The sequence below is a fragment of the Muscardinus avellanarius genome (genome assembly GCF_963383645.1).
Source record: "Muscardinus avellanarius genome assembly, chromosome: 1".
NCBI classification, from domain to species: Eukaryota; Metazoa; Chordata; class Mammalia; order Rodentia; family Gliridae; genus Muscardinus; species Muscardinus avellanarius.
The window spans coordinates 146302288-146446466 of NC_137786.1; the positions used below are offsets into that span (position 1 = coordinate 146302288).

General features: G+C 37.2%; 1 protein-coding gene across 1 annotated transcript; it reads left to right on the forward strand.

Moving 5' to 3' along the window:
* Positions 1–15039: 15039 nt before the first annotated feature.
* Positions 15040–113072, forward strand: CWF19L2 (CWF19 like cell cycle control factor 2; the record flags this gene model as incomplete). The annotated part of the gene is made up of 18 exons (XM_080705497.1): positions 15040–15144; positions 17100–17210; positions 19641–19763; positions 23974–24087; positions 24656–24775; positions 31943–32036; positions 38379–38494; positions 40691–41343; positions 52659–52749; positions 54301–54390; positions 60866–60982; positions 63411–63548; positions 83064–83276; positions 90567–90683; positions 94701–94856; positions 97508–97588; positions 102750–102851; positions 112929–113072. 18 exons carry the CDS (start codon positions 15040–15042, stop codon positions 113070–113072), a joined length of 2685 nt encoding a protein of 894 aa, XP_080561623.1.
* Positions 113073–144179: the final 31107 nt, after the last annotated feature.

Sequence of the window (144179 nt, forward strand, 5' to 3'; positions counted from 1 at the left end):
CCATGTGGAGTGGGGATGTAGAAGAAAAGCAACCTGTGGGACAGATTTGCCCCCAACAACACCCGTGCTGAATCAAAGAGCAGTCACCTCATTTCCTAGTGTATGAAGCTCTCCCAGTACACCGCTGGCTTAGACTGTGGCTTATTGAGAGGAATTGAACTTGTTGTGGGCCAGTTCTTTAGTATTCATGGTATTCAGACAGAGGAGAGGAAATATTTTCAAAGTGCTTCTACTAAGACAATAGACAATAATGAAAATGTTCACCATGGTGACATCTCTAAACTTAAAAATCAGTTACATTTAAAACTCAGTTCAACACGTTAGTACTTAACTAATGTGAAACAGATGAGGTGAAGGTGATTTGTGGACCAGATGGCCTCTGAATATGAATCAGCTGCTTTGATGCTCAAGCAGAGAGGCAGTGATCTGTTCCAGTACTGCAGAAACACTAGTAGAAAGCCTGTATTGACCTGATTTGTGTCAGCGAATTCAATGAAGTGAATCAGTGTTTATGCCATGAAGATTATACAGAAGTAATTTAGTGTAGTGTTGCTGACATACACTGAGCATTTACAGTTTTATTTTGTTTGTTTCTTTGTTGTAGTATTGGGGATTGAACCCAGGAGCATTCTACCTCCAAGTTATACCTCTAGCCATATATATAAACAGGGTCTCGCTAGGTTGCCGAGAGTCTCTCATTGCATTGCTGAGGCTGGCCTTGAACCTGTGATTCTTGTAATCCTCCTGTCTCAGCCTTCCAAGTACTGGGATTACAGGCATGCACCACTGCTCCCACCTGAGCACTTGGTTTTGGTGCGTGGCTTGAGCTGTGTGTCTGACTCTTTCTCACAGCAGTTCTAGGAGGAAGGTGCTGTTGTTATTTCTGTTTTACAGGTGAAGAAGGGAGCATGAAAGTATTGTGTAAACTGATGGAACTTGTAAGTGGCAGAGTCAGTGTTTAACCTAGAAATTCTGGCTTTAGGACTTATGCATTTAATGCTCATTTACCTTTTCAATCATTATATCTGGGAGATAGGACCTTTCAAGTCTGTGTTATTTACTGCAGAACAATGTTAGAAAAAGAACTTGGCTTTCTTTTCAACTTTACCTTCACATAAAGATAGAAAAGGAGTTGAGATTGGCATAATATTAGAGTGGCCATGTAATTATCATCAAAACAGAGCACTTTCCAAAGAAAAAAGGAGCTTGGTGCAGGGGCACATGCCTATAATCCCAGCTACTTGGGAGGCTGAGGTAGGAGGATCACAAGTTCAAGACCAGCCTGGGAAACCCAGTAAGACTCTACCTCAAAATAAAAAATGAAAGGGCTGGTGGGGATGTAACTCAGTGTATATTGCTGTACACTGAGTACTGTCCCCAGTACTTAAAAAAAGAAAGTAAAAAGAGGTGCTACTGATAATCATCATCATAGATATAAATAAATTAAAATGATCCCAAGTGAACTGGGCATGTGGTCATCCTGCTCACAAGATATGTTTGAGTCATTTTCTCTCTGTGTGTGGTGCTGGGAATTGAACTCAAGGGCATTCTACCTCTGCTACACCTCCAGCCCTATTTTCTTTTATTTTTATTGTGAGACAAGGTATCACTAAGTTTCAGAGGGCATTACTAAGTTGCTGAGGCTGACCATGAGCCTGCAATCCTATCTCAGCCTCCTAAGTACTGAAATTACAAACATGCAACACTATGCCCAGCTTATTTTTTAGTTTTGAAAGAGGATCTTACTAATTTGTTAAAGGTCTAAGTTGCTGAGGCTGGTCTTAAACCTGGGATCTTACTATCTCAGACTCCTAAGTACTAGGATTACAGATATGCACTATCACACTCGACTATGTTTCAACCTTAAAGATAGGCAGACTACTCATGAAATGGAATGTTACTGTAGATATTACATACTCACATGGGGCTACATATGTGGTTGTTTTCTCCAGCCCATTTGCCTTTATTTTATGGACAATTTGATGGATTTTTCAAGGATGAACTTGACTGTGCTGACATTTACCTTATATGTTGATGATAGAATTTAACCTTTACAAAATGTGACCTCATATATAGATACACATTTTTAAACAAGTTTGCTTATCTGGTTAGGTTCTTCAAAATATGAAAAACTGTTTTTGAGAGATCGTCTCTGAATTGATAACTTTTGACATTCTGCACAAAGTAGCATGAGTTCCAAACAAAAGAGGTTTGGAAAGGAATGTTTTAAGATTGTTAGTAGATAAATACAATTTATTTAGATAAATTTATCTATTAACTAAACCGAGTTGAGTTCCCATGTTCCAGACACTTTGTTAGATGCTGCAGATATAGGAGGGAAGAAAGTAGTAAGCAAATAAATAGTCAAGACCATTACAGGTAGATGGATGTGATGGCACATGCCTATAATCCTAGTACTTGGGAGCTTAGGTAGGATCTCAGGTTTGAGGACAGCCTCAGCAACTTAGCGAGATGCTCAGTAATTTGGTGAGACCCTAAATTCTTTCTTTCTTTCTTTCTTTCTTTCTTTATTTATTTATTTATTTTTTGGTGCTGGGAATGAAATCCAGGGGCCTTCTACCTCCAGCTTACTCTCCCAGACCCATTTTATATTTTATTTGGGAACAGGGTCTCACTAAGTTGCTCAGAGCCTCGCTAAGTAGCTGAGGCTGGTTTTGAACCTGTGCGATCCTCCTGTATAAGCCTCCCAAGTACTGGGATTACAAGCATGCGCCACCATGTCTGGCCGGTGAGACCCTATTTCAATGTAAGAAAATAAAAAGGGCTTGGAGTGTAGCTCAGAGGTAGAATGTCCCGGGGTTCGAAAGCAAAACAGAGGTAGATATAGGTACTATGAGGAAAATAAAGTGATGTGTTAGAGTAATTGGGGAGTAATGTCAAAGGAGAGAAATTAGATAGTGTGGTCAGGGAAGGCTCCCTTAAATAAGGGACATTTGTTTGATTTGAGACATGAGTGACAAAAATATCCAGTCATTTTCGAGTTCCTGGCAGAGGGAACACCATGTACAAAGGCCTCAGGTGGGAATCAGGGCAGAAAAGAGTCTTGTGTGACCAAGATCCAGTGGATGCAGGTGGGAAGGAAGGAAATCAGGTCAGAGAGGCAAATGTGTCTCCTAGGTACTGTTATCTGCATGACTGAACAGATCAGATTTCAATATTTCTTTATCCCTTAAGCTTTGGCTATCTTAATTGAAGAATGGAACTGACCCATGTCAGGGTCTGGGCCAGTCTCAGGTCTCACCAGTCCGTGTACCTCTTCATGCAGTGGGAGGGACATGGCAGAGCCACCCCTGGGAGATGTGTGCAGTTTGTCATTGTATGCATGTCGTCATGCGAGGGAATGGCTGGTAGCTCTGACCTCAGCTGTAATAATATCAACACGGCCTCTCATCTGCATTGTGTGATGGGGTGGGGGACAGGGAAGGTGAGGGAAGCAGTATCCAAATCTAGTCTTTAGTTTCCAGCATGCCTATTTCCTGTGACTCTTTTCAGTAGAGGGTTTATGAATGTTTCTTTTCAAGAATAAAATGCCCTTTCATAGCTCTGCTGGCAGGTAGGTATACAAGGTCTCAGTGTACACTTATGGCATGCTGTCTTGGATGCATTTGAGATTGGGTGAGCAGGTGCAGCAGCCCTTCCAATCAACTTTGCTTTGGCTGGTTACCCCGAGCTGAGGGCACCATCTGTGCAGTGTAGCAGCTCACTAATACAATGAATCAAATCTACTTTTTTCTTTCTTAAAAAATTGGTGCATTGTAGTCATAGATCTTAACAGAGTTCAAGATGGTAGAGGCATACATGCACACTTCACTCATTTAGCTCTTTCCCAATTCCCACCCCATTCCCTTCCCCATCTCTCCTTCTCATGTTCGGCTTAGTGATTGACTTTGATATATTTGTAAAGCTACATCATGTACATTAGAGAATTTCCCTCCTCACTCCTCTCATACCCTTCAGTTGGATAAGCTTATTTGCTCGTCTATGGTTTTTCCTTACATTCTTTTGGTGGTAACCTACTCTGAAGTTTAAAGGATGGAATTTGGAGTCCTGAGAAGTGCAAAGTACATGGCTTCTTGTGAGTTCTTAAGCTAGACACATAAATTCAGATACCTATCAGATCTCTCCCCACTGGATATACATGGTTCAGATATCCCTGCATTGGTGGGGATTAGAGGATGATAGGAAAATGGCTTAACCCAATTTCCCTTTTCCCACCTTTTGGGGACAACTTAAGGAGCACACATAATGCCCAGCCTCTTAATGCAAAGACTCATTTATTAGGAATATATAGAAGGCAAAGAAGGCCTGGCATGGTGGTACATACTTGTAATCCCAGTACTTGGGAGGCTGAGACAGGAGAATTTCAGGTTTGATGCCAGCGTCAGCAATTCAGCAAGACCCTCAGCAATTTAGTGAGACCCGGTTTCAAAATTAAAAACAATAAAATAATACTGGGGGTATAGCTTGGAGGTAGAATGCCCGAGTTCAATCCCTAGTACCTAACAAAGCAAAAACCCACACTCAAACCAATGACCCTCAAGCCAATCCCCTCCCAAAGAACAAGATCCTTCTGTGTCTTGGTGGGAGATAATCTCACAACTGGTACCTTTCTTTATGGCGAGGAAACTTCTTGTACTCAGGCTTGAGAAACACCAGACCTCAACCTCTAGAGGCTTTTTAAAAGGAAGAAGGAAGAAGTAGAACCAGCTTTCAGAGTAACATTCAAAAAAGCAGATTTCTTACAAGGTTTCTACCTCAGAAGAAGGGATCATTCTTCTATGATCCCTTCTAATATTTTAGAAGTGAGGTCAATAAATTCACCTGTTTCCCCTACCCAATGTCCATATTCGCTGTGTCTTTGTACATTTGGTTACGTTCTGCTCTCTGCCCAGGCATCACCTCCCTCCATCTCTCATCCCTTTGCTCTGCTCTTAAAGGTTTTTTTTTCAAGATTCAGTTTGGGATTACCACCTGTGGGAAGACTTTCTGGCAGTCTGAAGCCTAACAGCGCCCTTTGCTCTCTCTCTGCCCTCTGCAGTCCTAACCACACCATCGATTCCTTCATAAGAGAAAACTCATATCTTAAAATTCATCCCCAGCCAATGGGATGTGAATAAAATGATGCATACAGCTTCGGGTTCATATCCTTATAAAGAAATTATTTATTTGACATCTGTTTGTTCATATGTCCTGTGAGCTGAAATACACATTTTGGGTGTTGGGTCAAGTTTGACCTTGTACATGAAGATAATACCCTGGAGGCTGGCCCACCTACAAGGAGCCTGGCTCCCTGGATGGTGGAGGAACTCCCACACCTGTCCCTACCCACTGACCTGTGGTTGAACCAGTTGGCAACAGAGTGTTAACTCCATCTCATTTTGAAGCACTGAAATTTTCAGTTTCTTTTTGCAACAGCTTTGTATGTGCCCTTCTAAATACAGTGAGAAAAAAGGATAAAGAAAAGTGTTTATGGAAGCAAATCTCCCAACCCTGTAAGGCAGGTAGTACTTATTTGAAGAAGTGTTTTTTAGCTGAGACTTGAAGGTATGGCTGAAATCAGTTGTTGTATGTATGAACAATATCAATAAAATGGTTTGTTTCTAAAGTTTTGAATGCTCAAAAAGAAATTTAAAAATCTTTTAAGCTTTGTGTTTTCTATGGATATCAGATATCAAATCTTAGTGGAAAAAACTGAGTTCTCTGGTGCCAAGAGAACAGCATTGAATAAGCTATGTAGTCTTCAAGCAGGAAAAAGTACCAGTGTGGTCACTTTGCTGTTGTAATTCTCTATTGTGATAAATGCCATTGGCAATGTGCTTTCACCAAGGAAGCATGATGAAGGAATAACATGAAAAGAAGATTCACTTTGGCCCTCCTTCATAATTCTGCCCTCATTATTCTCCCATTGTCTAGTGGTAAAATAAGTTGTTAGTCATTATCTTAGAGGAACATGGAATACATATATTCATTGAAAGTGGCCATATAAAAATAGAACAGATATAGGATACATCTTAGTCACTTCATATGTAAGTTTCAATATGCTTTTTCTAGGGTTCATAATTTTATTTTTAATCATGCACAGCTTCCAAGTGAAATGCATTTGGCATGATTACTACTGATGAACTCATTTCCATATCTTACTAAAAAGTAGTAGGAAAAAAATCCAGGTAATAGCTTTTTTTTCTCTCAGATGCTGTAGAATAAGTAAATAAATGCACTATTTTAAAATTATTATCAAAACATATTTACTCATTGACAATCAAGAAATGACCCAGTAAAGGCTGAAGTTTATCATTTGCCCTTGACCGGGAATTCAGAATGTGGTTAAATATGTACAGAGACGCTAGATAATCTCAATTTGAATCCTGGCTCTGTCGCTTACTAGCTCTGTGAACTTTGGAAAATTATTGAATGTCTTCATGCTTCAGTTTTTCTTCTAAAAATAGGTATTATGATAACAGCACTATAGCATGGAGCATTGGTAAGAATTAAGTAAATATGGAAGCTAGAAGGAAATAACAAAATGGATTTTTATGAAAATGAAGAGAGATACCAGTAGGGCAGGAAGAAGAGGAGGGAAAACAGAGGGCTAGAGGAAGGAAACAACCCAAGTAATATGTCCATGTATGAAGGCATCACTAACAATCTTAGTAGTATGTATGGGGAGGGAGGGGGCTAGAGAGATAGGTTGGGGGACCACACCAAGAGAGAGTGTGTGCATATATGACTATATCACTCCGAATCTCACTATAATGTATAATTATATTACGCCAGTAAAATTCTAAAAAAAGTACTTAGAACAGTTCCCAGCACACATTAAGCACTGTTTATTTTTGGTTAATAAGCTGCCTTCAGGGGCTATTATTTTGAAAAAACTGATAGAAACAAAGGGTTTTTCTGTATAGTAGGAAGGGTATAAGTCAGAAATAATCAGTCGCTTATATTACCCAGGCTACATATCACAACTCTAACCTTATATAGTTTGAAGAATTGTATTTAATAGTAAGTACATATTTACTATTATAACATTTTTAAATTGGAAAACTTAGTCTAATTTTCTAAAAATATAAACTATAGAATGTGTGCTTTTTGTTTGTGTGTGTGTGTGTGTGTTTGTGTGTGGTACTGGGGATTGAACCCAAGGGCATTCTACCTCCGAGCTATACTCCCAGTCCTATTTATTATTCTTTATTTTGAAACAGGATCTCACTAAATTTCAGAAGGCCCCACAAAGTTGCTGAGCCTGGCTCTGAACCTGTGATCCTCCTGTCTCATCCTCACAAGTACTGGAATTATAAGTATACACCACCATGCCTGGCCCCAGCAAGCTATTTTGTAGATACTGAAAAACTGACACTTAATTTTATATGATAAGAAAAAAGTTCTTAAAATTGCCAAAATAATAATGAATAAAATCAAAGTTGGGGATGCATATTACTTGATTTCAAGACTTTCTGGAGTGCTATCATAATCAGGACATCACACTGTTGGTAAAAGAACAGAAGTATGGCGTAATGGATTAAAACCGAGAGCCTAGAAGTAGCCCACACAAATACAGTGATTTTTTTTTAATTTTTAATTTTTTGGTGGTACTGGGGTTCCTGGAAACACTTCTACTTTTGGGCTACACTCCCAGAACATTTTTATACTTTTTAAAATTTGGAAACAGGGTCTCTTAAGCCAGCGTGGCTGGTTTGAACCTGCGCTATCCTCCTGTCTCCGCCTTCCAAGCGCAGGGATTACAAGCATATGCCACCACACCCAGCCAGTGATTATTTTTTAAAAGAAGCAAAAGTAATCCAAAGGATAGAGGATATTTTTTTCAATAAATGATGCTGGAACAATTGAGTGATCACATACAAAAAAAAAAAAAAAGAACCTTGACACAAAGTTATTTTTGCTACGCAAATCTTTTGTGTGTGCACAAGAGTCAATTCACGATGGATCAAAGACTTGGAAATTAGACCAGAGAGCTTAAGGCTCCTTGATGAGGTCATAGGTCCAACACTGCAATACATAGGCACAGATAAACACTTTTTCAACAAGACCTCAAAGGCACAACAAACCAAAATGTGAATCAATGCATGGGACTGCATGAAATTGAAGAGCTTCTGTTCATCAAAGGAAACTGTCAAGAACCTCAATCGAGAGCCAACAGAATGGGAGAAGATTTTTGCCACCTACCCCTCTCATAGAGGACTAATATCTAGAATATTCAGAGAACTCAAGAAACTCAACACTAAAAAAACAAATCATCCAGTCAAAAAATGGGCAAGTGAACTAAATAGACACTTCACAAAAGAAGAAATTCAAATGGCCAATACATGCATGAAAAAATGCTTAACATCACGGGCAATCAGAGAGATGCAAATCAAAACTACCCTGAGATTTCACCTAACGCCAACTAAAATGACAATCACTCAAAACACAAACAACAACAACAAATGCTGGCCAGGATGTGGAGAAGAGGGAACTCTAAAACATTGTTGGTGGGATTGCAAATTAGTGCAACCACTTTAAAAAACAGTATGGAGTATCCTTAGAAGAATGGGAACAAATCTACCATTTGATCCAGCAATACCACTTCTGGATAGCTACCCAAAAGAAAGGAAACCAAACTACCAAACTAATGCATGTGTATCAATGTTCATAGCTGCACAATTCACCATAGCCAAACTATGGAAGCAGTCAAGATGTCCATCAACAGATGAATGGATTACAAAACTGTGGGATATGTACACAATAGAATTTTACTCAGCCGCTTCCGGGAAGATGGCGACCGAGAAAAGCGGGGCTTAAGAGTCCCGCTAACAACCAATCTCCATTACCACAAAAAGAGCGCCTTTCATAGCCAGAAAACACCATCACCAGAAAAACAAAAAAAACCACCAGGCTCCAGAGAGAAAGCGGACTGAGAACAGAGCTCAGGGCCACAGAGGAGACACACGTGCCCGAGGACGCGGCAGCAACGCCATACTGCCGGCGGCAGCGGCGAACTCAACGGACGGCTACAGCAAGCCAGGTGAGCCGCTGCGGAAGAGCCAGGCGGGATCTTTCGGCGCAGACAGCATTTAAAGCTCCCAGTGGCTGAGCTCAACACACGCTGCAGGGATTCAGAGTGGAAATCAAAACCAGAGAAGAAAAAATACGCCAGCCTCATGGCCGAGGGCGTGGCAGAGGCGCCATATTGCCACCAGCAGCAGCAGCAGTGAATTCACCGAGTCCAGTACAGCTACATCTGCGTACTCAAGAACAGTGAGTCAAATTGCGGGCCACAGAGGAGAAATCGCAGTATTGGGCCTCCTGGGACTTGACCCAGTGAGGGAGTGGTGGTGGCAGATATATCACACCATAGGAGAACGTGCAACCTGGCACCCCCCATAGTTTAAAGCAGCCTCTATCGACTCCCTGGGTCGGAGACTCTGTGATACAACCCAGTAAAGGAGTAGTGGGGTCTGAGATAATACAGACTCGAGATCCAGAGCACCTTAAGTGAAGCCATAGTGACCCAAGGGAAGAACCCAGAGAAGGCACAAACCTCCGAAATCATGGGAAAGAGGAATAACACTGGAGTAATGAATGTGCACAACCCCACAACATCAGAACCTGATAAAACAGAAAATCAGAGATTTCTAGAAGATCAAATCAGGAAAATAACTGTAGAAATAATAGAGGTGCTTCGAAAAGAACTCAGAGAGAGCCAAAAAGAGATAAAGGATGCAATTAATGAAGTAAAGGCCTCAATTCAAAGCACAAACAACCGATTAGACCACATGGAGAACAGAATCTCGCTCTTAGAAGATGAGCAATCCAAAAATGAATGCATAGTTTCTAATCTAGAAAAAAATATCCAACAGCAGGAATCTGACATTGAAGAAATATGGGCCCATCTTAAGAGAGCTAACCTAAGAATAATTGGAATAGAGGAGGGAAAAGAAAGTGATACCAAAGGGATCAACAATCTCTTCAAGGAAGTAATAGCAGAAAATTTTCCAAACATAGAGCAAGAAGTTGATACACAGATCCAGGAAACTTATAGAACTCCCTTTAGACAGGATCGGAGAAGAGGATCCCCACGCCATATAATTGTCAAAATGACCAATGTGGAAGCCAAGCAGAGAATCTTAAAGGCAACAAAAACAAAGGGCCAACTGACATTCAGAGGCAAACCAATTAGAATCACTCCAGACTTCCCAAACCAAGTCATGAGAGCCAGAAGGGCTTGGAGTAACATATTCCAAACTCTGAAAGAAAACAACTTCCAGCTAAAAATTTCCTATCCAGCAAAACTTTCTATCAAATTAGATGGAGAAATAAGAAGCTTCCATGACAAACAGAAACTGAAGGAATTTATGTCTTCAAAACCAGCGCTAGAGAAAATACTCAAAGAGATTAACTACAAAGAAGAAATAGGTAACACTCACCAGAACCAGAGAAACAAGAGTTTCCATCCAACAGACAACTAAGATTGGTTATCTGTGGAGATTCATTATTTATGTTAGTCTTTTACCTATCTCTAAGTTGTATTGTTTGCCTTTATTGTTGTTAATTTTTAGGATTTCTAGTTGGAATATTAATATACCTTCAGATATAGCATTTGGAAATATTTTATCCAATTCTATTAGTAACTTTTAACTCTGTTTACATTGTCTTTGGATATACAATATTTTCTTTTATTTTTTAGGGAGTTTGTATATTCTTCTGTTGCCTGTGCCATTGAAATCATATCCAAGAAATCACTGCCAATTTCAATGTTGTGAGGTTTTATGACCCAGATTTTCTCCTAAAAGTTTATAGTCTTAAGATTTATATTTAGGTCTTTTATCTATTTTGAGTTAATACTTGTATATGGGATTAGGTAAAGGTCCAATTTTATTCTTTTCCATGTAATTATTATTTTTCAACAATATTTAGTTAAAAGATTATTATTTCCACCACCAAATGTTCGTGGAAACCTTGTCAAAAATAACCTGACAATATAGGGAAGAATTTAGCTCTAGGCTTGTATTTAACTCCAATGGTCTATATATCTGCCTTTAGAACAGTACTACACTGTTTCAATTATTGTAGCTTTATATGGTTTGAAATCAGAAAATATATATCTGCTAGCTTTGTTCTTTTTCAAGATCGTTTTGGGTATCTAGAATTCATATTCCATATTAGGATAGATTTTTTTTCTGAAAAATAAATATATAAATATATGATAGTTTCACCTAAAAAAACAGAAAAAAATATGCTCTAGTAAGAAAGAAAGCAAAAAGAAATATTGAAATGCTATCTTTAAATCATCAAATGCTTGGTATCAGACAAATGAAACTGTTATGTGAGATTAACATTTTTAATTTTGGATAAATTGCTATAATACTAGATGTCAACCACTAAGTCAAGCATGGGAAGGAGGGATGGGGAGAGAATGGGGTGGGGATCGGGTGGGGGCTGACTGGGCAATGTGTGCATGTATGTCTACAAAAGTTTGTATCCCACTATGATGTATGAATACAGTGCACCAATAAAATAAAATTAAAAAAATTAAAAAAAAAGAATTTTACTCAGCCATAAAAAAATACAGTTGTGGTATTTTCAGGGAAACGGATAGATCTTGAGGACATTAAGCTAAGCGAGATTAGTCAGTCGCAAAAAGTAAGGAATTGGATGCTTTCCCTAATATGTGAAAGCTAGGTTGAAGGGGTCATAGGAGGAACTCCAGGTGAAAAAGGAAATCCTATAGAGGAGCAAATAAGGCAACCTAACTGTGGGATTGGGAGGTGGGGAGAGGGAAACTCTTTAAAGCACATGATGTAATGACTCATATCGAAGTCAACCACTAAACCAAGCATGGGAGCGAGGGATGAGGAGGGAGTGAGGTGGGGACTGGGTGGGGGCTGGCTGGGTGATGTGTACATTTATGTCTACACAAGTTTTTTACACCATTATGATGTATAAATACAATGCACTAATAAAAAAATCTTTAAAAAGTCCAATAAAACCTTTCTCTTAGAAAAGGATTATAGTTAAACCACATATAGGATATCATAAGGGGAATAAATTAAATAATTGTTTGACTATTAGACTGATAGAAAATTGATGTATCAGAAAAATCTGACTATGAAGCAGGAAAGACTGTAAATTTGATATTTCCTTTAAAATATTTTTTTTATATTTGCACATGGTGGTGAGATTCACAGCAATAAATTCATTTGTGCACATAACATTATTTGGTTTGTTTCTTCCTCCATATCTCTCCTTTCCATTCCTCTCTCCTCTCTTTCTTCCTCCCTTCCCCATCCCCTTTTGCTACTCTACTGGCCTCTTTCCTATTTTTTATGAGGTCTCTTTCTTTCCTTTTTTTTTTCGTCTAGCTTCCACATAAGAGAGAAAACATATGGCCTTTAGTTTTCTGAGTGTGGTTGATCTTAGAGATGCTGTCCAGTTTCATCCATTTTCATGCAAATGGCATTCTTCATTATGGCTGAGCAGAACTCCAGTGTGTATGAATGTGTGTGTGTGTGTGTGTGGTGTGTGTGTGTGTGTGTGTGTGTGTGTGTGTGTGTGTGTGAGAGAGAGAGAGAGAGAGAGAGAGAGAGAGAGATCACATTTCCTTCATCTATTCATCTGTTGATGACACCTAGGTTGCTTCCATAATTTGACTATTGTGAATTGTGTTGCTATATTGGGTAGGCATGTGTATTACTATAGTTTTCTGACTTTAATTCTTTTGGAAAGATACTGAGGAGTGGTATAGCTGGGTCATGTAGTCGTCGTTTCATTTGAGAAAACTTTATAATAATTTCCATACTGGTTGTACTAATTTATACTCTCACCAACAATGTATAGAATTCCTATTTCCCCACATCTTTACCACCTTTTATTATTATTTCAAATTGTGCTAGATTTTTTTAATGTGTGTGTTTGTGTGATTCTAGGAATTGAACCCTGGCACATTCTACCTTTGAGCTATATCTCCAGGCTTATACTTGCTACTTGCTGAATCTGTCCTAAACACTGTGATCCTCCTGACTTAGCTTCCCAAGTACTGAGATTATAGTCATACAGCACTACATCTGGCTCTAGGAAAATTTTAAAAATGATATAAGCTTTAAAAGAAAGACAGAAATCAGAAAAGCTCAGAAATTAGATGAGTAAACTGTAATACATATAAAGAATATTTAAAGAACTTGGGAGAAAATTAGAAATCCAAGAAAAGAAAACAATTCAGAAAGATAATATGGGAAATATTATAAGGAAAACAGAGGATAAAAGTGAGAGAAATTGAAAAAAATCAACCAGAAACAATGTATGAAGGAAATAGAATTGAAAGTAACAGTATATATGAATCAAGGAAAATTCAGAAGAATTCCAGGAACAATAACAATAACAATAAGATCAAGCCAATGAAACAAAACAAATAAGAAAAATTATAAGACAACTTTTCTCAAAAGACTTAAATCTGCCCAGTAAATGCACATCTGTTTATCTGGAATAATCGGCTCAGAATGGCCAAATTGTTGGAATTTAGTGACAAACTTATCTTGTGCATTCAGGCAATAAGATCAATTCAATTAGAATAGCAAATATCAGATCAGAATCAGATGTTTTAGACAACAACACTTCATGCTAGAAGGTAATACTTAAGATAATCTGGAAAATGAAATGATAGCCAAGGATCTCCTATCTAGCTAACTGACCATCATGCAGAGAAGCTACAGAAATGCTACTGGAATCATGCAAGAACTCAGGGAATAGTGCTCCCCCTCCTCTGCTTCCTCCTCCTTTTGTGCTGTGGCTGGAACCCAGGGCCTTGCTTGTGCTAGGCAAGCACTCTATCACTGAGCTTCACCTAGGGGATAATTATGAGAAAGAGAGAGGAAAAATAAAAAAGAACATCCATTTCTAACAAATTAAATTAGAACGGATAAATTATGAGGTACAGTGGAAAAATTCACATGTGTATTTAGCATGTTAAAAAGTATTTGTCGAACCTAAACAAACACTGAATCTTTAAAGCAATTTTGCTATTCCTGCCCGTGTCCATTTTCTGGCCAGCCTCCCTTCACTTCCTTCTTCCAGCACAGGGAAACATGTCAGGGGAATACCAGTGCTTTGGTGGAAAACTTGGAGGTCTGGGTTTACTGCCTAGGAGTTTCTAACTTTGATTTTTAAGACATTTTGGTCCCTCAGGAGGTGGTGTACACCTGTGATCTCAATACTGGGAAGGCTGAGACAGGATGGTCACAGATTCCAGGCCAGCCCTGGAAACTTAAGACCCTGTTCCTAAGTTAAAAATAAAAAGGCGGGGGTGTCGCTAGTCGATAGAATGTCCCTGGTTCAATCCCCAGTATTGTTTAAAAAAAAAAAAAAAAAAGAGCCGGGCGTGGTGGCACAGGATTGTAACCCCAGCATTTGGGAGGCTGAGACAGGAGGATCGGGTTCCTGGCCAGCCTCAGCTACACAGTGAGGCCCTTAGCAACTTAGTGAGACCCTGTAGCTCGGAGCCGCCAAGAAAAATAAAATAAAAAGGAAGTATTGGTAATGAAGCAGGGCAGGAGCGCAAAAAACGTACATTAACATTCATCCTGCTTGAGGCGATTTAAGTCTTTTAAGAAAAGTCATAATTTTTCTTATTTGTTTTGTTCAATTGGCTTGATCTTATTGTTATTGTTCCTGGATTTCTTCTGAATTTTCCTTGACTTCATATATACTGTTACTTTCAATTCTATTTCCCTCATTGTTTCTGATTATTCGAGAGAGAGCAAACCAGGGCTCAGTCCCGAGTTGCAGGACCGCGCCGCGGCTCAGGGACTGCGCATGCTCAGCTGGCGGTGCCTCGCCCCCTCCCTCACCGCGGCTCAGGGACTGCGCATGCTCGCTGGAAGAGCCACACCCCCTCTCACCATAGTTCAGGGACTGCGCATGCTCCGCCGGAGGTGCCGCGCCCCCTCTCTTACCGGAGTCCGGGGTGGGGTGGGCTAAATCACGACTGTCGTAAAGTGGAATTGCCTGACGGCTTTCTACTTTACGATGACAACAACAATGGCGGCGTCCGGTGGTAGATTTGAAAGTGCGAGGAGCATCGAAGAGCGGAAAGAGCAGACCCGGCTTGCCAGGGCCGAGGTGTTACGCCAGGTACCTCGGTTGCGGGGCCTTTATAGTTTTTTTAATTTTTTAAAGTTGCGGATGTTGAGGGTTCCCGGGAGCTAGCCCACCACCCTTTCTCTCACCCTTGGGTGTCTCCCCTTGTCTAGGCGGGGTCTCCCTTTGCTGCCTGTAGTCGGTGGGTCACCTGTCTTCTAAATGCTACACAGGTTCCATTTACTTATTCTCGTTTCAGAAAAATCCGTTTTTTCCCCTCTAAGTTAAAAAAAAATATTTGGAGTATTTTTAAATACTGGCATTTCTACCACCCGGACTGAGCTCTTTCTAAAGTATTCTGTTACTTAAGACGATTCTGCCAGGGTGTTTCGCAGGCGCAGCCACTTCTCCTGCTGTACTTGAAGTGAGATTTATCAGTTTTTCAGGAAGAGAAATAAGGCACATTAGAATAGACCGTGTTTGACATCCCATTCTCCTGCCTTATTATTGATTTCACTTCCAGACAGCGTTTACTGAGCCAAACGAGTTAACACAAGAAAGTTTAGCCTCCCACCAAAGGTTCAGAAACATTGCATTCTAGTTAGGATTGAGATGTACGGAGTTTGTAAAGTATAAGAAAGAGGAAGTAAACTATATTGAGTTACCTGACAAGCTATTTGAGATGTAAGAAGTGTAACAATGAGAGCAAAGTTGTAGTTGGAGAGCAATATAGGGTACAGTGAGAAGTTTTCTGTTTTGTTTTAAGATGGAAGAGTTTTAAAAGAATTTAAATGTGTATGAGAAGGAGTCACTTAGAGAAGAGGTAGAGGAGACAGGAAGGAGAAGGGATAATGATGGCAGATTTTTTTTTTTCAGGTATTAGGAATGGAACCCAGGGGCATTCTACCTCCAAGCTACACCCCAGCTCTATTTTTAAATTATTTTTATTTTGAAACAGGGGCTCACTGAGTTGCAGAGGTCTTCACTAAGTAGCTGAGGCTGTCCGCTAACCGCTATCCTCCTGTCTCAGCCTCCCAAATGCTGGGATTACAAGTGTGAGCCACCACGGCCAGCTATGATGTCAGATTTTAAAGGAAAGAGTGGGAGATTAGTCTTGGACAGCTGAAAGACTGAGTCATTTCCTTATGTCAGCTTATGTATCATAAATATTCTTCATTACTGTCCCTTTGGTATTTTAAGCAATTTTTGGAGAGAGTAGGGTTTGTAAGCTGTGATAAATTATATAGTAGAGATAAGCATAGAGTTTGAGAAGGACCAACCCCAATTTAGAGTTTGGGAGGAAGAATGAAAAATGGGAGGACAGGAACAACCTTCTAGAGTAGAAATTCATAATATGATCATTTCTTTTTAGACAGATGGTTTTTTTTTTTTTTTGTGGTACTGGGGTTCCTGGAAGCCCTTCCACCTCCGGGGCTCCATTCCCAGACCTATTTTTTACATGTTTATTTGGAAACAGGGTCTCCTAAGCCAGCGCGCGTGGCTGGCTTCGAACCTGCACGATCCTCCTGTCTCTGCCTCCCAAGCGCGGGGATTACAAGCGTGCGCCACCACGCCCAGCTAGACAGATGTTTTTATTTGAGGCATTTTGGGGGTGTTGGTAGTCTGGTATAGACATTACATATTGAAGACATGGAGGCTAGTCTCCTAATGTTACAAAAGTCTAAGGCAGTAGCCATAGGGGTGGTGAAGGTTTTCCAAGATTCCAAGTTATATTTAAGATAGAGAGAAGAAAGGGCCTAGAAGAGGTTTCAGAACTCCATCCCATTGGTGGCTGGATTTTTGGAAACTGGTAATGAAGAATGAATATTTTGTTTTTTAAAATCTTTTCTACAATGTCGGAAACACTTTTGTTTTGGCAGGAGCAGACCATTCATGTGTGAGTAGATTCCTTTATGTGGAAGTGGTACCAGTTTTTATATTCCTTTTTTTTTTTTTTTGGCAAAAAACAGTTGGACCACTTGTCAGTTTGTATGTGTATGTTCTTGTAGGCCAAAGCCAATTTTGAAAGAGAAGAAAGGAATAAAGAACTTAAGCGACTTCGGGGAGAGGATACATGGATGCTACCTGATGTGAATGAACGGATTGAACAGTTCTCACAGGTGCGTATTAACAGGTTTATTTGATACATTTTTTTTTGTACTTTTCAAGTTAATATTGACAAAACAATTTTATTTACTATATTCAAAAGCTAAGGAATAAATATCACATAGTCGGTGTTATTGAATGGTTTTCTATATTGTAACATTTTTGACATTTTGATATTCATTTTGTTACTTGAGGTGGCTGGTAGAAGACTTAGTCTTAAATTTCTGGCCCACTTCTAGCAAGCTTATGAAACTAAAATATTATTCATTTTAAGCTTCATGTTTTGATTTTTTTTTTTTTTTGTGGTACTGGGGCTGGAACCCTTCTACCTCCAGGCTACACTTGCAGACCTATTTTATATTTTATTTGGAAAGAGGGTCTCTTAAGCCAGTGCGGCTGGCTTCAAACCTGCCCGATCCTCCTTTATCCACCTCCCAAGCACAGGGATTACAAGCGTGCGCCACCACACCCGGCTTCATGTTTTGATTTTATTTTACTACTCAATCCTTGTTTTCTCTTCTTATAATTTTTTTTTTTTTCAGATCTGGGGATGGAACCCAGGGGCATTCGACCTCCAAGCTACACTCCCTGCCCTGTATTTTATTCTTTATTTTGAAAGAGGGTCTCACTAAGTTGCAGAGGGCCTCAGTAAGTAGTACCTGAGACTGTTTGTGAACCGCGATCCTCCAGTCTCAGCCTCCTGAATGCTGGGATTACAAGCGTGTGCCACCATGCCCAGCTTTTCTTATAATTTTTTAAGTATTATTTTTAATGATTGTGTATGTTTCTGTAATACACTGTGATATTTTGACCTATGTATACATTATAGATTCAGTCAAGCTAATTAACATATCACCTCACAGTTTATTTTATTTTGAGGATGAGAACATAAAAAATCTACTTTTGTAGCAATTTTAAAATACATGTTATCATGCCGGGCGTGGTGGAGCACGCTTGTAATCCCCACGCTTGGGAGGTGGAGACAGGAGTATTGCGCAGGTTCAAAGCCAGCTGCGCTGGCTTATGAGACTGTTTCCAAAAATACAAAAGCATAAAATAGGTCTGGGAGTGTAGCCCAGAGGTAGAAGAGCTTCCAATACCACCCCCCCAAAAAAAAAGAAATACATGTTATTATAAGCTGTGTTCATCATGTAGTATATTAAATCACTAAAACTTATTCTTTCAGTCTAACTGGAACTACTTTGTACTCTTTGACCAGCATCTTCTTTTCCCTTCTCCCTCTCTTCCTCTCTAGCCTTTTTATTCAATTTTAATTCATACTGTGTCATTATATATTTTATGGTCTATTAATTTTTTGAGACTGTACAAGGATATTATACATGTGTGTTTTTGTATGTAAATATGTATTTACTTGATTAAATTTAGCACATGAATCTAAAAATAAATTAAAACCAGTATTTTTCTCATATTTTTCTGGCAAATGTGAGCTATATGAATTATTCGTATCCTTATAGAAAGCATGTTAAATGTTCTTAGAAGACTTTATTCATTTAGTCAAGATATATTCTGTATCTCTTTTCATGAAAGAGTCAGCTTTTGGAACATAGATTTTGTTGTTGTTATTGTTGTTATATATATCAGCTTTATTTGTAATAACCCAAACTGGAAAGTAACCAAATGTCTATCAGTTCATGAATGGATAAACAAATTATTGTGAATCCATAAATGAAATCATATTCAGCAATAAAAAGAAGCCAACTATTGATAGATATAAAAGTGTGGATAAATTTCAACCTAAGTTGAGTCAAAGAAACCAGACAAAAATATCTGAGTGAACATTCTATACTTCATTTACAGTAAATTCTAGAACATAAATTAATCGGTAGTGACATAAGCAGACTGGTTGTTTACCTTGGGATAGAAAAGACTGTAGAGAGAAAGTGAGGGCTTAAGAGGTGTGAAAAAGCTGGGGGTGATGTGTACACCCATTATATTGAATGTAGTGCTTGTTTCATAGGTATATACATATCTCAAAATTTATCAAATTTTACACTTTATGCTTATTATGTCAATTATTCCCCAATAAAATAATAAGCAAACTATTTGAAAGTACTGCACAACCAGATAATTTCATATTTTCCTTCAATTTTTTGACAAAAACTCTTGAGAAGGCAGTAATTCAAGGTTGTTTTGTAGATGAAAATGATAATTCTAGCAGCTATCAGTGTCTTTCAAGATTTTTCAGAATTAATATCAGTTTGAAAAAATTAGTCAGGGCATGTGAAGATATTCTTCATCAAAAAACAAAACCAGCTATTTACCCAAGTTTTAGAGGTGTATCATGGATGCACAGAATAATAAAATTTTTTTTTTCTTTTAAATAATTTTTTGGTGAAACTTTTTTTCCCCTTTGAAATGCTTTTTTTAAATAGCATGATAAAACTAAGTTCCTTTCTTATTTGTTCAAACTTACAATTTTCCAGGAACATTCTGTGAAGAAAAAAAAGAAAAAAGACAAGCATTCAAAAAAAGCAAAGAAAGAGAAGAAAAAAAAGAGCAAGAAACAGAAGTATGAGAAAAGCAATGAGTCAGCTGATAGTTCATCAGTAAGTACAGACTGAAACTAACCAAAGCAACTATTTCAAAAAAAATTAAAGAAATAATTAAAATATATGATAACTTAAAAATATTACTAGTTATGATATGAAAAGGTCTGGAAGACCTTTACTTGGAGATATCCAGGGAATATTGAAAATGTAGATCTTGGGTTCCCAAGAAAGGTAGGAGGATGAGGACATCATATGCGAGTCATTGCTAGTTGGAATCATTAAAATGGATGAAATGCTTAGGGAAATGTAAAAGGAAAGTGAACACCTACAGGTAAGGCCAGATAGGAAGTAATGGATGCAAAGTCAAAGTAGTTGGAAGATGAGAAGGACAGCAGGGAAGAGCAGTGCTGTAAAAATGAGGGAAATGAGTTTCAAGACATTTGAAAGATTCATGCTTCTTTTTCATAGAAATTAACATTTAAGTCTTTAAAGTAGGATTTGTTCATATGCTTACCTTTGGGAAAAAAGGATAAGAGTGCTGGTCAGCTTAGGAATAGTTGGACTCCTAACTCTGATCTTCACAGATTTATCTTCTCAGTTGAATCACTAGAGTCCAGTCTGGCCCACCTGTAGTTTTGGAAACTAAATTTTTAACCATATACTGTTAAAGGTAGATGTAGCTGGAAATTAATGTAGTGAAAACAGATTTTTGCTTACTGCTTAGTAAAAGTGTAGAAATTTGCTGCATCTTCCAATTTGTGCAGAGATGATTTGAGTGTTTTAAAAGGAGATTGTGGGATAAAGATGAGCAAGGGGCTTAATAGAGTCAGAAAAGGAAAAATTATAAAGGAGGGATCAGTATAATTTGACATCTTAAAATGTGGTTTTATCATGCTTATGATACATTTCTCCATCTATGTAAGTCGCCTTTCATTTCTCTCACACTATTCTGAAATTCTCAAATGTGGAGGTTTTATATGTCTCTTGTGATTTTTTTCTATTTTCCTTGGAATGTTCCTAAGAATGGATCTTTTAAATAAAACAAATCCTTTTTAAAATCTTCTTTACCTTTCTTTTTTATTTTTTTATTTATTTTTTTGGTGGTACTGGGGTTCCTGGAAGCCTTTCTACCTCCGGGCTACTCTCTCAGACCTATTTTTTATTTTTGGAAACAGGGTCTCTTAAGCCAGCGCTTGCGGCTGACTTCGAACCTGTGCGATCCTCCTGTCTCCGCCTCCCAAGCGCGGGGATTACAAGCGTGCGCCACCACGCCCGGCTACCTTTCTTTTTTAAAAAGTAAAGAAATTTTACCTTCTGTGTGTTTGCAGCTAGTATATATAGTCACTTTTCTTTTAGTTACTTGGGATTGAACCCGGGGGCATTCTACCTCTGAGCTGTACCCTCAGCCCTATTTTTTATTCTTTATTTTGAAATAAGGTCTCACTAAGTTGTGGAGGGCCTTACTAAGTAGCTGAGGCTGGCCTTGAACCTGTGATCCTCCTGTCTCAGACTCTCAAGTTCTGGGATTACAAGCATGTGCCACCATGCCTGGCTTAGAGTCATCTTTTTTTTTTTTTGGTGGTTTTTTTTTTTTGGTGGTAGAAGGGTTTCTGGAAACCCTTCTACCTCTGGGCTATACTCCAAAACCCATTTTATACTTTTTATTTGGAAACAGGGTCTCTTAAGCCAGTGAGGCTGGCTTGGAACCTGCGCGATCCTCCTGTCTCCGCCTCCCATGCGCGGGGATTACAAGCATGCGCCACCACCACGCCCAGCTACAGTCATCATCTTTTTTTTTTTTTTTTTTTTTTTGGTGGTACTAGGGATGGTACCCAGGGGCTTTCTATCTCCAGGCTATACTCCCAGACTTATTTTATATTTTATTTGGAAACAGGGTCTCACTAATTTGCTGAGAGCCTCACTAAGTAGCTGAGGCTGGCTTCAAACCTGTGCGATCCTCCTGTCTCAGCCTCCCAAGCGCTGGGATTACAAGCCTGTGCCACTACGTCTGGCTACAGTCATCTTTTAATCTTTAATTTTTGTCTTATCATCTTGCTAAATTCATAAGTGCAAGTGACAGTAGGTTTTACAGTAGATTTCTTGGTACCGGATTATACCATATCTGAATAAAAAGGATGAAACAGGGTCCTGGAGGAACAGGAGTAGTTGGAATCAAAATCTTTGGTAGGGGACCTGTCTTGAACAGTAAGAGTTAACAGGAGGCTAGGATAGGGGAAGCTCTGAAAGATTTTCTTGCAGAGTGATAGGAAGCTCAAGTGGCCTATTTTTTCTTGAAGAGTAAAGAGATCATTTGCTGAGAGTATGGGGAACAATAGTTGGTAGAAAGCTTGATGAGTTTGTTGAGGAAGGTAAAACTGTCTGTCTAGATATTAATCTAGGTACGTGGGGACACAAAGCAGGCATGCTTGTAATCTCAGAGACAGGAGGATTACAAGTTTGAGGCCAGCAAGTGATAACTTGGTAAGATCCTGTTTCAAAATAAATAACAAAGTCAGGTGTGGTGGCGCATGCTTGTAATCCCTGCTCTTGGGAGGCTGAGACAGGAGGATCGCACAGGTTTGAAGTCAGTCTCAGCTACTTAGTGAAGCTCTCAGCAACTTAGTGAGACCCTGTTTCCAAATAAAATATAAAATAGGTCTGGGAGTATAGCCCAGAGATAGAAAAGCCTCTGGGTTCCACCCTCATACACACATAAACACACACACACACATGGCTGAGGGTGGTATAACTCAGAAGTATAATGCCCTTGGGTTCAGTTGCCCCCATCCCCAATTTTTGCTTTGAGAAACAATTAGCAGTTGAGTTGCCAGATCATAAATATGTGTACTCCATGTGGATTATACCTTTTTTTTTTTATGATACTACGGACCTTCAAGCTATACTTCCAGACCTTTCTATTTTTGTTTTGAAACAGGTTCTCACTAGGTTGCTAAGAGTCTCAATACATTGCTGAAACTGTCCTTGAACCTGTGATTCTCCTGTCTCAGCCTCCCAAGTACTGAGATTACAGGCGTGTGCCACTACAACCAGCTGGATTATATTTTTTGACATATTTGTGTTCTCTAGTCAAAGAAGTTTCTCACAGAGAACTTCATGGAATTGTGGAATACCAGTTTCATTCAAAATTCAGATTCTAATGTTTACTTTGCTGTTCCATCATTTTTCCCCTTGGCCTCAATGCTTCTCAACTGCACACTGATAGGTGATTTGCAAAAGATAATTTCTAGGATATTTCTTGCAGTTAAGGTTTAGAACTCTAAAGAATAGATTTTAGAACCAGACAGATGTAGATTCCTATCCTGGTATCACCCTTAGATATGATGTAATCTGGGAAAACTATTAAATTTTAGGGAGCTGTACTTATCTGTAAAATCAAAAGAATACTTCACAGAGTTATTTTAAGAACTTTATCTGATAAATTATATAGCAGACTAGATGAATACATTTATTCAAAGCAAAACTCATAACCTAGCATGATGATCAGCACTTGGGAGATGTTGACTGAATAATCCTTAGCTGATTTAATAATCCAATGTTTCAACATAGTAAGCAAAATACCTTACTTTGTAGATGTTACTGATCTTTGAATTTTTAGACTAGGGAAATCTCAAAATTGGAAACTTAGGGCCAAATAGCTGACTCATTTATGTGAATGTCATTTCCCTGTTCTAGTGAGAAAAAGATATGGGTACTATTTGATATTGCTAGGAACTGAGGCTTTGTGCTGAAATGAGTTCTCAGTCTAGCACTTCTAAGTTTTGATGTTTCCTTTTCTTTAGCTCCAAAATATAACTGATAATAAAATAGAAATAATTTGGTGTGTATTGTGGGTTTAATTCCAAATAGTAGGTTTATATATTCTCTCATCAAATTTTCAGTCCCATTTTTTAAATTATTAATTTATTTTTTTATTGGTGCATTATATTCATACATCATATTGAGGTAAAAAACTTGTGTGGACATATATGTACATATCACCCATTTACCCCTTACCCAATTACCACCCCATTCCCTCCCCATCCCTCCTTCCCATGCTTAGCTTAGTGGTTGACTTTGATATGTTTAAGTACTTTTGTGTTTTAGAGAATTTCCTTCTTCCTCCCTCCCATCCCTCAGTCCCATTTTTTAAAGAGAAAATACAGCGTAAGAAGTTTATCTAGGAAGTTGAATTGTACCACTTAACATATTAGTTTTATATGAAAGTTTGCAAATCTGGGAGATTTACTTACATGCTAAACATTCCTAGAGTTCTGAAGATGAGTGGGTTGAGGCTGCTCCATCCCAGACTGCTGGGCAGGGAAAGGCCTGGAAAGTGACAGATGAAAGACGAGGAGTGGAAGACGACAGCCCTGTCATTCAGGTAAGCACGCCACCTGATTTTAAAGAAAGAAGTGCGGCCTAATAGGAGTAGGTGAATGCTGAAGTGAAAGACGATTATAATTTCTTCAGGAGAAAAATTAGGCTCTGAAAGCAATATACTTTTGGAATAATGTAGACAATAATGCCGTTAGAGCTCAATTGCAGATTTTTTTTCTCTTTATATCATAATTTTCTTAACAATACTAAGGGTAGGATAGTTCACAAATTTTAGGTTGTAGTTCATATGCCTAAGAAAGAATGTAATTTGTCCACTATTACCACAGATTAAGGAAAAAGAAAGGCGAGCAGGAATTAATGTTTGGTGTGTGTCAGCCACTTCATATATCTGTTATTTTGTTTACTCCTTAAAATAACCTTGAAAAAGCAGGCATTTTATCTCACTTCATAGGGGAGAGATTAAAGCATAGAGAGATTAAGAACTTTAAGTTATATAATCATATAGGATTTGATATAGTTTGAGTGCCTTTAAACTGTATGTAAACTTAATAACTTCTGTTACTCTGTTCGGATCACTTCAGATTAAAATGGCTTGTTTTCTTTTTAAGCAGAGGGATGAGTGGATGACTGTTGATTTTATGTCTGTTAAAACTGTGTCATCATCGGCACTCAAAGCTGAAAAGGAAACTAGAAGGAAAATAGAGCAAGAGAAAACCCAAGCACTTGAGCAGGTAAGAGTATTTACAATGCTTTAACTTTCTGATTCACCTTGAATAAACTGGTAAAACATTCATGTAAATGCAGCTTTACTTGAAAAATATTTCTATTTTTTGATGTTTACTTAATGAGAACAACTATGAAATATGATATAAATATTTTAAAATAAATTTTCTATAGGAAACCAAACTAAAGGTATAGTTCATCTTTATAAATCTAGGGCATATACAGTTGAGTCATATTGAGTTTACGTTACTATCACCGAATTTAAACAGAAGCCTCTCAGAAGTTCTGTTTTAGTGTACATACTGAATTAAGATACCATAAAATTGCTTCCATTTCAAGACACCTAAAATTTCTGAATTTATTGTTGTCACTGCAAGTAAGAAAATAGTGGAGAACTTTCACAGGATAAAAAACAAGGCAAAAGATAAATCTAGAAAGTAAGGAAATACTGAAGCTGGGGGCTTTTCTGTGGTTATCACATAATATTGCTAATCTAGAACTTCAGTTTTAATGAATGTTCGGAGATGTGAGAAAAGGCGAGAGCCTACATGTCTGATTGTTAAACTCCAATAAATCTGAGACCCAGCTGGGATATATTCTCGATGAAAGGGTAAACTTGGAAAAGATCCAACTGAAGGCAAGAAAACTTAGTTTTTATTTTTTTATTTTTTTGGTGTTAAGGATCAAATTTGGGTCTTATGTTTGCTGGGTAAGCAGTCTACCACAGATACATCTGTAGCCCACAGCTTACCTGTCATCTGTCTTGTCAGGCTTTTTTTTTTTTTTATGTTGGAGGCAGTAAATTTCCCAATGGAATATGTAACCATAAGTTGCTACTATGGTTATAACTAAAACTAGTTTAATTAGGGTTTATAGCTTGAATTTATGCTACCTGTATGGTCTGAACATCATTATGGTGAGAATTTATTTTGAAGCATTTTTGAATTGGTTGCACTTTGAACTACTTGGCACATGTAATTATTAGTCCTTTCTAGAAGACCACATTGTCAATCTAGGCCTCACAAGTTTCTCAAAGTAAAGTTCTGTGGAATATGAGCTCAAACTCTGAAAAATCATGCAATATACAAAAATATGTTAGTCCATGAGAATCATCTGAAAGAATAAAGAGTAGAATCAGATCCACAAAACCTTGGTATCTTAGACTATCTAAGAGCTTTATAAAGTAGCATCAGACATAAAAATATGAGTAAGGACAAAAGATTAAGATCTGAGAAAGCTCTAACGAGAACTTCTATTAGTGAAAAATAGAGCACTCGAAGTTGGAAACTCAGTAGATGGATTAAGAGATTGAATATAGCCAAAGAGAGAATTACTGAATAGAAATATAGACTTTAAGAAGTTACCTTGGGGGTGTATTCGTTCGAGTCACCCCTCCATGCCAGTCTGGTATGGAGCTGTACCTATCCTCTGTATTTCTATCTTTCTAATAAACTTCTTTAAGTCTTAAAAAAAAAAAAGTTACCTTGAATATGTGTAGAGGGAAAATAAATGAAAAATAAAAAGAGTGCTCATTGATCATGACCAGTATTTTCTTTCTCTAAACTCTTTTTTGGTCTAATTTTAATTCTGAAAATATAGGTGTGGTAGATTGTGTTGGTTTATGTGAAACAGATATCCTTATGGAACACTGGAAGCTATCTTTATACAACATCTTGACTAAATTATGTCAGATATCTTCATCTTTGAATTAGATGTGAATAAGTTGGAGTTCATTGTATTAGCAGAGGGAAGGGAAGGGACATTTCACGATAGGAGATAACTTAATACTGGAGTAAGGAAAGGAGTTGTATGTTTTTATTGGTGCATTGTAGTCATACATCTTAATGGAGTACAAGATGATGGAGGCATACATGCACACATCATGCAATTATCCCTTGTCCAGTTGAGGTTCTTGATAGTTTTCTTTGCTCTACAGAAGCTCTTCAGTTTAATGCAATTCCACATATTGATCTGCCTTTTAGTTTCTTGTGCCTTTGGGGTCTTGTTGAGAAAGTTTTTATCTGTGCCTATGTATTGCAGTGTTGCACCTATGCCCTCCTTAGGAGCTTCAAGGTCTCTGGTCCAATTTCCAAGTCTTTGATCCATCTTGAAATGACTCTTGTGCAGGGTGAGAAAGTGGGGTTTATTTCCATTTTTTCTGCATATGGTTAACCAGTTTCCCAACACCATTTGTTGGCAAATCTTTTTTCCAGTGTACGGTTTGGCCCCTTCATCAAAAATCAATTGGCTGTAAGTGTGCGGATTTGTTTCTGAGTCTTCTGTTCTGCTTTATTGGTCTATGTATCTGTTTTTGTGCCAGTATCATGCTGTTTTTATTATTATGGCCTTGTAGTATAGTTTAAAGTCAGGTATTGTGATCCCTCCTGCATTTTTTTTTTTTTTTTGAGAACTACTTTGGCTATTCTGGTTTTTTTGTTGTTCCAAGTGAATTTAAGGACTGATTTTTCTATGTTGTAAGGAATGATCTTGGTAATTTAATGGATATTGTGTTGAATCTTTAGATCTGTTTTGGAAGTATAGCCATTTTGATGATATTTATTCTGCCTCTCCATGAACATGGAAGATCTTTTCATCTTCTAAGATCTTCTTTGGTTTCTTTTTTCAATATTTTATAATTTTCTTTGTAGAGGTCTTTTACCTCCTTTGTTAAGTTTATTCCTAAGTATTTAATTTTTTTTTTGTGGGATGTCCTGAGTGTAAGTGTTTTCTGAATATCTCAGTGGATTTATGGTTGGTAATACAGAAAAGTTTCCAATTTTTTTAAAGATTGATTTTGTATCCAAACACCATGCTGAATTTATTGATCAGTTCTATACACCTTTTGGTTGAGTTTGTTGGGTTTTCTAAGTATAATATCATGCCATCTGCGAATAGTGAAAGTTTGAGTTCTTTTCCTATTTATACTCCTTTGAATTCCTTTTCTCGTCTTATTGCTCTGGCTAGAGTCTCAAGTGGTGATTAATGGAGATCCTTGTCTTGTTCCTGTTTTTAGGAGGAATTCTTATAGTTGTTCCTCATTTAATATGATGTTGGCTGTGGACCTATTGTAGATTGCCTTTATGATGTTGAGGGTTTTTTTGTTTTTTTTGTTTGTTTGTTTCTTTTGTTTTTTTTGCAGGTGTGGGGACGGAACCCAGGGGCATTCGACCTCTGAGCTACACCCCCTGCTCTATTTTTTATTCTTTATTTTGAAACTGGGTCTCAGTGAATTGCAGAGGGCCTCACTAAGTAGCTGAGGCTGTCTGTGAACCGCGATCCTCCAGATCTCAGCCTCGCACATGCTGGGATTACAAGCGTGCGCCGCCACGCCCAGCTCGAGGTACATTCCTTCTATTCTGATTCTCTGCAGTACTTTTGTCATAAATGGATGTTGTATTTTGTCAAATGCTTTTCCAGCATCTATTGAAATGATCATGTGATTTTTGTCTTTGGTTCTGTTTATGAGATGAATTACATGAATTGATTTTTGTGTGTTGAACCAGCCTTGCATCCTCAGGATGAACCCTACTTGGTTATGGTGTATAATTTTCTTGTGGTTTTGAATGTGTGTCGCTAGTATTTTGTTTAGCAGTTTTGCATCCAAGTTCATCAATGATGTAGGTCTGTAGTTTTCCTTCCTTGAGCTGTCTTTATTTGGTTTTGGTATTAATGTGATGTTGGCTTCATAGAATGTATTTGAGAGAATTCAGGTTTTCTTTTTTTTTTTTTAAGGAAAAAATTTGACTCTTAAGAACCAAATGTTAATTTTTATAATGCAGTGAGGATAAAATGAAGGTAAGGGAAAAGTCTTAATTGATGGTTCTTACCTGTTCAAAGTGAAGCTTCTTGATTGTGTATCCTTTCTTCATATTGGGTGTATCATTTCTTTGGTATTCTAAGTTAGTGTTTTGAATCACTAAAATGAAATAAATTTATTGCAATCAGCACTTAAAAGTATAAAATATCAGTATATATTATATTTAGTAAAGATACATTTTGTTTCCTAAGATTTTTGTTTTGGAGATACATATATACACGTACACACACACACACACACACACACACACACACACACACACAGTATTCTCATTTTGTATTAGGGTCATGGAAAAGTTTGAAACACAGTGCTCAAGGCTGTGTCTGTCTCTTCTCTCGTTATGTCTGAATTGTGCTAAAGCTACAGACAGATAGCATTTCTTTATAGAACCAGTTGTCTGCCTTATTCCATTTCTTCAGTATTCTTTCATAAGCAGGAGATTTCATCTCAGCTTTTGGATTTATGTAGTGAGACTGGCTCTACTTCTTTGCCCTTTTGGAACATTTTCAGTTTTTATTATCTTGTATAAATTGAACTCAGGACTGTAACGTTCAGCTTGCCCATAGAGCCCAGTAGTCCTGTGGCTTCAGTCCTATGCACTGCTTTGAATCTCTGTTCTGTTTACACTCCATAGAGAAATTTATCTTGTATTAAATTACAGTATGTTTGATTTTATGTATGTCTTTTATATTTATTCTGAGCAGAGAGGTTGTGATGCATTAGAACCCTCATAAGCCAGCTTGACTAGAAGGCCTGAATATATGTTGAGATCAAGTCATGTTGGCATATTTCTGTTTCTTTCCTTTTACTTGCTCTATAGTCTTTTATCATCTAATTATGCCATACTGTAAATACTCATTCCTCTGTTTATGGACACTTATATTGTTTACTGTTTTTCACTGTTACAAACAGTGCTGCAGTGAAAGGCATTACATGTATTTTCTCATGCATACATGTACAAATTTCTCCATGGTGCAAATTTACAAATGGCATGGCTCATGCATAGAGAATGCATCTATTTTTCTTTTACATATACTTGCAAAGAGATTATAATAATTTATGCTGTCTGGGCAATGTGTGTTTTTAAAAAAAATTTCTTTCTCTAATCTCAGACTGTCAAATTAAAAAAATCCAGACAAATGGAGGAGAAATTATATTATTTTATATGCTTGTTTATATATTGTTTTATATGTTTTATCTGATTACTATAAAATCTTTTTATTTTTGTTCACTCATGTTTCTCATTTTTTTGCTTATATTTTATTACTCATTTCCTTATATATTATGTCCTTTGTCTCATGTATATTTCTAGGTAGTTCCAATTTGTCCAGACTCTTGTCAGTTGTACTCTTTAGTGTGCAATTTTAAAAAAATCCTGTTGAGTAACTACTGTGTGTCTCTTTGAGTGCCTATATAAGACTACTGGAAAACTGAGAGATTTTATAGTAAACCAACAAGGGAAAATGACAGAAAATCATATCTATTTTGCCTTTTCTAGTTCAACTTAAATTTTGTACTTTGACAATTCTTTTCCTTTTTTTCAGCTCATATATATATTTTTAAAAGGCATCTAACCATTTTGTTTTTAATAATATGTTTGGCTGATATTCTGGGAGGCTGAAATTCCTAATATTTAGTGGACTCTAGTGGATGCTGCTTGCTCCATAGTCCTGGCACAGAAGTAGCTGCTCCAGGCAGCTTCCGAAAAATTCTTTTGTCACACAAAAATGACATGAGTCAGATACAATAATTTGGAAAAAATATATTTAATAATTGTAATTATATGAAAGCCATTTGGGAAGGAGTTGGCTGGCAATTATGAATCTCCTATAAAAGCCAATGTTGCTTTTATAGCAATTTTAAACAAGGCATCATAAAAGTTAATCAAACACAGAAGTTAGCATTGTCCTGGGTTATGATAAGGAAAGTCAGTGAGGCAGAAATGTCACAAGCTTAGAGCAAGGAGGGATTTCACATTATTAGGTGGCAAAGACATCAAATACCACGCTCTGCCCATTATTACATCAAGTCCCTTGGGATTTGTCCACTTGCAGACAAATCCCATCCAGCCAACATTATCCATAAAGCTTGGGTTGGTCATGATGTTAATCTCAGTGTGTGGTTCTAAGAGGACTCTCAACACTAACATTTAACACTTTCCATTTGTATCCATTCTCTTGCCAATATTAGTTCTTGTAGGAAGCATTTTCTAACCTCCTGAGGTCAAGTTAGGTATGTTAGTATGTAGTTCTGTAGCACCCTTTGCTTTCCTAGCATTTATCTGTATTGACATTATTTGTCTTTCCCCCTCCCTAGACCATATTTCTTGGATGACAAGGCCCATGTGCATCATATTCATTATAAGCCTCAGGACCTGACACAGTGCTTAGAACATAAGAGATGCTTGCTTTGTGATTATACTCCCATCCTCTCTTTCTTGGATTTCTGTCATAATCTTCTGGCTCAATTTGTTTTTGGTGGTGGTACTGGGGTTCCTGGAAACCCTTCTCCGGGCTACGTTCCCAGACCTATTTTATATTTTTATTTGGAAACAGGGTCTCTTAAGCCAGCGCGGCTGGCTTCAAACCTGCGCGATCCTCCTGTCTCCGCCTCCTAAGTGCGGGGATTACAAGCGTGCGCCACCACGCCTGGCTATTCTTCTGGCTCAATTTGTAGTCTAGCATTTCTCCAGTTTTTCCTCCACACTGAGATCAGTTAGCTCTTTCTGGAACACAAAGCTGACTTTTGTGTCACCATTGCCCCCAGCATAAGACTTTAACAGTATTTTAAAATGGCTTTTGTGGCATAAACCCTGATTATTCTCCAACCTAATTAATTTCATTACTGATTCTCACTTCTAAATTTAAGTAAGTCTGAATTCCTTTAAGTTTTCTGAAAGTTTTGTCCTTTTTCTTTCTGTAAGGTTTTATGAACATGCTAGGGCTTGTCAATATCCCTCACTCCCCCACCCCCAACCTCCCCAGAAAGAAAACTTGGCTAATTGATGAAGTCTAGAGTTGTTTGGCCTAGTACTCTACATTTCTGTCTTCAAAGCATGTGTCAGTGACTTATTGTCTGTATTTCTCACTGTATCATAAACTACCCAGAGTTGCGTCAGTATTATTGACTTTTATATCTTCTATATCTAACACAATTCTGAGACTTGCTAAGTATTCATTAAAAATGTTAATGTGAATTTAGACATTATCTGCAAGTGACAGAAGTGTGTCTTAAGAGTATTTTAAATGATTTGTCCAGGATTACAACTGTTAATGGGATCTCAGATTGATTATTTATTAACATTTTTTTGCGGTGGATTTATCATTTAATTCTAACTTCTAAAAATGTTTTGTTCTAGTCCAAACTGCTAGAAAGAGAACTGAATCCATACTGGAAGGATGGTGGGACAGGTCTTCCACCCGAAGACTGCAGTGTGTCAGCAGCTACTAAAGGTATCTGTTTTGCTTGTACTTTGGTGTTTCTTATAAGTTGGTGTTTCTAAGGGAATGGCCTTAGTTTACACATAAAAAGCTTTCATAAATTATTTGTAGTTTTTTGAAGTCATAGTTAAATCACTAGTACATGGGAACAAGTTGATTAAATACATAGTCTTAAACTATATACTTGTTTTTGTAATCCTTTTACATATAAATTTCTACCTTTTTTTTTTTTGGGTGGTACTGAGGATGGAACCCTTCTGCCTCTGGGCTATACTCTCAGACCTATTTTATATTTTTATTTGGAAACAGGGTCTCTTAATTCAGCATGGTTGGCTTCAAACCTGCACGATCCTCCTGTCTCTGCCTCCCAAGCGCGGGGATTATAAGCGTGCGTCACCATGCCTGGCTATAAATTTCTTCTTTAAGTAGATTAATATAAAGTATGATTCTGTGAGAATATAATATACATTTGTTTTGTTGAAAGTATTGTGTCCAAACTTTTATGAAAATAATGTATAAGCAAAGATGTGATTTCATATCTTCAGAAATTCTTACTTTGTTCATAAAATTTGTACTGATTTCAAGAGAGTACTGTTATTTTCCAGCAGATGGAGACAAAATATTTGTGTCACATAGACATACTTTATAACAACAGAATTTTAAAAAAGCTCATATGTTCATTAAGTGCTCCATTGACAACTCAATAAAAAGTTTATTTAATTATTATTAACCAAGGATACAATATTAGTATTGTTAGTTATTACCTTTTCATTTTAGTGATTTATTAGTATAGGCTAGTTTATTGCTTTTTATACATAATTTATTTTGGCTATTTGTTAAAATTATTTTGTTAAATAATTTTTTTGGAACTAGGAATTAAACCCATGGACATTATACTTCCAAGCTACATCTCCAGCTTTTTTCTTTTGAAACAAGGTCTTGCTAAGTTACTGAGGTTGACCTTGAACTTGAAATCTTTTTGTCTCACTCTCCCAAGTACTGGGATATGGGCATGTACCACCAAGCCCAGCTTGTTAAAATGATTTTGTATACTATGTATGCATGTCCCTAGAGCCACTTAAAGCTCCTTTATAATTTTTATTTAATAATTCTACTACTAATTATAAATTTTTGGGTGATGTGTGCATCACCCATTAAGATGTATGACTACAATCCACCAATAAAAAATTTAAAAAATTTCTTTTTTGCCTTTAGTATGCTGGGATAAGTACAAGGTTTTCTTTTAAGAAAATTTAAGAACTTAAGTTAGGGAACAAGTTAGCTCAGTCCAATTTTATTTTATTATTAAAATACTGTTTTTTTCTTTGTGTGTGTATATGTGACACTGGAGATTGAAGCCAGATAGATTCTACTTCCAAGCTACATCCCCAGCCCTGTTTTATTTTTATTTGGAAACAGTCTTGCTAGATTAATGAGAGTCTCACTATTTGCTGAGGCTGTCCTTGAACCTGTGATACTCCTGTCTTAGCCTCCCCAGTACTGGGATTACCAGGCCCAGCGTTTTAGTCTCACATCATAATGTAGTTCACAGTGATAGTGGCATACATGCATACAGCACTGGGTGGGCTTTCCTCCTGCCCCCCCATACAGAATAGTGAGATTAGTGTTGGTGTTCTTACGTAGGTAATGTAAGTGGAAGTGTTTCCTTCATTAATTATTCCTCCCTTTCCCCCTCCATGGCTACCTCCCTCTCTCCACTGGGGTTTCTCTTCCATTATCTCAAGTCCCTCTAGTATCCTGATTACTCCTTAGCTTCTGCATTTAAGAGAAAACCTATGACCCTTCACTTTCTGTGACTGATTAATTTCACTTATCATAATGTTCTCCATGTCCATCCATTTTTCTGTAAATGTCATAATTTTATTCTTCTTCATTGCTGACTAGAATTTCATTGTGTGCATATCCCATAATTTTTAATTATTTCATCTTTTAATGGACATATAGGTTGGGTCCATAATTTGTCTATTGTGAATTGTGGTGTTATAAACATGGGTATGCATGTATTACTGTAATATTCTGATTTCAGTCTCCTTAGAAAGGTATCTAGGAGTAATATAGTTGGATCATATGGTGGATCTATTCCCAGTTTTCTGAAAAATCCCCGAACTGTTTTCCATAGTAAAAGCCCAGTTTTACGATCCATACTTTTATCATCTCTAGTGTCAAGAACACTGTGAATAAATTTATCTTTGGGGAAAATCTAGAATTGAAAATCTCAGTGTTTGGTGTTTGTAGTCAGCAGGTTCTTGATTTCACTGACTATGAGAGACCTAGAGTTCTGCTTTAGGTATTATCTGGTGGGAAAACAGATCAGTTTCAAAAACAGTAGGAGAAAAGTGACATTAAATAAAATTTTTAGGGAGCCTCTCTCCCTTTCCTTTTCATCATGCTTTTACTACTTTCCTTTTCTACATCACATTTATTAAGGAGGGGGGAAAATGACAGAATGCTTTGTCAGAGATTCAGCTCCCAGAGTTGAAATGAAATTTTAAAAAATGATTGGCAATTAAATAAGTATAACGACAATAAGGAAAAAGTGATCTACAAGTTTTATTGCAGATGCAGAGAGTGTTGTCATTCTGTTTAGATTAATGGTAGGACTGAAACTGTTAGGCACCTGAAGTGTAGTAGCATTAGAATTAAGGAGGTAGAGAGGACACTGTTGTTATTAAGAATTCAGATTTTGGAGTCATTCTACTTGCAATTAGAATTTGGCATTTCTTCTTATTAGCTGTGTGGTGTTTAGAAAATTCCGTGACCTTTCTGAGATCACTTATTCATTTCTAATATGGAATAATTATAGTAACTATCTTATGTAGCTATTTTAAAGATTAAATTAGAAAGTCTTTTAGACCAATATCTGGAATGTAGTGAATATTCAGTAATGATGGTGATGTCAAATACTTGTTCTGTGATTAAATGTTTTGGGAAGATTTTGTTAAGAATTTTTTGGTAACGTTTGACATACCATGTAATCATTTACTATGAAAATTTATATTTATATTAATATGAATTCATTAATCTTCATTTTTTTCTTAGAGAAAATTAGGAAAGTAAGTTTAACTATTTTCAAAACTCATACAATATTATGTAAAATCATGTTTTAGTAACAGAAATATCTATACAACTTCGTAGTTTAATGGCACACTTATCAGTTTATTTCATATCAACCATATGAGGAAAGCAGAGTAGATGTTATTGTCCTAATTATATAGGTTGGGAAACTATGGCTTAAAGTGACCGGGTAATTGCCAAACACAGAAGAAGAAGGGACATATGTTTTCTCTAATAAGCTCAAGCTAGGGAGTATTAGGAATACTAGAGGAACTCCATATAATGGAGGGGAAACCTCAGCAAAGCCAGGAAGGAGGGGTAGGGGAGGAAGAAGGCTGAGGTTGAGTCATGGAGGAGCTACATTCGAATATGTGTATACATGTGAATATAACACTGCTAACCTGGACACTCAGTATTGGGAGGGAGGGATATGGGGAAGGGGGGAGGGCACCAAGTACTGTGTGGATGTATGCCATTGTCAACATGATCCACATCATGATGTGAGACTATAGTGCACCCATAAAAATAAATAAGTAAATGACCGAGTAATTTGTTGATCATCACATGAATAGTACTAGAACCTAGGTCTCTGATTCTAGTCTAGGGTTAGTTACTCTAGATTCTTTAGAAGACTATCTTTCTTACTCTGTAGTTGATAGAAATTCTTGCTTATAGCCTCTTCCAGGTGATTTTGCTTTTCCTATTGATTTCTTCTCCCTAATTTTTGGCTTTATCTGTTAAGAATTTTTGAGTTGGAAGGACTTTTAATGGCAGCTTTAATCAGTTACTTCTTTCAACAGTTGAGGAAGCAAAGGTCCAAATGAGTTAATGAGTTGCTTTTGGTCTTACAACCATTTAGTAGTACCGGCAAAAATAAAATATAGGTCTCCTGATACTTAGTTTATTATTTCTACTTTAATCATTTTTTTTGTGTGTGTGGTACTGGGGATGGAACTCAGGGGCATTCTACCTCTGAGTAACGCCACTAGCCCTGCTTTTTATTCTTTATTTTGAAAAAGGGTCTCACTGAGTTGCAAAGGGCCTCACTAAGTAGCTGAGGCTGGCTTCGAACCTGCGCATTCATCCTGTTTCACCCTTCTGAATGCTGGATTATAAGCATGTGAGAAGTGGAGAATATAGCCCAAATTCATTTGGTTGTATTTTGTTTATAACAACATAATTTTGTATCAGGATGGAAGTATAAATTTTGACTTATAAAAACAAATTTGAGATATAGTTATGTATTGAATGCTGCATACCAGTGAATGTAATGTAATTCTTGATAAATTTTCTCAGCATAGAGGATTGGTACCATGCCTTAGTCATGGTTTACATCCTGTGTTTAATAAGTTTTCATGTGAATGATACACCTTTAATATTTGTTGATTGAATCTGAGGATAGTGCTACAAGTTGGTATTTTTGTTTGTTTTTTAGATATTAAGTTTGGTGATGTCTCTGACTGAGTAAAACACTACATTAGTGCCATTCCTAATTATAAGATTAATATGACTATTGAAATTGAGCCTTTTATCAACTAGAAATGATACAAGTATTATACTAAAATTATATTTTCTTTATGTATGGCAACACAGAGGAATACAAGCAATCTTACTTTGCTCAGATTTTTTTCCTTTGTGTTATATGTTGGGTGTCTTGGTGATTGTTCAGGATATTTTCACTCTGCCCCTCAGTATTTTATTAGATTCCCAGATAATTCTATGGAGTAAACAATTTAATTATTTTGTTGGGACATTAATAAAGGTATTGATTATTATGAGTTTTTTTTTATTTATCACTTTGTAGTTTTCAGATTTAGACCAAGTTCCTTGAGTTGTTGCACTATTAATTTTGAGACTATGTAAATGAGAAAATAGCTAGAGTAAAATACACTTTTGAATGAAAAGTGAAATCATTAAATTAATTAGAGGTTTAGGTTTTGAAGTACAAAGTAATTTAGACTTTTAAAGAAAGGACACATTATCTTAGAAGAGATTGCTTAGTAAAGATAATTTCTTTTGAGATTTGAATGAGGAGTAGAATTAATTTGAGGACTGAAATATTTTATCTTTTTTCCTATAAGTAAAGTTTTTTATTAACAATGTTCAACATACATAGAAAAAAAAAGAAAAACATATAACCACAAGTGTATAGCAGACTGATCCTTTTCACAAAGTGAGAAACATATGTTACTAGTACACAGTTAGAGAAACATTAGTATCTCAGAAGCTCCAGCTTTGTTCAGTCTAGAATCACTACTTTGTTACCAGAGGGGAAACCACTATCCTGATTTCTAGCAGTAACATTTTTGTTTCTTGCTTTGTTTGTCCATATTTTAAGATCCATTGTTAGTGTTGTGAATAGTTATGGATCATTAATTTTCCTTGTTGTATAATGTCTGTCTTAGGGATATATCATAAGTTGTCCACCATCACTAAAATGTCCTTAGATGATACATCGTCCTTTTAGAGATGGTGGACATTTTGTAGGTTGTTTCTAGTTGGGATTATTGCAGATTTTTCTGTTAAGAATGTTCTTGTACTTGTCTTTTATTTGTGTGTATGCATGTTTGTTGGTCCTCTCGGGCAAGGAAAATTAGGCCCAGAATTTTGACTTAAGTTATTGATTTGATTTCTTCTTCTTAGAGATCAAAAGTGTGATATATACAGAAGGAAATAAAAGTAGCTTAATAATGTTCATGGAAGGCATTCAAATGTTCATAGTTGGTAATCATAACTAAAGTAGGATAGTTTCTTTTAATAAACACTTCAGTATTCTCTTCTATAACTTTTTAAATTTGTTCTTTGTGTTGCCTCTGATGTAACCTTTTCTGTTCTAGTTGTGTACTGCTATTCCTTAACTTATTTCTGGGGATGCTGTCTATACATTTTTTAAAAAATTTTAACAGAAATCCAATTTATTTTCTTTAGCTTGGTTTGGGGAATTTTCCCTGACCTCCAAGTTAGAAATAATTCTTAGCTTTTCTCATTTTTATGACTCTTTATATGTTTTGTAATACTTATCACATATTATCTTTAATCATATACTTTTGTACTCATTTGTTTCAGTTGGAATTTTCATGAAGATAGTTTTAATTTTTCCTTCTTCCTAGTTGCAAAACTGTAGTTTTACAAATGTAGGCATTCAAATATAATGAATTTTAAGTGTGCTTATGATTTTTACATATTCGAGAAAAATATTTAATTTTATACTTTAGAAGTTATAGAAACAGTAATATTGATAACTACATGAAAAGTATAACATTAACTATTGGAATTTAGCTTCAGGAGTAGAGGATGGTGGATTAAGCTGGCTAAGGAAGTCGTATCAAAGAATGAAGGAACAAGCTGAGAAACAAAATAAAAATTTTGAGGATATTGTGGCTGAAAGATACGGGGTAAGTATCTGTATTAAGGAGGTGGGTATTTTCAGTTATATGAAAAATTAAGTGCTTTTAACTTTATTTTGTACCATAAAGTGCTTTTGAATTGAATTGATATTACATTTCTTATCTTTATACTGCTAAAGTAATTTTGTGCTTTTTATTATTCTGTAAGCTTGATTAGCATATTTTTGTTGATAATTGATTAGAAAACAAGTGTAAAATTTAAATGTAAATGTATGAATGAGGCAAATTCTCTAATGCATATGAGGTACTTTTAACAAACATATTAGTGTCAATCGCTAAGCCAAACATGAGAAGGAGGGAGGGGGAGGGAATGAGGCAGGAATTGGATAAGGGCTAATTGGGTGATGTGTGCATGTATGTCTCTACCATTCTGTACCCCATTAAGATGTAGGACTACAGTGCACCAATAAAAAAATAAAAAAAATTTATGAATGTAAAATTTAATGTTTCTAGATTTAATGAATGTAAAATTTAGTTTAGTTTTTTGTTTTTTTTGTTTTTTGTTTTGGCGGTAGTAGGGGTGGAATCCAGAGGCTTTCTACCTTCAGGTTATACTCTCAGACCTATTTTATATTTTATTTGGAAACAGGGTCTCACTAAGTTGCTGAGAGCCTCACTAAGTAGCTGGGGCTGGCATTGAACCTGTACGATCCTCCTGTCTCAGCCTCCCAAGAGTGGGGATTACAAGCATGCACCCACACCTGGTTCATGAATGTAAAATTTAAATATATGTATGCTTAATGTAAAAAAATAATATTTTATCATTGAGAGAATATTTGAATAAATGTAGGAGAGCCTCCATAGCATACCTTTGGAGATAACTGTTGTTGAAGTTTTAATATATAATATACCAGAGTTTCGAATACTGTAGAATTTTGGCATTTTCCAGAGGATATTTTTTTTTGTAAGAGTGTATATATATTCTTAGAACCATGTTACCATCCATCAGGATATGATATTTTAGAACCAGCTCACTTTCTTTCCTTTCCCTCCCCCACCTGTGTATATACTCAGACTTACACACTCTTTTTCTTGAAAAAGTCTTTGTAAAGCATTCTTTATTTTTGAGTGTGGAAATTTACCAACTAGGAATTTTTAATGTTTAAGCCTTTTTCTCTCTCTTTTTCCCCCAAGAGAAAGAACGCTTCTGGTCTGGAAAATCAGCTGGGGGAAATTTTCTTATATACATTTGTTTTTTATTAATGTTTTTCCTCATTCAGTTTTGCTTCTTTCTGGAAATACTGGCACATGTATATTACATTCTCTAAATTCAATTGTTCATGTGTCTTTTTTTTTATAACTTAAATTTACTGTCATTTCCTAAAGTGTAAACAATTCCCAGGCTAATTTTTATTTTCTTCTTTGTGGTCTTGGGGGTGGAACCCAGGGACATTCCACATCTGAGCTATACGTCCAGCCCTATTTTTTATTCTTTATATTGAAACAAGATCTCATAGAGTTACAAAGGACCTCACTAAGTAGCTGAGGCTGTCCCCAAACTGCAGTCCTCTTAGCTCAGTCTCCCAAATGCTAGGATTACAAGCATGCACCACCACGCCTGGCTGGCTAATTTTTTTTTAAAAATCACTTTCTATTCAGTGTCTCTCGGCATTTTATGGGGCATGAGAATTTTCATTTATTAGTTTTTCTTGTTCTTGAACTATTTTTTCCTGAGTCTGTTATATTTTAGCAATACAGTAACTTCTTGAATTTCACTACCAGTTTTAACTCTTATATTTTATAGTATACTCTGTGTTCAGGGCATTTGTCTCTTTTTCAGATCTTTTGTTGTTATTTGATAATTTTCAATTGTACATGCTATTTGTTTATTTAATTACTTGGGGATTATACCTCTGAGCTATACCCCCAGCACTTTTTAATTTTTTGTTTTGAAGCAGGGTCGCACTAGGTTGCTGAGTTACTGATCTGGTCTCAAACCTGAGATCCTCCTATTCAGCCTTCCAAGTACCGGGATTACAGGTGTGTGCCACCATGACTGGTTTGCTCAAACTTTTTAAAGTATTCTTTTTTGGTGTAATATGAGCATACAGGTCTTCCTTCCCTTGCCTGGGTGGGGTTTTCCTTCATTTTGCCACTTGCCAGTGGGTCATGACACAGTGGCAGGTGGGGGCAAAGTTACTGAGCCTTTCATAATTTTAGATATGTTATTTTTTCTTTTTTTAGTCAATGGAAATATTTCAATCGAAATTAGAAGAAGCTGAAAAAACTGCCTCCAGAAAAGAAGATTATAGACGGGAAAGATGGAGGAAGCCTACATACTCAAATAAAGCACAAAATAGTCAAGAAAGTAGAAAATTAGACTTAGTAAAATATAATAAAAGTTCAAGGGATAGATATAGTACAGTAGAGACTTCAAACAATAGCAATAAAGATAAGTTTAGTGGTGATGAAAAAAATAATACATCTGGGTCTTTAGAAACATATAGAAGAATAGAATGCAACCCAATGCAAAATCAAGAGTTCTCTTCTGGAAATTTGAGAGCTAAATTCTTAAGACCCTCTGATGATGAAGAATTGTCATTTCACAGTAAGGGCAGAAATTTTGAACCGTCTAGTTCGTCTTCCACTCAGGGTTCTTTGCATTGTGGTTTTCGAAAACCGGCCAGCAACAGTGAAGAAAGTTTAATGTTGTTGAGTCAATCTGATGAGACAGAAGGAGACAAGAAATACTCAAATCAAAAACCAGTGGAGTCTAGTAGCAACATCGACTATCAAAAAATTTCAGGAGACGTGAAGAAAAAATTACAAGCTGAGAGCTTGAGAGATGACCCTTCAAGGAGAGAACATTGGCAGGATAAAAAGCCTACATTTGCCGGGTATTTTTATCATTTGTTTTTAAGCTAGTAAATGAATATTGTGACAGAGTTCAGAGAACTGATCTGCAGAACATCAGTTATTAATTAGACATTAATATGATCTATTTCTTAAAATTGGCAAAAAAGATGTGCATATTTAACAAAACAGTAGTTTTATTTTATGGATTATATTTTATTTATTTTAAGGTATAATTTTCAATTTATTATTATTATTTTTATTTATTTTTATTTATTTTTTATTGGTGCACTGTATTCATACATCATAGTGGGATACATACTTTTGTAGACATACATGCACACAATGCCCAGTCAGCCCCCACCCAATCCCCACCCCATTCTCTCCCTATCCCTCCCTCCCATGCTTGGCTTAGTGGTTGACATCTAGTATTATAGCAATTTATCCAAAATTAAAAATGATAATCTCACATAACAGTTTCATTTGTCTGATACCAAGCTTTTGATGACTTAAAGATAACATTTCAATATTTCTTTTTGCTTTCTTTCTTACCAGAGAATATTTTTTTTCTATTTTCTTTAGGTGAAACTATCATATATTTATATATTTATTTTTCAGAAAAAAAAATCTATCCTAATATGGAATATGGACTCTAGGTACCCAAAACGATCTTGAAAAAGAACAAAGCTAGAAGATATATATTTTCTGATTTCAAACCATATAAAGCTACAATAATTGAAACAGTGTAGTACTGTTCTAAAGGCAGATATATAAACCATTGGAGTTAAATAAAAGCCTAGAGCTAAATTCTTCCCTATATTGTCAAGTTATTTTTGACAAGGTTTCCATGAACATTTGGTGGTGGAAATAATAATCTTTTAACTAAATATTGTTGAAAAATAATAATTACATGGAAAAGAATAAAATTGGACCCTTACCTAATCCCATATACAAATATTAACTCAAATAGATAAAAGACCTAAATATAAATCTTAAGACTATAAACTTTTAGGAGAAAATCTGGGTCATAAAACCTCACAGCCTTGAAATTGGCAGTGATTTCTTGGTTATGATTTCAATGGCACAGGCAAGAGAAGAGTATACAAACTCCCTAAAAAATAAAAAAAATATTGTATATCCAAAGACAATGTAAACAGAGTTAACAGTTACTAATAGAATTGGATAAAATATTTCCAAATGCTATATCTGAAGGTATATTAATATTCCAACTAGAAATCCTAAAAATTAACAACAATAAAGGCAAACAATACCCTTTAGAGATAGGTAACAGACTAACATAAATAATGAATCTCCACAGATAACCAATCTTAGTTGTCTGTTGGATGGAAAATCTTGTTTCTCTAGTTCTGATGTGGGTTACCTATTTCTTCTTTGTAGTTAATCTCTTTGAGTATTTTCTTTAGTGCTGGTTTTGAAGACATAAATTCCTTCATTATTTTTTAATTTTTAAAAAAATTTTTTGTTGGTGCATTGTAATCATACATCTTACTGGAATACAAGATGGTTATATTTTATTTAACAGTTTTATTTAACAGAAAACTAAAAGGCGTCATGCTATGCTGCAGAAGATACTTTGGTAGATTTTACCACCAATGTGATGTTACTTTCTAAGGAAATAATTCTATTATTAAATATAATAATCATAAAGATTACATTTCTATAAGAGGTCTAGGAGACTGAAGGAAGAACTTCTTATAATGGTCAAATATGAAGTTACAAAGATAGATTGAAGACCCTATAGAGGGAAATGTGAATTAAAGGTTGTTTTGTAGAGAAGGAAACAATCCACTTTGGGTACTTAGATTTCAAAGATGTTATTAGAGTTTTAAAATAAAATGTAGATAGGATAGTGGTTTTATCCACAATGATTAGCAAAATAGCCCTTTCTGGTTTATTATTGTTGTATTTTGTAGGACTGGGTAATAAGATGAGGAATCCCTTAGTGAGTGGATCAAATCTTGGAAAATTTGATTTAGGTATAGAGCTGGCCCCTTTGGTGATAGAAAAAAAAAATCCAAAGGATAATGACAAACTTGCACTTGAGTGATCATTATATATCGCCAGTTGAGTGAGACAATATGAGAATTGTTTTCAAAATATGAGACGAATGGAGTAATAGATATAAGCACTGTGGTTTGGGGTGGAGAGGTTGGCTAATTGCTTTTGCTAAGGATTATGGTGGATTACAAGCAGTGTGTAGCTTTCAGTAAGAGGGTTCTTGCAGTCTGGACTGAGTGATGGAGCTCAGCACCAACAGATGGGCTCTAGTTCAGGTCCGGGCTTTGCTCATTGGAATCTGCAGTAGAAGTCCAGTGTATTGACTTGATAAATGTGCAGGGATTAGAGAATGTCAGTGGCTGTATGCATATGTAATTGCCCAGGCTTCATTCCAGGTATCTTGGGTGGTAAACTGTTTCTGGTCACACGTTGCTAGTGAGATGAAGCTTTTATTTGCTGATACCATTTGGGTTGGCTGAGCATTTGGGCAATCTGTGGGTCTTGATTTCTATGACTACAACTAAGTAGAGTATGCAAAGCAGTCTTATACTTTGCTTGTCTGATTGCTGCATATTCATATGTGTTCTTTAACCTGTTAGCTTTTGACAGTTAAAGTATCGGCATTCACCAAAAACAGCTTTTTTTTTTTTTTTGGATGGGGTGTCTGAAGGCAATATTCTTTGGTAGTCTCATTAATTTGGTTTTTGGAGAGGTTTGAGGCTTTCCATGAATTTCATGGTTGGCTGGATAAAGGGAGGGAGAGAGAGAGAGAGAGAAAAGAGAAAGAAGAACAAAATAGAAACAACAAAGAGACAAACCACCTAGGGATTCTCCACACATATAGTAGAGGGAAAAAAAAATCTCTGAGCTTATAGATTGGTAAGAGATCAAGGTAGGACCTTGAAGAATGCCCAGAAAGACTCAGTAAAGGATTGCTAGAGGCAGTTAATTTGTATGACATCATCTTGGGAATGTGTTGACTTTTTTTAAGAATGTTATTGGTACATTATACAATGTGGTGAGATATAAAGTGATACATCCATGTGTGCACACACATCTCTTGGTATGATTTCCTCCTAACCCCATCCCGCTACCCCTCTCATCCCTTCTTATACACATGCTAGTAAGGTTGTTGGTGATTCTCTCATATATGGATACCGTATTATTTGGTCAGTTTCCTTCCTCAAGCTCCCTATTACTCCCTCCTTCTCCCTCCCCTCATCTTCTAATGGTATCACTCCTTATTTTCATAAAGTCCCTTTTCATTTTTCTCTTACTTCTACATATGAAAGAAAGCATATGAGCCTTAACACTTGAGACTGGCTGATTTTCTCTCGTTCCATCCATTTTCCTCCAGATAACACAATTTTGTTCTTCTTTATGCCTGAGTAAAACTCCATTGTGTATTTTGTGCTACATTTTCTTTATCTGGTCATCTGTTGATAGACACCTCAGTTGGTTCAGTAATTTGGCTATTGTGAATTTTGCTCCTATAAACATGGGTGTGCATGTGTAGTATTCTAACTGTAGAAAAATGGAACTAGAACTTTGTCTTTCATCTTGCATGAAAGTCAACCAAAATGAGTTAAAGGCCTATGACTTAGACCAGAAACTTTGCAAATACTAGACGAAAACAGAGACTTCCTTAATAAAACTCTTAAAGCTCAGAAAATAAAACCAAGAACCAACAGATGACATCAAATTAAAAAATCAAAACCATCTTCATAGCAAAGGAAACCACCAAGAGTCTGAAGAGAAAACCTACAGAATGGGAGAAAATCTTTGCCAGTTACACCTCTGATAGAGGACTAATATATGGAATATATAAAGAACTTATCATATTACCCAATATGTTGAATTTTTTTTAATGCTAAAATTCTAGGGCGTTTTAGAACCAGTAACTTTTTTTGTGTGTGTGTGATACTGGGGATTGAACCCAGCTCTATTTTTTTTATTCTTTACTTTGAAACAAGGTCTCACTAAGTTGCTGAAGGCCTCACCAAGTAGCGGAGACTAGCTGAGAACCTGTGATCTTCCTGTTTTACCCTCCCAAGTGCTGGTATTACAAGCATGCACCACCATGCCCAGCTAAGAATCAGTAACTTTTTAGAAGTAGAAAAAAATCAGAACTGATTTTAGAACAAGAAATCATAGTATGAGCCCTGAATTGGCAGATGTAGAAATTGAGGGATTTGAGATTATAACTTGCACAAAGTTATATAACTGGGGTTGCCAGATTTTATAAATGAAAACAGCAATTCTCTGCAGTACTTGGACTTACTTATAATAAAACACTTTTTGATGTTTACCTGAAATGCAAATTTAACTAGGGGTCATATATTTTATCTGGCAACTCTGGGCAGCCTTAACCATTTCCTAGGACTGTGACCTTTTACAAAGAGATTGATACCTGACCTTGTTGTGCTTCAGTTTTCTTATCTTAAAAAAGATGCTAATATCATCCACTTCCTGAGGTTGTTGCATGAGTCACTGTATATGAAAAAGCTTAGAATCTTGTACATAATTATTTTTAAAATATTATTATATAGTTACTTGCAAAACTTGGATTGGGTTTCTTGTCATCTGATACCTGTTTAGTATGGTTTTCAAATAAATAGAAAAAGAGAACTATGAATTGGCTTTGGGAGAAAAGAAAAACCTTTTATATACTTATTGTGGAAATTTTTTTTTTTTTTTTTTTTGGTGGTACTGGGTTTCCTGGAAGCCCTTCTTCCTCTGGGCTACACTCCCAGACCTATTTTATATTTTTGAAACAGGGTCTCTTACGCCAGCACGGCTGGCTTCGAACCTGCGCGATCCTCCTGTCTCCGCCTCCCAAGCGCCGGGATTACAAGCGTGCGCCACCACGCCCGGCTATTGTGGAAAATTTATTGATAACTTTAATAGAGTTATTTTTATAAAAAATGAGAAATGTTGCCCAAATAGAGGTATAAGAAAGAGGGGAAAAGATATACAAGCTGCAAGAAGTGAGGCATTTTTAGTTGAGGTTTAGAAAATGCTTTTAGTTGGTTGTAAAACTATACATTGGGATATACCATATAGGGCAGTCTTCCAGATTATGGAAAAGTTTAACAACCAGTAGTTATCTTGGTCTAATCCGAATGGTAATGATTGGAGAAATTAATTGAATTGGTTGTATTTCTTTATATGTATATTTCATATTCACCTCTTTTACTTTTTATTTAATAATTTTAGATCTTTAAGCCAATTGTAATTATGTAACTAATAAATAAATAATATATATAAAATTTACTATACTTTATCTTAGCCAAAAGGCTGAAAAATGATAATAAGTGTACAATTTATTTTTATTTTTTTTCTATTTTTGCGGTTTTGGGCATGGAACCCAGGGGAGTTCTACTTCCAAGCTACACCCCCAACCCTATTTTTTATTCTTTTTTTTTTGTGTGTGTGGGTCTGGGGATAGAACCCAGGGGCATTCGACCTCTGAGCTACACTCCTTGCCCTAATTTTTGAAACAAGGTCTCACTAAGTTGCAGAGGGCCTTACTAAATAGCTGAGGCAGTCCACGAACCGTTGTCCTTGGGTCTCAGCCTTCTGAATGCTGGGATTACAAGCATGTGCCACCAGATGGAAGAGTATTAGATAGAAGAGTATGGCCAGGAGTGGGGACACATGCCTATAATAATCCCAGTACTTGGGAAGCCGAGACAGAGGATCAAAAGTTCAAAGCCAGCTTCACCAAATGGCACTCAGCAGCTCAGTGAGACCCTGTCTCAAAACAAAAAATAGAAGGGGCTGGGGATGTAACTTGGAGGTAGAATGCCTCTGAATTTAATTGCTAGCACAGGTATACAGAAACACACACACACACACACACACACACACACACACAAAAATTAAATTTAAACTGATAAATATAAAGTGAGAAGTCTGGTTTTCTCATCATCCCCAACTTTATTCACACTTTCAAGATGAACAGTGTTGACCTGGGTGTGGTGGCGCACGCTTGTAATCCCAGGGCTTGGGAGGCCTAGACAGGAGGATTGCACAAGTTCGAAGCCAGCCTCAGCTACTTCGTGAGGCTCTTACCAACTTAGTGAGACCCTGTTTCCAAATAATAAAATAGGTCTTGGAGTATAGGCTGGAGGTAGAGAAGCCCCTGGGTTCTGCCTTCAGTACTACAAAAAAAAAAAAAAAAGATTAAGAATGTTAAGTTTCTTTTTAAACTTTTTATTGCATTTCAAAATTATATATATATATATGTATATCCATATATATATGTATATATATATATGTATATATATGTATATATACATATATATATATGTATATATATGTATATATATGTGTATATATATATACATATATGTATGGATATACATATGGTATATCTATGGATATGTATACATATGGTATATATATGGATATACATATATATGGATATATATGGATATACATATTTATGTGTAACAAAACTGAATGTACATGGAATCATTTAGATAACATCTATTTATAAACCTATTATTATGTTAAATAGCTTCATAATATATGTATTATTTTGAACCTATTTTTTCAATCAGTATCTCTTAAAGATCTTTTCACAGGAACTTATATATATCTTTTCATTTTAAAGACTAAGAATATTATAAAATTTTGGTATAACCTAATTTTACTTTTTTTTTTGTACTAGTGACTGAACCCAGGGGTACTCTGCCTCTGAGCTACACTCCCAGCCCAGCCTTTTTAATTTTTTTTTTTTTTTCGATGGTACTAGGGATGGAACCCTTCTACCTCTGGGCTACACTCTCGGACCTATTTTATGTTTTTATTTGGAAACAGGGTCTCTTAAGCCAGTGAGGGGCTTTGAACCTGCGCGATCCTCCTGTCTCTGCTTCCCAAGTGCAGGGATTACAAGTGTGCGCCACCACCATGCCCTGCTTAATTTTTATTTTGAAACAGTCTTGCAAAGTTACCACATGCTCACCTTCAGCCTTTGATCATCCTGTCTCAGCATCCCAAGTATTGGGATTACAGATGTTTACCACTGCCTCTGGCTATATAACCTAATTTTTTTTGCCAGATTTTTATTATTATTTTTCTTTTTTATTTGCTCTTACAGACAATGCTGCAGTGAAGTTTTGTATGGGTTATCTTTGCACACTGTAAATATAACTGTAAAATAACTCCCAAGGAGTAGAATTATTAGGTCAAAGCAAATGTGCATTTCTCCCTCTTACATTGTGTTGTATTAACCAACTTTATACTCTTACAGTCATACAGTCTCCCACTGCTTCTTCATTAATAGTATTTTAAGTTGTTGCTGTTGTGTGTGGATATATGTTTATGTTATTGGGGATTGAACCCAGAAACATTCTATCTCTCAGCTACATCCTCAGCACTTTTTTTTTTTGGGTGGTACTGGGGTTCCTGGAAGCCCTTCTACCTCCGGGCTACACTCCCAGACCTATTTTATATTTTTGAAACAGGGTCTCTTACGCCAGCGCGGCTGGCTTCGAACCTGCGCGATCCTCCTGTCTCCACCTCCCAAGCGCGGGGATTTCAAGCGTGCGCCACCACGCCCGGCTTTTTTTTTGAAACAGGGTATCACTAGGTTGTTGAGGCTAGTCTTGAACCTGTGATACCTCCTGTCTCAGTCTCCAAGTAGTAAACTTACAGATGGTAAGAGTTCTTTATATTTTTCATGCAATATGAATAGTTTTTTCATCATTTGTAGTTTTCCCTTTTCTCCCTATTGGTTCTTTCTTTAATGTGATCATCTTTATAATTTTTGTCTTTTGTGTTTTTTTTAGGCTTTGTGATTATCTTAAATAGCATGAAAATATCTTTTAGTATTGTCTGTGTGATTAAGAATTTTGAGCTTATCTTAATAATGAACTATGTTTACATATATTTTTCTTTTGATGGAAATATATTTGCTAATATTTTTAGGAGTTTGAACCTAAAATAGTATTTACTATGAACAATAATTTGATGTTCTTAATTTAGATTTTATAAGTTTAATCAGAAATTAACCCACTTAATAAATATTAGCCATTGGATGTCATTCTTGGCAGAGTTTGCTATTATATTCCAGAACAGCAAGAAAAGGATTCCAGGTTCTCAAGGCTTTGAGTATAGTGATAGGATCCTTTGGCAAGGGAGAAAATATGAAAATAAGTGGTAAAAAAAGAAAAAAGAAATCTGTGAACACTGCCAGCTGGAGAACAATAATTGCAGTATGGCAGTATGGGTTTATGAAATGTCATTGGATTGGAATCCTTTTAATTCTTCCTCCAAAGTGTTTAGCCAGTGTGATATGTGTGTGCACACATGTGTTTTAAAGATAGTATATTTAAGCCGGGCGTGGTGGCACACGCTTGTAATCCCCGCGCTTGGGAGGCGGAGACAGGAGGATTGCGCAGGTTCGAAGCCAGCCGCGCTGGCGTAAGAGACCCTGTTTCAAAAATATAAAATAGGTCTGGGAGCGTAGCCCGGAGGTAGAAGGGCTTCCAGGAACCCCAGTACCACCAAAATAAATAAATAAATAAATAAAATAAAGATAGTATATTTAATAGGAACCTAGAATTTGCTTTCTAGAAATTAATTATAAAGGGGACTTATGAAAAAGCTATAATCTGGGAAAATGAGAAATACTTGGAATTTTTTCCAAGAATGACATCCAATTGCAGATGTCAAGGTCATGTTCTTTCAAATCATCTACTCTTAGAAATGCTTAGAGAAAGTAGGGGAGAATTTATTCTAATTATCATCTTGAAACTAGCCGGCTTTGCATGAACTTCAATATACTTTCAGTGCCTTTTCTTGACTGAATCTTTAAGCCAACATTCTGAGAATGAGAGCAAAAGGAAATTTTCTTAGAGGGAAGAGTAAAGTAAAATAGTGAAGACGTGCCTTTTATTTTTTTATTTTTTATTGGTGGTACTGGGGTTCCTGGAAACCCTTCTGCCTCTGGGCTACACTCCCAGACCTATTTTATATTTATTTTATTTGGAAGCAGGGTCTCGAACCTGCGCAATCCTCCTGTCTCCGCCTCCCAAGTGCGGAGATTACAAGCGTGCGCCACTACGCCTGGCAAAGATGTGCCTTTTACATAAACAGTAATAGAGGTCTTTGGCAACTTAATCAAGAATATTTTCATTGTAAAAGCGGATATAGAGGCTAGACTTCAGTAATCTATTTTACCTTCCCTCAGTTGTTCCCAGATGGCTGGCTTTGAGGTGAAAATGAATGACTTATACACAGCTTTGTTGGAAAGGAAAAGCTGGTCAGCTACTTGAGTACTTGGGAAGTGAACAGGAAAGGTAGAAGGAAGAGCAGCCCAGAAGTTTCTGACTTAAACAGGAGAGTTTGAAAGGTGGATCCTGGAACAAGCCAACTGCATGGGGATGTAACTGAACTAATTCTGTTTAGAAAGGGTATGAACTGTAGTTATTTTATTTTGCATTATACATACATACATACAAAAATTTAAACTAGCATATAACTTCCACCTAAGAGACAGGAACTTTGAATTTTCAAAGTAGAGAATTTTGTAAAATTAGAGGGAAAGAATTCAAAATGAAGAAATTTGTGTTGATTAGGAAGTAAACATATTGGGTTGCATGAATTCAAATAAATTACCTTTATAATACAATGAAAATGACACTTCAGAATTTAATCCCAAAAAAGTACTAAAAAATTTCTGTACAAAAAGCACTACTAATGATATAAACAATAACTCAATCCATAGAGGCATATAAACAGTTATACTGTTCTTCTTAAATTTGAATACAGTGTTCTTACTGTGTGTTTAATTGCTTTTAAAATGTAGACTAAAAGAACATGAGGGGAAGGAAAATATATTGCTTCCTACTGTTGCTTTAGCTCAGATGCTATAGGTTTCCTAGTCTGAGTAACAGAGTACTGTTTCTCCTTTGACCAATATGAGAAGAAATGGTTTCTATAGCAAAGATCTTAAAAAAAAAAAAAAGACTCATTAAAATTTTTTTCCTATGGCAAAGGAATTCACTATTTAAAAAATTCTCCATATAATTATTAGATCAATTTTCTTAGTTACAAGTTTTTTTTAAAATATATTTTGCTATTCCTAGTTCAGAGGGTATGCGAGAGTATCATTGGATTTCACTTTTGTTGTTTATTTAGTGTTTTCTTTTTTTTTTTTTTTGTGGGTCTGGGGATGGAACCCAGGGGTATTCGACCTCCGAGCTACACCCCCTGCCCTATTTTTTATCCTTTATTTTGAAACCAGGTCACACTGAGTTGCAGAGGGCCTCACTAAGTAGCTGAGGCTGTCTGCAAACCACGATCCTCCGGTGTCAGCCTCCCGAATGCTGGGATTACAAGTGTGCGCCATCACGCCCGGCTATTTAGTGTACTTTAGTAGGCATAGAATTCTAGGTTGACAACTATAAAGTACTTGAAAGATATTTCACCCTTTTTGCTTGTATTGTTTCTAAAGAAAAATCTGCTGTAAGTACATAGTGTCTTTTGTTTCCTATGAGTCTTTAAAAAATCTCCTGTCTGCTTGGAATTCTTGGACTTTCATCTACTTCTGCTTCACTCAGGAATCCTTTGGGCTTTGCATGGGTTCATCCTCCCTGTTCTGTAGCCTTGACACCTTCTTAAGGCAGTAAACTGGGGGAATCTGACTTTGGCTGCAACTTTTTTCTTTCTTTTGTAAAATATTACATTACAGTATAGGTTTGCCACATGATGTCAGTTTTAAATTAGATTATGTGTCCAATTAATTCTGGACTGACTTTGAAAAAGAATGCATGATCATTTCTTTTATTTTTGGATCAGTTAAACATATTATTTCCAGATTATAGTTTTTTAAAATAATCAATTATTTATCACATTAAATTAGAAGAATTTGCCAGGATGTGTAGAATTGTGGCCTGACTTTTTTTTTGTTTATTTTTTAGAATGAGTATGGGAGTATTAAATAATGAAAAACAGTTGATTGGTACATTATGTATATTACGTATCTCATTATCACTGGGACTTTTGCCAATTATAATTGCCATAGACCATCATGGCTTTTTCTTTTTTTCTTTTTGTACTTTTATTGGTTCATTATAGTCTCACATTGTAATGTAGTTCACAGTGATAGTGACGTATATGCACAGTACTTGGTGACCATCATGGCACTGTAACAGAGAATCTTGAAGTATTGGCGTATAGTATATCACTGAGTCTAATTTTTATATAATAGAATCATGATCTGGGGGATTGAATTTTTTCCCCAAGGTCAATTAAGATAACATTGGGGTCTTAATGTGGCTACTTGCACCTGTATTTCATATACTCTTAATCTGTCCTGTTGTAACCTCAGTCTAGAGGATGAATCCATCCACATTCTCAGTATTGATGAGAAGAACAAGTTGGGAGCCAGAATTATCAAGGCAGAGCTGATGGGGAATATGGTAAGACTCTTATATTTTTCTTGTGGAGAATAGTGATTAAATGCTTAACTCTCACAAGTAATTTTAGAGGTTCCTCGGCACTGTGGATGTGGCACACTTTGAAAATAACTGCTGCTTACTCATTCTTTAAAGAAAGTCTTAAGCATTTCTGGAAACAGTGCTGTCTTTTTGTAAATAAATTACTCATTTCTCTGTCAAATTTCCAAAATTTGTGATCCAAGGGATCTGTGTGCTTTTCATTTGATTTTCTTTGTGGTTTATTCTTATATTTCTAACTTAAGCAACATATTTAAAGAACTTAAAATATCACTGTTCTTTCCCATTTTTAATTATTTATTATTAAAATGCTTATTACTTTTTAAAATACTTATAAACCAAAAAAAATGAGTTTTCTTTAAAAAAGTGACTTATTCAAAATTTAAGGCAGTCTATTTGTACTTCATACTGTGTTAAAGTCTTTATAGAGGTTAGCTCATTTATTCCTATAATGATGGTTAAGACTGATTTACCTCAATGAAAATAAGGACGATATGGCAGGAGCTTATTCACTCATTCATTATTATTATTCTGACTGTATTAAGTTGCGCATAGCAGAACAGCAAAGCCAGTTCCATGCTCTGATGCAATAGACTCAGATGTAGTCATATATGTGCACTCATTACAAATTCAAATATAAGTGATCTTTAGTTAGTTTTATGTTTTTTGGTATGTTTGGTATACTTTAGTAGAACAGAAGGTAGACAAACAAGATACTTTCATTTTTATTTCTGTGTCAAGTAAAGGGCATGTCATGCATATGCTGTTCCTTCTCTTTGAATCTGGTCCTTGGTAACACGTAATTTCGATTTAGCCCAGAATTAAAAAGAAAAAAAAAAAACAAAAACAATAGCAAGAAAACAAAGTTTCTGTTTTAAGAACAGAGAGATTCATTAAAATAGTGACCTCTGACCTGGTTGGAGTTTAACTTCAGTTAAAAAAAAAAGTCATTCTTCATGGAATTCTTGCAGCAGAATATATACTATTCTTTGTCATAGAAATCTGTTTTCTCAATTGTTACTTTATGGTTTATTGCTTTATATTTTAGTTGTTTTATGTAAATTTTTATAGATTTCCTAGAGGAAAAATGGGCTGTATTCAGAATTTTAATTCACATTACTTATCAACAGTGAAAAAATAGTATTTTAAGTCTAGTGATGGCTTTTTTGTAATATGTTGAAATTTTAGATATTAAAAGTTTACTATATCCAAGAAATTATAAAAAGTTTATTCTTAAGGTTATGTATTTCTTTTATCCTCTCTCAAAATATATGTCCTTGAAATTATTTACCTTCAAATTATTTACAAACCAATGTCAAAGGTATTTGAGAAGTTTGTAACTGAGATAAATTCATTAAAATGTAACATATTAGGTGTAAATTGGTTGTTAAAGTTATCTTGGCTGCATGGATTTTTGCTAGGTTTTTTTCATTTCTATTGTTTAGATTTGAAATACTCTGTAATGAAGAATTACACACCATGTGTCACATATTTTATTTATTTTAATTTTTGAAGGAATTAGCTGAACAACTTAAAGCCCAACTTGAAAAGGCAAATACACTAAAAGAAACTGTAACACAGAGGTCAAAAAAATCTGGGTTAGAGGTATGTAATAAAAATTTGTTTACAAACATATAATTACCTTATATCATTACTTTGCAATGGCAGTATTCTAATATGAAATGTGTCATGTCTGTGTAGTTATATGTGTATACTTGTTCGCCTGTTTTTAAAATTTATATTCATATGTAGTCTCTTAAATTTCACAGTGTCCCCTGATGGAGAAAAGTCTAGACTTGGGACCAAAGACGCTTGCTTTTACTCTAGACTCTGGTTGACCTTATTCAAGTCAAACTGATCTGTAAATTCTTTTCTTTAGAGTGAGAGACTTAATTTAGATATCCATTTCATGTAAGACAAGTGATTTAATTTCTGTTAGTGAAAAAAAACATAAAATAACTTGCCTAAATAGAACTTTCATTTAGGCAGGGATGGAGAGACAGTTCAAATCATAAAATAATAATTAAATTATATGACATATTAGAAAGTTATACATTTACAGTAGAGTAGTGGGGTTTTGAGTGGCTGAGGCATAGATGCTAATCTCACTGTGTAAGTAACATTGATACAAAGGCTTGAAGTAAATGAAGGAGAACATCCCTGTGTATTTGAGTACTAAGTAGTCCAGGCATTGGTGATAGAGAACATAAAGGCCCTCCGATGGGAACATCTCTGATGTATAGGAAGAACGGCAAGGGCACCAGTGTTGCTTAGTGGAATGGAGAGGGAAATACTAGGGAATCCCCAGATTAGAGACCATGGGAAGCCAGATCATATTAAATTTTGAAAGCTATAGTAAGGAGGTAGGTTTTGATACTGACTTAGATGAGGAGCTATTAAGGTGTTATGAGCAGAATACTTTTTGATAGGGTCATCCTATCTTCTGCATTAAGAATAGAAGTGGCTACATTTGTATATGTATAAATATTTTCTGTGTGTTTTAAAAGGAAAACTATTAGGATTTTAATGATGGCTTAGAAGGGTGATTATGAGAGGAAGCAAAGAGAACTCCAAGGTCTTTAGCTTGAGCAGCTTATAGAAAGGAGTAGCCATTATTTGAGTTGTAAATAAAAAGAAGATTAATTTTGGTGTGAAGATAACAAGTCTTTTTTTGAGTTTGGATATCTTTTAGATGAGGAACAAGGAGAGATGCCAAGTACGTAGTTGGATATAATAGGGAGGAAGTAGGGCTAGATAGAAATTTAGAAGCGATTAGTGTATAGATATTTAAAGCCATGATGCCACATGAATCATCATGGGCATAAGTATATATAGAAGACGTGAAAGGGAGAGTTGAATTAGATTTAGTACAGTGTTGAGAGGTTAGATAAATTAACCACTTGTCAGTATATCCTTTTAAATAGTTCCTGTCAGTATCACAGTTTTGTAGGTCAGGAGCCTGAGGCAGGTACAGAATTAAGTAACTTGCCCAGACATAAAACTAGTAAGTGGAGAGCAAAAATTTAAACCCATAAAAGTACTTATGTGGTGGTGAAAATATGCCTTGGTGTAAGTTTTCCATTCCTTTGGGTAAATACCAAGGAGTATGATTACTGGATCATGTGGTAAGAATATGTTTAGTTTTATAAGAAAAGTCAAAGATTATTTAAATGTTCTCTGTGGTATTTTTTATTTATTCTTTCAAATTGTAAATGTTTATATACTTGTCAGAACCTTCTAGTCTATATTCTTCTCTTTCCTAACATTTCTCAGTGCTTATTAAAGGGTTTTAAAGCTGTGGCTTGACTTCAGGGGATTCCTTAATTAGGAATACTTTTCCCTCTTTGACTTGATTGCTAGAACACCTATCTTTTAAGAAATGCCTTCTTGATACAAAGTACTCTATTCCAAACAGTGGTAAGGACATGACTGCTCCACAACCGTCTTTATGGGAGCAGTATTGTGGCCACTAGAGTAACTTCCATTTTGTGGAACTAACAAAATGACACATTTCGAACATTCCATTTCTGCTATTGTCTGTCCCTTTAAATATTAGACCTAGTGAAGAAAAGAAAGCTTAATGAGTCATAAGTATTCTTTCATTTCACTTTGCTCATTGTGTGTACTAGAATCAAAAAGTTAATGTTCTTGATAGTTTTTTAATATCTAAAGAGGCATTAAGTATCTGTAGACTTCCAAGCTTCAGGGAATATTTATTTGTAATTTAATATGTTAATTAAATTGATGACTTACGTAACCTGCTCTTAACCATTAAATAGTATTTATAAATTTAGTACAGTTAACTAAAAAATATGAGATAAAAATTCCTCAATACCAGTTCCATAGTTAACTTCCCTTAAATTTTTAAACCATTACTGCTTTATATATGGGTTAGTTACATAAGGGTTTCAGTCACTTTCAAAACATGATAAAATATACCCAGATTTTTAAGAAAATTTATAGACCTATGATTATGCTTTTGCCTAAACTTATTGTAGAAGGTTATTTTGATTTATTCCTTAATCTCAGTATTGCTGTGTTACTTAACAAACTCTGGGAAATTAACTTTTATGTTGTCTAAGATTCCTCCATAGAAGATTTTAGAACCTGAAATATAATGGATTTGAAATAATTAATGAGAAATTTAAGAGTGCTGTACAGGATGGACCCTGAAATATAAATATAAATAAATAAATAAATAAATAAAAATATATATACATATATACATATATATACATATTATTATTTTTTTTGGCGAGTCTGGAGATGGAACCCAGGGGCATTCCACCTCTGAGCTATAGCCCCTGCCCTATTTTTTATTCTTTATTTTGAAACAGTGTCTCACTAATTTGCAGACATCCTCATTAAGTAGCTGAGGCTGCTCGCGAACCATGATTCTCCAGTCTCACCCTCCCGAATTCTGGGATTACAAGCGTGCGCCACCACACCCGGCCAGGACCCTGAAATTTTTGTTATGTGTCCTATCTTATGGTGAAATTTTGCTGGTGCTATCAAATGAACTGACCATTTTCTCATCTTTTGGCTGAAATTTGCCATGTCCCATAAGATTTCATTTCTTACATTTCTGTAAAGCAAGTTTTTTTTCCTTCATTATCCTATGTTAATACTTAATGTGAAATCAGATTTTGAAAGATCTTAAGCAAAAGAGCCATGTAGAGAAATACTGATGAACTTGTGTAGGCTGGAAATGGTCTATTTTGTGGCTTGTAGCACAAAGAAAAAATTGAAACATATATTCTGTCAAGTGACAATTCTGTTTTAAGGATGTTATAGGGCAATTGACAGGCTGTATTCCTCATTCATTGAGCACACAACTCTCAGATTGCTGATGTCTATAATTTCTAGCTCTTCTTAGCTTTGAAAAGTATTCCTACCTCTAACTCCTGGAGTACTGTTCAACATGATATACAAAGTAGAATTTCTATTTGTCAGCCTGTTTTGGAAACTGTATACCTTTTGAAGCTTAAAATAGATTTTTATTCTGAAGATTGCCCATGTTTTAACTAGGTAATGCTTTTCTTTCTTCTTTTCCACTCTCTTTCTTAGGGTGTTGAGTTTTTAGAGTTCTTTCTGTATTCTGGAATTAACCCCTTGTTAAGTATATATTTGCAAATATTTTCTCCTATACCATGTGTTGTCTCTTCACTTTTATCACTATTTACTGATATACAGAAACTTAATTAGATGTAATCTCATTTATTTATTTCTTGCCTTTTTCCCTTGTGCTTTTGTGATATCGTCGGATAACTCTTTGACTGTTCCCATGACCTGAAGCATTTCACTTATTTTCCTCTACTGTGTAGTGAACAACTTGTTTTCTTATAATATGACTATGAGTGTACTTGGAAATACAGTAGGGATTGTTAAAAATAATTAAAATACCTAGAATAATAACAACTACTTACTTTTTTAAATCTTAAAAAGATAAAAGTTGAAACAGATACCATATAGTCTTCAATACTAACAAACTTGGAATATCATTATGAACCTCTGGAAGTTCATAGACCACTGGTGGGAAAATCTGATTTAATGAAGGACTTTTGCTTTATTTCCAAAATGCCACAATAGGCTTTCATACATTCAGATGTTTTATGCCAGCTTTAACTTGAAGCAGTGTATACATTTTTCTTTTCTTTTTAATGTTACATACAAGGGGGGCTAAAAGGCCTATATCAAATAATAACTCACAGCTATTATGAATAGACATGGCTGTGTTCTAATAAAACTTTATTTATGGACTCTGGAGTAGAATTGCATAAAATTTTTGTCACAGAGTTTTCTAGTCCATAACTGACTGATAGCTTTAAAAGATGCAACAAAAATGAATTATAGCTGGGTGTGGTGGCACACACCCATAATCTTAGTACTTGGGAGGTTGAGACAGGATTATCACAGGTTCAAAGCCTCAGTAGCTTAGTAAGACCCTCTGAAGCTTATGATCTGCAAGTATAATGCACTATATAAAAAAATAAAATAGGGCTGGAGGTAGCTCAGAGGTAGAATGCTCTGGGTTCAATCCCTGCCCCCCCCCAAAGAATTATAGAAGAATGAGAAGAGCATATGAAATACCAGTCTCAAATTTTTATTTAGATTCTATCAACAGACAATTGATTTATATAATTGCTATAAAATTTATAAATACTCAGTCTCTCTATCATGAATTAGTAACAAATATTTCATGGCTGATAATCTTGGACTTGCACTTATCTATGGGCCATATTTGACATAGTATTAATCTCTGAAGCGATATGTGGTGCCTGCAGGTTTTAAGCAGAGAATAGCATAATTATATTTGTGTTTAACACAGTGAAGTTTTTGGCAGTATGAGTGATAATTTGGTTTTATTTTGCAAGATTGGAAACCAAAGAATCCTAGGCTCATCATCATTTGAGAGTAGCTATAAATGGGGGAGAAAATGAAGGTGACTTTCTTTATATTGACAATTTATATAGGAAGTAAAACTTCTTGAAAGCAGGGGCTATATTTCTTTTGGCTAGTATTATAAGATAGAAACCTTAAGGAAGTTTGATGAATTAATGAATGAATGGATCACAGAGGTAAAGGCAGAAAAAGTGTTTTAGGCTCAAGAATATAATAAACAGAATCAAATGCTTTCAAAACCAGAAAGGTGGTAAATCCATTAAACATTATGAAATTAATCATTTCAAAGCCCTTATGAAGATCAGAGTTAGCAGTGTAATATAGTTAGAAGCTACATTATAATGTATTATTTATCTATTATCTGGTAAAGAAAGAGTAGAGAGGTCTTTAACATTTCATTAATTAATGTTTATTGAGAAGAAATGTAGTAATAAATAATCCTTACTATCCACTTAGTATTAAATAGAATAATAGATTTCTATAAGATCAATTATAAGAATACGTATTTTTTTCCATTTCAACAGGGGAGTGAAATATCTATTAAATGAAATTGAAATTGATTTTATATTTGATTCTGATTTGAGAAGAAAATCGAAATGTGAATAATTTGCTTGGTCTTGTTTCCAAATGACTTTTAATGAGTTTATTCCCTAATATTCTATATGGATGCTTTTTTAGAACCTTACCAGTAGCATTTCATTTTCATAATAGAATAAAGTTTATATTATATTAAGCATGTATTTGGCTAAAATTTTATAGGAAGGTTTATGGCTTTAAAGTATGTGGGATGTAACTTCTCTGAAGAGTCAGAAAAGTGAAATCATTTGAACACTGCCAGAGGCTGAGACAGGAGGATCATAGGTTCAGGGACAGCCTCAGCAGTCTCATCAACCTAGTGAGACCCTGTTTCCAAATAAATAAAATTGGGCTAGGGCTGTAACTCGAAGGTAGGATGCCTCTGGGTTCAATCCCTGGTATCACAAGGTGGTGGTGTTGGGGGAGAAATATGGAATATCATTATAGTAGCTAATTTAGCATGTTTACTTTGCTGCTTAGTTGCTTTATTACTCATAATAAAGTCTCGTAGAATCTTTAAGAAACATCCATTAGGCATGACATTTGCTGTGAAAGTGATAGGCACTCATTCCTTGTCTGGTGGACTATTGGGACTTAGTCATCTTTTGTGTGTGTGTGTGTGGGTTTGGGGATGGAACCCCAGGGGCATTCAACTGCCGAGCTACACTCTGCCTTATTTTTTTCTTTTCCTCTTTATTTTGAAACCGGGTCTCATTGAGTTGCAAAAGTAGCTGAGGCTATCTATGAACCGTGATCCTCTTCTCTCAGCCTCCCAAATGCTGGGATTATAAGCGTGCACCACCACGCCCGGCTACTTTGTCATCTTTTAATGTCAAGATGAAAACTTATTTGCTGTTTGCTTCTGTGATTGTTTTTTTTTTTTTTTTTTTTTTTTTTTTTTAGTAATAAATATACTCCAGGTATTTTTTATTTTTCCTGAAAGGATCTTGGTTACATGATAGTGAGTAATGAGAATCTGAAATACTTAAGATAATCCATAATGTTATATGAAAACTAGAATCTTTCTGTGTTTTTGTTAGTAAATATAAGCATTCAATACTGCTGACAATTATTTTAACAGTCATATCTGACTCTTCCGTAGGATGAGAACCAGCAGGAAGTGATCCTTGTCAGAACAGATGCATCTGGGCGAGTATGGCCCGTGAGCGCACCTGGAGAGCCTCTGGAGCCAAAGGCAGGAAGAAAGAAGAGACAAAAGGTGTGTCTCACATATGCCCTTGTTTATTAATTGACAATTTCTTTCTACCTTTTTTTTTTTAAATTACACTACAGAATATTTTCTTTTTTTTTTTTCTTTTTTTTTTTTGTGGTTCTGAGGATGGAACCCAGGGGAATTTAACCTCCGAGCTACACCCCCTGCCCTATTTTTTATTCTTTATTTTGAAACCATGTCTCACTGAATTGCAAAGGGCCTCACTAAGTAGTTGAGGCTGTCCGCGAACCGCGAGCCTCCAGTCTCAGCCTCCTGAATGCTGGGATTACAAGTGTGCGCCACCACAAACGGCAGAATATTTTCTTAAATGTAGCTTTCTAATGCAAACATTTGAGGATAGCAAATAACCCTATTACTTTTATCCCTTTTTCTTGTATTATTCTGCCTTTAACAAAATAGTGTATATTTCAGTTGGTTTTTTAAGTAATTGTGAACAGTGAACGTTTAAAGCAACTTCAATTAGAATGTACTTTTCTGTGATGTTGTACTTAGTTTCTTTTGCATATTTACCATATCTCAAGGGGTAACTTTGGTCTCCCAGAACCATTACCTTTGTTGAGAGTTAATCTGAGACCTGGTGATGGGGTAGCCACACACAGTAATGTCATAATTGTATAGGTGCTATGAGCCCTTATATATACCTAATTTTGTTTTCTATTTTTTAGCCCCAGCAATTAGTTTTTAGCACCACCTTGAGGCTCTTAAATGGCAAAAATAGCACATTCAGTTTTTCTAAGTTAAGGGTTTTTTTTGTTGTTGTTTTCAATGTGAAAATTGTACAAATGATAATTAAGTACACACACAAAATTATTTGTTGGGAAATTTTCTGTCAAATGTTTGTTATTTCCCCATTGAATGCCTATGCTGTAACTAATTAATTCTCCAGAAAATAGAAGTGGAGTAGATATCTCTGTGTTTGTGTGTGCTTGTGTCTGTTGATTTAACCCAGAGACATTCTACTTCTCAGCAACATCACTAGACCCATTTTATTTTTATTTGGAAACAGGCTCTCACTAGGTTGATGAGAGTCTCACTACTTTTGAGGCTATCCTTGAACCTGCGAGCCTCCTGTATCAGCCTCCCAAGTACTGGGATTACAAGCATGTGCCACCACACTGAGCTTAGATACTTCTTTTAATGTAATGGAAAGAATTGAGAACTGAAGAAGAGATGTGCAGAAGTATTTAGTAAAGGTTTGAGTGTATGAACTGACAACTGATTAGGAATCCACAAGCACATTGCCAGATGGCAGTGAGGCCCCTTCTGAGTTGCACGCTGCTGCCACAGTCTGGGTGTGCAGCAGTAGAGAAGGCAGACACATTCCTGAGGCCTGGGGTTTGCTCTTTGAGTGGAATGAAAGGGCATGAGAGATAGATAGTAAGGATCTAGAACAGGAATTGATTGAAGTCATGGCATAGGAGGGTTAGGCCAGTGAAGAAAAGAATAGCAGTGTTGGGTAAAGACTGGGAACCTAGTTCCAAATATCTCAAGGAAGTCAAAGGTCAGGTTTTATTTGGATAAGAGAATGTAGCATTCAGATTTGATTTGAGAAGTAGTAAGTAGCATTTTTCTATTCTTGAATATCGAAACAATTGGGAGAAAAACCCAAGACTGAAATGAGAGAGGTATCAGCATTTTTTCTGATAAAGCTGTTTATAAAACAAAGATTTAGTAGAAATGTGTGTCTTACCTGTTCTGTGTACTGTAATAGAATACCACAGACTAGATAGATTTAATATCAGAGCTCATTTCTCTCAGCTCTGGAGACGGGCAGTCCCAGTCAGAGCACTGGCAGGCAGGTTCAGTGTCCAGTGAGTACATACTTCCTAGTGTGTAGATGCGGTTTGCTCATTTTATCCTCACATGGTAGAGTGATAAATAGAGAAAAGAAGGAATGGGGGTGAAAAGAAACCAAACTCTTGTATTATAGGGTACAGATACCATTTATGACCCAGTTGCCTTCCTGAAGACCTGTCTCCCAGTAGCAGCACACTGGGATTTCAGCATGTGAATTTGGTGGTAGGGGAGCCTTTGAACGTCAAGTCCACAGCATGGGGTTTGCTAATACTTTACCTCTGCTTTTGATACACTTGATCCTTCTCTAGATATCTGCAGTCTTCCTTCCACAGTAGTAAGACATTTTATCTACAAGGTCAAGAATAGAGAGTAGCAGAGAAGGGATAGAGCAGGTTCGTTGTTTTACCAAAACCCAGAAATTGGGAAAAAGGAGCATGGAATGCAATTCTAGTAGAAATTCTTTCATTTGGAAGCAGGTAGAATAGGGATAAATTGAAGGGAAGGTTGTGGTACTTGGTGGCATTTTTATGTTTATTATCAGTTTTATAGATAATTCATTAAAATACTTCATAAATATATGCTTTTTACCAAATTAATGATGTTCATTTTGTTACAGGTTTCAACTCATGAGGAAAAAGAAAGGGTTAGATACTTTCATGATGATGATCACCAAAGTCTAAATGATTTGGTCAAAAATGAAAAGATGGGAACAGCAGAAAACCAAAACAAGCTTTTTATGAGAATGGCCTCTAAGGTAAGATGTATTCCTAGGATACTTTACATTTTGAGAAGCCGGTTCTTCAATCTAACAATGATCTTCCTTTCAGGGGGATCTGATTCTCTCTATTCTTAATTTATTTTATTAAATTAAATCTTTTGTAAGAAATTAAGAAGGTACTACAACAAATATATATTTGGAATTTTGTTTTTAATATATACTTGTTTACTTCTTTAACATATTCTCTAAAGATGTTAATAGTATATTTGATTTGTCTTTTTTTTTTTCTGTACTGGAGATTGAAGCCAGGGGCATTTACCTCCAAGCTATACCCCCAGCCCTATTTTTTATTCTTTATTTTGAAAAAGGGTCTCTCTTTTGCAGATGGCCTCATTAAATAGCTGAGGTTTGGCCTCAAACCTGTGATCCTCTTGTCTCAGCCTCCCAAGTACTGAGATTACAAGCTTACAAGCGTGTGCCACCATACCCGGCTTTTAAATGTCATTTAAGAGAATTGTCATTTGAGAGCCAGATGTGGTGGCGTAAGCCGGTAATTCCAGTACTTGGGAGGCTGAGAGAGGAGGATTGTAGGTTTGAAGATAGCTTCAGCAAGTAGTTAACACTCTCGCAACCTAGCAAGATCCTGTTTCAAAAAAATAAAAATAAATAAAATTGGGCCTGGAGGTTGGGAGGCTTGGAGGTAGAATGCCCCTGGGATTCAATCCCCAGTAGTAAGACACACACACACAAACATACACATATATGCACGCATGCAGGAGTGCACACACACACACACACACACATTCACTCACTCATACACACTCATATACACAGACAGAAGGATTGAGGGAGGGGGAGAAAGAGGGAGAGAGGGAGGGAAGGGAGGAGAAGGAGAGAGAGAGTGAGTTGAAGCCAGAATTCAATGATTTGCAGTGTGCTGCTTGTTATCAGTTTTGTCCTCAAGTTCCTCTAGTTCTTTCTACTTATGCCATGAGGTAGAAGAGTAACAGGTTTGTAGTAGCAGATTATGGATTATAGAAAAGACATCTTGGAATAATCTTCAATCTATTTATTGAATTCTTTTATCATCCTTTTGGGTGGCAGAATTAATTTTTGTTTCAAAAAGCATTTGTAGTTTCAGTCTTTCCCATTATAGTCCCTAGAAGCACTACCATTTCTGTAAAAAAAAAAAAATTGTATTTAAATTATCTCTGTGACAGAGTTGGTCAACTAATAGTTATTATCCCAGGGGAAAAATGTATTTCACTGACTATGCAAATAAAGGTTTTCTTTTTTTGCGAAACAAATGCACAAATATATTTCTGTGTTGTCTAAAGCTGCTTTTGCTGTGTTATAACTGAATTGAACAGTGATTCAAAGCTAATATAGCCCACAAAATTGCAAATATTTACTCTTTGGTCTTTTTCAGAAAAAAAAAAAAAGAAAAATGCCAACCTCTGTTGTATAATACTAATAGTTATACTTTGGTACTACTGGGAAGTTTGACTTGGGTATCTGAGAGACAGGAATGGGAAGGGATAGACCTTTCACTGTATATTCTTTCAGACTTTCAGTCTCTCTCTCTTTTTTTTAAAGATATGTGAATATATTACCTGGCCAAAATTTATCTTAATGAAAACTAAAAGATATGTGTGTTTTAGGAGCATGGGTGAGGGTAACATAAACTTGGCTTTAAATAGAAACAATTGTACTCATTACCGAGAATTATAAAGGATTCTAACTTTTACCTCTTTTTATTTTGGAGGATTTGCTAAGCATTTTCTAAGACCTAGAAATTACAGAAAGAAGGACAAATTTTTATAAGAGTTTCTTTCTTGGAAATGTTAACATGTAATTAAATATAGTCTTAATAACCTTAGCATAGCCCATCAGTATTATTTTATTTTTAATTTATTAATTTTTTTCAGTACTGGGTATTGAACCAGGGTGTAACTCAGAGCTACACCCTTAGCTCTATTTTTTATTCTTTATTTTAATTTTTGGTACTGGGTATTGAACCCAGAGGCATCCTACCTCCAAGCTATACCCCCTGGCCCCATTTTTAATTTATTTGGAAACAGGGTCTCACTAGGTTGTTGAGAGCCTCACTAAGTTCTCAAGGCTGGTTTTGAATCTGTAGTCCTCCTGTCTTAGCCTCCCAAGTACTGGGAATACAAGCCTCTGTCACTACACTCAGTTTTTTCTTTATTTGGAAACAAGGTCTTATTAAATTGCAGAGTGCCTCACTAAGTAGCTGAGGCTGACTACAAGCTTGCAATCCTCCTATCTCAGCCTCCCATGTACTGGAATTATAAGCGTGTGCCACCTTCTATTGAGTTTTATACCTGAGAGAATAAATTATTGCATTAATAATGGTCATTAGTTTAAAGATCATTTTTTCCTATTAGATTCAATACCCCTAAGGACAGGGTTAGTTAGTGTCCGAGTTTTCTGTGACCATTTGTTTATATAACCATATTTGTACTTTTCCTTCACAATATAGAAATACATTAGTAATATACAAAAAATTTTTCTCAAGCTATACTAAAGCCAAATTAGCTATTTTATATACTTAACTGAGTTATCTTGATACTTCTGAATACCCTCAGTGGAGTATAAGTAACATTTAACTCTAAATAACCTAGTTATTTATGCTTCCCCCTTTTTATATTTGGTAGGTTTCAAACATTTTGTAATTTCATTAACATTTTTTATTATATGGATTTATAATTATCTGTTTTTATAAAATATTTTGTTTTAACATGAAAATAGAAAAATGCCTCTTATTTGTACTTTTTGGTACCTAGTTCCTTGAGGAGCAAAATTAAGAAAACTAAAATAAAAAATCCTTATTGAAAATTGTAATGGCATTAATCCAACAATTGTTATTGAACACCTGATTTGTTCTGAATGCCATTCTAGGTGCTGGGTATCAAGAAGCAACCGAGTCACAGTTTGTGCTCTTGAAGGCCTTATCTTTTTAGTGGATGAAACAAAATGTATAAATATGTAAACTACTGCCTAACATAAATACTATATTATAAAATAGAAAAAGGTTTCTTGTGAAATAAAGCAAATTACCAGGAAATGATGGGTGAACTTTTCAGTAAAGTGTTGGGGGAAGGATACTCTGGGAGGTGATGTTTTAGCCCCTTTAAACGCTGCGCAAAGTAAGGGAGTGGTCCATGTGGATATCCGAGGGAAGACAATTCCAAATATAAGAAGCAGCAAATGCAAAAGCTCGGAAGCAGAGACAAGCATAAAGCATAAAGAAAACCAGGAGATATCAAGAAGACTGTGTGACTTGGAGTTGAGTTAGGGAGGGAGAGAAGATGAGATTGGAGACAGCAGGAATCTGGTCATTAGGGTCTTAAAGGCCATGCAGTAAGAACTTTCACTTTTGTTTTGAATGATGGGAAGCCAGTTGGAAGTTTTTAGTGGACGATGTCATGATCTGGTTTCTTATATTTTGATAGGATTTTCTGGATGCTCTTTTGAGATGATGATATCCACTGGGATTCTTAGGAAAGACAGTGTGCATTCAAGTAAATGGTTTTTTCCACCTTCCATTCACTTTTTTCATCCTTTATTTTTTATATAACTTAGCTATTCTCTAATAATTTTAAGCAGAAATGAGCCAGTACTGGTAACATTAATTAAACTACAAACTGGACAAACAAGTGTAGAACTGATATACCTTTAGTCCAGATATTTATTATAAAAGTTGATTGATTAGTTTGCATATTGTTGAATTTGTTGTAGCGTTGCATTAACATTTTGACCAGGGTTATGTTGATTTGGTTGTAGTAGCCAAGGAAATGCAGACAGTACAGCCTTTTTCTCTTTCTGTCATTAATTGTGTTTGCATGCCCATTGACACTTTTTGAAGGGGCAGGGTGAAGACTGATCCATAGAATCAATAGCAGAAGGAAGAAGCAGGCTTAAGTCATTTTAAACCATTTTCCATAAAAAAGAACAAAGACATTTTTAAAATGCACAAAGCAAGGCCAGTTGTTACCTATTTGCAGTAGAGCTAATAGAGGTACAGGTTGCTATGGAAATGTTGATTTGGCATTGTGACTTTTAGTTCATCCTGCCTAATAATTAACCACAGCATAGTAGCAATTTGTTTTCTACCTTTAATAATTAAAATTGACTTTGGTAAAGATTTGAAGTAATATGAAAAGTTCATAAAAATAAAATATTTGAAATATTAACCATTTTTATAAATGCTATGCCTGATCATTTTACTCTTAAAAGTTTATAAACAAAGTAGCTAAGTTGTTACATTTTTAGAAATAGTAATATCATGGGTAAATGTTTAAAGATTTTAAATATTTTCATGAAGAGACCACAAAGACTCATTACCCTATATTTCGTATTAGTTGAAAGGCAATCAAGGACAGGGGTCAGCAAACTTTTTCTGTAACAGGCCAGACGATAAATATTTTTAGCTTTCTGTGTCATCTCTTCTCTGCTATCTTGACACAAAAGCAGCTATGTATAATGTGTAAATAAATAGATGTTACTGCATTTCAGCAAAACTTTACTTATATTATAAAAGTGTAGCTGGCCTGATTTGGCTTATCCGCCATAGTTTATTGATCTCTTTGTTTAGGATATTTAAATGATGCACATTTTCATGGCACATGTCTTTAAATTTGGGTACTTTGTTTACTTAGTTCCCCTGAAAATCGATCTTGATCTTGGTAAGAAGTGGCCAGTCAGGAGTAGTTTGTATATAACAAGTGTTAATATCTCATTGTGTGTAAGGTGTTCTTCCAGAGACAATACCAGCACTTGAGAAAGACACGCTCCTTGCTTATGTAGCTCATAGTCTAGTAGGGAAGAAGGGGAGGATCCAAATTGGCAGAGAGGAATTAGGCTGTAGATCTCAACTCCTCTGCAGGTTGGAATCAAAGAAGTTGGATTTTTAAATCTTTTTTATATTTCTCAGTGTTTTTTTTTTTCCAGAATATGTTCTACATAATTAATTTTTAAAAAGGGAACAATAAAAATATCTAGAAAAAAGAAGGGCACATTTATCTATTTTCTTTTTTCTTCTTGATTTTTTTTATTGGTGCATTATGGTCTCACATCATAATGTAGATCATGTTGACAATGGCATGCATTCACACAGTACTTAGTGCCTTCTCCCCTCCCCCCCCATTACCCTCCATCCTGATACCAAGTGTCCAGATTGACAATGGTGTATTTACATGTATAGACATAGTGGATGGTAGTATTTTCATTAATGAACCTCAGTCTTCCTCCTCCCCTCACCTACACTCCCTGGTTCAACTGAGGATCTCCATTATCTCAAGTCCCTCTGACATCCCAGATACTCCGTAGCTCAAGCATATTAGAGAAAACATATGTCCCTTCTCTTTCTGTGCCTGGCTAATCTCATTTAATATAATGTTCTCTCTGTCCTTCCATCTTCTTATGAATAACATATTTTGTTCTTTATTGCTGATTAGAATTCCATTGTCTGTATTTCCCATAATTTTGTAATCCATTCATCTGTTGATGACTACCTAGGTTGCTTCCATAGTTTTGATATTGTGAATTGTGCTGCTATGAACATGGGTATGCATATATTACTGTAGTTCTCTGGTTTCAACCCCTTTGGAAAGATACCCAGTAGTGGTATGGTTGGATCGCCTTGTGGATCCATTCCCAGTTTTCTAAGGAATTTCCACACTGATCTCTGTAGCAGGTGAACTCATTTGCACTCTCACCAACAGTGTCGAAAAGTTTCTGTTTCCCCACATCCTGGCCAACATATATTCTTATTTGACTTCTTTATGCTTGTCATTCTGTTTGGAGTTAAATGGGTGCAGATTTGATTTGCATCTCCCTGATTGCTAATGATGCTGAACATTTTTTCATATATCTATTAGCTATTTGTATATCTTCTTTTGTAAAGTGTCTATCCAATTCAATTGCCCATTTCTTGATTGGGTTAATTTTTTTTTTTTTAGTGTAAAGTCTTTTAAGTTCTTTGTATATTCTGGATATTGCCCTCTATCAGGGATAGCTGGTAAAGATCATCTCTCATTCTGTAGGCTTTCTCTTTAGACTCTTGCTTATTTTCTTTGATGAGCAGAAACTTTTTAGTTTGATGCTATCCCACTTTTTAATTCTTGTTTTACTTTCCTTGACATTGGAGGTCTTATTGAGGAATTTACTACCTGTGCTACTATATGTTGGAGTGTTGAATCTATGCCCTCTTCTAATAGCTTCACAGTCTCTGGTCTAACTTCCAGGTCTTTGTTCCATCTCAGGTTGATTCCTGTGCAAGGTGAGAGGTAAGGATTTATTTTCATTTTAGTTCCATTTTTCTACAAATGCATAGCCAGTTCTCCCAGCACCATTTGTTGAAAAGGCTGTCTTTTCTCCTGTGTATGTATTTGGCCCCTTTGTAAAAGATCAATTGACTCTAAGTGTGTGGGTTTGTTTCTGTATCTTCTATTCTGTTCCATTGGTCTGTGTACCTTTTTTTGTGCCAATAATATACTGTTTTAAGTTACTATAGCTCTGTAGTATAATTTGAAGCCAGGAATTGTAATGTCTCTTGAATGGTTCTTAGCGCTGAGAATTGTTTTGGCTATTCTAGGTCATTTGTTCCTCCATATGAAACTCATGACTGACTTTTCTAGGTCTGTGAAGAATTGGTATTTCGATAAGGATTGCATTGAATCTGTAGATCACTTTTGGCAGAATGGTCAATTTAATGATATTTTTTCTGTCTATCCATGAGTGAGGGAGATCTTTCCATCTTCCAAGGTTGTCTTCAATTTCTTTCTTTAGTGTTTTATAATTTGCATTGTAGAGGTCCTTTACTTCGTTGGTTAGGTTTATTCCTGGGTATTTTATTGGTTTTGAGGTTATTGTAAATGAAATTGTTTCTGCGCTTTCTGGCACTAGGCCTGTGTCTACCTCCTCACAGCCGTGGTGCATGTCCACTATAATCTCAGAGCGACCCCCAGTGATCCTGAGTGGGTGTTGTGCCCTGGGCACTATGGCCTCTCCTGTGTCTCTGTAGGTTCTAACCAACCTCCTCAGGAGCGAATTGCCTAATCTCAGACAACTGGGGTCTCTGTTGCTGCTCTAGACAGTCTCCCACTGAACAGTGCAGTTAACTTACAGTCATGCTGGGCTGTGGGTCTCTAGAGGGCACAGTGTTCTGCTGTGGGTGCAGGTTTCTGGCTGGGCATAGAGACTACTGGATCTCTGTATTTTTCGTCCCTGAGGCAAGGTGCTGATAGCTTAAGTTGTTGGAACTGTGCTGCTGCCTACTTTATCTCAAGTCCTTGGCTTCCTTGATGGGGATTTCTATCCTTCATCTGTTTTCTTAAAAATATATTTATAAATATATATATGTATATGTATATTTATTTATATATTTTAATTTTGGTGATACTGGGGATGGATCCCTTCTACCTCCGGGCTACACTCCTAAACCTATTTTTATATTTTTTATTTAGAAACAGGGTCTCTTAAGCCAGCGAGTCTGGCTTTGAACCTGCATGATCCTCCTATCTCCACCTCCCAAGCATGGGGATTACAAGTGTGTGCCACCACGCCCGGCTATACTTTACTTTACTTTTCTTTTCTTTTCTTTCTTCTTTTTTTTTTTTTTTTTTTTTTTGGTGGTACTGGGGTTCCTGGAAGTCCTTCTACCTCCGGGCTATACTCCCAGACCTATTTTACACTTTTTAAATTTGTAAACAGGGTCTCTTAAGCCAGCACAGATGGCTTCGAACCTGCATGATCCTCCTGTCTCCGCCTCCCAAGTGCAGGGATTACAAGCGTAAGCAACCACACCCAGCTATAATATATATATTATATATATATATATATATACATTTTTAAATATATATATTCCAGTATATTTATTATGATTTTCTACAAATATTAATATGTATATTATCTTCCTTTGAAATCATAGTACCAAAGAATTTTAGATTCTGGGAAGGGACCTATTAATCTTGCTTAATGTCTACATACATTTTGCACATGAGGAAACTGAGACTCTAAGAGAAATAAATGTCTTTTGTAAGGCTAGCTCACTTTCTTAGTTCTCATATCTAATGAGTTACCAAAGCAGCACTTGAAGTCTCAATTTTTAACTCCCAGGCCAGGTTTCTTTAATAAACAGTACTGTCTTTCAAATGACTCATGTTAATGGATAGTTGTTGACTATTGCCTAGATTTAATTGTCTTTGTGCATTTTCCATGCGTCATTTATTGATAGTTGGGAATAAGTTGCTCTTTCTTAAAATATATTGTATTGACTCTAACATTTTTAAATATAAAATATCCCATTTAAAATGTTAAGACGGCAGTGTTTCCTTGGCAACATAAACTCAGGCACATCTTCATGAGATCTATATACATCTTTCCTCATTAATTTTGTTTGCAATGTGGGCAATAATTTTATCCTTCCAGTACTGGTAGAACATTAAAAATGAGCTGGAGGGAGGGACAAATGGAAGGTATAAGAGAAGACTGGTAAGGGAGAAAAAAGTCATTAGGGTTTTATCTTAAATTCTAAGAAAATAAGATGATTTATCATCTATTAAAATATGTATTTCTGTTGATCATTATATCTTTCTGTATTTATAACAGTTAAGGATTATACAGATTTAATGTGTAATATATTTTTATGGAAATCATCTTTAAAATAAAAAAATTAGGGCTGGGAATGACACTCAGGTAGAAATTCCTTAGGTTAAATCTCCAGTACAAAAAAATAAAAATTAAAAAATAAATAAATAAAACAGTAGAGTTAGAATTTTGCTTTTATATAGAAGTAAAAAAGATGTAGGCATTAATCCAGTCCAATCTGCTTATCAAAAGTGTTTGTTTTTTTCTGAACCTAACATAGAGTTGTGAGGAATTACAAAACCAGAAAATTATTTAACATTTATTGGTTTGGGTTTCAGTATTTTAAAAATCATAACAGATTTTACCATTTTAAGCCATTTTAAATTTGTTTAGTGGCATAAGTGCATTCACAATGATGTTTAACTGTCATTATATTATCTTTAACAAATGTTTTTTACTTATTAAACAGTAGCTCCCTTCCCACAGTCTTCCCCCCCCCCCTTTCCTCCTAACCTCTTTGGGTCTCTATGAATTAAAATTTTCTAGTTAACTTATATAAATAGAATCATACAGTATTTTTCCTTTTGTATCTGACTTTGCATCATGTTTTCAAGTTCATACATGTTATAGCATGGAAGAGAATTTCATTCCTTCTTAAAGCCGAATGATAATTTGATATACATCTTTATTGTTTCTACCTTATAACTATTATGGATAATACTGCTATGAACACTGTGGTACAAGTATCTGAGTATCTGCATTTAGTTTGGGGGGGTATTATTACACGAAATTGCTGGATCACATGGTAGTTCTATGTTTAACATTTTGAGGAACTACCAAACTGTTTTCAGTGGTGACTGCGTAGTTTTACTTTCCCATCAGCCATTCTTAAGGGTTCTAATTTCTTTATATTCTCATTAATATTTTTCTTCTTTTAATAATAGTAATATTAATGGGTATGAAGTTTCACTTGTGATCAAGTCCCCATTCTTGAAGGTGAGATTTTATGAGGCATATTGGACAGTTCTAAGATTTAAAAAAAAATTTATTGGTGCATTGTATTCATACATCATAATGGGATAAAAAAAAAAAACTTGTGTAGACATACATGTACATATCACCCAGTCAGACCCTGTCCAATCCCCACCCCATTTCCTCCCCATCACTCCTTCCCATGCTTAGCTTAGTGGATAACATCAATATGTTTAAGTACATCATGTGCTTTAGAGAGTTTCCTCCCCCCACCCTTCAGTTAGGTTGCTTTATTTGCTCCTCTATAGGATCTCCTTTTTCATCTAGAGTTCCTCCTATGACCCATTTCTTCTTAGCTTTCACATATTAGGGAAAGCATTCGATTTCTTATTTTTTGTGACTGACTAATCTCACTTAGCATACTGTCCTCCAGTTCCATTCATTTCTTTGAAAATGATTTAATTGTGTTTTTTTATGGCTGAGTAAAATTCCATTATGTACATATCCCACAGTTTTGTAATCCATTCATCTTTTGATGGACATCTTGGCTGGTTCCATAGTTTGGCAATGGTGAATTGTGCAGCTATGAACATAGATATGCATGCATTAGTTTGATACTTTGGTTTCCTATCTTTTGGGTAGAAACCCAGAAGTGGTATTGCTGGATCAAATGGTAAATCTGTTCCCATTCTTTTGAGGATCCTTCGTACTGTTTTCCAAAGTGCTTGCACTAATTTGCAATCCCACCAACAATGTTTTAGAGTTCCCACTTCTCCACATTCTTGCCAGCATTTGTTGTTGTTTGTGTTTTGAATGATTGCCATTCTAGTTGGAGTTAGGTGAAATCTCAGGGTAGTTTTGATTTGCATCTCTCTGATTGCCAATGATGTTGAACATTTTTTCATGCATTTATTGGCCATGTGAATATCTTCCTTTGTAAAGTGTCTATTTAGTTCCCTTCAATATAGTACTTGAGATTCTAGCCAGAGCAATAAGGCAAGAAAAGAAAATAAAAGAAGTACAAATGGGAAAAGAAGAAATCAAACTTTCACTCTTTGCAGATGACATGATACTATACTTAGAAGACCCAACAAACTCAACCAAAAGACTTATAGAATTGATTAACAAGTTTAGCAGTGTCTGGATACAAAATCAATCTTAAAAAATCAGAAGCTTTTCTGTACACCAACCATAAGTCCACTGAAAAAGAAATTCAGAAAACACTTTCACTCAAGGATTTCTCATAAAAAAATAAAGTACTTAGGAATAAACTTAACCAAGGAGGTAAAAGACCTCTACAAAGAAAATTATAAAACACTGAAAAAAGAAATCAAAGATCTTAGAAAATGGAAAGATCTTCCATGTTCTTGGATAGGCAGAATAAATATTATCAAAATGGCCATACTTCCAAAAATGATCTACAGATTCAACAAAATACCCATTAAATTACCATGATCATTTCTCACAGATATAGAAAAATCAGTCTTTAAATTCATTTGGAACAACAACAAAAAAAAATCCCAGAATAGCCAAAGTAGTTCTCAGCAACAAAAACCATGCATGAAGAATCCCAATACCTGACTTTAAACTATGCTACAAAGCCATTGTAATAAAATCAGCATGGTACTGGCAGAAAAACAGATACATAAATCATTGGAGCAGAATAGAAGAAACAAATCCACACACTTACAATTGATTTTTGACAGAGGGGCCAAAAACTTTAGAATTAAAGGTATAGGCCTTTTGAGGATGAAGGTATGGGACTTTGGGGGGTGTTTGCCTAAGGAGCAAGGACTCTGTAGGGAGAAGATAAGGATCATTATGGATTTTCTAAGATTTAAAACTAGTCTTCCTTATTGTTTTCTTTTTTTCTTCTTTGTATCTATTGCTTTTATTTCTCTTATCCTACCTCATTTTCCCTCTCTGAGATGTGGATTCCTTCATTTTAAGGATTGGTGAAGGGTGAAGTTCCTTCCTTTATAACTTTCTGGGGCTGACAAGGCGTGTTGGCCCTGCCTACCCAGGGATTGGAAGTTTCATCCAAACTGATCTAAGGGAGACAGGGAGAAATTTGTCTCAGCCATTGCAGTGGATTCTTTATAGTCAAGTCACAGGTTAACATCACTAAAGCGCATGGCCTCAGGAATATGAGGACCTGTAGATTTTTTTTTCTCAATATGCCTAAATTTTTGGTGTGCCTACTGTGCCAAGCCTGTCATTTTAGTTGTTGGGTCCATCTTTATAAGCCTGACTATTTTAATTTGTTGGTTAACAAAGCCATTCATTTGTGTTTTGATGGTATTGAAATTACATGAAAAATCGACATACTAATTCATTGTAAAATAACCCAGATATATTGGTGCAATGTTTTTTTAAATCTTTACCTTGGATTATCCCCTGATTAGCATTTAAAACTAGAAGCCAGGTAGCCAACCTATTTAGTTGTATATAATATTGTGAAAAGACCTCATGGCACAAAGCTTAAAACACAGCATACCGTGTAGCATATTGGCTGCTATGCCCCTGTTCATTGGTACTAATTACTCCCTTTCTATAAAGATTATATGCCACTGCTATCTCTTCTATTTTTACATATTTGGCAGAGCCATCTATAAACCAAGCATCTTTTCTTTAGGTTTAAGTTCATTGTATTCTTTTTTCTACTTTATGGAATAGTTCCTGGTTTAGCAAAGAAATTCCCATAATAAAAAGGCACAAGTTTGATAAGAATGGAAAGAAGCAAGATTCCTAGTTTATAGTACTTGGAGGAACTTAAACAGATTTTAGTTTTTAATTTTGAACAGGACTCTTAGACCCTCCAGTACTTTATAGGAATAAGAATATTTTCTTTTATGATGTCCAATAGTCCTGGACTTGCAAAATTTAAAGAGAGATAGGTAGAAGTCTTTATAAAATACTATAAAGTTTTACTTAGAAACTCTCAAATTTGAAGTGCTTTTGTAAGACTTGGGCTGTAGTCTTTATTGGTTCTGTTCATATTGTGATGCTAATTCCATAAATTCCTTGCAAACCATTGTTTGTACATAATGGCACTAAAAAAAAGCCTTTAGTTTTCATTTAAAGATCTTAACAATTGATTTTTTAAATAAGAATGCGAGCAATTTGATTCATGTCAGGTTATTTTGATCTTTTACTCAGACATCAAAATGGGAAAAAATTACCTTTCAAGGTTAGAAAGGTTAATTCACTAACTTCTTCCATTTTCAGGCTTGAATTTGGAGGCCGATAAAACAGAATGTCAGTAGAAATTCAATTTAACTTCCCAATTCATGTGGATGGTTACATTAGTGAATACGAAGGAACTTGCTGTAATAATATAACCCAAATCTCTCTGGAACATGGTGTCTTAACCTTTGACATTTTGGGTTGGCTAACTCTTTGCTCTGGAAGAACTATCTGTGTAGAATGTTTAGCAACCTCTAGCTAGTCAAGACCAGTTAGACTCCTCTTACACTAAAGTTGTGACAACCAGTAATGTCTCAGAACATTGCCAGATATACCTCTAGGTGGAGGAGAGGAGTGGTAACAAAATTGCCCTTATCTGACTACATTGTCCTTGGAGTATCTGGGAGAACATAATAATGACTATCATTTTTTTGAGAACTTTGTATAAGTCCTTTAAATACATTAATGCTTGTAATTATCTGTCAGCATTAATGTTAAACAGCATTTAATAGGCAAAAACTGATGCTCAGTGGTTTTTATTAGCTTGTCCATGATTGCACATCCCTTTTCTAAATCTGTTTTTTTTTTTTTTTTTTTTTTTTACCGTCTCCTGTATTCATACTCTCTAACTCAAATCATCATTCATTGTTCCTCCTTTACATGGTATTGCTGTCTAGCTGGCATTTGTAATTAAGTCTTCAAAAGTTCGGTGTACTTTTCTATCCTGCCATCTGCTTCAGATGATGGAGAGCATGGTAAGATCTGAGTATTCGGTGAGCACAGAGCCATTGCCATACTTCATTTGCTGTGAAATTTATTCCTTGGTCAGAAGTGATGTGTGGGATACCATGATGGGCTAATGCCCCAGTTTGGGCAGCAGCAGTGAATGCAGTGAAGACAAATCTATATCCAGAGATAGTGTGTATTGAAGTAAGTACAAATCGCTGCCCTTTGTGTGATGGAAGCAGTCAAGTGTATTCATCCTGCTGCCAGGTGCCTGCTCACACTGGGGAGTTCTCTTAGTCATCTTTGTATCACTGTGACCCAAATACCTGACAAGAACAACTTAGAGGAGGAAAAGATTTTTTGATCACAGTTTGAGAGGTTCAGTTGCTGGTTAGCCGGTTCCAAGGCAGAAACATCATGGCAGCAGGGTGTGGAAGGGAAAAGCTGTTGGCTCACAGCAGCCCAGAAGCAAAGAGAGAGAAGAGGGGCCAGGAACAGATGTATCCCCAAGGCCACATCCACAGTGACCTAGGTATTTCAGTCATGCCCAACCTGCCTAAATTTACCATCAGTAAATACACAGATCATTAATCCATCAGTAGATCAGTTCATTGATGAGAATAAGTTTTCATGATTCACTTATGTCACCTCTGAACATTGCTCTATTTCCTGAGGTTTGGGGGCATTTCAGATCCAAACCATAATAGGTGTTTTATCACATCAGGTTCCTACCACTGGTCTTGGTTGTGGACACATTGTGCATTTAGCATTGGGTATAGCCAGCTTGACTTTGGTGAGCAAAGTTCATATTGCTGGACTTATGCATATTTTCTTTTTCTGTATGGCCATTTTGTTCATAAACTTGTGGGAGCTGGGCATGGTGAAGCATGCCTATAATCTCAGTACTTGGGAGGCTGAGTCAGAAGGATTGCAGGTTCATGACCAGCCTCAGCAACTTGTATATGTGTACGCATATGTATATGCATATGGCTGTGAGTGTAGATAGAATGCCCCTGCGTTCAATCCCCAATACCACAAAAAAGAAAAGAAAAAACCCAAATTTGGGTAATGGTAGGATGGCCAGTGCTGTGATTATTTTCATGAAGAAAACAAATATCTTCTATTCTGTGTCTATTTGGAGATATCTTTCTCAGAGCTTTTTGTCACTATGTATTCTAACTCCCTGACTATCCATCCAAGAGTAGCCCCAAGCCTGCCGTCATCTCTGACATCATCTGCAAGTTCAGAGATCCCCAACACTACTCTCAGGTTCTATATTTCATTAGAAGGACTCAAATAAATTCACTTAAAGCTATTGTTCTTATGGTTACAGATGATAACATAGAAAAATATATAGATTAAAATCAGCCAAATGAAGAAACACATGGAATAAAATCTAGGAGAGCCCCAATACAGACCTGGTGTGTGTCCTCTCCCTGTAGCACTGTGTATAGTGCTCACTTCTCTGAGGAAAACATTGTCATCCAGGCAGCTCACTCAAGCACCAGTGTGCAGAATTCTTCCTAGAGTTTTGTCACATAGACATAATTAATTGCCTGTGTTACTGACTTCAGTTTGTAGCTGCTCTGCAGGTAGAGCTGACATTTGGCCCAAAGCCATGTAATTAAGCCACTTAATAAAGCACATAGTTAGCATTTACTGTCTAATGTGGCCCAAGGCTCCTAGGTCAACAAACCTAATCTTTTCAGGCAAAGCATTCTGAGGCTTTAGAGATTCTCTCTGAGAAGTAGAGGTTAAAGCCTGTATGTTTCGTATATAAAGTGAACTCATTTTCTTTGTAAACAGCTTAAGACACAATTTATATAACATATAGTTCACTTGTTTGTAATATACAATTCCGTGGGCTTTAGTATATTCATATATAATGTAAAACCATCAACACAGTCAATTTTAGAACATTTTTATCACTTCCAAAGGAAGTCCTGTGCCTGTTAGCTATCATTCTCCGACCCTCTCAACTTTCCTTCCTTTTAGCCTCAAGCAACCGTTAATCTATTTTGTCTCTATAGATAATTTCCCTGTTCTGGACAGGAATTTTATATGAATGAGATTATATAATAGTGTTCTTTTTGTATGTGACTAGCTTTTTCACTTAGCATAATGATTTTTAAATATACTTTTATTGGTGCATTATAGTCTCATGTCATAATGGATGGGTGTTTAGGTTGTATTGTACGTCTTCTCTCTCTCTCTCTCTCTCTCTCTTTTTTTTCTTTGGTGGCACTGGAGATTAAACCCAGGGGCTTTCTACTTCTGAGCTACACCCCCAGCTGTTTTTTTTTTTTTTTTTTTTTTTTTTTTTTTTACTTTGAAACAGCGTCTCTCTTAGTTGCAGAGGGCCTCATTAAGTAGCTGAGGCTGGCCGTGAATCTGTGATCCTCCTGTCTCAGCCTCCCAAGTATTGGGATTACAAGTGCGTGCCACCGTGCCTGGCTTTTCTCTATGTTATTGACTGTGCTTTCAGTTTTAAATAAACTGTCTTCCAAGAGAGATACTCTGTTTTCCATGTGGTCCAACCTGCCAGAGGTGATTTCTATTGCGATCTTTAATTCATTTGCTTAGTCCTTAATTTCGCTCAATACTTCTTTCTGGCTTTTTCTCAGGACTAAAATTTCTTCCTTCATTGTTTATATACTTTCTTTGAGGCCTTTCATCATATTGAAGATCAAAATTTGGAATTCTCCTTTTCAATTTTCTACAGATCAGTATTGGTGATCTCCCTTGTTGAGTTATAGGAGTTTATTGTTTTGTTGCTGTTTTTCATTCTCATATTTTCAGAGTTCTCAGGTTTGTATTTCTATTGTCTTGGCAGTTCTTCCTTTTTGTGTATGAGTCCTATGTCTACCTGTTATCCCTTTAAAATAGGGCCTATACTGGAGGTATATTTGTCTCTTCCAATCTGCCTCATATAGTCAAACTTTTGAGTTTGTTCCCAGAGCTTTTTAAACTAGATTTAGTTCTTAGTGCAAACAGGAGTTTCTGATTGGATGCAGGTTGCCATACATTCCAGGCCCGAACTTTGTAGGGCCAGAAACTATGATGTTCTGTTCAGAGCCTATAACTTGCTAGTTGAGATTTAATGCCCCACAGATATCACTGCTGTTCTGCTGATTGTGAGCCTGTGAAACTACAAAGTACTGACCTATAGTCTCTGTGACCAGTGGGCTTAAGCTCAGCAAGGCCAATGATTGCTGTGTTTGGAGATTGTGGCCCAGCTCACTGAGCTTTGATGGCCCCTGGGACACCACTCCGATCTGCTTATTATAATTACCTGGAGCACTGTCAGTCACTGGTATGCATTCATACCAGGCATAAACTCTGCTGCCAAGAGTGTTGAGTTCTCAGCCTATAGCTGTGATCAAGTGAAACTCTGTTGAGCCCTTGGCCTTTGGGCTTATAGGACCCAAGTTCTGGTAAGGAGAGATTGTGCAGTTCTAATTCTAGGGCTTGGGTGGCTCAGTTATTTAGCCCAGGGATACCACGGCTGCTCTGGGCAGCTGTGATCACATGAGCCAGTGTTGGCCTCTGGCTTTGATTCTTGTCCTGCCCAGACACAGCCAGGTGTGAGTTTATTGCTTTCTGTGCTTGCGACTCAGAAGGCTGAGTTATCCCTCAAACACACACACCATGGCTGGATATCCTTTGATGATCCCTGGAGAACCTGCAAGGGCTTGGTGAACTGCAGTTTTAGTGCTCTCCCACCCAACTGTCCCTAGGTCATATCTGCTAATTCACATTTATGCTGTGTCCAACAGTAACCTCCACCCCCACCTCAACAGGGGTGATTTGCAAAGTCAAGGACCCGGCAAGTCTGTAGCTTACCACACAAGTTCCTTTGGCCATGCAGGGCAGTTTCCCGCTGGGACTGCTTCTTACCTCTCCATCCAAATGAGCACTACTCCAGGTCACTGCAGGCAGAGATGAGTTCAGCTGCGGCTGCAGATCTAGCTGAGTTATCTGGGTAATTGGGTCTTTGTCAAGAGTAGAGAGAAGAATTGATTGCTTTTGATGATGATCTGTAGTCACTGGCCTCACAAGATTCTACTGCTTCATTGCTGGAGGTCTCTGGGAGCTGCAGTATAGGTAGTTGCTAGCTGGCGCAGCCTGGCCAAGATGGTGCTGGTACTGCCACTCTCTGCTCACCAGGTGAGGTACATGGAATTCTTTATATTCCTCTACTCTTTCTTCTGGCTCTGATTCTACCATGTTTCAACTGCCATTGTTTTTTTGTGTTCTTTTCACTGCTTTAGCAGTCTTCCTGGTGAAGGAGTTCCAGGTCTCAGAACAACTGAAACACACTTTTCCTGTTATAGGTAAAATCTTTTAAGTGAGTGATTTGTGTATTTAGATATTAGTCCTGTATAAAGAGGGTTAACTGGCAAAGATATCCCATCCTATAGGCTTTCTCTTTAGATTCTTGATGGTTTCCTTTGATGAGCAGAAACTTTTTACTTTAATGCTATCTTATTTATTTATTCTTTTTTTAATTTCCTGGGCTATGGGGGTTTTGTTGAGGAAGTTTCTACCTGTGCCTATATGTTGAAGTTTTTTTTGTTTTGTTTTTTTTGGTGGTACTGGGGTTCCTCAAAGTCCTTCTACCTCCAGGCTACACTCCCAGACCTATTTTTTTATATTTTTATTTGGAAACAGGGTCTCTTAAGCCAGCATGGCTGGCTTCCAACCTGCACAATTCTCCTGTCTCCGCCTCCCAAGCGCAGGGATTACAAGCCTGCGCCACCACGCCCAGCTTTATGTTGAAGTATTTGACTCTCCTCTAGTAGCTTCTAAGTTTCTGGTCTAACTTCCAAGTCTTTGATCCATTTTGAGTTGACACCTTTGCAGGGTGAGAGATGAGGATTTAATTCCATTTTGTACAGTTGAATAACCAGTTTCCCCAGCACCATTTATTGAAAAGGATGTCTTTTATCTGATGTATGTGTTTGGCACCGTTGTGAAAAATCAATTGGCTGTAAGTGTGTGGATTTGTTTCTGTATCTTTTATTCTGTTCCATTTGTCTGTCTGTTTTTGTGCCAATGCCATACTGTTTTTTATTACTATAGCTCTGTAGTATAATTTGAGGTCAGGAATTGTGATGCTTCCTGTATGGTTTTTTTTTTTTTTGGTGGTACTGGGTTCCTGGAAACCCTTCTACCTCCAGGCTACACTCCCAGACCTATTTTATACTTTATACTTGTTGTTTGGAAACAGGGTCTCTTAAGCCAGTGAGGCTGGCCTCGAGCCTGTGCGATCCTCCTGTCTCTGCCTCCCAAGCTCGGGGATTACTTTTTTTTTTTTAATTTGAAACAGGATCTCACAAAGTTGCTGAGGGTCTCGCTAAGATGCTGAGGCTGGTCTTAAACCTGTGACCCTCCTGTCTTAGCTTCTCAAGTACTGGAATTACAGGTGTGTGCCACCATGCCTAGCCACTTCATTCCTTCTTACGGTGGGATACTTTGTCATTACGTGGAGATACCACAGCTTATTCATAAAGCAGTTGATGAACATTTGATTGTTTTCAGCTTATGACTGTTATAAAGTATGTTCCTATAAAGATTTATAGGTGAGTTTTTGTGAAGTGGTCTGTTTTCATTTCCCTTTGGTAAAAGTGGCATTTCTGGGTCTTATGGCAACCCACATATTTGTTTGTTACTTTAATCTATTTAATAGTGTTGTTATTTCCTTGTGTCATAAATGAAAATGGTGTTCCAATGAGTATGAAACTTAATAATATTAAGTAAACAGGCTTACACATTGTCATTGCTCAGTAAACTGTAGCTGTGATATCGTTGGTGGTGATGGTGCTAGTGATAGATGGATGAAGTCCAGGGCCTGGTACATGGTAAGCAATCATCATACTACTCTGCTGTATCCCCACCCCAGAAACCTGAATTTTTATCCTGTTTTAATTTTTCTTTCTTTAGTGTATGAGTTTTATTGTGGAATTTAAAGATACACCTACAGAATGCTATTACATATAATAGAATCTTAATTCTTACCTTCTATCCCCCACTGCTGTTATTTTGATTTTTCAGTTTATGGGAAAAACCGATGGAGATTATTATACTCTGGATGACATGTTTGTCTCCAAAGCAGCTGAGAGAGAACGTTTTGGTGAAGAGGAAGAGAACCAGAGGAAACAAGCTATTGCTGAGCATCAGAGACTTGCTGCACAAATGGACAAATGCTTGTATTGCTTTGATAGCGCTCAATTCCCCAAGCACCTTATTGTTGCAATAGGTATTAAGGTAAGAAAGGCAGCATCTTTTGACCTATGGAAAAGATTTGTTAGTGCATGTGGATTCAGTTCTTTCCTCATACTTGCATAAGATTCCTGAAGAATGTCTTTTGTTATTCAGAATTTCAGTTTTTTCCCCCAAGTTCCCATAATTCTTAGAATCATCTGTGAAACAAGTGTAAATATTTAAAACATGAACTTTACATCTTGGGTGACTCTACTCTTTTGAGAGGTGCTGTTGGAAAGTTATTAAGACTTTGGACTTTGGAGTCACATTTCCTGGATCAAATCCTCTCTCTGCCATTTATCAGCCTTGTGACCTCAAGATTGCCCCTTGATTCTCAAACTTAGAATCATCTCAGATTCAAAATGTTCAGTGAAAAGTAGTCATTTTCTTTGTATACTTTTTCATAGAACCAGTTTGTTTTTTAATAGAATATCTCACAATTAAAGACATTTATTATATATATTTTTATTTTACTTATTTTTTTTTAAATAAAACAGATTTTATTGTAATTCTGAAGGCACATTTTAAATCCTGGAATACATTTAAGAATAAATGTTTAAACCTGTCAGGAAATTTTTTTTAATTAATTTATTTTTTAAATTGGTGCATTGTAGTCATATATCAATCACATTGGAGTACAAGACTTGAGAGGATATACAAGCACACATCATCCAATTAGCCCTCCTCCAGCCCCCATCCCATTCCCTCCCCCTCCCTCCATCCCACACTTCTTTGGTAATTTACTTTGATACATTTGTTTATGTACCTCCTGCGTTTTAAAGAGGCTCCGTCCTCCAGTATTACATACCCTCTGATAGGTCACATTAGTTGCTTCACTATAGGGCCCTTTCTATAGCTCAACCGCTTCCTGTTGCCCTTTTCCTCCTAGTTATTGCTGATTAAGAGAAGCGTATGATTTATATTTTCTGCGATATTTCTCTGTGCATGCTGCGTTGCAAGTACCAATCCCACTCTTGATGGTCCCAGTAGTGGCCTGGCTACTCAGTGGACTGATCCAGACCTCGCTGGCTCAAGCAGCGGCCTTGCCTCATGGGAGGCCCCAGTTCTGGTCTCGCTGGCCCCTGAACCGGTCTAACCCCTAAGCTGGCTTTGGTCCCAACTTTGGAGGCCGCAGGAGTGAACTTGCCTCATGCCAGGCTCCGATACTGGCCATTGGCCCCTGCACCGGTCTAACCCCTTGGCAGGATTCCAATCCCGGCCTCGGAGGCCCCAGCACCGGCCTAGCCTCATGGCAGGCTCCAATGCCGGCCTCGTTGGCCCCAGCACCAGCCTAACCCCTCGGCAGGCTCCGATCCTGGCCTCGGAGGCCCCAGCATTGGTCATGCCTCACGGCAGGCTCCGATGCCGGCCTCGCTGGCTTCAGCACCGGCCTAACCCCTCGGCAGGCTCTTATCCTGGCTCGAGGCCCCAGTACCGGCTTTGCCTCACGGCAGGCTCCTATGCCGGCCTCACTGGCCCCAGCAGCGGCCTAACCCCTCGGCAGGCTCCGATCCCGGCCTCGGAGGCCCCAGCACTGGTCATGCCTCATGGCAGGCTCCGATGCCGGCCTCACTGGCCCCAGCACCGGCCTAGCCCCTCGGCAGGCTCTTATCCTGGCCTCAGAGGCCCCAGTTCTGGCCTTGCCTCAAGGCAGGCTCCGATGCCGGCCTCGCTGGCCCCAGCACCGGCCTAACGCCTTGGCAGGCTCCGATCCCGGATTTGGAGGCCCCAGCACTGGTCATGCATCAAGGCAGGCTCTGATGCCGGCCTCGCTGGCCCCAGCACCAGCCTAACCCCTCGGCAGGCTCTTATCCTGGCCTCGGAGGCCCCAGTACCAGCCTTGCCTCACGGCAGGCTCCGATGCCGGCCTCGCTGGCCCCAGCACCGGCCTAACCTCTCGGCAGGCTCTGATCCAGGCCTCGGAGGCCCCAGCACTGGTCATGCCTCACGGCAGGCTCCGATGCCGGCCTCGCTGGTCCCAGCACCGGCCTAACCCCTCGGCAGGCTCTTATCCTGGCCTCGGAGGCCCCAGTACCGGCCTTGCCTCACGGCAGGCTCCGATGCCGGCCTCGCTGGCCCCAGCACCAGCCTAACCCCTTGGCAGGCTCCGATCACGGATTTGGAGGCCCCAGTACTGGCCTTGCCTCAAGGCAGGCTCTGATGCCGGCCTCACTGGCCCCAGCACCGGCCTAACCCCTCGGCAGGCTCTTATCCTGGCCTCGGAGGCCCCAGTACCGGCCTTGTCTCAAGGCAGGCTCCGATGCCGGCCTCACTGGCCCCAGCACCGGCCTAACCCCTCAGCAGGCTCTTATCCTGGCCTCGAGGCCCCAGTACTGGCCTTGCCTCAAGGCAGGCTCCGATGCTGGCCTCACTGGCCCCAGCACCGGCCTAACCCCTCGGCAGGCTCTTATCCTGGCCTCAGAGGCCCCAGTACCGGCCTTGTCTCAAGGCAGGCTCCGATGCCAGCCTCGCTGGCCCCAGCACCGGCCTAACCCCTCAGCAGGCTCCGATCCCGGCCTCGGAGGCCCCAGCACTGGTCATGCCTCAAGGCAGGCTCCGATGCCGGCCTCACCGGCCCCAGCACCGGCCTAACCCCTCGGCAGGCTCTTATCCTGGCCTCGGAGGCCCAAGTACCGGACTTGCCTCATGGCAGGCTCTGATGCCAGCCTCGCTGGCCCCAGCACCGGCCTAACCCCTCAGCAGGCTCCGGTCCCGTCCTCGGGGGCCCCAACACTGGCCTTGCCTCACGGCAGGCTCCGATGCCAGCCTCGCTGACCCCAGCACCGGCCTAACCCCTCAGCAAGTTCCGGACCCGACCTCGGAGGCCCTAGCACAAGCCTTGCATCATGGCAGGCTCCAATGCCGGCCACGCTGGCCCCAGCATCAGTCTAACCCCTCTGCAGGTTCCAATCCCGGCCATGGAGGCCTCAGTAGTGGCCTTGCCTCACAGCAAGCTCCGATGTCGGCCACTGGCCCCGGCGCCCGCCTAACCCCTCAGCAGGTTCCGATCACTGTCTCTGTGGTTATTATTTCAAAGGTTCCAGTTGTAATGTATCAGATCTCTGCCTCCCCCGAATATTGGCCACTGGCATTGCCACTGCCTCCACCGTTTCAAATCCTTCCCAGGCTCTTTTTCCACTCTGAATGTTGTCCAGTGTTCCTAAGCATGCGTGATGGTAGCATTCGACATTTAGTGTAATTTCTCCAAAAAAATAAAGTTGGTAAGATCCGGTTTCTGCTTCTCCTGAATACAAGTCTCCACCACCATCGCGGAGAACTCTTTCAACACCGCATTTCTCCTTGGTCTCCGCTAAACTCTCTCCTTATATGTGATGTCTGAGATTCTTAACAATATAGAGAAATAGCAGTCCTCTTTCACGGCGAATTTTTCCATAAGTTCCAGTGCATTTAGATAAGTTTTGTCTGCATCTCCAGTGTCCTGGCATCCATAACGGCTTTCTTACCTCCTCTCCGATATTTTTCTTTATCTTTTTCTGTTCTGGGCCCTGTTTCTCCAGGGGTCTGGCGTGCTACTCGCAGTTCGGCCCGGGGCCCAGAGTCCCGCGACCCGGGCCCCAGCTGGCGTGCCCCGCGCGCGACCCGTGCCCAGAACCCGGCATCTTACTGGGCCTGGTTTCTCCAGGGGTCTGGCTGCTACTCACAGTTCGGCCTGGGGCCCAGAGTCCCGGGACCCGGGCCCCATCTGGTGTGCCCCGCCCGCAACCCCCGCCCAGAACCCAGCGTCTTACTGGGCCTGGTTTCTATTTTACTTATTTATTCAGTCTCTCCTCCAATAGACTTTAAGCTTCATAAAGACAGAGATATCTTGTTCAGAATTGTGTATTAAATATTTGATCATATTCATAGCACTTATTTCAATAACCTACTAATTTTTACACTAGGTAAATAATTTTTATATATTTGGTATATATCAAACCCTAATAAGTCATGGGAAACGTAGAGAATCAGGTAGACATTTTTGAAGCTTGTATTGTAGTGAAATAAGGCAGGAAATAAACAAGGTTAAATAATTGCTCTGATGTAAGAGACTTAATTTTTATAAAACAAATAAAGTAAGGAAATTGGATAAGATGACGGATTAGTATTATTTTTGATCAAGTGGTTTGCACGTCTCCTCTGAGGCGTTTTAGTAAGTTGTATAAGATGGAAGGAAGAAGTAAAACATGAAGAAATGCATAAAGATAACATTTCAGGAAGGGACATCAGTGAGTGAAAAACCTTTAGTCTACAGACTTCACTCATTTCCAGAATTGTCTAGGTCAGCATCTTTTACTTTCCACTCTCTTCAGTGAGGTGATTCCCTACATTTGTAAAACAATTAGCCTTGTTATAGTAATATCCCTTACTGGCATTTCCTAAGTAAATTTTAAAATATTCCTACATAAAGGTTCATTTTTTGTGCTTTAAAATTCTCTGGGTTTTGACAGATTCATTTTGTTACATATCCATTATTAAAGTATCAAAATGACAATTTCACTGCCTTTAAAATCCCTAGTGCTCTACATGTATTCAGCCATCCCTGAACTTCGGCAACCACTCATTTTATTCTTGTCTCTGCTGCCCTTGTAGATTGTCATATAATTGAAATTATTTTTGATGTAATCTTTTCAGAATTCTTTCCTTTAACAGTATATACTCAAGGTGCTTCCTTGTCTTTTCTTATGAGCTATTTCTTTTTATTGCTGAATAATACTCTTTTGTATGGTTGTACCAGTTTGTCTATTCACCTATTTAAGGACGTCCTGGTTGCTTCCAAGTTGGGCCAATTATGAATAAAGTTGTTAATAAACATTTACATGTAAGTTCTTGTGTGCATATAAATCTTCAAATCAATTGGGTAAATACTAGCTGGATTATATGGTAGAATGTTACTCAACTTTGAAAAAATAGCCGAAGTCTTCCAAAGTATGTACCAGGTTAGCCTTCCAAACAGCAGTTGAATGAAAGTTCCCATTAATCCACGTTTTTGCCAGCATTTGGTATTATCGATTGTTTGGATTTCACTAATTCTTATAGTAGTATTTCAGTGCTGGTGTGTTTGTGTCGGGTGGTGGTATTTGGTACTCTTTTCAACTCTTGGCCTTAGGCATGCCAGGCAAGTTCTCACCACTGAACAACATTCTCAGCTCTTTTTAATTTTATTTTGAGACACGTCTCGCTGAGTTGCTGAGGCTGGCCTCAAACTTGTGATCTTCCTGTCTCAGCCTCCATGTAGCCAGTGTGCTTCTAGATATGGATATTTTATGTTTATTTCAAATTGCATGTCTAATCCCCCTCCACTATTACCCTAAGTTAACACCTACCTCTTTCATGGTCTTCCTCTAGTGAGTAATTGTTACCTGCATCATCTAGTTGCTCAAATTAGGCCTATGCTAATACTTAAACTCTTTTTTACCTTCGTACCCCACATACTATATATTACTAAATCCTGTTGGTTCAGTTTCAAAATATATTCTTACCATATCTCATAGACTTTATTTCTGCTACCTGGTACAAGTCATCATCATTGATTACTGGAGTCTTACAATAGTTTCCTAGTAGATTTTCCTGGTTTTTTTTCCTTTCCCTTATTTCTCTACAGTAACCAGAGTGATCTTAAATGTAGCTCAGCATTACTTAGATCTGTCTTTTACATAAAAGCTAGAATCCTCATTGTGACCTACAGGCCACATAGATCCAGTTCTGTCCCAGTCTCATTTTCTACCCCTTCCCCTCATTCTCTGAGCTTAGCTCTGCTGGCTGCCTCACTGTTCAGGCTGCACACCTACCATGCTCTCTTCTCACATGCTGTTTTCTCTGCCTGGAACACTCTTCCTTCCAATATCACTTTGGACATTAAGTTCTAACATTTGGCTTTGAGGAGGATGAAAACACTCAGTGTATAGCATTTTATAAGCCTCTTATGAGCAGGAACTTGTATCTTTTTGTTGAATTCCTAGAATTATCTTAGTAATCATATAATTATTTCTTTTAGTACTTCATTTTCTAAGTATAATACGCTGTCTACTGACATACCCAAACCTTGCTAACTCTTCTTCCATTTCCTCGTTTGTTTTTTTTTTTCCTTTCAAATGCGATTATGATTTTGTTACAAATTTAGGTAAATACCTATGTCTACTTCTGATTTGCAAATAAATATTTACTATGCAAAATATTTCCATCCAAAGCCTAACCAAAAAAAAGAAGATAAGGTCAAGCTCTTTCTTTTACCCTTCCTCCCTCTGTCTATCCTTTTTCTTTCTTTCCTACTAGGGATTGAACCCAGAGGCATTCTACTCCAGTCCTATTTTATTTTTTATTTATAAACAGGGTTTCACTAAGTTTCTGAAGGCCTTGTTGAGTTGCTGAGGCTGGCTAGGAACCTGTGATCCTCCTGTCTCAGCTTCCCAAGTACTAGGATTACAAGGTGTATCACCATGCCTAGCAGGTCAAGCCCTTTTGCAGAATATTATTTATGCTCCTTATGAAACCTTTTATTTAGTGTATATATACTAATTGGCCTTTTTTAAAAAGACATTTGTACATAATGGAAAATAGCACCAGATTTGAGGTGATACATGCATGTAGATAAACAGCTTAATCACAGCAGTAAAGCCCTCTTGAGGTCATTTCCTCTCCTTAGCTGGATTGAATGTGTTTTCTCAGCTAAGGATTTTCTCAGCTAAACTCATCAATTAGAGTACTCTACCATTACAATGACATGTATCTTTTTATTCTTGCAAATACTGTGTTTCAAGGGGTTTGAAAGTATATATACCTCCCTCAGATCAAGGATAAAGTGTCATTCATTCTTGTCTTTTCTTGGGAAATCTCAGTCATTTTTCAGAGTTTAGCAATGAAAATGGAGGCTTGTGCTCTAAATTTCCAGTTTACTAAAAGCCATTTTTGCCAGCTATGGTGGTGTATACCTATAATCAGCTACCCAGGAGGCTGAGGCAGGAAGATCACAAGTTTGAGGTAAGCCTGGGAAATTTAGTGAGACCCTATCCTTAAAAGAAAATAATAAAAAGGGTTAGGGTTATAGCTCAGTGGTAGAACACTTGCCTAGCATGTTTGAGGCTCTGGGTTCAATCTCCAGTACCACCAACACCAGGTGAAAAAAGCCATTTTTACAGCTTTTTAAACAGTAAATATCTTTAAAAATACTAAAAGAAAAATATTTCTTATACATAAATATGCTCTACTAAATATCCATGCTCTGTACCAGGAATTCATCTGTTACAACTAAGAATAAATAGCATCACCATTTCACCTTTGGAACTTTCCCCATAGGTTTATTTGTGTTTACCCAGCTTCCAGTCTCTTACTGAGGGGCACTGCCTGATAGTTCCTTTGCAGCATCATCGAGCAGCTACCTTATTGGATGAAGACATCTGGGAAGAAATTCAGGTCAGCGTGATATTGCTTGTTGTCATCATAAAGCTCATGAGCAATATTTTGCAAACTGTCAAATTCTAACAGGTTTTATACTTTTGCCTAATTATTTTACTTTTTTAATTTAAATATTTTTATTTTTATAGTTGTATATACCTGTGGATCATAATGCTTCTATCTCTTGCTACTTTTTAATATTGCTTACCTTGTGTGCTCAGTGTTTTGAAACCTTTTATTTTTTAAATAAACTGTGGCAAAGTAATAAATATTTTTCTTCTAAAAGTCAAAGATTTTTAATAAGTGCTTTGCAAAGCATGAAATTATTATCTTTACCATAGTAAGCAAATAAAATCCAGCAAAAGGAAAAAATTTTCAGATAATAAAAAAATTGGAGAAGATAGAGGTTTACAGTGGCAGTTGTCATATTTTCCTGTAATGAAACTGGCATTCTCTGCTATGGTGATTTTGTTAGTAGCTTTCATTTCTACCACTCCTCCTTTTGTAACCTATCCCCACTTTTGGAATCAGGGATTTGTTTTTGTGGCTAATTTTTCAAGAGATTGAAAGGCACAGTATGGATGAAATTGTTGCTGAATTATTTCAAGACATTGTAATTATAGGGAAGAAAGGAAGAAGGAAAATGCCTATTGTTTAATGTCTGACAACTGAAAAGAGGTTACAGGGAGATTATAGTTCATATAAGTTTTCACAGCATGCTAATAAAGATGCTGGTTTTGGTCAGCTTTTCTCATTGCTGCGACCAAAATACCTGACAAGCACAACTTAGAGGAAGAAAGGTTTCTGGGGCCTTGTAGTTTCAGAAGTTCAGAGGTTTGAGTCCATGGTTGACTGGAACCATGGTGGCAGACCTATGGCGCAGGGACATGACCCTTGCATCATGACAGCTGGAAGTAGGTAGAGCATGAGAAGAGGACAGGGGACATATGTAGTCACTATGGCTATACCTCCTGTGACCTGTCACCTCCAGCTCCACCTCTGAGTGTTGCTGCACTGGGGACATGCTTTCACCATGTGTGCTCTTTGTGGAGCATTCTAAACCCAAACTATAACAGATACCGGACAAGGAGATACTTCAGCTGTATTTCATGAAATATAATCTCTTATTATCTGTGCTTCTGAAATTTATATTGTGAGAGTTAAAAAGTTTGTGCCAACCACAGCAAAGCAAGAGTAAGGATGCAGACAAGTGTTTCCAATGTCAAAGTTTTGTTTTTGTTTTCCTACTAGTAGGTGTCCTTAACAGTAGGTAATTTAAGGTAAAAAGTATGAGAAGTTGTTTCTTAGCATAATTTTAGAGACTTTCTAGGATGCATTAAAATTTATATATACAGAATTTATTCAACTTACAATCAAATACAGTGCTAAAATATTTAATTTATAAGCATCTAGTGTGTATGTTTTATATATTTGTAAGAAGTAAAGTTACTTGAAGAAAAATATTAAGATAAATGAGTAGAAAATTTATTTAGTTCAACAGATATCAGTATTGAGGACATTTGAATATGGTATTTTGGGTGCTATGAAAATGCAGATTTAAAATCATTCATTATTTCTGTACCAAAGTATAATATATTCTAGAACAGGTTATAATATGTAGTTTAATACATTTTGTATGTGTTTGCATGTGTATAGTACTGGGTATTATACCTCTGAGCTATATACCCCAGCCATTTTTATTTTTTATTTTGAAACAGGATTTCACTAAGTTACTGAGTGCTGGCCTTCAAATCTTAGATACTCCTGTCCCAGCCTCCTAAGTACTGGGATTACCAGCAGTGCCACTATGCTTGACTGATGATTTTGCAAATTTTTGTAAGCCAGATGCCTTTTGGAAAATTTAGTTAGGAAGGAAAAGCTAAATTGTTTTGTGGAAATAATAGTATTGTACCTCTTTCTGTGTGATAAAAATAAATAACTAAAAGTTATAAGTTACTGTAGTGTAGTGAACCAATGAAATATCTGAATCTTAGCATATCTGAAGAAACACAGTTTTTTGGAGTTTTTGCTTTTACTTTCATGTATGTACAGCAACTCAAATTAATTATATACACTTGAAAATATTTTTATGATTCATCACTTTTGTGGGTTATATTTTAAAACATGATTTGATTTAGCACAAAATATTGTTTGCAAATGGAGGAGCCACATTTTGCAACTGTTTTTTTTTTTTATTGCCATCATCTGGTAACATTTAAATTTAACTTTAGACCTATTTAGTAGAAAAGATAAGCTTTAGGAGAGCATGAATAATCACGAATAATCACTTGAATAATCACAAAGTTTGAATGAGTACGATCCAAATTGTTTTGTTGTGTATGGAGTTACTTGGTCCTCTCTGAGTTTATTCTTATCACTTGGCAATATACTTGAACACATACAATAGTCAAACTATGTAGTCCATTTGTAAGTATCTCAAATTGGCAGGGTGAGGAAGGGGGAGAGTTGTTCATATTTATCGACAGTGGTCCTCAGCCTGCATGGGTCCATTTCACTTGGAAACTGCTGGTGTTGTTGCCTTTAGGTGTTTTCTTGGGGGCTATTCTAATCCTCCAGAAAAGACTCTTTAAATCTTTTTTTTTTTTTTTTTTTTTTGCAGTACAGGAGATGAAACCCAGGGGCATTGTACCTCCGAGCCACATCCCCAGCCCTATTTTTTTATTCTTTATTTTGGAACGGTCTCGCTGAATTGCAAAGGGCTTCACTAAGTAGTTGAGGCTATCCTTGAACCTCAATCCTCTGTCTCAGCCTCCCAAATGCTGGGATTACAAGCGTGTACCACCATGCCCAGCTTCTTTAAATCTTTTATCTGTACCATCTAAGTGCTTGCCAGTACTCTGGGAGTTAGAAAGCTTGGGAGGACAGAATGTTTAGTACTTAAGAACATTAAGTAACCTTTCCTATGATGCACCATTTTCAGACTGTACATTCTGAATTATGTCTTTTTTCAAGCTAAGCTTCCTTATGTTTTACTTTTTCCAGAGGATAATCCTCTAGTATTCCCCTGATAGGGAGAAGATCTGGCATGTAAGTTGCTTTTTTAAAAAGTCATCTGCTCTTAGTCACACACAGTTACCTCTCTGTGCTCTTAGTCATACAGTTAACTCTGTTCCCATAAGCACTTGGTACTGCCAGTTCCTGAGGCTTCTGAGGGCTCTGCAGGGCAATTGGGTTTCTTCCCCGTCATCCTGGCTGATCCTCCTCCTGTCCCTCAAGGCATGAACTGCCTTTCTAGCTATTTAAATCAGATATTATGGGATGCTCTTTCAGTGTTTCTTTTTTCATTCTCTTTGTTCAAGTAGGGTTGTGCCTTAAAACATTTTTTTCATGCCATTTTTTGAGGGTTTATTCCATAGAGGGAGTAGAAATGAATGTCTCTCTTCTGTTCCATAACATTATCTTTAGATAACTTTATAGTTAGACATAGTCTGTTCTAAAAACTTGGATAAATTATAGCATTAACATTATATAATCTCTATGTATCTTTAATATTTTTAATAAAAAGAATATTAACTTCAAAATTAGTCATATTTCCTTGATATTTTTATAATGCAACATTATGTAAATTGTGAACTGCCAGCATTCTTCAGTAGTCTACTTAAATAGATTATGAGGAATTTTAGTACAGATGCTTATTCCTAAATAAGGAATGAGCAATTAGATGAGTAATGGTAGTAGAATCAAAGTATATTCTACTAGGAATATGGAATTTTCATGTCATCACCATATTTTGGAATCTCTGTATCTTTCTCATGTATAATATAGTTGGTAAATCTTACAATAATGAACTACAAAACTTTCCTTATTGTCTAGTTGTGGTATAATTAGAAAAGAATATTACTGAAATATGGTTAGTGTATTTTTGTGTTGATTTTGAAGAAAATCTCGCTTTTAAAATAGAGGTGATCACTTGAAATTATTTCACTAAATTCATATATTTTAAATTGTCTTTAACATAGACAGAGGAGAATTACTTAAATATATATGTGTCTTTGTTTTATTTCCTTTGTTTAGGTATTTAGGAAATCATTGGTAACAATGTTTGAAGATAAAGGATTGGACTGCATCTTTTTAGAAACTAATATGAGTATGAAGAAACAATATCACATGGTTTATGAATGTATTCCTCTCCCGAAGGAAGTGGGCGATATGGCTCCCATCTATTTTAAGGTATTTATAGGCAGTTTTGTATACATTCACTTTTTTTTTTTTTGCTACAGTGCTATTTTATGGATAATGTTGTCTGTATTCATGTACTTTTCCTCCAATATATATATATATATATCAGATTTTCTATTGGGTCAGTTAGCTTTTCATTGCTTTGTCAAATATATAAGAAAAACAACTTAAGGAGGGGATGAAGACAAGATATGCCTTTCCATGGCACAATCCCAAGGACCTTCTTTCAGCTAGGCTCTACCTTCTATAGTTTCCACCACCACCACCCAATAGTAACATCAGATTACAAATCCCTCAGTGGTTTAGCCAATCCATTGAAGAGGCTGGAGCCCCATGATTCACACCTTCTTGCAGCCCCCATCTCAGGACACTGCCATCTGAGGACCAAGCCTTCAACACATGAGCCTTTGAGAACATTCCAGACCCAAACCATAACATATATCACACACAAATGAGGTAAACCTTAGGATATTCAGCTGAATACATCTTTGTTGAAAGAAATTTGGACATTTTACTTAGTAAAAGGTATGTTTGTTTAGAAGTATGAATATTCTATCAAAGAGTAATTTATAATTTCTCTTTTAATTCCTCATTTCTCTCGTGAAATCAGTTTTTCCAAGGAGATGTCCAAGTCAAAATTGTAGTTATAACTCTACAATTGATCATTGAAAAAGTAGAAAATTGATCATTGATAAAGTATAACCCAAAATAACATACAAATAGTACAAATTATTATTACTGAGATAATTTATTGATATCAATTTTAACATTTAATGTTTCATCATGCTACCTATAAATAGAAAAAAAATTCTACTATTAATTTTAGACATGTAATAATGACCAGAATTTATAACTAATTCAGTATCATTATATATTTAAGCAACTTTTAATAAATAGTGTTTGATGTTTACCTGAATATAATGCATTTTAGACTAATGCAAATGCATGAATGTCAAACCATTTGTGAAATATAACATGTACAAAGAAAAAGGAAGGTGATGTTCTGTGAGTTAGAGTAAGAAGATTGCATATGAAATGTTGAGGTGGTTTGAAATGATTAAATTCATTAATTTATTTTATCAGATAAGTTCTGATAAAAGGATTATAAAATCTGTTAACCATTTGGTAAACATCTATTTTCTCCTTAGAAAGCTTTAAAAGCAGTGTAATTATTTGAATTAAAGAGTTAGGCTATTAAAAAATAGAATATGTCAGATAATTCCAAAGGTTTATGCAAGTTCTATATTAGCCAAATTTAGCTGAGAACGAGATTATTACTGTGTATGTGTGTGTGTGTGTTTTGTGTGTGTGTGTGTGTGTGTGCGCGCGTGCGCGTGTGCACGCATGTGTGTGTGGTACTTCCTGAGTAGAGTTAGGTAACTGGGGCTAGAGGCCTTTGAGCTCTAGGGAGGACCAGTGTAGAGTAGGCACTATTGCTCATGTGGAGTGACAAGTGCTGAGTTTTGCTTTGGTTTTTACTTGGCTTCAATTTTATATTAAATTTGTTAGATTATAATTTGGAGGCAAGTAGCAAGTGCTTTTTGAATAGGGAGTAGCACTAGATCTGATATATTTTAATTGTACTTAGTTGAATGTTGATTTCATCTTTAAAATTTGCTTCTTGCCAGGCGTGGTGGCCCACGTTTGTAATCCTTGAGCCTGGGAGGCGGAAACAGGAGGATCACGCAGGTTCAAAGCCAGCCTCGCTGGCTTAAGAGACCCTGTTTCCAAATAAAAAAAATATAAAAATAAGTCTGGGAGTGTAGCCCAGAGGTAGAAGGGTTCCATCCCCAGTACCACCAAAAAAAAAAAAAAATTACTTCTTAATGATAGTGTACAAAAATGAGATTTTATATCATCATTCTGGCTTTTCTTTCTATTACATATTCCTTTATTACAAAGAGAAGTCATATTGCTAAACTTGGAAAGTCTTAAGATTTCATTTCTCTTTATTTTTCTTTCTGCTTTTTTTTTTTTTTTTTTTTTTTTTTGTGGTACTGGGGTTCCTGGAAGCCCTTCTACCTCCAGGCTACACTCCCAGACCTATTTTTTATACTTTTTTATTTGGAAACAGGGTCTCTTAAGCCAGCGCGGCTGGCTTCGAACCTGCGTGATCCTCCTGTCTCCACCTCCCAAGAGCGGGGATTACAAGCGTGTGCTACCACGCCCAGCTCTTTCTGCCTTTTTAAAAAGTTACTTTTTAGAGCAAAATTTTCAGCATATTTACTTCTTTGCCAGAAAGCATATAAGTTACTCATGATATTTGGAAGAACAATAAAACTAAAGGAACTCATTTGAACAGTTTTGTATGAATACACAATAAAAGATTTGTGAAATATTATATTCACAAATTATTCTCAAGATTAAATTGCTTGATCTCATTAAAGATTATTTTTGTCATATACAGTTGAGCTGAAATTAGTACAACAGTTAAAAATGAGTAAAAGAATATTATCTTTTGCTAAAGGTAAGACTTGAAAAATAACAAAGAAGTTCCAGTTTAAATAAACAATTAACTTTAGCTCATTCAGAAAAATGGTCTACCATGTATACTATATCCTGTAATTAATATACTGTATTATTATAAGTGGTCTCTTGTGTTTGCTACTATGTCTTCCATTTAACAAATGGATATTTCTTAGAAAGCCATAATGGAATCTGATGAAGAGTGGTCTATGAACAAGAAGCTGATTGATCTTTCATCAAAAGATATCAGAAAGTCTGTAAGTATTAATTGTTTATTCTAATATAAGAAATTAGTTGGCTGGGCGTGGCGGCGCATGCTTGTAATCCCAGCATTTGGGAGGCTGAGACTGGACGATTGCAGTTCATAGACAGCCTTAGCTACTTAGTGAGGCTCTTTGCAACTCAGTAAGACCCTGTTTCAAAATAGAGTAAAAAATAGGGCTGGGCGTGAATGTTCCTGGGTTCCATCCCCAGTATTGCAGAAAAAAAAAATTACTCTGATGTTCAGGATCTTTATTAATTTCCACATATTAGTTGAGAAATAGACCATTTGATGGAGTGACTTAAGGTGAAATAACTAATTCTACAAATAAAGAAGAAACTATTTTAATCCTATCTGGTCTATATAATACTTATTTGTTTATGGAGGGTTTTATTTGCGCAGATGACTGTTTATCCTGATCTTTAGCTCCCTGTCGTCGTGGTCTTCATAACTGATTATGGCGCAATCAGAATCTGCCATGAAGCTGGGCGTGGTGGTGCATGCTTATAATCCCAGCATTCGAGAGGCTTAGACGGGAGGCTCGCAGTTCATGGAGAGCCTCAATTACTTACTCAGTGAGACCCTGTTTCAAAAAATAAAAAGACTAAAAAATAGGGCTGGGGGTGTGGCTCGAAGGTAGAATGCCTCTGGTTTCCATTCCCAGTACCACAAAAAATCTTCCATGAGGGCATTTTAGTCTATGCAGCTGGAATGAGAGGGACATTATTGTTACTGGAATTATAATCAGAGAAAGCATTTTCTACAAGTTCCATTTTGAATTTTGAATTCACTTTCTTTTATTTGTACAAAGATTTCCGTCTATATTTCTATAAAATAATAGTTGAGTTAGGTTAGATTTATTTATCTTGGGAACTTCCCTAATCATGTTTTGTAGTTTAATCTTGATACGCAGCTCAACTTTTAGATATAAATTTCACATAGGCAACTACTTATATAATGCCTTCTCTTTTTTCTAGAGCTATAGGTAAAGTGGAGTAGAGATTTAAAAGAAATTTGGATTTCTTTTTGATTTTCTATTAAAAAAGTAATTTGTTGTACAAATACTTATGGAGTACCTGCTATTTACTAGGTTTGTTTTGTACATAGTAGAACAAAATGGAAGATCCTTTATGGAGATTATATTCTAGTCAGGAATTGGCAATTCAAGCATGCACACTTAACCCAGTCTTGTGCTTGTTAATGAAAATTGAGTTGCATTGGAAACTAGCCATAATCTCTTGCTTATGGATAGCCTGTAACTGATTTCATGCTACTCTAGCAGTCAAGTAGTTGTCGCAAAGAGTGGATGATCTGCAGAGCTTAAAGTATTTTATTATGTAGCTCTTTTACAAAAGCCAAAACTTGCCAACCCTTGTTCTAGTAGATGTCACTAGAATATTTCTTCAGACTTCTGAAACATGACATTATAGGCTGACAGGAGTCCTCATTACACTTATATCATTCAAAAGCTTCAAATCTTATTGCGTTATTGAGTATACTTAGTTTTAGCTCAGAGGTAAAATATTGTCTGTAATCTTTTCCTCTTCCTTTGCTGATGGATTAGGTCATACAGTATATTTAAAAAACAAAGTATAAACAAAATACTAAGTATCCTATTTACATTTCTCCCTTATTAGCTTGTAGGAAAGGGTATTTAATATACCTAAAATTCTTACACTGATTTTCCTCTTAAATCATAATTTTTCATGCCATTAAATATTCTTTCAGAAAATAATTTTAATGGCAACTGAAAATATTTTAAAATAAATTTATTATTTCCCATACAAACTATACTGTTGTATACTATTTCTCATATAAAATATGCTGTATATATAGTTTTCTTACTGGTGGCCCATCTAATACTGTTTGTTTTTGAAACCAAGATAAGTACGTGAATTAAGTAGCTACGGTTTCATTAACTTAACCAACATGGAAAATAGGAAACAGACTTAGATTCTTAAGATCATTAGTTGTATATTGAACATCAAGCATTTCAAAGATGGGAGCCGCTGCCTTTACTGAGATACAGTGTAACTTTATACCTGTAAGTATTAGAAAGTCATAGTGGATGGGGAAGGAGCCAGATGACCTCTTGTGGTGCTTCTTAGCAATACGAGTCTATAATGATTCGATGGAATTGTGGGGAGAACTTCATGTAAGAATAATTCCAAAAGTTAACAAATACCCCAATGTCTTTTTTAAATGATGTGCTTCTGAACATCAAGTGAACAGTCTTCAGTTATGATTTTTACATCTGACAAAGCCTCATTATCTTTGTTTGAAAGCTCTGTGGCCTTAGTAATTTGTAAAGCTTTTTAACTTGCTTGATGAGGGGTAGAGTGATTTTTTTTTTCAGGAATAGATAAATCTCAATAGAAATTCACATATTTCAGTTCATTCTGATTTTTAAAATTTATGCCTTTCTTTGCTTTGTGAATATAACTTTCCCTTTTCTGCCCATTTCATTGACTTCTCCAGTTCTTTTGATTTCTTGCAGTGTGGTGTGAAGCCCATGGCAATAGAAGAAGAAAATAGATCTCAGTAGTCAATGCAGAGGATTTGCATGATAATAAATAATCAGGAAAAATGATTATTTTTCTAAGACTACTGATTTCATGAGAAAATGTTTTAAGTTTTTGGGAACTATCAATAAAAATATACCATTTAGGGACTAGTTTTTTAAATTAAGGGAAGTACTTCTCAAGGAAATTTGGTTAGCAAAGACTTTAAAACTCAAGGATACTTTCAGAAAGTCAGAAATTATAACTGAAATAAAATGAAAAAAAAAATCAGATACTACTCTTCTACCATGAGTAAAATTTCTTGCTGTAATTCTGACTGCCTTTAAAGAGTGTTTTCTCTCTGGTGGCCAAGTCACTAAAAACATAGTGCTAACTATGTGCAACTCTAACTCTTACTAGAGCTTTTGCAATGGCCACTAGCAGCTTTTCTAGCAAGACAAGAGACTCTACTGCTTGTAGCCTGCAAGAAAGAATAGAAAAACTTATGACAACAACTATTTGGGGTACAAAAGTAATATTGTATTCATTGTGCCATTGTGATCAATGTTATAGGTTGTTGAGCTTGGATATGCATATTAATTTCTTGTTGCCACTATAACAAATTACCGCAAACCTATTGGCTTAAAACACACAGCTGTTTATTATCTTGTAGTTCTGGAAATCACAAGCATAAAATGGTTTTTGTTGGGCTAAAATCAAGGTGTCTGCAAGCCTGCATTTTTTCTGTGGGCTTTTAGGAAGATTCAGTTCCTTTGCTTTCTCCAGTTGCTAAAAGCTACCTGCATTCCACACCTTGTGGCCCCTTCCTTCAACTTCAAAGTGAAGAGTATAGCATCTTCCAATCTTCTCCTCCTTTTGAGCCTCCTGTTTTGTGTAAGAATTCTTGTGATTATATTAAGCTTGTCTGGATAATCTCTTTTCAAGATCTTTAGTTTATACACATTTATAGAATACCTTTTGTCATGTAAGGTAGCATATTCATGGCAAATATGGAGCTAGGGCATGAACATATTTAGGGGTTGTTATGCCTACTACAGTAGGACACAAACAAAAGACACAGGTACTGTCATCATGAATTTCTTCCTGAAGTTACTTCTCTCTTAAAGTAATGTCCTTTAGTTGATACAGGTCCATAACCTCTTTTAGTCGTTCAGATTCATTCTTCACACTTGGTGATGTAGTTCAAATGGCAAAAATATTCTAGTGGAGTTTTCCATTCTTTTTTTCATGACCATATTTGCACAGAGCATCCCTGTATGGTAGAAATAGAAATAGAAGTAATAATCTTTTATGCACTAAGAACCAGACTGGAATATATATATATATATATATATATATATAGTTATAGTTATATATAGTTATATACACATTTTTATATATATATGTTATCCTAATTTATTTTCACAGCAATCCTCTGAATTCTTTATATATTTTCTGAAACTCAGAAATATCAAATAACTTGCCTGAAGTCATACACTTTTAAGAATCAGATGGACTTAGAGCCTTTTGGTCTCTTTTTTTTCTAATTGTCAAAGATCATACATGATTATTATATTAAAATGTAGAAATATAGGAAAATAAAAGTCACAAAGTAGTAAACTGTTTGTCTGTATTTTATATTCTGCAGTATCTTATAAACTGTTCATGCTTTTCCTATAAGATGAACAACTTTTATTACCCCTAATTTTATTTGCTTTATATTGCTTCAAGTTGACTTACCTTTTTCTGCCATACTGTTTTATGCCCTTCCAGGATGCACCTTCCTGAGGACACAATAAAAAATCATAGGGTTAAGTAGGAGTAAGTGCTCAAATGAGTAAACACTGATTTTGCAAGGGGACGAGGAAGAAAAATACCAAATTGGCCTATTTGGATAATTTCTAATGACAAAGTTGGGGCTTGGCAGAAAAATTTGCAAGGGCACAGGTCTGATTAAGTGATAGAGAAAACAACAATAATGGATTTTTCCAGCCAAGATAGAACGTGTGTGTGTGTGTGTGTGTGTGTGTGTGTGTGTGTGTGTGTGTGTATAGAAAGGGAAGGATAATAGAGAGTTAATCCTAGAGATATTTTCAAATTAGCTCTATAAGCTAAGTAGTATTATACTCATCTCACTAATTTTGTTTTGTGTGTGTATGGTACTGGGGATTTAACTCAGGGGTATGCTGCCTCTCAACTAGGTACATCCTTAGCCTTTTTAATTTTTTTATCATCTTAATAAAATTATGATTGTTCTTATTTATCTATGATAAGTATATTAGAGTAATGGTTTTAGGAATATTGCAAACAAAGCTCCAAGTAGATAGCCAGGTTCCTCTTCCTGTTCTGCATTGTAAGTAAATTATGCGAAAATATATCCTTAGTTTTTATTTGTTTAGTCTTAGGAAAATTAATTTGTGGTTATATAAAATATTTAAATAAATATTTTTTTGCCCCAAGGACATACAAATGGTTGGTTTTGATTATAATTGCCAATAGGATGAAGGGCTGTCTGACTGAAAGGCTATCAGAATGTAGTCTTCATTGTATACATTTTTCTTGAAGGATGCAGAATTAATGTTATATCAGAGAGCATGAGTGGGCTTAGGGTAACTTTCTGATTTCATGCCTGTTTTTTATTTGTCTGTTATATAGGTACCCAAAGGCTTACCTTACTTCTCTGTGGACTTTGGCCTCCAAGGAGGGTTTGCCCATGTCATTGAAGATCAACACAAATTCCCTCATTACTTTGGAAAGGTATGCTTACAAATTTGATACTATTCCAGTAGTTACCAATTCAGTTAATACTTTTCTTTGGAAAGGAAATCAAAACTTGGGCATAATACACAGTGCAGTTGGTGAGTACTGCTTTGCTTACTTTTTATAGAGAGAACTTAGAAAATATTGTTTAAAATATTGCAGAATAAGCCAGGCATGGTGGTGCACACTTGTAATCTCAGCACTTGGGAGGCTAAGATTGGAGGAGTGCAGGTTTGAAGCCAGCCTCAGTTTTAGTGAGGCCCTATATGACTTAGTAAGACCCTGTTTCATAATAAAGAATAAAAAATAGGGCTGAGAGTGTATCTCGGAGGCATTATGCCTCTGAATTCAATCCCCAATATGAAACACACAAAAAAATATTGTAGAATGTTTATAACAGAGTCAGGATTGCCATTTTTTGATCCAAACATTTCTTGACAATGTTAACAGTGACCGTAACACTTTCCTTTGGACCCTTGTCCTGAGAACAGTGATAATGGCTAACACTTGTTAAGGGTGTACAGTGTGCCAGCTACTGTTCTAAGCACTTGTTTAATGTTCACAATGACACTGTGTAGATATTCTTACAGTTTTCATTTTACCAATAAAAAATTAAGCTAGAGAGACTGTGTAACTTGCCCAGGGTCTTGTGCAGATAAGTGATAGAACCAAGGGTACATGTCCATGGTTGAACTAGAGTACAAATGGGATCACCCCTGATTTATAGTTACACAATGATCTCAGAAGAATATCTGACACATTTCACACAGATAGTTTCTAGGCAGATAAAAACCCAGGTTTTGGCTGCCCTTTGTTTTTGTTCAGAAAAAGATTGCTTTCAGGTAGCTATGGTAGTAAGCCCTGTACTTGGGAGGCTGAGATAGGAAGACTACAGGTTTGAGGCCAGCCTCAGCAATTTAGCAAGGCCCTCAGGAACTTAATGAGATCCTATTTTAAAAATAATAATAATATGGGCTTGGTGGTGTAGCTCAGATGTAGAATGCCCCTGGGTTCAATCCCCATTACCACCACCACCACCACCACCACCACCACCACCACCACCACCACCACACACAATTAAAGGTCTACTGAGTGTCTAGAAAGTTTATACATTAGAGTCAGAAAATGGAATGAAGTGAATGCAGCAGTTGACACTAAAGAGTCTGGACAGTAATAAGTTGGGTACCAATGACTTTGGAAGTGGCCTTTGAGTGGAGTGTGGTTCAGGCCTTTCTGCACATATCAACTCTGTGTACCAGGCCTCTAGATTAAACACTCTTGGATAAGCACTGCTCGGGGTCCTCCTTCCCCATCATGTTCCTCATTTCCTCTCCGATTTTATCTTCTACGATGACATGTCAGGAGGAATTGAACCCCTGAGATTTGGATTCAGAACTTAATATGCTGTTATCCTTTACTGGGCTAACCTGAAACCACATTCATCTTTTAACTATTACAATATGAAATTTATTTTGGAGACATTTTCAGAATTTTTCTAGAGTTAACTGGAAGACAGTAGTTTTCACTACTATGAAAAATACTGTTATTTCATAGACTCTTATATAGGCTCCATAAATCTGGATTTTTAAAAAAATCTAGTTGGAAAGAAAGTAGATTATCCATATTGTTACTTGTTTAAATTTATTTGTAAGATTATCTCTCCTTTCAAATATTACACATGTATAGTGGTTGATATTTTTTTTTGTTTTGTGTGTTGAGTGCTGGGGATTGATTGAATCCAGGGGCATTCTACCTCTGAGGTACACTCCCAGCTCTGTTTTTTATTCTTTATTTTGAAACAGGGCCTAAGTTGTGGAGGGTCTTCTTTAAATAGGGTCTAAGTTGCAGAAGACCTTCACTGTCTGCAAACCTGGATTCTCCTGTCTCAGCCTCCCAAGTACTGGGATTACAAGCATGCGCCACCACACCTGGCTGTAGTTGATTTTATTTTGTTTAAGACTAAAAATGTTTCTTCACTCAGCATTGTGTCGCTGAGCCATTTTCTTCAAAATTAGCTTTTTTTCCTTTTTTTTCTTTTTGAGACAGTTGGTTTTTAATATTTTAAAAAAATACAAAGGAAATTAACTCTGTAGGTCAAAACAACTCAGGAAAAGAAGAAAAAGTAGAATTCCAGAGCAAAGAGAAAGTGCATCCTTGTTTATATTATCACACTCCCACACTCCTGATCCTCATGAAGCAAGAACTTCAGACACGAAGAGCTTCATGACACGGGCTTCGAACTGTAGCTCAGAAAGTGTGATAACAAAAGAGTTTTGGTTGTCCTTAATTATTCTGTCTACTATGAATAAAATTCACTCTAGAGACAGGTGAGGGAAACTTATAGCAGGAAGAGGACTAAACGTACCACACACAGCAGTTCAAAACACTCCTAGCAGAAGTGCATCCTGAAAAGAATGGGGCAAGAGTCAGAGAGCTGCTGCCACCCCACCCCGTCCCCAAATAAATTATGTGGAAGTGTAACAGTGTAGTAGTATTTGATTCAACAAAGAAAGTTAGACTTTCACCCATTCAAGACAAACACTGCCACGGCTACATGAGCCCTGGCAGGAATAAGACAAGTTTGATAGAATGTCAGTGAATCCAAAGCAGCACTGAAGATTAGCCTACAAGATGAGAAGGATATATTATTTGAAGCATCTTTTTATTTACCTATGATCTTTTTTTGTGTGTGTGGTACTGGGGGTGGAACCCAGAGGCTTTGTACCTCCGGGCTATACTCCCAGACCTATTTTTGGGAACAGGGTCTCACTAAGTTACCGAGAGCCTCACTAAGTAGCTGAGGCTGGCTTCGAACCTGTGTGATCTTCCTGTCTCAGCCTCCCAAGTGTGGGGATTAAAAGAGTGCACCACCACACCCGGCTTACCTGTGATTTTTTTAAAGTAGAGTTTTGTACATCTGGCACTGGATACTGAGAGAATAATAGAGTGGACAAATGTTAGGATGAGAGGAGATGGCATAAATGTGAGAGTTCAGTATACCTGGGGATAAACTAGAAGTACCTGTGATTTGATTATTGCCTTTATTTTCTTTTTAAAAATACTTTTATTGGTACATTATAATTATACATCATAGTGAGATCCAAAGTGATATATTTATACATGCACACAGTACTGGTGTGTTTCTGTCCACATTCCATCCCATACCCCAGTCCTCCCTCCCCATACATGTTAATGAGTTTGGTAGTGGTATTTTCTTATGTGCACATAACATTATTTGAAATGATACCTCCTCAAGCCTCATTTTGCCCCTCTCTTCTCCCTCCCCAAGTCCCCTTTCAGTATTCTACTGGTTTTTTTCCTTATTTAACTGAAGTCCCTTTTTTTAAAAAAATTTTTTCTCTAGCTTTCACAAATAAGAGAAAACATATGACACTTGATTTTTTGAAACTAGACTCTCTCACTTATAATAACATTCTCTAATTCTATCCATTTTGTTCGTGTGTGTGTGTGTGTGTGTGTGTGTGTGTGTGTGTGTGTTTGTGTAACTGTGGATTGAACTCAGGGGTATTCTACCTATGAGCTACACTCCCAGTCTCATTTTATTTTTTATTTTAAAACAGATACTACTAAATTGCTGATGGTCTCGCTAAGTTGCTGAGGCTGCCGGTGAACCTGTGATCCTCCTGTCTCAGCCTCCCAAGTACTGGGATTAAAAGCATACACTACCATGCCCAACTTGTTCCTTTTTATGACTGAATAAAATTCCATTGTGTTTAGATATCACCACATTTTCTTTACCCATTAATCTGTTGGAGGATACCTACTTGGTTCTGTAATTAATTAGTCTTTCAAGAGCAGCTTGTTGAACCAGGTACTGTAATGACCACCTATAATCTCAGCTACTCAGAAGACAGGCAGGAGGATCACAAATTCAAGGCCAGTTTGGGCATCTTAGACCCTGTCTTACATTAAGAAATAAAATGTTGGGTTTATGGCTCATCGGAAGAGTGCCTATGAGTTCAATACTCAGTACCAGAAAGAAAAAAGAAAAGGAAGGGAAGGAAATAAAGAAAAAGCTTGTGGACCCAAGAACTCCCTTCAGTCTACCACCCAAGCATTGAAGCATTTATTCAGAGAGATTATCAGGCTGGTGTCTCCTCATTAACAGCTGCTTGAGTTATGAAAAAAGAGTATATCCTTTATGGCACATATAAGACAAAGCTTGATATTTTAGGAAGACAGTTTCAGGTAAACGTATGGTTTAGGCTTTATTAAGCTGTATGGCTTAGTTGGACTGATGCCAGGAAACTCTTGCACTGAATCTAAATTTGCCAGTTTCTCCTGATATCTTATACAAACTATTGTCTCTTTGGGCTCCTTTATTTCCCTTTCTAAATGATTGGAGGTTCTTTTTTCCTTGAAGCTTTTCTTGATTTATCCAGTATTCTTGTGAGTCTCTAGATTGTCTGCTTTGCCATTTACTATATTCTTTTTTATAAGGCAGCCCTCTGTATAGCAGCCTAATTTATTATTCTGGCTCTCATTACATCTCCATTCTTCTGTGAGTTCTCTGAAAACATAACTATTTAGGACTTAACTTTGTATCCCTTTTAACATATGGCATTTATATATGCATGGTAGGTCCTCATAATGTATTTATTACGAAAAGAACCTATGACTTAGAGAGATTATGCTACTAAGATCTCTATACACTCTGGCAGAGCCAGACTTAATGTGCAGAATTTGACCTTTAGTCCAGCATTTAGTTACCATATTACACCTCCTCTAAGCATAAGTCTTTTCCATGTATTTATTTATTCACCATACATAAAATTTATTAATTTCTTTTTTTTTTACATTTATTTTTTATTTTTATTTTTAATTGGTGCACTGTATTCATACATCATAGTGGGATACAAACTTTTGTAGACATACATGCACACATCACCCAGTCAGCCCCCACCCGATCCCCACCCCATTCTCTCCCCATCCCTCCTTCCCATGCTTGGCTTAGTGGTTGACATCTAGTATTATAGCAATTTATCCAAAATTAAAAATGATAATCTCACATAACAGTTTCATTTGTCTGATACCAAGCTTTTGATGACTTAAAGATAACATTTCAATATTTCTTTTTTTTATATTTTATTTTTTATTTATTTTTATTTTTTTTAATTAATTTATTTTTTAAATTGGTGCATTGTAGTCATATATCAATCACATTGGAGTACAAGACTTGAGAGGATATACAAGCACACATCATCCAATTAGCCCTCCTCCAGCCCCCATCCCATTCCCTCCCCCTCCCTCCATCCCACACTTCTTTGGTGATTTACTTTGATACATTTGTTTATGTACCTTCTGCGTTTTAAAGAGGCTACGTCCTCCAGTATTACATACCCTCTGATTGGTCACATTAGTTTCTTCACTATAGGGCCCTTTCTATAGCTCAACCTCTTCCTGTTGCCCTTTTCCTCCTAGTTATTGCTGATTAAGAGAAGCGTCTGATTTATATTTTCTGTGATATTTCTCTGTGCATGCTGCGTTGCAAGTACCAATCCCACTCTTGATGGTCCCATTAGTGGCCTGGCTACTCAGTGGACTGATCCAGACCTCGCTGGCTCAAGCAGCGGCCTTGCCTCATGGGAGGCCCCAGTTCTGGTCTCGCTGGCCCCTGAACCGGTCTAACCCCTAAGCTGGCTTTGGTCCCAGCCTTGGAGGCCGCAGGAGTGAACTTGCCTCACGCCAGGCTCCGATGCTGGCCATTGGCCCCTGCACCGGTCTAACCCCTTGGCAGGATTCCAATCCCGGCCTCGGAGGCCAGAAACCGGCCTAGCCTCATGGGAGGCTCCAATGCCGGCCTCGTTGGCCCCAGCACCAGCCTAACCCCTCGGCAGGCTCCGATCCTGGCCTCGGAGGCCCCAGCACTGGTCATGCCTCAAGGCAGGCTCCGATGCTGGCCTCGCTGGCCCCAGCACCGGCCTAACCCCTCGGCAGGCTCTTATCCTGGCCTCAGAGGCCCCAGTACCGGCCTTGCCTCAAGGCAGGCTCCGATGCCGTCCTCGCTGGCCCCAGCACCGGCCTAACCCCTTGGCAGGCTCCGATCACGGATTTGGAGGCCCCAGTACTGGCCTTGCCTCAAGGCAGGCTCCGATGCCGGCCTCACTGGCCCCAGCACCAGCCTAACCCCTCGGCAGGCTCTGATCCCGGCCTCGGAGGCCCCAACACTGGTAATGCCTCACGGTAGGCTCCGATGCCGGCCTCACTGGCCCCAGCACCGGCCTAACCCCTCGACAGGCTCTTATCCTGGCCTCGGAGGCCCAAGTACCGGACTTGCCTCATGGCAGGCTCTGATGCCAGCCTCGCTGGCCCCAGCACCGGCCTAACCCCTCAGCAGGCTCCGGTCCCGTCCTCGGGGGCCCCAACACTGGCCTTGCCTCACGGCAGGCTCCGCTGCCGGCCTCGCTGGCCCCAGCACCGGCCTAACCCCTCGGCAGGCTCTTATCCTGGCCTCGGAGGCCCCAGTACCGGCCTTGCCTCATGGCAGGCTCCGATGCCGGCCTCACTGACCCCAGCAGCGGCCTAACCCCTCGGCAGGCTCTTATCCTGGCCTCAGAGGCCCCAGTACCGGCCTTGCCTCACGGCAGGCTCCGATGCCGGCCTTGCTGGCCCCAGCACCGGCCTAACCCCTTGGCAGGCTCTGATCCCGGATTTGGAGGCCCCAGCACTGGTCATGCATCAAGGCAGGCTCCGATGCCGGCCTCGCTGGCCCCAGCAACGGCCTAACCCCTCAGCAGGCTCTTATCCTGGCCTCGGAGGCCCCAGTACCGGCCTTGCCTCACGGCAGGCTCCGATGCCGGCCTCGCTGGCCCCAGCACCGGCCTAACCCCTCGGCAGGCTCTTGTCCTGGCCTCGGAGGCCCCGGTACCGGCCTTGCCTCACGGCAGGCTCCGATGCCGGCCTCGCTGGCCCCAGCACCGGCCTAAGCCCTCGGCAGGCTCCGATCCCGGCCTCGGAGGCCCCAGCACTGGTCATGCCTCAAGGCAGGCTCCGATGCCGGCCTCGCTGGCCCCAGCACCGGCCTAACCCCTCAGCAGGCTCTTATCCTGGCCTCGGAGGCCCCAGTACCGGCCTTGCCTCACGGCAGGCTCCGATGCCGGCCTCGCTGGCCCCAGCACCGGCCTAACCCCTCGGCAGGCTCTTATCCTGGCCTCGGAGGCCCCAGTACCGGACTTGCCTCACGGCAGGCTCCGATGCCGGCCTCGCTGGCCCCAGCACCGGCCTAAACCCTCGGCAGGCTCTTGTCCTGGCCTCGGAGGCCCCAGTACTGGACTTGCCTCACGGCAGGCTCCGATGCCGGCCTCGCTGGCCCCAGCACCGGCCTAACCCCTCGGCAGGCTCTTATCCTGGCCTCGGAGGCCCCAGTACCGGACTTGCCTCACGGCAGGCTCCGATGCCGGCCTCGCTGGCCCCAGCACCGGCCTAAACCCTCGGCAGGCTCTTGTCCTGGCCTCGGAGGCCCCAGTACTGGACTTGCCTCACGGCAGGCTCCGATGCCGGCCTCGCTGGCCCCAGCACCGGCCTAACCCCTCGGCAGGCTCTTATCCTGGCCTCAGAGGCCCCAGTACCGGCCTTGTCTCAAGGCAGGCTCCGATGCCAGCCTCGCTGGCCCCAGCACCGGCCTAACCCCTCAGCAGGCTCTTATCCTGGCCTCGAGGCCCCAGTACTGGCCTTGCCTCAAAGCAGGCTCCGATGCTGGCCTCACTGGCCCCAGCACCGGCCTAACCCCTCGGCAGGCTCTTATCCTGGCCTCAGAGGCCCCAGTACCGGCCTTGTCTCAAGGCAGGCTCCGATGCCAGCCTCGCTGGCCCCAGCACCGGCCTAACCCCTCAGCAGGCTCCGATCCCGGCCTCGGAGGCCCCAGCACTGGTCATGCCTCAAGGCAGGCTCCGATGCCGGCCTCACCGGCCCCAGCACCGGCCTAACCCCTCGGCAGGCTCTTATCCTGGCCTCGGAGGCCCAAGTACCGGACTTGCCTCATGGCAGGCTCTGATGCCAGCCTCGCTGGCCCCAGCACCGGCCTAACCCCTCAGCAGGCTCCGGTCCCGTCCTCGGGGGCCCCAACACTGGCCTTGCCTCACGGCAGGCTCCGATGCCAGCCTCGCTGACCCCAGCACCGGCCTAACCCCTCAGCAAGTTCCGGACCCGACCTCGGAGGCCCTAGCACAAGCCTTGCCTCATGGCAGGCTCCAATGCCGGCCTCGCTGGCCCCAGCATCAGTCTAACCCCTCTGCAGGTTCCAATCCCGGCCATGGAGGCCTCAGTAGTGGCCTTGCCTCACAGCAAGCTCCGATGTCGGCCACTGGCCCCGGCGCCCGCCTAACCCCTCAGCAGGTTCCGATCACTGTCTCTGTGGTTATTATTTCAAAGGTTCCAGTTGTAATGTATCAGATCTCTGCCTCCCCCGAATATTGGCCACTGGCATTGCCACTGCCTCCACCGTTTCAAATCCTTCCCAGGCTCTTTTTCCACTCTGAATGTTGTCCAGTGTTCCTAAGCATGCGTGATGGTAGCATTCGACATTTAGTGTAATTTCTCCAAAAAAATAAAGTTGGTAAGATCCGGTTTCTGCTTCTCCTGAATACAAGTCTCCACCACCATCGCGGAGAACTCTTTCAACACCGCATTTCTCCTTGGTCTCCGCTAAACTCTCTCCTTATATGTGATGTCTGAGATTCTTAACAATATAGAGAAATAGCAGTCCTCTTTCACGGCGAATTTTTCCATAAGTTCCAGTGCATTTAGATAAGTTTTGTCTGCATCTCCAGTTTCCTGGCATCCATAACGGCTTTCTTACCTCCTCTCCGATATTTTTCTTTATCTTTTTCTGTTCTGGGCCCGGTTTCTCCAGGGGTCTGGCGTGCTACTTGCAGTTCGGCCCCGGGGCCCAGAGTCCCGCGACCCGGGCCCCAGCTGGCGTGCCCCGCGCGCGACCCCTGCCCAGAACCCAGCATCTTACTGGGCCTGGTTTCTCCAGGGGTCTGGCGTGCTACTCGCAGTTCGGCCTGGGGCCCAGAGTCCCGCGACCCGGGCCCCATCTGGCGTGCCCAGCCCGTGACCCCCGCCCAGAACCCAGTGTCTTACTGGGTCCGGTTTCTCCAGGGGTCTGGCGTCAAAATTTATTAATTTCTGTAGCCAACAGTGTAGGAGGAGGATCAAGAGGGGAAAATATTCTACAATTATAAGCTAAGAAGCAAGAGGCCATTCCTTTAAGAGCTCGATATTGTGATGTTTTAATAAATGTGACTTATTATTTTCAATTTTAGGTTTATTTAGGCTAGTATTGAAATGTTATTTTGAGCAGTTGTGATGACATATGCTTGTAATCCCAGTACTTGGGACTTGGTAAGCTGAAATAGGAGGATCATAGGTTCAGAGCCAGCCTCAGCAACTTAGCGAGGGTCTCAGCAACCTAGTGAGACTCTGTATCCAAATAAGAAATAAAATTTGGCTAGGGATGTAGATTGGAGGTTGAATGCCTCTGAGTTCAATCTCCAGTAAAAAAACAAAAAAAAAGTACGTACGTGTGTGTGTGTGTGTGTGTGTGTGTGTGTGTGTGTGTGTGTCTATAAAATTTTGTTTCCTGAAAATTAACTTTTAGCTAATAGTAGAAGAAACTGGTTTATAAATATATTGGATAGCAAAGAGAACATTAACCCAAGATTCACCCATAGTTGAACATCAAAGTTAATTGATACAAATTGATTAACTTTTCTCTAAACTGTGTACTAGAGGTAGCTAATGTGGACCATAATTAAATTAAAAAAGTGCTTTTTCCCTCCCCTCTGTTTCCATCCGGTAGATGTGCTAACAAGCAACAAAATGGACAAGTGGCATGACAGACACAATTAGAACTATGAGAATCACAGGGCTTGTGTAGTTAAGCATTAATTTAGGATATGATTTTTTTTCTGACTTTAAAGCAATATTTATGTAATATTTGAATATTGTTAGAACTACTTACTATTACATTTAATAGGCTAAACAGTTTCTTTCTTAATTTCCTTGTTATTTGTACATGCATGTGTTTATGTGCTCTTCATTCTTTAAAAGGAAATCATTGGTGGGATGCTGGATCTAGAACCAAGACTTTGGAGGAAAGGGATCCGAGAAAGCTTTGAGGATCAAAGGAAGAAAGCACTACAGTTTGCTCAGTGGTGGAAACCGTATGACTTCACCAAAAGTAAAAAGTGTTGAAGTGTTGAGGTGTACCTTCGTTTTTAATTTCCTCATGAGATCTCACTTGATTTTATTTCCATACATCTAACTGAACAATAGAAACTCAGGTAATAGGGAAAATGCAGTAGCAGAAGACTTTGTGGGGTCTTTAACAACTGTGCTGTTGGACTTTGTCCTTTTCTTCCTCACTTGCTTCTGGAACTTTACTTCAGTGACTGGACCTGCTCACATTTCTATTCTATACCTACTTCTTGGTGTTCCTAATTTTTCAGTTATCTAGAGAAGGGTTTTTCTGAAGGGATAGCTAGGAAGTTTAACAAATCCTTGGTTCAGAGGAAAGTAGGTCTGCTTTAGAGTAGTTAAGTCTATTGCTTGGTTTCTTTTGCATTTTTTAAGAATAAGATGGTATATTCAGTACCAATTAAAATTTATTTTTATAGAAAAGTTCTTAATTTTCTAAGAGCAGCATATAGTATTACTACTATTCTTATTTAGTAAAGATTTAGTAAAGAGGAATATCCAAAAAATTTAAAAATTAAACGATAATGAAAATATACCATATTCACAATTCTAATTCATTTTTACTTATAGGTTTTTAAATCATGTTTGAATTTTGGTGATTTTTAAAAATAATTGTTTCAAAAAGCACAATGTATAATTGGTTGGGATTTAAATGAAAGTTAAAAATTTGTAGTCAGATCATTGAGGGTTATAATGGTTATCATGAAATATTAAATACGGAGAGTTTTCTAAAATATCAGGGGCACATTCTGTTGTACCCTACTTAACCTAAGATACTTAATTTTTATCGTTCTTAATGCTTGGTATCAAAAGTAAATTCTGTATTTAGAAAACAAGACTTTGGTATAAGCTATAGATATAAATATATATTTTTAATGTGTAAGATACTGTTGTAATAACTCTTTTTTAAACATTTGGTGTTTTGGAAGCTGAACCTTGTTATTTTGTAATGAAATGTTCAATACCTACAATCAGTGTGAACCATCCTCAGAGCAAACCATAACTTTATGTATATTTTTAACATCACCATCTCATTTTGTTAAAAAGAGAAATGTTTTGTTCTTTTTTAATCTCACAAATAATGTTGGTTTAAAGGCCTTTTTTTAAATATTTGGATATTGCATTTGAGAATGTGTGTATTATATGTCTAATAGGTGCTTGACAGCATTGTATTATTGCCATTTAAAAAAATCTTAGCTTTGTTCAGAACTCTTAAAGTAATCTACAGTATTCATGCATTTAATCAGTGAGTTAACAAGCATTTGGGTGTAGAACTTTGTATTATATTCTGACAATGCAGAAATTAAAAGTACTTCCTCTTCCTTAAGTTTTCTTACTTTTTATTGGAGGAGACCTGTACATAAATAATTGTAGCACAAAACATTCCAAAGTAAGATAGCTGCCAAATTTGAGTGCAGTGATAAAGGATGATTTTATACCTTCCCTCTCCTCATTCTCAGCCAGTAACTGTACTGTTTTACTGATTTTTTTGCTGTACTTGATGTTGTCTTGGAGTCCACCCCCATTCAAGAAGAGGAGTCATCATTTTAATTATAATCTCTTGATGGTATAAGTATGGACTAATTTTTGGCCATCTTTATTATAGTCCAGTCTCTGGTCACAGTTTTACATTCCTCCCACATGAAAAATATATTCACGTCTTTGTAAGAAAGTCTTAATAGAGTTATGTGGGTTTACTCATCTAAATCAAGTCAGGATGGAGATGAAGCTGCGCAGGTGCTTTTCCACTCAGTCTTTTGTCCTGTGTATGAAAGAGACGAATTATATGCTCCACCACATAGGTCAAACATAAGATAGTAAGAGACACAATCTTGAGAAAAGGAGAGTAGGAGGAACATAGCAGACACTGTTCACTAGTAGTTCTAAAATGAAGTTGAGCATATGTTGCCAGTTTCTTGACTAAGGGCCTCAGTTCTACTTTTTGAGAAGAATTCGTAGCTCTTTCCTCTGCTCTCTGTGTTCTCGGTTTAGCCCTGAATCAGATTTTTTTTTTCTAGAATATAGCTGGAAAATTATGCTTCCAGACAAAATTGTGACCACCTTGCTCTCTTGTCTAAAACAACTAACACAAACAACAGACATAAAACAATGGTTTCAAGACATAGGGAATCATACATCAAAGTACAATGATCCCTAAGAGTTGGGAAACAAATGAGATGAGCCCTTTGCCCTATCTCACTACTTGGAGAAAGGTTCTATGCTCTGGAACAGGGTAAAGGAATCCAGGAAAAGCCCTTTGAACTTCCCAAGTTGGAGAAATACAATTTTGAACCTGAGGAGATCTATACTATAAGGCAGATTACTAAAGGAGGGATTGCTGCAGAGAGAGAGAGAGAGAGAGAGAGAGAGAGAGAGAGAGAGAGAGAGAGAGAGAGAAAGAGAAAGAGAAAGAAATAGATATTGATTTGCAGAGGCTCCTTTTTGAGCACCAGCTAGAATATAAAATTTTATGACTGATTGAGTAGAATACATACCAATGGTAGTATATAGTATAGAATACTTGCCCAATAGTATAGAATAATTATCTTGAGACTGAGCACAGGTCTGGTCTCGACAAGTAGACCTTTAAAGTAAAAGGCAAAATAATCAAACTATTTATAATTGCATCCCAGAACAAAATTTAAGAATATTTATAGAAATAAAAATAAATCCAGATATATCCAGTAGTCAGAACATGTTGGAATGCCTGTCATCTGATCACTTGTCAGGCATGCAAAGAAGCACTGAAATAGTAACTATAGGAGTAAATATATAATAATTTTTCTTACTCTCTAAGTTTATTTAAAAGTCATATTACTGTTTAAACAAAAACTAGTGTGGAGTTCATAACATGTAAAATTAATCACAAAAATAGTGCAAAGGTGGGAAGAGAAATGAAAATATACTATTGTAAATTGTTATTCTATATTTGAAGTGGGATGGCTTAACTTGAATAAAGACATTGATAAAAATGTATAATTATAAACTCTAAATAGGGCCTTAAGATAAAAACAGAAAATTATAATTAACAAGCCAACAAAGATACTACTATGGGATAAAATAAAACACTGATTCTGAGTAATAAGTCAAATCGAAATAATAGCAAAATGATAGATTCCTCCCTGAGAAACTTTCATCTTAGTAGGACTTTAGCCTTACTCTTGAGGTTCAGGGTCTCATCTAAATCAAGTCCAGATGGAGATGAACCTACTCATTTCCACCCAATCTGAAGACCTAAACATACCAGTAATATTAATTTTATATTGCTGCATAGAAAGAAAATCAGTACAAATTTAGCAGTGTACAACATGTGTTTAAGTTCTTGCAGCTCTGTGGGTTAGATTTTCAGGCACAGATTAGCTAAGTCCTTTGCTTGGAGTCTCTCAAGGCTGTGATCAAGGTGTCATGCAGGACAGGATTATCATCTGGAATCTGAACTGGGCAAAGTTCTGTTTCCCTATTTCAAACATAGTTGTTTGCAGCATTCAGCTTTTTGCAGTCAGGAATGTTAGCTTCAGCTTTTACAGGCTGTTGGCCTGAGGCTGTTTTCAGCTTCTATAGGGCATTAACAGTTCCTTAATACATGGCGTTTCCTAACATGGCCACTTGGTTCTTCACAACCAACAAGATAGAAGGAGATTTTCACAAAATGGCCACTGAGGTCGTATATAAGACATAATAATTCAAACAAAACTTACATACATCCTTATCAATCGTGACATATATTATTGGTTAGAAGAAAGTCAGAGGGCCTTCTTATACTCAAGAAAATGGGATCACACAGTTGTAAAGAACAGAAGCACAACATAATAGGCTCCACCTTAAGAGGTGATCCATTAGTATTTTAAGAAATTCCTGGGAGTGGTATTACTGAGATGTCAAAGTAGGAGATAGCCTCAAAAAACAAAACAAAACAAACTTAGATATAAAAAAAGCCAAAATATCCCAGACGAAGTTCTAAGGATCTGCTTAAGAATTTGCAGAAACACAGAAGATCACTGGTGAGGTTGGAACACGGAGACACCAGAAATGGGAGTAAAGAAGAAACCCAGGCGTATTGGTATTAGCCATACAGTGGGAACCATGGTGATCCAGAATCATGGAGGATATTATCTTTTGCCTCTGAGGTAACAAATATCTATCCCTGCCTAGGAGCCTCAGGGAAGGATAAACAGCTGCACACGTTCCCCCTTCCCTAAGAATCAGCTACTGTTGTGCAATCCCAGTTCTCGAGCCACCAGTTACCCCAACCCCACATTTGCCCCTGACCTTCAAGCTGTAGCTGTTCTGCAGGTGTCCACATTTCGTACCCCAATTCTTAGGAAGGTGTGCATAGCCATGTCTCAAACCAGAGCAGCTGCCCTACCGAGCTGGATCACACCCAGAACCCTGGATTCAAGTCTCTGTGAATGTCCATGCTCTGCACAACAGCTTAGCTACCATAGAGAGTTAGCCTGTGTCCTGAACCTAGGAGCCACTATAGCTCTGCATGTGCCTGTGCTCCTGTCATAGACACCCTTCCTCCCACTCCAAAGTACCCAGGCCTTGCACACTATTATTGCACAAATAGGGGTAGCTGTGCTGTAGCACAGTTCCATTAGCATGCAGGACTCAGAGCTGTATTTCTTCTACCGGTGTTCATGCTTCAGGACTTGACTTCATGGTTATTCCATAGATATCACTCATCAGATACCTGTGGTATTGCTCCCACAAGCAGGACCATAGCTAGGCCTAGCACCAAGAGGAATTCTCTTAGCTGTAACTTCTCCAATTGGAGAAAAAGTTGGAGGTCCCTAGCAGCCATCACCAAAGAACCCAACAGACCTTGAAAACAAATGAAAGTATAGAATTTGCTGGTGAAAGTAAGTATATAGTCAAATTCTGAATATTTGAGTACTGTAAGGCTGGTATGTAAATAATTTGTATCTTTATCATGAAGGTAAAATGGCCAAACTACTAATATAATATTGGATGTTATAATTTGTTAAGGAATATGTAAGATAAAAAGCTAAATTATAAAAAGTGTAATATATGTGTAGATAAAGGTGAGTTTTTTATATGTTCAAAATTAAATTATTCACCTTAAAATAATGTGTTATAACTATGTGGTTTTTTATGGAAGTCCCATTGTAACCACAAAGCAAAAATGTATACTCCAACAAACTGAAAGACATAGAAGTTTATTGGAGTATACATTTTCAAAAGAGTTTCTGATGATCCTTCATATTTCCCCACTTTTTGTGATATCTCCTTTTTCATTCCTGATCTTAAAAAATTGATTCTCTTTAAAAAATCTTTTTAAAGAACCAACTTTTTATTTTGTTGATTTTTGTTGTTCTCTATTTCATTAATTTCTGCTCTGATTTTAATCATCTTCTGCCTTCTACTGGCTTTGGGATTAGTTAGTTTCTGTTTATCAAGGTCCTTGAGGTATGTCATTACTTTGTTTATTTGGTGACTTTTGTGTGTGTGTGTGGTACTGGGAATGGAAACCAGGGGCATTCTTCCTTCAAGCTACACCCCCAGCCCTGCTTTTTTTATTTTTTATTTTGACACAGGGTCTCATTGAGTTGCAAAGGGCCTCATTAAGTAGCTGAGGCTGTCTGAGAACCATGATCCTCCTGTCTCACCCTCCCAAATGCTGGGATACAAGTGTGCCACCATGCCTGGCTCTTTTTTTTTTTTTTAAATGTGGACACTCAGTGCTGTAAATTTTTCTTTTAAAACTGTCTTCAGAGTGTATCATAGATTTTGGTATGTTGTGTCTATTTTCATTTAAATTCCTCCCCTTTCCTATGATCCAGTTCTCATTAAAAAGTATATTATTCAATCTCCATGTATTTATGTAATTTCTTTGGGTATTCCTGTTGTTGATTCTACTTTCATTCCATTATGATATAGAACGATACGAGGAATTATATTACATTTTAAAAAATTTGTTGGTACTGCCCGGAATGGTGGCACACGCTTGTAATCCCAGCATTCGGGAGGCTGAGACCAGAGGATCGCGGTTTGCAGACAGCCTCAGCTACTTAGTGAGGCCCTCTGCAACTCAGTGAGACCCGGTTTCAAACAAATAAAAAAAAAAAAAAAAAAAAAGCAAACAAAAATTTGTTGGTACTTGCCTTGTGACCCAGAATGTGGTCTATTTTGGAGAAGGTTCCATGAGCAGCTGAGAAGAATGTGTATTCAGCTGTTGTTTGTCGCAATATTCTTTCTGTATCCATTGGGTCAAAAAGAAATTGTCAGTACCTTTTCAATATGCTAACCATGAATCCACTAAAACAGAAATCCAGAAAACTTCCATTCACAATAACCTCAAAAACAACAAAATACCTATGAATAAGTCTATCCAAAGAAGTACACAAAACAAAACAACAATAAACCTCTACAATGAGAATTATAAAACACTAAAGAAAGAAATTGAAGATCTTAGCAGATAGAATGATCTCCCATGCTCTTGGATAGGCAGAATGAATATTATTAAAATGGCCATTCTCCCAAATGTAATCTACAGAGTCAGTGCATTCCCTATCAAAATAACAATGTCATTCTTCACACACCTAGAACAATCAATCATAAATTTTATATGGAGAAGCAAAAGACCTAGAATTGCCAAAGCAATTGCTAGTAATAATAGCAATGCAGTAGGTGTCACAATAGATAAATATTTTTTCTGGTTACTCTTTTTAATATAGTTTATAGATTCTCATAGGAAATATTTTATTACTATTTTTAAAGTTTAACTTTCTCTATTATTTCGCACAAGCATTACTAAGGTTCTTTCATTTCAATGGAAGGTCATTTTTGCCTTTTGAAGTTATTAATTACTAATAGTCTATTTTGATCATATAATATTTATACTTTATAGAACTATAGGGCTTCAGATCTGATCAATTTTGTGAATAATCTCTATGTACTTGAGAAATTGTGCAGACTCTCATTGGGATGTAGTTTATGTATTCAATACATTTTCATTTTTTGTTTACTTTTTCTTATACTAAAAGTGCTTATCAATATCTTCTTTTATTATTCCATTTCTATTTTTGTCTTCCTGAATCTCCTCTAGTTTAGCATGTCCTTCCTAATGATGGTGACAGTGTTAGTTGGTATAAACGTATTCGCACATGTTATGTCTTTATTGTGAATTTTAGTAACATTAAAAGCAGTCTTTCTGAAGTCACAGCTATACTTTTTGCCTTGGCTGCATCTTTGCCTGATATCAGGATCAGCAACCCCACTTTAATTTGCCTCATGTTTGATTGCCTGTCCCTTTATTTTCATTCTTAAATCATTTTATTACTTATATACAAAATACAGTTAATCTTGCTTTTTGAATCACATTGAAAACATGTTTTTCTTTAAGAGATGAGTCACCTTATTCATAATTATGTGAATGAATTATTTTGTCTTAAGTTTGGTCATAAAATTGTATATTGTTTTATTTTCCATGTTTATTTCTCTATGCAATGTGTATTTGCCATTTTATTTTTGAAAATTTTTATTGGTACTTGAGAAAGTCTGAATTTTTGTTTGGTGTTTTTTTTAAACCGCCTGTAGGGTAAATTATAAGTTATGAAAGAAAATAACTGTTAACCAAAAAATTATCTCCAGCAAGGTTATGTGTTGGAAATGAAGAAGGAATAAAGAAAGACCTTTCAAGGCAACAAGGAAAGATACGGGATTTCCAAATTCAGAAGCAAAACAAAGTTAGCTATCATCATGAAAACCTGTGAAAGTATAAAACTCAATATGAAAGTGAATACACAAAAGAGAAAAAGAATTAGACCTTATCAGTACAGTAAATCACCAAACCAAAAAAATGAACAAGAGAAGAAAGAAGAAAAAGACAAGGGACATTCAAAGCAATTAGAAGATAATCGATAAAAAATAAAAAGAATGAACCTTTAACTATCAATCATTCTGGAGGAATGAGAAAATATATTGTATACCTGCTTTATTATTTATTTTACAGAAAATATAGCTATTTGAAAGAAATGTGTTTAAAATTTGATTCTTTTCCAATTTCATAATTTTGTATCTCCACTTAAAAATACTGTTGTGCTTATTTCCTTCAATTACCATTTGAATTTTAGCTTACTACTGCATTTCTACCAATATAAAAAATATCAAGAATTCAGTTGATTCTTTTCTAAGGGGAAAATTTATTTGTTCTAGTGTAGTGCTCAGAATCACATGTTGCTTTCCTTTGTGGCTTTGAATTAAGCCCTTATTTTCTATTCTACTCTGCTTCAAAGAATTTAAAATGACATTGTCTAAACTCAGCATTATTGTGTGGATTGATTAGTATAAGAAATTTCTTTCATGATAAAAATCTTACAGAGTTTAAGTATATAAAATCAACTCTTGATTATATACATAAACGCAATTAAGGAGTAAAACCTACCATACATATTAGTAGTAAACATAATTAGAAATGAATTGATTACAGCTTAGAGGACACTAAATTTTATATTATTTGCATTTTTATTACTTTAATTCCTTTGCTTGTTCATGGTTTTACAGTTTATGAAGAACTAAAAATATGGTTCCTGGCATTTTGATGACATTTTTTTTCTTGGAATGTGTGCTACTGGGGATTGAACCCAGGGAATTCTACCTTTGAGCTACATCCCGTCTTCTTTTATTTTTTATTTTGAAATAGGGTCTCACTAAGTTATGGAGGGCCTCACTAAGTTGCTGAGGCTGGTTGTGAACCTTTGATTCTCCTGTCTTAGTGTCCCAAATACTGGGACTGTAAACATGCACCACCATGCCTGGCTAATGAAACATTCTTAACTTTACATTCATATGAATTGACTAAAGACTGATCATTTTCTACACAAATTTAAAGAAATGTAAAGTTTTACCTTTTAAATGTAGTAAACAATAACAGCTCCCAACAAAATTAAAATTCTGGCTAAACTGACCTGAATTTTATTTCTTGGCAAATGGTTCCACTGTATTTGAAGCCTTTTCAGTGGTGGTAAATTAACTGAATTACAGCTAATGGAATATTTTAAATGGAAGACTTTTGTCACAGAACCCCCCCCCCCAATTCTGTGTACTATTCTAATGCCTGGCTTGGTGCCAACATGCATGGTAACTTTGGACCAGTTCTCGTTCATTTGGGAAGCCACTTTTTTTTTTTCTTTTTTTCTTTGGCAGAACTGAGGATGAAACCCAGGGGCATTCTACCTCTGAGCTATACCCCCAGCCTCTTTTTTTAATTTTTAATTTTGAAGTAGGGTCTCACTGAGTTGCAAAGGACCTTACTAAGTAGCTGAGGCTGTCTGAAAACTGCAATCCTCCTGTCTCAGCCTCCTGAATGCTGAGATTACAAGCGTGTGCCACCATGCCCAGCAAGAAGCCACATTTTGAAAATGGTAAAGCCAAAATATGGAGGTAACTTAGGCTGTTAAATATCTTGGAGGAATATTGCCAATCCATCAGTAACATCTTGGACTTTATGAGAGCAATAAATGTTTATTATTTTAGAGCCATTGTAAATTTAAATGTTTGTTGTAGCAGATAATGTCATTTGAACTAATGTAGAAATTGGTACATTGAGAAAAGTAGGAGTTTGGGAACAGAAAGCTATGAGGTACGTGGCATTAGTGTACTGGTGATTGGTAAAACTTAAAATCAGCTCCCTTAATAGAGATGAATAGTTGAGTAACATTTCTGTCAGGGATGGACCCTATAATGTGGTACCATTATAATGGGGCTGAAAATAGAGCTGAAAATTTCCTCTTGCCTAGTTTTTCTACTGTACCTTTTCTATGGTTACATGTGTTTAGATATATAAATGGATACCATTGTGTTACAGTTGCTTACAGTAACATGCTACACAGAATTGTAGCCTAGAAGCAAAAGGTTACAAACCTATATCCCATATGACCTACATGTGTCAGGGCTGTGCCCCTGGGTTTGTGTAAGTTTGCTCTATGATGCTCACACAACAATGAAATAATCTAACTATGCATTTCTTTTTTTTTTTTTATGTGTGTGTGGTACTGGGGTGGAACCCAGGGGCTTTACTACCTTGGGGCTATACTCCCAGACATGTTTTATACTTTATTTGGAAACAGGGTCTCACTAAGTTCCTGAGAGCCTAAGTAGCTGAGGCTGGCTTCGAACCTGTGCGATCCTCCTGTCTCAGCCTCCCAAGTGCTGGTATTACAAGCGTGCGCCACCACGCCGGCTCTAACTATGCATTTCTTAGAATACATCCCTATTGTTAAAATGATGCGTTATTGAATCTTAATTTTCAATATTAAGTTGAAATTTCACATATACATATATTAAATGGAGAAGCAATGACTGGTTTCAAGTATGGTCTTTGGTTTTTAAAACCCCAGGCCCTTAGGCCGGGCGTGGTGGCGCACGCTTGTAATCCCCGCGCTTGGGAGGCGAGACAGGATGATCGCGCAGGTTCAAAGCCAGCCTTGCTGGCGTAAGAGACCCTGTTTCAAAAATATAAAATGGGTCTGGGAGTGTAGCCCAGAGGTAGAAGGGCTTCCAGGAACCCCAGTACCACCAAAAAAAGAAAATAATAATAATAAATAAATAAATAAAAAAAACCCCAGGCCCTCATGTAACCTGTGGATAGTCCTTAAATATAAAGGTAAGCATAGTTTATCCTTTGAATTTGCTTATATTCATTCTCTGCTTTGAATATGGTTACTATCTTTACTTTTAAGATGTGTTGCGATCATATATGATACCAGTTTATTTATTTTTATAGTAGAGCTGTCATCATTCTTATTTGGCCATTGAGTTGCCATTGTGACAACTGCTTTTGATTGCTCAGTATAGAAATTTGGTAAACTCTCATTAGAATGTCAGCAATGAAAGCCATTTTAACATGCTAGTAGTGGTATGTGCCTGTAATCCTGATACTTGGGAGGTTGAGATAGGAGGATTTCACATTTGAGGCCAGTATACAGAAACTTAGATCCTGTTTAAGAAAATAGAGCTGGGGGTATAGCTCAGAGGTTGAATACCCCATTCAATCCCTAGTACCACATACAAAAATATATACATATGTTTTGTGTGAAGAATTATTTAAAACTCAGTCTGGATATAAAAAGGGAAAAATTTTTTCAAATGGAATTATGGGTGACTTTGAAACACAACTTTAAAGACATTTATTGAGATTATTGTGTTTTTCTTCCTTTTAATATAGGTATTTATAGCTATAACTTTACTTTTAAGAACCCTTTTATCTTATGTAAGTTTTTTCTTTGTTGTTGTTGTTGTTTTTCCTGTGGGTCTGGGGATGGAACCCAGGGGAATTTGACCTCCGAGCTACACCCTCTGCCCTATTTAATTTTAATTTTAATTTTTTTAATTTTTTATTGGTGCACTGTATTCATACATCATAGTGGGATACAAACTTTTGTAGAGATACATGCACACATCACCCAGTCAGCCCCCACCCGATTCCCACCCCATTCTCTCCCCATCCCTCCTTCCCATGCTTGACTTAGTGGTTGACATCTAGTATTATAGCAATTTATTCAAAATTAAAAATGATAATCTCACATAACAGTTTCATTTGTCTGATACCAAGCTTTTGATGACTTAAAGATAACATTTCAATATTTCTTTTTGCTTTCTTTCTTACCAGAGAATATTCTTTTCTATTTTTTTAGGTGAAACTATCATATATTTATATATTTATTTTTCAGAAAAAATCTATCCTAATATGGAATATGGATTCTAGATACCCAAAACGATCTTGAAAAAGAACAAAGCTAGAAGATATATATTTTCTGATTTCAAACCATATAAAGCTACAATAATTGAAACAGTGTAGTACTGTTCCAGAGCCAGATATATAAACCATTGGAGTTAGATACAAGCCTAGAGCTAAATTCTTCCCTATATTGTCAAGTTATTTTTGACAAGGTTTCCATGAACATTTGGTGATGGAAATAATAATCTTTTAACTAAATATTGTTGAAATATAATAATTACATGGAAAAGAATAAAATTGGACCCTTACCTAATCCCATTTACAAGTATTAACTCAAAATAGATAAAAGACCTAAATATAAATCTTAAGACTATAAACTTTTAGAAGAAAATCTGGGTCATAAAACCTCACAACATTGAAATTGGCAGTGATTTCTTGGATATGATTTCAATGGCACAGGCAACAGAAGAGTATACAAACTCCCTAAAAAATAAAAAAAAAATATTGTATATCCAAAGACAATGTAAACAGAGTTAAAAGTTACTAATAGAATTGGATAAAATATTTCCAAATGCTATATCTGAAGGTATATTAATATTCCAACTAGAAATCCTAAAAATTAACAATAAAGGCAAACAATACAATTTAGAGATAGGTAAAAGACTAACATAAATAATGAATCTCCACAGATAACCAATCTTAGTTGTCTGTTGGATGGAAAATCTTGTTTCTCTGGTTCTGGTGTGTGTTACCTATTTCTTCTTTGTAGTTAATCTCTTTGAGTATTTTCTCTAGCGCTGGTTTTGAAGACATAAATTCCTTCAGTTTCTGTTTCTCATGGAAGCTTCTTATTTTTCCATCTAATTTGATAGAAAGTTTTTCTGGGTAGGAAATTTTTGGCTGGAAGTTGTTTTCTTTCAGAGTTTGGAATATGTTACTCCAAGCCCTTCTGGCTCTCATGACTTGGTTTGGGAAGTCTGGAGTGATTCTAATTGGTTTGCCTCTGAATGTCACTTGACCCTTTGTTTTTGTTGCCTTTAAGATTCTCTGCTTGGCTTCCACATTGGTCATTTTGACAATTATGTGGCATGGGGATCCTCTTCTCCGATCCTGTCTAAAGGGAGTTCTATAAGTTTCCTGGACCTGTGTATCAACCTCTTGCTCTATGTTTGGAAAATTTTCTGCTATTACTTCTTTGAAGAGATTGTTGATCCCTTTGGTTTCACTTTCTTTTCCCTCCTCTATTCCAATTATTTTTAGGTTAGCTCTCTTAAAATGGGCCCATATTTCTTCAATATCAGATTCCTGCTGTCGGATATTTTTTTCTAGATTAGAAACTATGCGTTCATTTTTGGAATGATCATCTTCTAAGAGCGAGATTCTGTTCTCTATGTGGTCTAATTGGTTGTTTGTGCTTTGAATTGAGGCCTTTACTTCATTAATTGCATCCTTTATCTCTTTTTGGCTCTCTCTGAGTTCTTTTAGAAGCACCTCTATTATTTCTACAGATATTTTCCTGATTTGATCTTCTAGAAATCTCTGATTTTCTGTTTTATCGGGTTCTGATGTTGTGGGGTTGTGGGCATTCATTGCTCCAGTGTTATTCCTCTTTCCCATGATTTCAGAAGTTTGTGCCTTTTCTGGGTTCTTTCCTGGGTCACTACGGCTTCACTTAAGGTGCTCTGGATCTCGAGTCTAGTATCTCAGACCCCACTACTCCTTTACTGGGTTGTATCACAGAGTCTCCGACCCAGAGAGTCGATAGAGGCTGCTTTAAACTATGGGGGGTGCCAGGTTGCACGTTCTCCTATGGTGTGATATCTCTGCCACCGCCCCTCCCCCACTGGGTCAAGTCCCAGGGAGTACAGTACTGGGATTTCTCCTCTGTGGCCCGCAATTTGACTCACTGTTCTTGAGTACGCAGATGTAGCTGTACTGGACTCGTTGAATTCGTTGCTGCTGCCGCCGGTGGCAATATGGCGCCGCTGCTACGCCCTCGGCCTTGAGGCTGGTGTATCTCCTCTGTGGCTCTGAGCTATGTTCTCAGTCCGCTTTCTCTCTGGAGCCTGGTGGTTTTTTTGTTTCTCTGGTGATGGTGTTTTCTGGCTATGAAAGGCGCTGAATTTGTGGTAATGGAGATTGGTTGTTAGAGGGGCTCTTAAGCCCCGCTTTTCTCGGTCGCCATCTTCCCGGAAGTCTTCTTATGTAAGTTTAGATGATATGTTGTTCTTTCTTTGATATTTCTCAAAGTATTTTCTAATTTCCCTTGTGATTTGACCCATTGGTTATTTAGAAATGATATGCTTAGTTTCTACACATTTTTAAATTTACCAAAATTATTTCTGTTTTTTATTTTTAATTTCATTCCATATTGGTGGAGAACAATATGTGTATGATTTCATGACCTTTAAATTTGAGGCTTGTATTGTGGCCTAGCATATGTTTGATCCTACAAAATGTTCCAGGAGCATTGAGAAAAATATGTATTTTCCTACTGTTGAGTAGAATGTTCTATAGATATTTATTAGAGTTAGTTGATTTATGGTATTATTCAAGTTTCTATTGATTTTATGCCTAATTATTCTTTCTTAAAAGTGGGTCATTGGAGTCATTATTGAAATGGGTATTGGGGTCTTCAATAATTACCAATGAATTGTCTATTTCTTTAAATTCTGTCAATATTTGCTTCAGTTCTTCATCAGATACGTTTATAAATATTTTATCTTCTTGATGGATTGATTCTTTTATCATTATAAAATGTTTCAATTTATATTTAGCATTTTATTGTAAAGTCCGTTTTGTCTGATGTTAATACATGAACTTTACATTTCTTGTGTGTTTTTTTAGTAATATATCTTTTTACATTATTTTACTTTCAATCTATTTTTATCAAACCTAACGTGTGTCTACTGAAGGCAAATATAGCTGGATTTTGTTTTCTTAATCCAATCTGACAGCTTCTGCATTCTAACTAGGCAGTTTAATTCATTCATATTTGAGTATTATTGTTACACTCAGATTTACATTTGCCATTGCCATCTACTTTCTGTATGTCTCATGCATTTTCTTCTGTTATTCTTTTGTATATTTTTATATTATTTAACTATATATATACATATATACATATATACATATATACACATATTCACATATATACACATATATACACATACATACATACATATATATATATATATATATATATATATATATATATATATAGGTGGTACCGCGATTCCTGGAAGTCCTTCTGCTTCCGGGCTACACTCCCACGGGCTACACTCCCAGACCTATTTTATACTTTTTTTTATGTGGAAACAGGTTCTCTTAAGCCAGCGCGGCTGGCTTCGAACTTGCGCGATCCTCCTGTCTCCGCCTCCAAAGCACAGGGATTACAAGCGTGCGCCACCATCCCCAGCAACAATTCTTTATATTTTAAACACGCTTCCTATTAGTGGGTGCTCTAGGGCTTACCAAAATCTACTTAGCTTATCAGAATCTACTTCACAGTTATACTTAATTTCAATGAACTGTAAGCATGCTATCCTGTGTACTTTATCCTCGCTTTCTCTTTTTTGTACTATTATTTGTTAGTTATGTTTTATAAACATAACATTTTATAGTTATTACTTTACCTATATCTCATAAGAAATTGAAGAATAAAAGGAGGCAACCTAGTTTAGAGTTTGTTATGTTGCCATTTTTATTATAATTTCTTTCTCTTCATTGATTTGCTGATGTATATTATTATGTAATCTTTTACTTTTTTTTTTTTTTGGTGGTACTGGGGGTGGAACCCAGAGGCTTTCTACCTCCAGGCTATACTCCCAGACCTATTTTCTATTTTATTTGGAAACAGGGTCTCACTAAGTTGCTGAGAGCCTCACTAAGTAGCTGAGGCTGGCTTTGCACCTGTGCAATCCTCCTGTCCCAGTCTGCCAAGCGCTGGGATTACAAGCTTGCGCCACCACGGCCGGCTAATCTTTTTTTTTTTTTTTTTTTTCAGGTCTGGGGATGGAACCCAGAGGCATTTCACCTCCGACACCCCCTGCCCAATTTTTTTATTCTTTATTTTGAAACAGGGTCTCACTGAGTTGCAGAGGGCCTCACTAAGTAGCTGAGGCTGTCTGCGAACCGCGATCCTCCTTTCTCAGCCTCCCGGATTCTGGGATTACAAGCGTGCACCACCACGCCCGGCTCCGGCTAATCTTTTACTTATTTTAAAAGAGGCATTGTTTACTTTAGTTCATTAATACCTTATTTTACATCTTTGCTAAGCCTAGCATTTAAGTCCTTTCAAAGGCCGTTTCTGTTGCCAAATTTTTTTTTTTGTCTTATGGGTCATATTTTCCTGTTATCTCTGCCTGTCTTATAGTTTTCTATTGAAAAAAAGGACGTTTTAGAATAAAGTGTGGCAGCTCTGGATATTGATGTCCAGACTCTCTGAGGACTGTCTTATTTGCTAGTTTAGTTACTTGCCTGGACTCTCGGACTGAAGTATGTTTCCTTCATGGTGCACAATCTTTGGTGTCCTCCCACCAAGAGGGATCTCTGGTTCTTTCTGTGATCTGTCTTTGAAGCTACCTCTGTCTGTTGATATCACACCCAGCAGGAAGGGTCCTCTATTTGTTGGGTGAGAGCTTTATTATTTGAGTCCCTGTATATAAATTGTGAGTCCCTGGTATATAAATTGCTATATAGTCCTATTTAATTAAATTCCTTTGCAAGGATTATGTATAAGGTCAGTCTTTTAGCTTTGTTCCCACTTCAAGAGGGTTCTTCTATTACATACATACAGACATGCATACATACAAATACACACTTTATTGGTGCATTGTAATTATGCATCTTAGGCTCAAATTCACAGAAACAGACATGCACACAGGTCTTAGAATGATTCTTTCGGGTCCCACCCTGTTACCCACCCCTCCCCATATGTAACAGCTAGATAGGTAGTGATACCTTTCTAAAAAGGGGGGGGGTGCTCTTCATTGTCTGTTTCCCTAGTTCTCTAGTAAATTCCTTGTTGTTTGGGGGCTTTGTGGTTTGGTTTCTTGCTTTCATGAAAGCTGCCAGCTTTCTTTTAATTGCTTGTCACCCAATTCTCCACTTTTATGCTTTTTGGTGCATTGAATTACACATCATAGTGAGATTCAGAGTGATACGTTCATACAGGCACACATCACTTGCTGTATTTCTCTTCCCACCACCCCTGCTCTCCCTTCCTTCCTCCCTCTGCATGTCAGTGAGATTGCTAGTGTACCTTAATATATGAGCATAATATTATTTATTTATTTATTTTGGTGGTACTGGGGGTGCAACCCAGAGGCTTTCTACTTCTGGGCTATACTCCCAGACCCATTTTATATTTTATTTGGAAACAGGCTCTCACCAAGTTGCTGAGAGCCTTACTAAATAGCTGAGGCTGGCTTCGAACCTGTGTGATCCTCCTGTCTCAGCCTCCCAAGCGCGGGGATTACAAGCGTGCGCCACCATGCCTGGCTGAGCATAATATTATTTAAACTGTTTTCTTCCTTAAGCTACATTTTGCCCCTTCCCACATACCTCTGCAGTAACTAACACACACACACACACACACACACACACACACACACACACACATGCACGCATACTCACACTTTTTTTAGAAAATCCTTCTCTGTTATTGAGAATTAATTCTACCTCCAAGAATGTATTCCAGGTATACAATGACAATATGAAATTGATGAAGCTATTTCTTTGCACACTATTCTTTGTAATATAAAGTGTAGGTAACCCAGATAGCCACCAGTAGGAGATTACAGGATGGTTGGCTAAACAAAGGTGCATTTATGATGGAGTGGTATGCAGCCATGAAGGAGAGAAAGCATATGTCTCTGTGTAGCTAACCTCCAGGATATACTGTTAAAGTATAAAAAGCAAGGTGAGTAAAAGAAAGCATATCCTGGTGCTTTACATATAAGATGGAAATGTATGTGTATGTGCCTTTTCCCTCAAAAATTAGGGGGAAAAGAATTGCTTAACTGTAGCAAAATAAAGTGAAAGGGCAGAGACACAAGCATGAACTCTTTGAATATATCTTATATTGTAGGTTTTAGTTTAGAATCGTATAAATACTTTGGACACTGAACTATTCTAATGGTATGTAATTCTTTATGTATTTATTTTTAAATTTTTCATCTGCAAAAAAAGTTCTTTGGAAGAACTGTTCAAGTTCCAAGATGGAATTGCCCTTGCTCTCTGTGCAAAGAAACTGCTTTTAAAAACGCTTCTTGCACCAGGCGTGGTGGCGCACGCTTGTAATCCCCGCGCTTGGGAGGCTGAGACAGGAGGATCGCACAGGTTTGAAGCCAGCCTCAGCTACTTAGTGAGGCTCTCAGCAACTTAGTGAGACCCTGTTTCCAAATAAAATATAAAATGGGTCTGGGAGTATAGCTCGGAGGTAGAAAATCCCCTGGGTTCCACCCCCAGTACCACAAAAACAAAAACACAAACACAAACTCTTGTTGCACATTGTCAAATGTTAATTCATATGCTCCAGTAAATTGCTATTGAATTTAAAAGTTGTGTTTATGTAGGCTTTCCTAGCTCCCTTTCAGGTTTAAAAGTAATGGAAGGGCAATAGTTTTAACACATAAACATTATTTAATGTATATACATTTATATACTAATAGGCACACACACATATATTAAAATGTAAAGCTCTAGCTAGGTGTAGTGGTATGCACTTGTAATCTCAGCACTTGTGAGGCTGAGACAGGAATATTGTAGGTTTAGAGCCAGTCTCAGCTACTTAGGAAGGTCCTCCGCAACTTAGTGAGACCCTGTTTCAAAATAAAGAATAAAAAGAGGTCTGAGGGTGTAGCTCAGATGTAGAAAACCCCTGGGTTCAATCTCCATTTATTCAAACACACACACACACACACACACACACACACAGTAGAAAGGTCTAAAGGCAAAGAAACTTGAGCTTAATATTTGCCTGAAATAAATCAGCTAAGTTTATTTTATCTTTAACATGTGAAGAATGTGTTAATCCAAAACATACTAGTTTAAAAATTGACAAATAATCCAAAGAAATACCATGACTAATATATAAAAAATAAGTTGTGCCTAACTGTTTATCAGGGAAATTTTATGCAAATACACATCGATGATACCCACTTTGAGCTTAATTAATTAATATTCAAAGATTATAATAGTGCTGACCAAAATACCCAATACTCATGTATTGGTGGGAGTTTAAGTTGGCACAACCTTACTATAAAGCAAATGTGGCATAATATATCAAAAGTCTTTAAATTGTAATCATCGATCCTTTTTCAATTTATCTATTCGTGCTGTGCTGGGATCAAACCCAGGGCTTTGCACATGTGAGACATGTACTCCACTACTCAGCTCCATCCCCAGCCCACCTTTGATCTTCTTTTCAACTTCTTAGGGTCTAGCCTAAGTAAAAATATTAAATCAGCTCTTGTGAAAATTTGTATACAAAATTTTGTTTAATATTGAAAACACTTTGAAAAAACATGTAACAGTAAATATTGATCAGTAGGGATACATTCATAATTTGAAACATTATTTGATTATTAAAAACTAGGTACTTCTCTGTTTCCCTTTTAGGAACTGAACTAAACTAAACCAAACAAAATCTGAAAAAGAAAGAATCCAAAACACAGTTATGTATATTGCATACTATAATACTAATTTTATAAGTAAGAAGAGTCAAAAAATACAATAAAGCCTCAACAGTAGCTAGGTGTAGTGGCACATTCTATTTTGGAGGCTGAGACAGGAGAATCATAGTTCGAGGCCAGCTTCAGCAACTTAGCAAGACCCTGTTTTAAAATAAAAAGTGGAAAGAGTTGGGATGTAGCTTGGAGGTAGAATGTCCCTGGGTTCAATTCTTAGTAAAAAAAAAAAAAGGCACCTCAAAACTTTAACAGTACTTAACTGTATATGGTGAACTATAGGTTATTTTAAATCTTTCTGTATGTTATGTTATTCAGTAATTATCATATTCTGTTATATGCACATTCTTAACAAGGAAAATTGAAGGCATTTGTAATTACAACAAAATGTGTTAAAATGTTTTATCAAGCTTCAATTTAAAGCCCATCAGCTCAAGCCCCAGAAGTTTCTCTTCTAAACCTGATTTTCTAATCTAGAAAACAATCGTAGTAATTGTAATATACAATTCTGACAAAATTAAATGAAGCAAATGAGCCTTGTATACATTCAACATTCCAATGCAGAACATTTCCTACGACAAAATTTAAATAAGTTTGGTTATATTTTTCTTCTCTGTTTCCTTCTTTATATAGATAATTGTATAGATAACAATTTTCAAAGACTTATAAAAAGGAAAAGGTGATTGCAATGTTTTAAAATCTTTATAGTATTCAATTTATTATTTATTTTTCAATTTATTTTAATAGCTTGACTTTAAGCATGGAAAAAGTAACATTTATAAAAAAAAAAAAACCCTCAATTGTTTCCTACTTGGAAGGATGCTACAGAGAGTGAAACAGTAAGGTAAAAGTTGCTGTCAAGAGGGAAATTTTACTGGTGAAACCAACAGATACATAAATGTATAAGGCTCTATAGGGGGTATAAGTGAAGTAAGTGTGTGTGTGTGTGTGTGTGTGTGTGTGTGTGTGTGTGTGTATGTGTGTGTATGTGTGTGTAGTATTGGGGATTGAACTCAGGGACATTCTACCTCTAAGCTATACCCCCAGCCCTTTTATTTTCTATTTTTATTTATTCTTACTAGTGCACTGTAGTCTCACATCATAATGTGGATCATATTGACAATTGCATATATTCACACAGTACTTGGTGTCCTCCCCCATCCACTTACCCTTTTCCTTCCCTCCCAATACTGAGTGTCTAGATTAACAATGTTATATTCACATGTGTATACATAGTCAAATGTAGCTTTTCCATTAATAAACCTCAGCCTTCTTCCTCTCCTCCCCTTCTTTTCTTTGCAGAGGTTCCCCCTCCATTATCTGTACTCCTTCTGGTATCCCTAATACTCCCTAGCTTGAGCATATTAGAGAAAACATATGTCCCTTTTAAAGAAAATATATGTTTTCTCTATATTATTCTCTGTATTAGAGAAAACATATGTTTCTGTGCTTGTCTAATTTCTAGGTCTTTCCATCTTCTTGTGAATGACATGATTTTGTTCTTTATTGCTGGATAGAATTCCACTGTGTGTATTTCCAATAATGTTGCAATCCGTTAATTTGCTGATGGAGATCTAGGTTGGTTCCATGTTTTGACTATTGTGAATTGTGCTGCTATAAACATGAATATGCATATATTACTGTAGTTCTCTGATTTCAACCCCTTTGGACAACTATACCAACCCTTTTGGTATAGTTGGATTGTATGGTGGATCCATTCCCAGTTTTCTAAAAAAAATCTCCACACTGATCTCCATAGCAGCTATACTAGTTTGCACTCCCACCAACAGTGTAAAAGAGTTCCTCTTTCCCCACATCCTCGCCAACATTTGTTGTTATTTGACTTTTTTATGCTTGCCACTCTGATTGGGGTTAAATGGAATCTCAGCATAGTTTTGATTTGCATCTCCCTGATGGCTAATGATGTTGAACATCTTTTCATGTATCTATTGGCCATTTGTATCTCTTCTTTTGTGAAGTGTCTATTCATTTCAGTTGCCCATTTCTTGATTGGGTTATCTGTTTTGCTAGTAGAGAGTCTTTTGAGCTCTTTGTATAGTCTGAATATTAGCCCTCTATCTGAGTGGTGGCTGGTAAAGATCTTCCATTCTATAGGCTTCCTCTTTAGGTTCTTGATGGTTTCCTTTGATGAGAAGAAACTTTTTAGTTTGATGCCATCCCAATTGTTAATTCTTGCTTCAGTGTCCTGTGCTTTGGAGGTCTTTCTTGTTGAGAAAGTTACTGCCTGTACCTATATGTTGGAGTGTTGAGCCTATGCCCTCCTATAATAGCTTCACAGTCTCTGCTCTGATTTCCAGGTCTTTGATCCATCTCGAGTTGATTCCTTTGCAAAGTGAGAGATAAGGATTTAGTTCCATCTTTCTACAAATGGATAGCCAGTTCTCCCAGCACCATTTGTTGAAATGGCTATCTTTTCTCCCGCATATGAGTTTAGCCCCTTTGTCAAGGATCAATTGACTCTAAGTATGTGGGTTTGTTTCTGTATCTTCTATTCTGTTCCATTGGTCTTTGTGCCGGTTGTTGTGCCAATACCATGCTGTTTTAATTAGTATTGCTCTGTAGTATAATTTGAAGTCAAGAGATTGTTATGTCTCCTGTATGGTTCTTATCGCTGAGTATTGCTTTGGTTATTCTGGGTCTTTTGTTTCTCCATATGAAATTCATGACTGATTTTTCTAGGTCTATGAAGAATGTCATTGGTATTTTGAATATGAATTGCATTGAAGTTGTAGATGAGTTTTGGCAGAATGGCCATTTTGATGATACTTATTCTGCCTATCCATGAGGAAGGGAGATTTTTCCATCTTCCAAGGTCATCTTCAATTTCTTTCTTTAGTGCTTTATAGTTTTTATTGCATCTTTGGTTAGGTTTATTCCTAGGTATTTTATTGGTTTTTGAGGTTATTGTGAATGGAATTGTTTTCTTTATTTCTTTCTGTGTGGATTCATTGTTGGCATATAAAAAAGCAACTGATTTCTTTAGGTTGATTTTGTATCTTGTCAATTTGCTGAATTGGTTAATCAGCTTCAGTAGTCTTTTGGTTGTGTTTTTTGGTTCTTTTAGGTATAGGATCATGTCATCTGAAAACAAGGATAATGTTAATTCCTCTTTTCCTGTTTGAATTTCTTTGCTATCCTTCTCTTATTACTGTGGCAAAAGCATCGAGGATTATATGGAAAAAGCAGTGATAGAGGTCTTCCTTGTCTTGTTTCTGATTTCAGAGGGAATTATTGCAGTTTTCCCCCATTCAATATGATGTTGGCTTTGGGTTTATTGTATATTGCCTTAATGATGTTGAGATACATTCCTTCTATTCCAATTTTCTGCAGTGTCTTAAACATGAATGGGTGTTGGATTTTGTCAGATGCTTTTTTAGAATCTATTGATTCAATCACGTGCTTTTTGTTCTCACTTCTATTTATGTGTTGAATAATATGTCTTGATTTGCATATATTGAACCAGCCTTGCTTTTCTGAGATGAAACCAACTTGGTCATGGTGTACAATTCTCTTGATAGTGTTTTAAATGCATACATCTAGTATTTTGTTTAGAATATTTGCATCTTTGTTCATCAAAGATACTGGTCTGTAATTTTCTTTTCTTAAGGTATCTATATTTTGTTTGGGTATTAATGTGACACTGGCCTCATAGAAGAAGTTTGGAGAATTCCATCTCTTTCTATTTTCCAGAACAAGTTGTAAAGTTTTGGGATTATTTCTTCTCTGAAAGTTTTGTAGAATTCAGCTGGAAACCCATCTGAGCCTGGGCTTTTTTTTTATGGCAGAATTTTTATTGTTGTTTCAATTTTTTTGCTTGCTATTGGTTAGTTTAGACTTACTATGTCCTTGTAGTTTACTTCTGGTAGGTTATATGTGCTTAGAAATCTGATAATTTCTTTTATGTTTTCCAATCTATTAGAGTATTAATTGATAAAAAGTTTCTGATGATCCTTTGAATTTCCCCACTGCCTGTGGTGCTGTGGTGATGTCTCGTTTTTTATTTCTGATTTTAATGACTTGAGTGATTCTCTCTTTCTTTTGGTTAGGTTGGACTGGGGTTTGTCAATCTTATTACTCTTTTTTTTTTTTTTTTTGGTGGTGCTGGGGTTCCTGGAAAACCTTCTACTTCTGGGCTATACTCCCAGACCTATTTTATACTTTTTTTAAAAAATTTGGAAACAGGGTCTCTTAAGCCAGCGTGGCTGGCTTTGAACCTGCGAGATCCTCCTGTCTCTCCCAAGTGTGGGGATTACAAGTGTGCGCCACCACACCTGGCCTTTGTATTGTTTTTTATTTTCTTTCATTTACTTAGGCTCTGGTTTTAATCATCTCATGCCTTCTGCTGGCTTTGAGATTAGACTGCTTTGGGATTAGACTGCTGCTAAGTACTTGAGATGTGTAATAATGTTTATTTGATGACTCTGTTCTTATATAAGCACTTAATGCTATAAGACTTTCTTTGTAACACCACCTTCAAATTGTGCCATAGATTTTGGCATGTTGTGTCTCTAATTTCATTTAATTTTGGAAATTTTTAAATTTCTTTCCTTATTTCTGATTTTATCCACTCCTCATTCAATAGTGTATCATTCAATATTCATGTATTTATATAGTTTCTTTTGGTCGTTTTATTGTTTATTTCTACTTTCATTCTGTTGTGATCTGAAAAGGTGCAGGGAATTATATTATATCTTTTGAATTTGCTGGTGCTTTTGTTGTGGCCCAGGATGTGATCTATTTTGGAGAAGGTTCCATGGGTAGCTAAGAAGAGTACATACTCTGCTGTTCCTGGTTGAACTATTCTGTATATGTCTATTAGGTCCATTTGGTTTATAGTTTTCTTTAGTTCTGAAGAGTCTTTACTCATCATTTGCCTTGAAGATTAATCTAGTGGCATCAGTGGTGCGTTGAAATCTCCTAATATTATTGTATTTGGGTCTATTTGAGATCTGATATCCTGCAGGGTTTGTTTTACAAATAAGGGTGGACCCACATTTGGGGCATAAGCATTTACTATTATTATATCTTCTTGCTGAATTGTTCCCTGTAACAATAGGAAGTTCCCTGCATTTTCTCTTTTGATCTGTTTTAATTTAATGTTTTTTTAATTGGATATCAGTGTTGCTACCCCTGTTCAAATGATATATCATTTTTCCATCTGCTGATGGTATGCAGGTGAATGGGATCACTGAGGAAGAGCAGCAGGCAAGATATCCTTAAGATGAGTGGAGGGCTACAGCTCGCTCTGGCATGTAGCAAAACTCCAAGTCTTGTCATAGCTTTTATTCTTACACAGAACAATTAACAAAGCATAAGCAGTGAAGCACAAGCTAAGAAATAATCAATTCAAACTGGAGATGTCTTTAACCTTTCTGGTTACATTTCTAAGTAACTAAACAGAACATGAGAACTTTGCCTTCCACATGCCTCTCAAACAGATATTTGCTCCTATCTGTCCTTGAGAAGGTTCTGCCTGTCTTTCTGTCCTGACTTAATCCACGTGCAAATCACACCAGTCCTCTCAGCAGAACATCCTCACCCTTCTTGGGTCAAGCTGGAATGCGGCTTACATCTACACTATCCTTTCACTTTTAACCTATGAATATTGTTTCTTTTAAGGCGAGTTTCTTGTAAGAAGCATATATTTAAATTATGGTGGGTTTTTTGTGATACTGGGGGTGGAACACAGAGGCTCTTCTACCTCTGGACTATACTCCCATACCTTTTTTAATATTTTATTTAGAAACAGGGTCTCATTAAGTTGCTGAGAGCCTCACTAAGTAGCTGAGGCTGGCTTTGAACCTGTGTGATTCTCCTCTCAGCCTCCCAAGCACTGGGATTACAAGTGTGTGCCTCTACACCCAGCTGGATTATGTTTTTTTAATCCACATTACCAGTCTATGTCTTTTTATTGGTGAGTTAAGTCCTTTGAAATTCAGTGTTATTATTGAGATATGGTTTTTGTTTTCTGTCATTTTGTGTTCTATATTCTGTTTGATATAAGGTTGTCTCTTCTTTGCTTAGTTTCCCGCTGATCAAATGATCTCTTCTCTGGTTCTGAAGTTTACTTTTTTTTTCTTCTTTATGATTTATTTCTTTAAGTATTTTCTCTAGTGCTGGCATAGTATTCATGATATTCTTAAGCTTCTACTTATCTTGAAACACTTTTATTTCTCCATTTAATTTTGATTAATAACCTTGCTTGATATAGCAGTTTTGTTAGGAAGTTGTTTTCTTCTATGGTCTGGATTACACCATACCATCTCTCCTGGCATTCATGACTTGGGTTTTAATGTCTGGAGTGATTTTATTGTTTTACCCCTGAATGTCACCCATTCTTTTGTTCTAACTGCTCTTAAGATTCTTTCCTTAGCCTCTATGGTGGTCAATTTTATCATTACATGGTTTAGGGAGTTTCTTCTTTGATCTTGTCTTAACAGTGTTCTGTATGTCTCCTGTACATGGATGTCCAAGTCTCTTTGCATGTTTGAAAAATTCTCTGAAATTATTTCTCTGAAGAGATTATGTATACCCTTGGATTGTACCTCTATTCCTTCTTAAATGTCTTTTATCTGTAAGTTAGGACATTTCATATTGTCCCATAGTTTGGATATTTAGATTCTGTTGTTGTAATATCTTCTGTATACTATTGACAATACTTTCGATTTTGAATGAACTCTCTTATTTTTTGAATGAACAGTGTTATTCTGTTTTCCAATTCAACTCATCCTTCAGAATTTCTTTTTATTGCTGTCTTCATTTATTGACTCTTTCATTTTATTTCAGGTCTCTTTTTGGTAATTTCTTAACATCTCAGTTTACACTTTTATTTTCTGTACACGCATCATGAGATCTTTCATTATATTGATAATCAGGATTTGAAATTCTCCTTCTTGCATTGCTTATAGGTCAGTATTCATGATTTCCCTTATTTTCTCACTGTTCCTCGTTCTCATATTTTCAGAATTCTCAGGTTTATGTTTCCGTTTTATTGGCTTCTTCTTTTGTGTGTATGTGAGTTGTTATTGATTGGTCTGTTCCAGATTGGTATTGGGAGAGATGATTCCAGCTACCACTCACATTTTGATATTAACTCTAAAGACTGTATCTACTATCACTCCACTGTTGTTCTACCTGTAGATTCAATACTGATTTACCCTAGGGTTCCTTTTGCTTATATTATGGTCGCATTGAATGGGATTTAGGTGTTAAGTTCAGGTGTTCTTTCTGCCACTACCTTTATAAAGAATCAGCTCAGCAGTGTGGCCAGAATAGTTTGTGACCTATGTATTTTTTTAAAACTTGATGTGCAGTATGTTGAGTGCTTTCTTCTATCTGTTGTAGAAGGAAGTTTATCTTTATTGTCTGGTTGTCCTTTTCTGTGGATCAGCTCTCTGATCCAATCTTAGCCGTAGGGATTTAGAAATGACGCCAGGTTCATGCATGGGGAAGTAGTGTTGTTTTCAATGGTAAGGGTTAGGTGAGGGGAGAGGAGCTAGAGTGATAGATACAGGAATAGGGTAAAATAGAGGATATGATTAAGCTGAATTTAAGTATTTAAGAATTTAAGTATAATAAGGTAGTGTCTGGTTGAGATGAGAGATAGTGATATAGCAGGATTCTTGTAGTTAGTATAGAGTATTTAGGTATGGAGATATAAAGTAGCTTGCATATAAAACAAGGAGACACAGAAAGAAAAGTTTTGAGAGAAGAGAGTAGATAGGGTAGAGGGAGGAAGCTTGTAAAAGGAACAGGGGAGGGAGCAAACAAACATGCATAAAATAACAAAACAAGCAACAAAAACTAACAATAATAAATCAAAGATAAAACCAGCCAAAATAAATAGCCACAGTGAGAAAAAAAAAAACAAACAACAATACTGCCAATTTATACATATAGGGCCTGTGTAATGTCTGTTCACCATAGTAGCTTCTGGAGCGTGTTCCAGTATCTCTCATTTGCTCTGTAACCTATTATCATTTTTTGGATACACTTTATGAATATTTGTGCCCCTCTCTTGCCTTTCACTGTTTTGTGTTCAGGTATCAGGGCAACGGGTATCACTGTAAATGAGTTCTGTGTAAGCTCAGAGTTCTGTATTTTTCAGGCCTGGGCTCTGTGCTCTCTAGCCCTGGGCTATGCACTTTCCAGCTCTTGACTCTGTGCTTTCTGGGCCTGGCTTCCGTGCTTTCTGGCCTTCCCTGCCTGCACTGGCAGAAGGTATCCAGTGTCCAGTGTAATCTCAGAACAAACCCTCTGTAACCCTGTGCTAGTACTGTGCTCTGGGCACTATGGGCCTTTCCTGTGTCTCTGTAGGTTCTTACCTGACCACCTCAGGGGTGGCCCACCAGATCTCAGTCCACCGGCTCCCTGCAGCTGCTCTGAGCAGTCATCCACTAAGAAAGGTAAAAAACTTACTGTCCTGTGGGCCAGGTCTCTGGAGGGCACAGTGTGCAGCTGTGGTTTCTGGCTTCTGCTGAGTGCATGGGCTTTTGGATCTTTTTCTCTGTCCCTGAAGCATGGTGCTTTGTTTTCTTGCTGGAATTTCTTGGGGCTGCAGAGCCAGCAGTTGTGGTTTGGGCTGGTAGCCTCAGATGGTGCTGGCCACCACACCAGCTCAATTGCACGCTCAGGCTTTTGCATACTCAGGCTTTTGCTGCCAATCCCGTGTTCTGACTAGTGGGTTTTATTCTGCCATGGTGCCCTTTTTGTGTTTTTGTATGTATGTATCTTCGCTGCTTTGTTTTTCTTGTCAAGGAGCTTCCTTCTCAGTAGCTGATGTTTTTTTTTTGTTGTTGTTGTTGCAGCTACTGAGATGTACTGCATCCCACAGTTGCCAATTTCTCCTCTCTCTTTTTTATTTTTAAACAAGGTCTTTCACTATGTTGCTGAGGCTGGTCTCAAACCTATGACCTTCCTATTTCAACTGGAATTACATGTGTATGCCATAGTGCCTGGCTATAAGTGAAGTTTTAGAGTCCAGAAATTGCTTGCATCTAGAAACCTAGAGCAGGTTTCTTTAAAGAAGCTGATATTTGAGGTTGAACTTAATTAAAGGAGTAATCATATGTGTAAAATGTTATACAAAGAAAGCATGAGTCAAGTATTTTGTTATTTTAAAAATTTCACTTCAGCTCTTTATTGAGTTAAACTATATGTTCAAGTCAAACAGAAATACAGAGAAGAATCTCCAATGAAGTAACTTATTTGAGAATGAAGAATAGTATTGCAACCCAGGACACCTGTGCACAGGCCTGGGATGCCCAGAGAACACAGGAAAGGTTGGGGATTCTATTAGGACAGACAAGGGTACCCGAGTTGTTTGACAGAGCTGGCAAGCCCTGCTCAATGAGAGACAGCAGCAGCTGTATAAAGCTACTCTTAAAGCATCTTTTAAGCATCTTTTGGAATCTTAAGCATCTTTTGGTCTCTTAAGCATCTTGATGGGATCTTTCAGCAGTAGCTTCCAAATACAGAATCTCTGCTAGTGAAAAGAACATTTTCTTATGATTTGTTGGTGTCTTTTGGCTCCAGAATCATCTGGGGTTTATCTCTGTGAAAGATGCAGTCACATCATTAATGATTTTCATCAATCTTACCTTTCAAATTGCTAGTTTTCATTAAATCACATTTTAATGATAAACAGTAAGGCTTGCCAGCCTCCTATTAGTTACTTTTTATGCACTGAATATTAAGGTGTCAGTCATCACTTGCAGAATGATCATGTTTCATTCTAATCACTATCATTTAGTGCAGCTCAGGGTCAGATTTTATGTTGGATGAACAACTGATTACAGTGGGGAACAGTGGGGCACGCCTGTAATCCCAGTACTTGGGAGTCTGAGACAGGAGGATCACAGGTTTGAGGCCAGTATCAGCAAATAGCAAGGCCCTGAGAAACTTAGAGAGGGCTTGTTTTTAAAAAAAAAGTTTGGTAGTGTAGCTCAGGTGTAGAATGGCCCTGGATTTAATCCCAGTACCAAAAAAAAAGAAAAAAAGTAAATATCAGCAGGATTGTCTGTGCTTTTGTGCTGAGCATTTAGTTTCCTTCTATATAATATTAATGAGATTTAATGTTTCCTCTTCCTCATTCTCCTCTTCTTCCTCCTTCTCCTTCATCTTCATCTTCATCTTCTGTGGTACTGGGATCCTACCCAGGGCCTTGCATATGCTAAACATGACATTTTCCAATGAACTATACAACCAGTATGTTTTCACACAAATCAGAAAATTTTCTAGGCAAATTATGTTAGGAATTTTCATAATTTTGTGAAAATGTGAATGCTTGGAGGAAGAGCTCTCAGGCAGATGGCACAAGTAAAGAAATTTCTGATTTCTGAGACAGAAACTAAATGTATAGTGGAATGGCAAGAAAGCCAATAGAACAGGATCAAACAGTGATTAGAAGAAAGATAGAAACAGTTAAGAGCCTCATTGTATATTTACTATGGCAATTAGACTTATAGGATTTTATTACTAAATGTCATAGTTCATTAGAAGGCTGTGTGTGTGTGTGTGTGTGTGTGTGTGTGTTGATTGTGATGTAACAGATACTTTGTTTTTAAAAATAATAAAAACCATTTCCAACATGATGGGATAAAATGTTTTTAATCTCTCCACATGATACATTGAGAAGGTCAGAATATCACCTATATAATATTCTGACAAAAGAAAATTTGTTTAGACCTGAATCTGCTCACCAGAAACAATACCAACTGCAATACATACTGTAAAACAAGGAGCCAGCCCTCTTAAAAAGTGTCAATAACATAAAAACAAAGAGACTAGTGAATTGGTTAGATTAGAGGAAACTAAAGAAATTTGACAACTCAATTTTACAATGTCTTTTTTGGGGTTTTTTTGGTGGTACTGGGGTGGAACCCAGGGGCTTTTCTACCTCCTGACTATACTTCTAGACCTATTTTTTAAAATGCTTTTGGGAAATAGGTTCTCATTAAGTTGCTGAGAGCCTCACTAAGTAGCTGAGGCTGGCTTCAAACCTGTGTGATCCTCCTGTCTCAGCCTCCGAAGTGCTGGGATTACAAACATGCACCACCACACCTGGCTCTACGATGTCTTTTTTTGTTTGTTTGTTTTGCATTGGGAATTGAACTCAAGGGCTTTCTACCACTGGAATTCAGGGGAATTCTACCACTGAGCTATATCCCCAGCCTTTTTTATTTTTTACTTGGAAATAGGGTCTCACTAAGTCATCACACATTGACCTTGAACCTGTGATACTCCTATCTCAGATCCCAACTTCTAGGAACAGGTTGTGCTCCCATGCCCAAAAACATTGTTTTCTTAAATGTGTATAATGGAGAAAGGTTTCCCTGTGTTTCTGGATGAAACATGACAGTTAACTATTAGGTAACACTCTAAGTTGCCTTGATTTATTTCAGTGCATTAGAAAAACCTTCATTCAAGGTAACATCTTCTGTTTCTTTCCTATTGTGCAGTTAGGACCTGTCATTAATCTCGTTTGTAAGGGGTCTAGATCGGGAGCCTGTAGGTCAGCTAACTGGGCGGGAAACATCTGTGCTAAATGGGGATGGTGGCCAAAGCTGAAGAAGAGGACACGTGCATGCCACATTCACTAGGCTCTTCCTCAGTGGGTACATTGTTTGGCTGATGCCAATACTCATGGACGTTGGACTCCAGATTATTTGGCCTTTGAACACAAACTTGCAC